This window comes from Amphiura filiformis, chromosome 17 (assembly GCF_039555335.1).
Source record: "Amphiura filiformis chromosome 17, Afil_fr2py, whole genome shotgun sequence".
Classification (NCBI taxonomy): domain Eukaryota; kingdom Metazoa; phylum Echinodermata; class Ophiuroidea; order Amphilepidida; family Amphiuridae; genus Amphiura; species Amphiura filiformis.
In genome coordinates, this window is record NC_092644.1 from 1,205,682 (window position 1) to 1,349,860 (window position 144,179).

Consider the following 144,179-nt stretch of genomic DNA (forward strand, 5'->3'; position numbering starts at 1 on the left):
TGTTATTGTTGTTTTTAGGTATCTAATCAATGATAATATAAACAATATGTTATTTATTACCAACAAGAGAATTTCACCTCCCACGGTGTATACTAGGTCTTCCCACACAAATTGAAAGTTAAAAATACTGCAGAGCAGGAAATTTTTGTGCAAATCTAATTTTGATGCAGTTCAATTCAAAACTTAAAATTAAATACCCTGCAAAGTGGTTGACTTGTAAGGTTTAATGTGTAGGTATCTGAAACTTCAAATCGCAAAAACAGTAATACCATTAAAACTTCCCACCACTATACAGTATTCCGTATGAGGCTAGAATGTTCTGCAAAATTATTTGTAAAAGAACATTTCATCAATGTTTTTACTAACATTTTAGCACAAATAAACATTTTATCACCCTTTTTATTCAAAACCCAGCATGTCTTGTTATCACAACAAATAAAATGTTTTCAGAATGTTGTAAAAACAAGCCTTAAAGGAGGATTTCGTGATTTCCGATTCTGATTTTGTGTTTGCAAGTTATGCATGATTTAGTGTATTACACTGCTCCATAGGCACTGTTGTAATTTCGTTCTGGTATATCACAACCTAAATCAAATTTGGCAATATTTTTGCTAAACAAATTAATCTGGTACTTTAATTTTGGTACATAAACAATGTAGCAAGAGGTTTCCAGTGATATAAAAATCTCAACCTTTTTTGAGAAAAGTGGGGGGATGAGGCTGTGGATCACGAAACACCCTTTTAACGGGACTCCATCATATTAAACCTGAAACTTCAGAGGGAAATTTAAGTAGCCCCCTGTTCTTCCAAATGGTCACTTCATGTTGGAGACATGCTTGGGTCTTAAATGGAACAGGCTCAAACAGAATGCTCATCAAACCAGGTTAAAATGCCTATATGCATGAAGAGAGAATAACTGATTTGAAGACAACATCAATGAAAACAAGGCCACACCCAATAAAGTTGATACGCATTGCTTATCATACAAATCTACTTCACCATGAATCAATCTGGATTCAGACAGTCCACTTTATAAATTATATTTCTATAAGAAGAATCATCATTCATATATAGAACACCACATAAAATGTTGAAAATAAAAAGCAATATTATCACCTTATTATACATAACTGATTTGGACACCAAATACTGTATCGTCATGCAACTCGTAATAACAACGTTTTCATTACAAATCTTGAATACACTGTTACATAATAGATATTACATACAAGTTGGACTCATAGAAAGAAAAATTTTGGTCATCATTACAGTCCTACTACCGTAAAAACTTGATAGTTAGGCATATGTGCTTGCTATCGAGTGCTTTTAAAACATGCAAACATGAAGAGCACCATCCACAAAAGTGTAAAGGGTTTTAAGCAAATCATCGATACACATAGTTATATGAACTATTTCAAAAGTGTTCGATAGTAAGCACATATAATTTATTCTAACTATCAAGTTTTTACAGTATTACGATTTCTTACGCCAATTGCTTACCAGCTGCATATCCAGGATGGTCAAAACATGGGGATGGAGGAGCTGCAATATTGTCAAAAGTGGACTTTTCTTTTTGCAAAACTATACGGGGAGGGGGGCCTAACACACCCATTAGATCAAATTTAATAAAAAATAAAGCATACTGGTGGGCGCTTAGGTCCAATTTAATGAAAGCTCAATGCTTATTTCTAAGGCTACATCCGGTAAATCACTTAAAAACTTGAGCACTGGTGTAGAAGTTAGTATTGGTGTTAAGAAATCACAAGCTGTAAATTATTTAACACTATGATAATACGCTATTCCTGTTGAAATCCATGACCTAAATCTTCAAAACAGGGAGTGTGAATTTTCAATGGTTATACCGGAATGAGTGACTCCATTTGTAATCTACACCCCCTGTGTGGAAGATTAAGTTCATGTCTTCCATAAATGGTGTATACATTTCAACTGGAACAGCCCAAAACAATACCCTTCCACTGATGTCTTCATGCAGGAATCTCCTTCCTCAACTGAACCCACTATGGACCACAATGGCCTCATCCCAATGGCATAGTTCAATAACCTCAATTAAACAATCATAGTGCAAAATTTGACCTCAAGATGCAGAGTTTTAGTGCCCAAATTTTCTAAGGTCATCCAATGAATGTACAAATGTATTGGGGCTAAAGAACTGCGCCCTTGATAGATAAGTATGTTGTGGATCCTAGTGACCTGTGTCATCATGTACACATTGTTTTCTAACCCACACACGACACTCTCAGGAACTTTATCCAAGCTGAAACCTGAGCCATACATTGTCACATAATGTATCCAGGGAAGTTGGAGGGATCAGGGGAGGTCATTACTAATTTGAACTCGCATTAGAAATTTGGAAAGTTTCCCAACTGTACACTGTAGGCCTATTTATGGCAGGAAAATTTGTGTATATTATTTTAATGGGTTTTTTAGTAACAGGCCTGCTAAGCATGAACTTAAAACCCCCTCAGATTTTCCAACAAATTTACCAGTAACAGTGTTTTGGATAAGAGAAACCAACTTTGGCCCAATTGGATCTGATAGTATCATATCATAACATAAGATGCCTTTTCTTCATGTTGTGTGGTACGTAGAAATGATTTCTTAGCATTTTTATGCATGTTATATTTTAAAATGATGTATACCACTTTCCATCCTGATGCAGCCGTTAGACGTCAGGGCGCATTTCATCAGGCCCAGCTTCAAATTGCTAGCGTTCGCTCAAAGTGATGGCGTACACAAGCAAGCATTAAAGATTCTGACCTGCATAGATTCATGTGTGAAACAGCTGCCTCAACACGTTGACATCATTGCCACATCAGGGTGAAAATTTGTATACATGTACCCCCGGGGGGGGGGTACTCAGTACAAATGACCATACGGGGACGTGCCGCAAACATGGGTAGCATTTTCAGCCTTCTGTTATATCAATGACCCCCTTTTCAAAGCCTATTTTGGTATATGAATGGGTCCGTTTTTCAAAATTTTCTCAATTTTTTTGGAAAACAGCCCAATTTTTCCTTAATCTAGCCAAAATTTTCAAAATTTTGGGAAAATTTGTACTAAGACAATTTTGGGTAAATTCAGCCGAAAATTTTGACTTTTGGTATATCAATGGGTCCAAATTCCTTGAAAAATTGGTATATTTATGGGTCTACTTCCAAAATCTCAGCGGCACGTCCCTATCAAAACCAAACTTGAGTACCCCCCCGGGACATGTACACCCCTTATAAACGAATGTTAAAACAATAAGCCTATTTGACAGTGACATAAAAACATACCTAACTGGAGACAAATCTTGTACATGTAGACCTATGACATTTCTCACTTTGTTTCCATATATATACTTCAAATATATAATATATCACATTCTTGACAGGATGATGCAATGATGACCACAACATAATACTTTTGACTATACACATTATATGTTTAATTATATAAACTCATATACTCTGATATTCACAAATAAACTCTAGAACAAGGAGAGACATTTTGCTGAAATACTTTGATATTGGGGTGTACCATAACTTTTTTGAGTGCTGGCATGCAGCAACTTGGGCAGGTAGCCTGAAGATGGGCAGGTGTACCAATCAAACTTCAAATCCTGCCATGCAGGCCTGTAGCTAGGATTATTTGGGGGGGTTCAGGGAGCTGAAAAGTGGACATTTTGTAAATTATTCCTTCAAATAAAGGCTGATTTTCAATGTTTTTTACAGAAACAAATTGAAGTTTGGCATAATTCTCTCATTGTCTCCAGCCAGTATAAGAGCAGAAGACAAAATGGCTACCACAACCTGTCAATCAAGCATGTAATTTTACAAATTTACCAGCCTGACAAAAAAAAGTTTACCAGCCATCGCCTATCAGGCTGGTCTGATGTTAAAGAACTTAAAGTTTGGGCAAGAATCTTATCTTGTTTGTTCACATCAAAGTATATCAACATAACATTGTTCCTGTTCTTAATAAATAAAATACATCTTTTAACAGGGTTGACCACAGAATAAACATAAAAAATTATGCCGATGAGATAATCGTTTGTTCAAGTTTCTCCGACATAACCGTCAACACACGATCAAACTTCCTGTACCTCTCTTCTCGTTTGACAAGCGCCCCCTTGCTTCCCCACAGAAGTCGCATGTGAAAGTCTGTTCTGAACATGACCAGCATGTCCTCATCTGGCAGGAATTTCTGCAGTTTAGCGTCAGCATTGATACGAAACATCTTCCCCTGCTGAGCGAACATATGGGCATTCTGGAGATGGTTTAACATTGGCTCCATACCAAAGCATAAGGAAGTTTCTTCCCACGGTTCACCCTGTGGAAGACTATCAAGCGCTTCTTGACTCGCCGGTTTACTCCAGTCATGTGATCCAAGGGGTGACCAATCACGTTCAAGCACTTGAATTATGGGTATGACATGTGGGATGCATGTTTTAGTCAACGATATCACATTTTCTCCGTTGTTGAGTGATTTGAGCAGTGAGCGTAATTTGGTCTCGTATGTCACAGCGGTTGTTGTGTACTTTGTACGTAATGATTCCCATGTTTGTTTTAAATTGCACACCTGTAAGAGGAGAGACAAAGAGAAAGAGGGAAGAGTTTTATTAAACATGTTTAATGAAGATTAAAAATTGCTTTTTGGTTGGTATGTCAACTAAAATAATGTACAGGATGGTAATTCATTTAAACACCTCATGGGTACTTAGTTTAACCCCCATTGTTTAAAAAATAGCCAAATTTATGTTCTTTTTAGTCACTTTTTGACAATTTAGGCAGGTGTCCCCTGCACCCATTTCTGAAGACGGATTGACAACACCGAGTGTATTGTAGGGATATCATGTCAGTACAACTGCTAGATATGAGATGTACCTCTGGAATGAGATGTACCTCTGGAATGGGTCTCTTTTTTAACCTTTTGAGGGAAAATTGGTATTTATGGATCTTCTTTTCTTTTGTCAGAAAATAAGCTTAATAATTTTGGCGAATCTTGAATCAATATGTCCCAAAAGATACAAAAATTTGTCAATATATGACACGATCTGGTCCATGGGGGCCAAAGGAGGCATTTTTGAAAATTGAGTTACTGTAATTATTACATTATACATATACAATAGGTTATCATTGGCTGAAAACACAGAAGGTCTAGCATAGTTCTAAAGTTATGAAGTTTTGTGATGCCTATTTTCTTATGTATTTTATCGTTTTTTTACTCCATGTTATTACCTTTATCTCAGTTTCAAATTTGCCGCCTTTGGCCCCCATGGACCAGATTGTGTCACATATGGCCTAAAATATGGGCCTTGGGTGTAGAAATGGGTCCCATTTTTGATAATTTGTATAGACATTGGAAAAAAAGCTATTTCAGTTAAAATACATATGGAAGACATAACATTAATCTTCCACACAGGAGGTGTAGATTTTAAAGAGTCAACCATTCAGGTAAACCCCATTTGAAATGCACACTCCCCGTGTGTAAGATGAAAGTCATGTCTTCCACAGGGGGTGTAAGGATTTCAACTGGAATAGCTTATGGCTGTGCTGTTGATCACCTCACCTGTTGAGAGCCTAGGCCATCCATGATGGTAGCAAAACCAAACATATTTCCCATATTACTCTTCAAGCATTCAGCAATTTGAATCCATTGACTCAGTAGTTTGACTCTGGTATCCTTCTCTACAGTAGTTAACAATGTAATGGACAGCCAGGTCTTCACACAGTTATACCTGAAAGGAAACAAGAAGAAATTCATGGAGATGTAACTTTTTCCATCCTAATCATGGTTTCCAGGGCATTTTCACACTACAATTTTGCGTCACAATTTACCGAAACTGGTTTAGATATGGGGTGGTTTTTCTTCTAAATGGTATTGAAAATTTAAGGGATCTAGAATGAGCGTTTATGGCGTTTCGACAGTATTTTTTGTGGGACATGAGAGCACCTCAGACGTATCGATTGCATTCTGAATACGAAACATGTCTTTCTGATATCAAATAACTTTCATTTTTGAAATTCACGATATAATACAAATTTTATGACAAATTATTAAAATTTTTGATATATAATAGTCCTCGAAATAAATCTAATGATATATTCTTAAAGTGTATGTAGCTGGGAGGAAAGGCCGACGATCAATTGAAAATTTTGACCTTTTATATTGAAGATATGGATATCTTCAATACGAAAGGTCAAAATTTTCAATTGATCGTCGATTTTCATCCCACCTACATACACTTTAAGTATAAATCATCAGATTTATAAAGTTTACTTCAAGTACTGTTAAATATCCAAAATATCAATTTTTAATCATTTGCCATAAAATGTGTATTACATTGCTAATTTCAAAAAATCAAAATTATTTGATATCAGAAGGACATTCTTCGTATTCAGAATGCAATTCGATATGTCTGATGTGCTCTAATGTCCCATAATAAATACTGTCCAAACGTTCATACCCCTTCCCTTAAGGTCTGCATCCCTGTAATTACTGTAAGTTCGTAGAAAAGTTCGTTAAAATGGAATATTTCACTATTTAGGTATAGAATTATACAATGCAGTACTGACTCTAGATTATAGCTATCAAATTATTATCAAACTCAATTGTGTAAATGGTGAAAAAATTATGAACTTTGTACCTTTTTAGATATGATTTAATGTAACAATGGACCATGAACTTTCTATTGACAAGTTTTTCCCTTTTCTTTTTTGAAAATGGTATCAATGTTTCTAGGGCACCACACCCAGGCACACACCAGCACACCACATCCTGTCAGAACCGGCTGCCAGTACTATACCCTATTTAAAGGATGGTATAATACTGTGTCAAAAGTAGGATAAAAAAACAGAGATTGTTTCCTGTAGGTTGTACACATTTCGTTTCTGAGAGCTTTATTTTTTACCACATTTCAATTTTTTTGAGAAAAAAAAATCATATTTTCAAGCAAAAAATAATTTGTTTAAAAAAAATTAAGTTCTCATACATTTTGTTTACAAGCAATATGAAATCACTAATATGAATTCAATGAAAATCAATCTAGTTTTCCTACAGTACAGGTTCACACATCTAACCAACTCTGCACTGATTTGACATTGAATATAAGTAATTTGAGGCATTATTATACCAGACATTCCAACTCTAAAATTAAATTAAAAAAATGCATATCACATTTAGGTTTTTAGGCCACCAACAGGAAACAAAACTATATTTTTTATTTTCAGTGATGGTGTAAAAAGACACGACATGACATGATAACCAGTTACCGAAAACATGTAATAGGCTCATGATATATGAACGCCGGAATAACACAGTATCAATTATGACAAGGCACCAGTACCAGTTTTAGACTATCACTACATTTGGCAACTTTTAATAAGAATGGTACAATACAGTGTCAATCTGCACCAGGCGGGGCACCGGGATAAAGGAAAACATTACAACTATAAAGAACATCCTCTTCCTCTTCTGTTGTGTTCAATGTAACATCTATGATACATCAATGCGTTTGGCAACTAAAAGATTTATACATGTTTCAGCAAGAAAGAATCAAGTATTTCTTTTCACTTGACCCAAAGCTGACAGTTCACTTGATTGTTGGCAGTGGCCTTCTTTTCCTTGTTCTTTAGCCTGGCTTAAGCACATTTTGTTTTAGTTTGGTTCTATCAATACCCAAATGTGTCTCCTCATGGACCGACCATTTAAACAAATTAACATCATTTAAATTTTTTCAGTCAAAATAGGTGACTTTCAAAACCAGGAAAATATCAAAATGTTGCTCTTTGAAAAGCAGCTTTGCACCACAAAAAGTTGATAACACCGCCCTCTATAGGTCATTATAATACAAAAGGACCCAATTTATAGTTATATGGGATTTGTCTGTATACACAATGAATTATAGAGATTGCAAGGTACAAACCTTTCTAGTAGATCATGTCTGAGTTGTCTGCCTGGGGGTAAGGTGATGAGTTCAAGCCCTGGTAAAGTATTACTGCCTGGATCAATGATACGACACACCTAGAAAAACAAAGTGATATCAACTTAACTATTACAATGAACTCTCTGTGTTTGCTATATAAGTTGTGAACTAAAGCATTAAACAAAAGGCAAGTCATCAACATTAGCAATTGTTGATGCTGATGGGCCCTCCCCTGAAACCCTCCAGCACACTTGGATGTGAAGCTAGAAGACAGCCTGGAGGGCACCCCTGACTACATACCAAGATCCCCTCTACCTGGACAGTATATTTGAAGTGACCAAGGGAGAAGGTGGTGATTAAATAGAAGTTATATTATAGCTGCTTGAACAGGAACTTTAATACATATGTACATGTATATCAAACTATCATTTTAAAACCAAGTTGAAAATTTAGATTCAGTTAAAATACTTGAAATGAGAGTCAAACATATGCACACATCTATACAAAAAGCTCCAATCCTTATTAAGATTACAGTTTGTGAAGTGTGTAAAGTGAATGCTGTGTACAGTGCACAAGTTGTATCAACATGACTGATACCCAGCAGTTTTCATTGATAATAGTTGAGTCTGACACATCAAAATCAACATAATATCCAAATAATTTGTAGATTAATTCAGAAGGGTTAACTCTTTTAGTCATAAACTATACATTCTGGACATTGCAAGAGTATCCAATGTTGCATACATTTTGAAGAGGCAGGCGTATCAATAAACATAAAAATTGATGGGTATCAATCATTTTGATACAGCCTGTATAAGAATAATAGCATATATATATGATCTAAAATCCTTTTCACTTTGTGTACCAATTGCAAGCTTGATCCAAAAGAACAAGCACCTTGCAGGGAGTTAACCCCGTAACATTTCACCTACCCACAACATCTCTCACAATAAATGTATTTCATTTCAAGGTAATTTGTGTTAATACTAATTTCATGATATAAACTGGGCTATTTCACTTGAACTCTATGGAAGATATGACCTTAATATCCCACACAGGGGGTGTATATAATATAGATTTCAAATGAAGTATGAGAGGCAATGTCTTCCATACAAATGTAGGTAGTTTAGGCCTATATGGATTTCAACTGGATTAGCACACGTTATATCTCTTCACTCCGGTGTCAAATGCTGACGACAAGTTCCAATTTTTTTAATTCAAAAACTTCAGAATTGTAAATTTTCATGACCATATTTGGAATCAGCATGAAAACTGCATTAAAATGAGTACAAACAAGCCTAGTATTGGTTCAGTGGTTCTTGAAATACCTCTTAATATTTGGATAAAATATCTGAAAACTTGGGACTTTTTATTTAAGTTTAAGCCTATGGCTATCATGCAGAGCATTATACTTACTTGAAGATCCACACTAGTCATATGTTTGGCAAGCAGCAATGGGTCTTCCTCCAGTAATATCCGTTTGGTCTCCATCATGGCAGACGCTTCCAGGGGTTTATTCTCGCTTCCAAAGAAGGACGTTTTCAACTCCAACGGATGAAAAACTGATGATGTTTCGTTCAATGGCACTACCTCTTTGACTGGTTTCAAATCCACATGTTCCTTACCAACAACTGAATAGTTTGAGTTATCTAACATTGAGTTCCTTGTATCGGAGAAAATCCTTCTTCTAAGTTTAGCATCATCAAAACCTCCATTTGTATGATTTTTCTCAGGGATTATATATTTCGGAGTTGTTTCTTCATCATGAAGTGTTGAAATACGCACCGATTCACCCACGGATTCACCATTACTATTTGGTGATGGGATCTCTTGATACGTATGCTCTTTCACATCAAGCGTTCTTATTGGTTTGCCAGGCGGACTTTGTTTAACCACAATTTTACTATCGGAACCAAAGCTTGGCTTGGTTTCCGCATAATCTTGATCAGTATACTCAAGTGACTGTCTTCTTTCTACGGTAGGACTCAAAATGGGTTCACTCCCTGTGCGCTCTAATGGTCTGCGATCATCGTCTTTATTTAACGGGAGTTGCCGCACGCCGTTATGTTTGACATCTAACAATGGCTGACTACCGGATCGTTCCATTACATTAGGTCGTTCCATTACATTAGGTCTGTTAATGAATACTGATGGTTGGCTGTCGCATCGCTGCCGCAACGGACTACCCAGTAAAGACTTGGGCGTAACAACTTTCTTAGGCACAGAACTGTAAATATGATTAGCATTTCCTTGTGCCCTGTTGAATTCGGCATACCTGCCGTCTATATAACTTAACGGTAATGTTCTATTCACCGGCCTCTGAATCACCGCACCGGATTCCTGCGATACCGGTTTACAATTACCGATGTAAAACCGGATCAATGACGGTATACAACTAAAGCACTCCTTCTCAAACTGATACTGTACACTTGCATAGGGAGTATCCACTTGAACTACGACCCGGTTGATTACAAAATGCATAGGAGTGTTTTTCCAGCGCACCGTCAGCACAAAACTGCCTGGCCTGGAAATTGAGTCCCTCACAAGAAAATCGCCGTTCTCTCGGATCTGCTTCTCTGCTTTCTCTCTACTGATTCCTCCGTGAAACCATGCATGGCTACGGATGTCATCATTGGGTAATTTCAGTTCTTCTTCAAGTTCCTTACGAAGTTCTTCTGGTGAGCTGTCCTTGAGTTCCATCTTCTTCCTTATAGGTGATGGAGGAACCTTAAGAACAAAAAAGAACACCAAAGATAGATTACTGTAATGGAGGTAAGTGCGTTGGTGTTATACACCTGACAGGGATGTCCTCTTTTGGTCTATACGCTAGTGCCCTCATCTTTTAATCCCGAGATCATGGGTTCGAGTCCCGGCAGGACCGGAAGTGGCTCGAGAAGGGGCAGGATACTTCTGTGAGCGGTTTGTGACATTACATCACTACAACTACACCACCACAATAAATGATTTCCAGTGGCAATTTTGGTGTGTTTTTTTTTTTTTTTTTTTTTTGTGTAGGACAGTTAAGAAGGCCCAAATGTAGAGACACTTGCCTAAAATTTTTGGACTAACATTAAGTGGAACTATTTACAATTTCTTATTTTAACTGTGGATAAAGCAGCAGAAGATGGGAGGTGCCCCTCCCCCTTGTGCTGCCACTAATGGTTTCCCTTCCTACATACCAGAGAATCCCCTGCAGTCGAGTACAAGAGCTAACAATCTCACCAAATTTCACAAACTAACCTTCTAAAATGCTCATATATTTTCATCATCTCTGTTGTTTGCAGCACTGTTTAGAGCATAAAATTGGTTTACAACCCTCTATTTTTATTCAGTTCTTTTCTGTTGTCCTAATAATGACACTTTGGACAATCAGAGAAGAATCTCATTACAGCTGGATAACGGAGGTTGGACTATAATGGAAAATTGATAAAACATTTTATTTACCTCTGGTGTTGTTTTGCCTTCTGGAATAGTGCTGTAAATAAATGAGAAAGAGAGAGAAAAAATTAATATCTATTAACTGAGATTACACCCAAGCCTAGTCCATTATTATAGATAGCACTAGCTGCAGTCTGTGCCCCTCACAGAGTGAATTTCTTGTCAGTACAGCAATTTTGCTTTTGTTGTATGGTAGTGTTTGATAATGTGAAATATATGGTGAGCGATCTTTCAGGAAAAATCAGGTCCTCCTGCCAAATTAATGCCTCAGCTACCAACAAATATTGCAATTTTATCATGTCAGTATCTAAAGACCTCAAAAAGAGTAACGCAGCCATTATAAATATGCCTATAACTAATTCAGAACTATTCATTGTATTCACAATGTTGTGAAATAAGGGTGGTTTATTTATGCACATTTTGATACCCCACACGTCCAATGTCATTCAATATGAAACAGTTCTGAAGCTATAGGCATATTTTTTAACGGCTATGTTACATTTTTTGAGGTATTTTTAGTTTTTTCCCACAGTATCCTACCTATAATCAGCGTAGCACTCAGCATCATCCTCATCACCTGGTAATTCACATATTGACAATGAATTTTGAAATCTCAAAATACATGAGGTCCTAGTTACACGCTGCTGACGTTTCAAAACGCTTTTACGCAACACTGTCGCCATGATTGCAACTGTAACACTGTGACCATTGGAGTCAACCACAATAGGGTTGATTGTTTTCAACTTGTTTTCTCCTACAACAGTATGAAGTCCAGCATACTCAACAAACACATAAAGTATCCTGAAAATATTGTTTCTCAGTATAACTCAAAAGTACAAATTTCCGATCCAATTCAGACATGCAGAAATATGGTAAACAAACTGCACATCCAAATTTGAAATCCAATATCAATGTATAATCCACAAATATGTCCTATAGAATTGAAACTTATTCCAACATCATTCAGCGTTGTTACTGGTATACTACTACTAGTGGCGAACTTGTGTAATAATAAGCGATTAACTTTTAAACACCAACTGTTTTATATTCAAAGCTATTGTGTTTACAGCGGTTACTATAACAGTTAATTGGTGTTTGATGAGGCAGTCAAGTTTGATGGTCAAGCGGATTTGAAGCATTTCCTTATTGGATGCCGCAGTTTCGGAGTAGGTGTTAAAAGTCACGGAAGGTAAATACTGTAAAAGTGGAAATTTTCATGGTACATTAATTTTCGCGCACAACACAGCTACCGCGAAAGTAAAAACACACAAATATGTTCTTTTAATGCTCTGCATGCTATCCATGCGCCTCCATGGAAAAAGTTCAAGTTTTAAAATATTTTCTCAAAATATCAAGAGCTATCTTAAGACCTACTGAATCAATACTAGGCTTGTTTGTACTCATTTTAATGCATTGTTCATGCTGATTCCAAATATGGTCATTAAAATTTACATTTCTGAAATTTTTAAATTTTAAAAAAAATTTTGAAACATGTCGTCTGCAGTTGACACCCGAGTGAAGAGAGTTAAAACACCCAAATATGTTCTTTTAATGTATAGGTATGTAAGAAAACTCAAAATCACAAAATTAAAAACAAGCAATGTAGGCCTAGTTCAAATCGGCAAAGAGCGAAACATTACGCACGCGAAAATTACAACTTTTTATATTTTACAGTACCTATCAACTTCCTCTATTGGTTGGTAATCCCTTATCTTTTACTATATCTGGTGATGTTCAGTGATAATTCCGGAAGATTCGAAATTCATTCATGCGATTAAGTTGCATAACTTACGATTAAATATAGATATTTAATTGTGTGTTTTATCGCTTGCTTAATTGATTTGATTGCCTCTTATCACATCAATATGCTACTGCAGTCATTACAAAGTTCTAATAAAATACCACAGCCTAAAAATAAATAAATAAAATACAATAATATAAAACAGAAATGGCATTACACAGCCGTGACGTTAGGTTCTTTCTTCTTTCTTTCTGCCGACCACTACATTTGCTCTAGCACTTACATGCTTACACCGATTTTAACCTAACTTGGTCACAATCATCATTGACCATGCCCCTACATGTCATATGAAACTCGTGGGGTCAAAGGTCACGCAGGGGTCATAGGGGTCAAAAACGTGATTTCAACTCAAAATGCTTCTTCTCTCACAGATTACATAGGACCGTGACACCACTTGCACACATGCATTGTTATTATCCAGTGTCTATGGGGTCCTCACAGATTTGGGGTCAAAGGTCATTAAGGGGTCACTTCCGGTATAAAACGAAAAACCTTCAAAAATTTGTATTTGCTAAGAAAAACATAGGACAGTAACGATATGTTCACACATAAATTGTGGTTACCCTGTGTATATATGGTATTTTTTAATTTAGGGTCAAAGGTCATTAAGGGGCCACTTCCGGTATAAAACTAAATACCTTTAAAATGCTTCTTCTCCCACAAATTACGTAGGACAGTGACACCACTTGCACACATGCTTTGTTATTACCCAGTGTCTATGGGGTCCTCACAGATTTGGGGTCAAAGGTCATTAAGGGGTCACTTCCGGTATAAAACGAAAAACCTTCAAAATTTTTTATTTGCTAAGAAAAACATAGGACAGTAACGGTATGTTCACACATAAATTGTGGTTACCCTGTGTATATGTGGTATTTTTTTATTTAGGGTCAAAGGACATTAAGGGGTCACTTCCGGTATAAAACGAAAAACCGTCAAAAATTTGTATTTGCTAAGAAAAACATAGGACAGTATCGGTATGTTCACACATGAATTGTGGGTACCCAATTCATATGTGGTATTTTTTTATTTTGGGTCAAATGTCATTAAGGGGTCACTTCCGGTCTGAGACGAAAAACCTTCAAAATGCACCTTCTGCCACAAGTAACATAGCAAAGTGGTGCCACATGCACCCATGCATTGACATTAGCCAATGTCTATGGCCGCTTTCATATATTTTGGGGTCAAAGGTCATTAGGGGTAACAACACGGCTGTGTTCGTGGGTTAGACCACAGCTTAGTCTAGTTTAATTTATTTTAGTATTACGAGGATGATTAACCCTAACCCTACCCGTGGTTTTTGTGCTATCGGAAGGGAAAGAAGGAACGAAAAAGGAGAGAAGATGAAGAAGAAAGTCACTTGGCACCCCCGGGATTCGAACCTCGGACCCCTCGCCTGCCACGCAGAAGATCCCCAGCATGTAGCTACACAGGTGACGTTGGCCCGACCAACGATTACCTGGGTATATATGACTTCGTCTGATTGCATCATCAAGTCCCATGGAATCTGTGCACGCAGAGCGGTTTTAATAGTGAGCTTTAGTGAGTCCTAGTTGGGTTAGGGTTAAATTTATTTTTTGAAACAGCTATATTTGTTAGTAAGCATATGTTCCTATTAATAAGTTGCTTGGACAAGAGCAAATTTTTAGGGCAGTTTTTTCTTCTTTTAATTTACAAATATCTGTATTAAAAGAAAACCGACCAAGTTTAACAAACTACCCTAAAAATGTATTCTTGTCGGAGCAACTTGTTAAAATAGGCACATACGCTTATTAACAAATTTTTACGGTATACTAAATGACTAAAAAGAGAACACTGCACTTGTTTACTTGTACTTAGCATTTAGTGATATACAGGAAACTATTCTCTAACAATGTACATGTATAAACAGAATTGCCATAGTGTTTGAAATCATTACCATGGCATTACTATATACAAAAAGACGCTTAGTTTTGCACTGTTAATTAAATGCTGTTGCTTTCATATGCCTCGTCATAAAGTTTTAAAAAACATTTTTTTTAAAGGACTCAAAGTATTTTGACTAAGGCCAAATTTGTCTCAAAGCTCCTGTGCGCATTAGTTTATTCACCCGCATTAGTAAAAAAAATTGTTTTCTTCTTTTTATTTTTATTTTCAGAAAAAGTGTAAAAAATACGAAATGAATTAACGTTTTTACAATTTCAGACCCCTACTATTAGATTGCTTCACTTCAAAACAATAGCAGCATCACTTAATTGTTCAATACAACACTTCATACAGTAGAATAGGATTTTAAAGTTTTTTCACATTCAAAAAAATCTTTGGTAAAAAAAAAAATTTTAAAAATAAAACGCATTTCGCATTAGTTTTTCAAAATTGGAGAGCTTTGAGACAAACCTTTTTTTTTATTTAACCTAATATTTCAAGTAAGACACCATTATTTTTACTTTCTTTGTTCTACCTTATTACCCTTGAATGACCTATGAGATAGCTTTAGGCAATCAAATAGCCCAACCATGACATTCAGCTTTTGAGTCAAAAGTCAGGAATTTAGGGTTTGAAGTCAGACTTTTTCTTGCCACTGAATATATTGTTTCCAAAAATTCAATTGTCTTTTGGACTACACCACAAACGTAAAATTGATCACCAGCATTTAGATACCAACCAACAAAAGGAGAAAAAACTCCTCAAAACAATGGTGATCCTTTTAAGGTGATAGATTGGTATTTGTTGTCACAATTCTGAAAAGAATATATCCACAGGATGGTGCTTATATTGTTGGTTTCTGACCTGCACTTCCCCGCACTAAATTATGACTAACCTTGCATGATACAATTATACTTATTGCGATAATTATGACCAAAATTGTGACATAATGAAGCCAAATTAAAGTCACCAAAATTAAATCAGAGATTTGGCCAAAACAAAAATTGTTTCAATTTCTTCTTGTTTACAAATCACTATTTACTGCCATATTTTTCAGCCCACGTCATTTTAAGGTCAGGAGCCAAAGAAGATAGCTTACACCTCCCATAATGCATGTCTTCCATTTCAATTTTCTGTACTAATTTGGTATCTAATGTAACATAGACTCTGTTCACATTAGAAAATTTTCTTCTTTCGACGAACCTCGAACGAAGATTAAAAATCGTTTTTTCCTAATGTGTACACACTTTTCTTCCTTCGACAAAGATTAAAATTGTAAAAAGGTTGTTTCGATGAAGGAATACTTCGTTCGACAAAGCTAATTTTGTAACGTGTACGCTCGCTTCGTTCGACAAAGGAAAGTGATCATGTGACAAGTGACCTTCGCTGACTTAATAATAGCTTCAATCGAGCTTCGTTAATTTTCATGAAATGTGTACAGTGCAATGTCTTCGCTCGATCTTCGCTCAGCGTAATGTGTACGCGATGCTTAATTAGTTAATCAAGATTAACTTATCTTCGTCGAATGAAGAAATCTTCTAATGTGAACAGGGTCATAGATCCGATGACAAAAAGTACCTCAATGAATAGAGCATGCACATTCAGATCTTGCAAAATATGTAATTTTTTTGGCCCATATTTTTAGCTGGTCTATTTCCAAAATGAAAACACTAGGGAACCTGTACAAAGTAATATGAGTGTCATTTGATGTAGTGAGGTGATGTTGCAAAGGATTGTGGGAAGGGCAAGATATCTTCTTTATCATTTCAACTTTTTGTCTCATTGGCAATAGATACGTGACTGCACTGGTTTAAAATAAGAATTATTCTGTGTTACTTTCACATACCTGTAATTTTGTAAAGGACTGAAAATAGAGTGAACAAGTCAAAACTGACTGCCAGGAGTGATCACTGTAAAATGGAGTGAACTGACAAAAGTGGGTAGAGCCTCCGTGTAATTATTTTGTGTAAGCTTATCCTAAGCCTAATCCTAAGCCTAATCCTAACCCTAACTCTAATCCTAACCTTAACCCTTACCCTAATTTCATGTAAAATTACATGAAGAAAATAGAGTGAACAAGTCAAAACAGATTGCCACAAGAATCACTCTAAATGGAGTGAACTGACAAAAGTGGATAGAGCCTCCATGTAATTATTTTGTGTAAGCTTATCCTAACCCTAACCCTAATCCTAACCTAATCCTAACCCTAACCTTAACCCTAACCCTAATTTCATGTAAAATTACATGAAGAAATAACCCAAAAGTGAGAGTGAAATTTCAGTCCGCAGGATGTTTGGAGTAATCTCTGTAGTGTAGGCAGTCCATAAAAGAGTATAGTGCATAATGTCTTAACTGAAAAACAAACAAACAAACAAACAAAAACAAACAAATAAATAAACACACAAACAATGACCTGTACTGACCTGTATCTATACTGGTTATTTGTAATCCAAGCTGACGGTGAAGGTGGTGGACTTGCATAGGAGAAACGACTGGACTGGGTCTGGACGCCGTTGTTCAACTGGTGACATCCTGCAAAGATGGAGACAAAAATCAATCCAAAAATGATGCTTTCTGAATTTCATTTAACTATTACAACTTAGTTTTAGTTGCATATGAATCGAAGACCTTCCCAATTTTAGAGCATGATTGACCAATTGTTGACCAATGTTGACCAAAGCTGACATTTTTTCATTGTGTGGTATCCAGTATAGCAGCCAATGTACAGATCATAATATTATTAGGCCAAATAAAAAATAGACATGTTTCATGTCCCCTCCTGTTTAGAATAGAAGGTTTCTTCTATTATATTTTTTGAAATTCAGTTATAACTTTTCAAAACTTGTCTAGCAAGTTTAGCTAATGTACAAGAAACATTTTGGAAGGTTTTAAGATCATTAGATTTAGAGGGGACCTACCTCTAAGACTAGAAAATAAAAAATGCCTCCTTTTCAGGCATTATTGTATAGTCTAAAACAGCTCTAAGTATTGGTGTTTACACTGATTTTACGATAAAAAATAAAAAGCCCCCTCTTCCTCCTTTTTTCAAAAACCCAGACGTGAAACATGTTTTTTATTTTATTTGGCCTTATGAGATGGCAAAACAAACCACAAATTACTGCATTTATCCATGCATATCAAACAAGAGCTTAATATCAAACCATATCAAACTTATCTGTTGTATTGTTATGTAACAAATCATCACATCATGTCTAATGAAGCCAGACTAATGACCAATTACTTTCAATCAAATATTTCTCATTTTTAAAGCCCCAACTGGACATCCATATAGAACTGCTACTGACTCCTGATTTTTCAACGTAGAATATTTGATGTAACATATCTATGAATGTTTTAAGTTCTAATGTTTGATGACGTAAATTCAACAATATTACATAGAATATCTGGTAGAAATATATTATCGATTTTACATCACCAAACATTCGTTAGAACTTTAACATTACTGGGAATAGAATGGCAATAGATTAAACAATGTAGATATGTTGCATCAAATATTTTACGTCGAATAAAAAGTCTGTGAAGAAGAACTGTGGATAGTCCATGGTTCCTGTGTGTCCACAGATTTCTCATGTCCTCATATGTCAAGTGTTTACTAACACAAACACACCCCTGTCTGTGTTTGCCTCCAAACGTGGACATTGTGTTTTGCTATCTAACCGAGGACGTGTGTATGATGTTTTCATCGCCTAACCGTGGACTAAAATGGCGGATTTTTTGTGTGTATAATACGAAACAGAATTTTAGCCATCACCCTGCGGATGGTAGTTTTTACACGTGTGGTCCTCGGTTTAAAGCATCTAGCATGCATTTGAGGTCTTTTGCAGCAGTTTGAGACCGAGGACAGTCCTCGGTTGGAAGTAGGTCCACAGTTTAGGGTGAAAAATCTTGTGTGTGTCCTCGTTTGTCGGCAAACACGTACGCCCCCTAACACACACACAGGCCCTACATGTATGCTCTATATACACCACCTCTTGAATAAATCCCCAATGAGGAGTTTTCAACTGTGGAGTTAACCACAATAAATTCAACATGGAGTTTTAAACAAGTACATACTGTGGAACTCTTAGTTTCAACCGTGGAGCGCAACTGTGGAGCTCCACAGTTCACAGGCTCAACAGTTGGTATGTGTGTAAATATGCAAAACTCCACAGCTTGAAATGCGGATACAAACACACCCATACGGGCCTACACACAGATATCGAGGCTGAATTTAAGATCCTTTTTTCCCAATTTGGACAATAACATCAGCTATTCATGAAATTCACAACTCCTAATAAATAATCTTTGTGAATTCGCCGTTGAAGTGACGTAGTTAATCGGATTAACTACCATAGCAATAGATGAATACAATTTTGACTTTATCGCCCTGCACTACAATGTTAACGCGGTACCTATGCGTTGAACCATAGATGTCAAAGAAAGGCTGATACCTCGCACCTGTAAGATTAGTACTTTTGAAAAGAGCGGTATTGTATTCAATTTATGTTTGCAGACATACACAGGTGATTAGTGCAATCTGCTTGTAGTGCAGGGCGATCTATTGAAAAATTGTATGAATTCATATATTGCTATGGTAGTTAATCCGATGACGTCACTTCAACTGCGAATATAAGACTACTTTACCAGCTATAGAATGCCTTAGTTTCTTCATCAACTTCATATTCGTATCATCCTAAAATCCCCTGAAGTACTGATGCAAAGTCACACTACAACTCGATCACGGCCAGATGAACAATTACCAATACTTACTTGTAGCACCCTATAATGTCAAGTGAATGAATCCCTATCGCATATTGACAACTACGTCATAATTAATCTTTTTATCATGACTATGATCTCATTTACAACTAATTCATTTTGCAATATATATGCATCCCACACATCAGATCAAAGTCCATACGGAAGACTTTTATTTGAGTTTGCATAGTACCTAAATAATTATTGTCATTCATTATTTTTCCAATAATATTATTGCTTCGTGAATAAGGAAGTAATATTTTATCCAAACATTAAAAATTTCATTAAGGTCATTAATTGGGTTCCCCCCAATCGTATTTGAAATAAAGAAATGAAAATAAGATCCACTCACTTCTCACCGCTCCGATAATTTTACATTAATAATTAGACAATATTTAATGTTATGTTGACTGTGTCAATATGTGGATTATGTGGGTGGTATTCAGAGAAGATATTTTAAACTTCCCATAATGCATTTCTTCCATTTCAATTTCCTGTACTGATTTCCTAATGCAACATAACAAAAAGGTAATGAACAGAGCACAATCCAGATCTTGCAGAACAGGGCCGTCAGAACCAGGCGGCCATGGCCGCCCCACTTTTTGCCAAAAAAAAAAAAAAAATCAAAAAAAAAAAAAAAAAAAAAAAAAAAAATTTTTTTTTTTTTTTTTAAAGAAAAAGATAAAGGTGTGGGTGGGTGGGGAGCACTGCACGGTACCAGCCTCTCATCCTTGCCACCCGAGAAGAAAATATTATGCAACAAAATATCAATGAGAAATAGTCATCAGATCATAGACTATTATAGTTTAGGGACACCTCACTAGACTCCATGTCTAGTCGATTTCTTCATTTTCAGGCTGGCCCGTGCCGCTCCTATCAATAATTATAATTGTTTTATTTTTTGTCCTAACCTTTCATTTAAAGAAAACCGTACAGGCTTAACCCTGAACTATACAAATCCTTGGCCCTCACCCAGAACCCCCCCAGGTAAATAATCATTGGAAGACAAATTAATTTCCCCTAATATAAAAACTTTGGCTAACCTATTTTTAGTGTTATTATGCATGGATATGCAATTTGTGTTTTAATTAATTTCTTCAGCCTCATTTCATTGAACTTACCCGATTGATATTGCTAATAAAATAAAGGAGAAACCTTCCAAAGAATTTTGGAAATACAAAAAAAATCTTTCATGCATGAATTTTCTTCTTGAATGCAAGAATAATTTTCTTGCATGTTTGCATTTTGTACTTGCATGCAAAAGCTTTATCTTGTGTGTTTGAAAACTAAACACAATACATTTTGTGTATGATGACCTACTTTCAAATTTCTTACATGCAAGAAAAAAGCTCTTGCAGGCAAGAAAAATATTTAAACATGAACGATTTTCACCACATCATTCCAACATTCTATATCGGTATTATTATTTATTATGCTAACAATAATCACAATATCAGACAGTAATTTTTTATTGTTTAGCGCATTTGAATTATATGTGTGTAGTTCTTGCGTTAAGGTTAAAAACATCTAAATGAGATAGGCCAATTTTTGACCATATGGCAGTTAAAAAAAAAACGATACAAGTTTTGATACCCCTAAAACTAGTTTTTAGCACTTTATGTACGTACATTTACATTCATACAAATGATGTGAGTAGTTTCAATTCACATACCGGGTTTTACGCACATTGTGTACCTCAAAATGCGAGAGCTTCAGGGGCTTCGCCCCTGAACCCTAAAGGGGCTCTGCCCCTTGACCCCCGCTGGGGGCCTCAGCCGGCCCCCAGACCCCCGCCATATGGCCGCCCCACTATTTCATACCTTGCTACGGCCCTGTTGCAGAATATGTTTATTTCTTAACTATCGACCTATGTTTAGCCAGTCTATTCTCAACATGAAAACAAAGGGAACCTGTACAAAGTAATAGGAGTCTCATTTGATGTAATGAGGTGATGCATCATGTTGCATTCTGGGAAGGGTAAAATATCTTCTCTGGGTGGTATAGAAACCCCACATTCATGATTACAGACTAATCACACACCTGCCTCCAGGTGTTTGAAAAACCACTGCTGGGTCAATTAAGGTCACGACATTAGAGTCACATTCACAAAGCATGCGCCATTGTTTGATCATGAATTTGATTGTCTTTTAGCGAAAGATGTTTTAATGGAATTGTAGTGTATCCGCACGTAATCAGCTCAAGGCAAAGTTCATGAAGCTGGGGCAATTAAGTCATTTAAAGTACACGACCTATTGTTAAGACAACATAGTTTAACCCAAGAGCACATTTTGTGTTTGCTTTTCGATCAGCCTGCATCATCACCATCACTGCTGTCGTCCTCATCATCAAGATCAACAACATCCTCATTGTCATCATTACCATAGTGATAATCATTATGATTGCTATGATGACCATAATCCTCCTCAATATCCTCCTCTTACTCTTAGCAACCCCTCCTCCTCATCATATTTGCCATCCTCTTCATAACTATGATGTTGTCACTATCATCATCATCATTGTCATCATCATCACAACCACCATCACCATTTTCATTGTTTTGTTGTCCTCATCATCATTACCCATGTGGGCATATCACTACAACTGTCACTTTACTTGCTTAAGGTTATTAATTATTTTAAACTGTTGTGATTTGGTAGTTCACAGCATCTTACGAATGGTAGTGAGCTTTGGCAAAAAGTGCATTGCTCAATTCATAGCGAGCGTGTAGAAGAATTAAAATATCACAGATATGCTTTTATAGGTGCTGCGGTTCTTGAGTTACGTTGTAAAGAGGGCTGAAACAACAACACTTTTGTAAAACGTACATAACTCATTAACAACAATAAATTAAACAAGTTTGCAAAGTATACAATTTGTAGAACTAACTTTTGCAAAACATCAAGGTGTTGATTTTCAATAATATATTGATCTAGATAATAAAAATCGATTGTTAGGTTGCTTCGACCAACAATACCTCGTCTACCCTTAAACCACCATCAATGCTTAAACTTAAAACCCTTTTTCTACAATAACTGACCAAAAAAGACTGACCAATGCTCTAGATCTGAGCAGGTGTTCCTATTGATCAGATCTATAAGAAAAGAAAATTAATTTAGTATCATATTCACACCCCAATTAATTTCTATTTGTAGGTCAATTGAATTATTCAAATATTTATATCTATAGCCACCCGTCTGATGGTCTTCTTGCTATACCATTACCAAATTGTTGCTGTGTTATTAAATTGGTCACTGCATGCATATTTGATCATAGACCATTTCTATGATTTGATGCCAAACAAATGGACAAATGCAGTGACCACTTCCAATCCTCACAATGTCAAAAGTTAACCTTTCTATCTATAGTCACAATTTTTCCTCTCACAATGAAATTCAAACCCATTTCAAACAGCATGAAATTTGTTAACAAATTATTCAATTCAAATCAAACTACTGGACAATCAATTTTTACATTGTACAGCCAGGAGGGCAGGTTTAAAAAGAAAAAAGTAAATATGTACATGTAAGAAAGCGAACCAAATCTGGCATCAAAAGAACCACTTGATATGGAGGGGACTTTCAACCCCATCTCCTATTCCATGAATATTGGAATATTGACCAGTCGGCTACTCCGAAGGCTAGAACAAGATTTTGATGAAATCATAGGCATTTTGCTGAAATCGGACCCCTGGTGTTGTAGTGGCGGTATGGTTAAGTACCAAGGCACAACTATCACTTAACCAATGCCTAGATCGCTATGCCATTTCTTCATAAGTGGCACCATGATTTCAATTACATGCTCATACATCAATACACAGTTCTTTAACCCTGATATAATGTAACATCCATATGAATGACCTTTGGCATTTTGGGTACAAAAACCTCATACTCCAAAACTTGAGGTCAAAATTTGATCTATGCTTGTTAAATGGAGAATATTGAACTGTGGCATTAGGTATCAGACCATTTTAGATCATTGTGTATTCCATTTTGCCACAAGTGGATTTTCCTACTTGGTTATTGGTGGTAGACACCAAGCGTTTCAAATCTCCAAAGGTCAGTAAGTTAACTGAATTAATTTAGACCTACTCCCGATTTCAGACAAATACAGCGCTTTTAACAAAATTATTCTGTTTGGCCAAATGAAACATGGCTGTATCCTTATCCTTTTGTAAGAACAATCTGGCAATAGAAGTTAAATTTTAATATATTACCAATTTTGGGAAAATAAAGGGCCAAAAGAATGCATGCGATTTTGGTGTATTTTTTGTATGTTCGTATTTTTTTTACTGTGACAATCAAGCCCAAGCTCTTTTACAACCAATTATCAAAATTAACATAAGAATTTAAAAAATTACGAGTAAACCCTTAGCCTATACTCAAGATTTTGCATGCTTAGACTTGTGCGAAGTCTACGTTTCGTTCAGAAAAACAGGTTTAACATTTTTTCAACAAATTAGCACTGTATTTTTCTGATATTTTTTCTAATAACGAGAATTCATTGAAAATTGGCTACAGTCGCATTCCTTAGCAATTGTAATAATAAGAATAGGATTAACATACCTATACAGGCGATACACTAATTTCTAAAGTAGCTATTTCCCAATTTGGATTAATAGTTTTCTTAACACCAACAAAATAATTGCTTTATAGAAAGTCTGCACAAACAATGGCGCTTGACAGAAGCATTTCAAGCATGTGTATCTTATATGAACGAAGGTTACAAAAAAAGGAAAGAAAAAGATAAAGAAAGATGAAAAGCCTTACACATGTACATGTATGCATAAATACTTTCTGGTGGAGGGAAGTTTTGATTTTGATATTACATATTTCAGATAATCTGCATTTCTCAGTGATTACAAATTCTGACTTTTTGATAAACTACTAGTATTTGAGCTGTTATCATCAACATAAGTATCAATATGCCAGCCAGCCATTAGCGCTAATCTGGCTTGATTATGTGGGGGGACAATCGGCCTGAATTGTCAAAAAGTGGCTGAAAAGAACAAAAAATGGGTCATTTTGCTGAAATGTGGGAGGAGGACACCCCGGATTGACGCCCATGATACCAACCATCTGTAGCACTCTTCATAATTATAAATTTTGCGTTGTCCAAACAAAATTGGTATAGTCAAATCCCTTTTCTGCAACTTAACACAAATTAAATAAGCCTTACAAACAATAGCAACACTTTACCTATTTTAGCACTCCCATTGTTCAAAACCTGATGCTATCTACTCCAATTGCAAAATGTAGTCCAAGATCAGGGATATGCCAAGATGAACATAAAATACTCAAAAAAGTGCTGAGCAATGAACCATCAAAAAGGCTCACAAAAGTTTACATATCCTGGAGCATCCAACAAGTTGTAGAATCCAAAAGGTGCGACCAAATGATGAAACAATTCCAACCTGAGCACACAGACAAGTTTAATCCAAAATAAGCATGCAAAGTGGGCATACAGAATCGGCGAGGAATTTTCAGCAACCCTCCTCAGGCGCTATGCTGGCTGCATACTTGTAGAGAGAGTGTGCGAATGAGAGAGAGAGCAAAGTAGCGAGGGAATGAGTCATTAAGCGTAAAGTGTGTGGGGTGAACGGCAAATTACAGCCAAGAAGTGCCAGCATGGGAGTATGTTTTTGTTTTGTTTCAGTTTTGCTTCAACCTTGGGTTACAGTACTTTTTGTCAAATAATATTATAATGTTTAATATGTTAGACTGGCTGACTGGCTGAGAGCTTTCAAAACATTCAGAGTGCTTTCTCAAACATTTGCATCAACATTAGAAGTAGTTACATAGGCCTAAGCTGTCGCATGGTAATTGAATACCGCATGCATGACTAGCCAATCAGTGTATGCTTCATGCTATAACTGCCTCCTTGAGACATTAAATTGTATTACAGATTTTTATATTGGTGTAGCAGGTTTCGTTTTTATGTAAAGATATTTTTTCAAATCAATTTACTAGTTAAATTTTCCTCACACAGATTAATACTGTGAGCATACATGTAAGGAACATTTAGCATCTTTAGTCCCCTGCATTTGTAATCCTGTCACCGTCAACCAGGCCATTTCTGCTAGGCTGCAAATACAGGGTAACAATTCACTACCTACATATTTTGTGGGGAAGGTGAAAGTCCAGAAAAACTTCTTTGTAACCTTCAAACTGTTATAAGGTCAGATTTTGATCACTCACACTGTATTGTAGTTTGTCACATTTTATGTGATGTCTGGTGTCACCAACTAAATTGTCACCCTTACTGTTAGTCTGTTTTTACCAGGCACATCACCAAGTATAGTATTAACCACATGGTTGATGGTTAATGGTGAGGTTAACAAGCATCACCCACATCCCCCTTCACTAGATCTGTTTCTACTGGGGCCTTTACCGCACACAATGTGTTCCTTGCATCACCCACATCACCCTTCACCAGGTCTGTTTCTACTAGTGGCCGTTACCACATATTCTTCCCATCACCCCACATTACCCATTCTCAGCAGAAACACACTGATTGAAGACAGCTGTAAAGAAGATCATGTGCAATCCAACATCCATTATTCTGGACAAAATCACAAGTGGTATGAGCTGCTAGATCATAGAACTTCATACATCACAATATTTTGCCACTTTCTCATTGCTTAGGTAAGCAATAAAGGCCTTCTGTATGAGTACATTAGTATGGTTTTAACCTAATTAAGCACATTATTGGATACATTCAAACTCATTATTGAATACATTGTCTTCTTCAATGTTAAAGTGATGTTAAATCTATGGAATTAAAAATGTTGCAACATATGTGACGTGTCATGTCAAAAGGAGACACTTTTGGGCAGGATCGTAAATGGAGATATAGCCAAAAATCTGCCCGGGGGTGATTTTTTTACAATTTAGGATTGTTGCGAATTTGTAATGTTATTAATGTTAAAAATATTGTCTGATAATTTCAGACCGGAATATAACTGGCATCTTGTATTTTTTGAGACATTTTTCAAGGTAATTTCTACTCTCATCATTGTCAATAATATTTTTAAAGACCGATATCTCAATTTCCAATTTGATAATACCATAACTTACGAACTCAATATCTTCGCTTAGGAATGTCCGATTTCATTTGGGAAAACGGCGTTGTGGAGCAAAATATCCCTATATTTAAGATATGTAAAAACTTCAGAATTGATAACCTGCCCAAAAGTGTCTCCTTTTGACATGACACGTCACATATTTTCTTCCAACCACAATCCATCTCCATAACCAATTAAACCCAATACGGTAAATGACTCTGTGAATTTACCAATAGTCCTATCTTTCACACCACTCATGCTAATAGCTTAATGCGATGCGACCATCATTACACTCTGATATCTGAATCAAACATTCATATAGTAAGAATATTAATGAAGCTTGATTAATTAATTTTGAGCTATGATCTAACGAGGATGCTGGACGGCGCCAAACCTTTAATCTCTACCCCTGAGGAACTCCATCTGCATCTCATAGTGCATCCTTATCTGTTACATCTTGATGAGAGGACCAGGGCTGCCTGGTAGAAATCATAAATTGGCGGTATTTCAGAGTTTGATGCATAATTAAGGTTCATATCAAATTGACTGTACTGATTTTTATGGCACTTTAAAGATCAGAAACCAATGTGAATTAAACAGAATGTTAGATATATTTCACGATTGTAGGGATTTGATTTTAAACTGTGCTCTGTAAAAACTGTTGATCCTATTGATGCTATTTAAACTGGAAACATGATTAGAAAGTTGAAATTATGGAAACATTGCAATTTTGAAATGTTTCAAAAATTTAACTCGCATTATTTTGGATAGCTACCACAGAAAAACTGTGAAAGAATATGAAATGAAAATATCATTATCTTATAACATCCGCTGAAGACGCTGGTTGACCCGGTGAAAGCGCTCCGGTGAGTGTACCAAATTTGAGTAGTGTAGAAGTATTATTTTGCTTTCTATCATTATCTTCCTATAAGAAAAAATAAAGCTACCAAACTAACATTTATTTTTAGATATTTTAAATTGTCATTAAATCATTGCGCTTATCAAATGCATTTATTTGAGAATTTCATACCTGGGGGTAATAAAACCAAATTAAATTTCTAAATATAAACCAATTTCGCTCACCCCATCAAAACAAATTTGCAAATCAAATTGCACTCTAAATGCAAATTATACCACACCAGTCAGCCCACTTTAACAAGTGGTTAGTATGTATGGGCATATCTCTACAAATCAGGGTTGCTACACATCTTTAGCCCAAATCACGGGTCAAATTGTTGACAAAATCACAAAATTTTTCTCTTAATTATTTGTTTGTATGGCATTAGGGAACAACTGACAGTTACATCGTAGGAGCCCAAGTTGAAAAATCACCAACTTTTTTCTGAACCATAGTTTGTATGGACAGGAAACGGTCAATTTGAGTTAAAGGAAACTCTTCAAAAGTCGCCCAATTGGGCTGCAAAATTGCAAGTCTGGTAACCCTGCCACAAATGTGTCATCATGGAAATCATCATTATATTTCTTGGCACAAACATTATAACAAACATTGCAGATTTGTAATCAAAATTAATCATAAAATGGCAAATGATTAACCAACAGCTTCAATGAGCCATAAGCAATAATTGTACAATTAATTCTGGAGGAGACACCTTTAGCAAGGCATAATGAAGACTGGAACCATGGATGGAGCAACGCTCATCCCCATCAAGTACCTATTTATTTAGCTGTCTCAGACTCAAGTATAGACCGATTCACTTCTAACCTAACAACCTGAAGACATTACCGTACAGACAAGATGGCCTCTTTTTGCTAAATGATTATTCATGTAATTAAAAGGGGGTTGGCATAAGCTTGGGTATTAGTAATAATCCCTAGGGATAGCTTTGGGTGTCATCAATGTTTTAGTAGTTAAGAACATTATTCATCTCACTTTGGAATCAACTATCACCATCTATTTAAGCTTTTAAAGTGACTGGGAAATTCTAGCAACATGTCCTCACAAGAATTTCAATTTCTGAACTACCGGTACTAAATTTAGGTGTGCCCGATGCCATAATTATATCAGCGTCAGCATTCTACCCCTTTAATAGCATCTACAATGTATACAAAGTAACTTCAAGAAAACTCAATGTGTGCTTTATTTACACTGCTGCCTACATGTATCTTTGAAATGCATGCTTTTTTTTTAAATAAAAAATAAATAAAAAATATATATCTTGTTTACCATAGAGAGTAGATGGTTTACCATGCTGTATAGAGAAACAAAAATGAACTGTAGACTCTTTACAATTTTAAGTGCATTAACACTATTCTTCAAGCTCAAAGTAGTTTAATTGACAATTTATGCCATTTGTTTGAACCACTGCAACATTGTGCTATCTTCAGTAGATAACATTATTTACTATATGCTTGACAAAATACAATGGATGTAACAAAATTCAGCTCAAAAGTTTGCTAACACTTTCAGTAATCGCCATTTGTGTGGCTGGACTAATTTTGCTATCTTCAGTAGATAAATTAATTCTATTTATTTAGTAGATGACTTTGTGACACAGTCTGATCCATGGAGGCCAACATAGGAGGCATTTTTGAAAATTGAGTTGTAACTTTTACATGTACCTTACAAACATGAGGCTTATATACTGAAACATACTTGGTTATTAAGTTATGACTTATTGTTTTTTCACTCCATATTTTTGCCTTTATCTCAATTTCAAATTTGCAGCCTTTGGCCTCCACGGACCAGATCTTGTCACATTTTACAATAATCTTGATGAATTCTGTAACTAGCTAATGTTTTTTATACTTATTGAATGCATACTTTCAGTGATATAGATAAAATTTACTGATCAATAATTTGCATCCTGGTTTATATCAGAGAATGTACATGCTCTATGTTCTTAAGCGATTCAGAGCTTCTGCTAGTGATCTGACCTCGGTCTACCAAATGTACGTGCGTCCGGTATTAGAATATGCCAGTCCTCTGTGGCACAGTAGTATCACTAAACACCAAGCTGACCAGATGGAACTTATCCAAAAGCGCGCCTGCCGTATAATACTCGGTAACCAGTACAGCTCGTATTCAGAGGCTCTGAAGACACTTGAGCTCTGTTCTCTTGTTGAAAGGCGGGGACATCTCCTTAGAGGTTTTGGTGAAAGCATTTTGAAATCAGAGCGTCACAACAGGATGCTCCCTGCTCCAAAAAGTAAAAGACACGGTAAAAACCTCAGGAATGCTCAACAACTTGACCCGCCTAGATGCAAGAGAAAAAAAAAAAAAAAATCAACAATTCCTGCAGTTGTGAATCTTTTAAATTCTTGATTTGTTGTTTGTCAAAATGTGTTTTTTATTTATTTATTTTTTTTTAAATTTATATTTCTGTGTTTTTTGATGTATGCATTGTTAACCAGATGTCTCAGTTTTCTGACTGTATTTCTGGATTTTTATACCGTAATAAATAAAAAACATATATATAATATCCCCCTTTTTTATGTATCGGTATTTTGACTATTTTCTAATTTGCATGATAAATCACTGGCAATCAATACTGCAAATATCAAAATTATGTATATCTAAGACTATTTTTCACCCATTTCATTCTCTTTTAATGCATCAAAGAGCAATATGTTGCATTCTAGTGCACTTTGACCAAATATGTCACTTTCAATAAAATCATTCTCTGACCACTTCACCTCAACCTTATAATTGTCAACAGTGCTAAAAAGTGGGAGCATCCTTTTACGTGTAGCTTGTCACTTTTTATTAACCATGACTCTACATCAATACATTAACAATATTCAAGTATTGATGCCCCGCAGATTAAAAGGTTTTCCATAAATGAAACACCCGAAGCTTCAAAACCTTAAAAACTGACATCATATTAAAGTGTTTGTTTACCTGCAAGGATGCAAAGCATAGGCAATTTTTTAATGCTACAATCATGACATTTTGCCGAGTAGGTACAAGCCTATTTGTATAAACCATACTTTGTGCTTTTGCGAACAACTAGATAAATTTGGAAAATTGTTCAGTGGGGCGGCGTTTTGCCTCGGAAATAATAATTACGTACAAATTGAACCGATGCAACAAACCAAGGTCTTTCTTTACGACGTATAATTGAAAATACGGCTGCGAGTTGCTGCCTTGCTTTTAAGTTTGATTCAATTCCTAAAAAGCCATGGCCTGAAAAATTGCAAACAGAGCTTTAAGGCAGGATCAATCAGTACAGGGTTAAAAATCAAAATCTCTGTTGCTGCGAGAAGAAATACATAATGCTATGCATGCTAGCCATATGCTTCAACATAAAAAGTCTATAAAGTTTGAGATATCACAAGCTATCATAAGAACCACTGAACCAATACTAGGCTTATTTGTACTCATTTTAATGCATTTTTCATGCCGATTCCAAATATGGTCATGAAAATTTTTGAAAATTTTAACTTGTCATCTGCAAATGACACCCATGTGGAGAGAGTTAAAATTACATGCAATGTAGGAACTTTGCTTCATTTTTTTTGATCAGGGCTGAAAAATTCCCTTGGAGGGTAAGCCAAATTTCACTTGAAAATAGCAACATTTTCTACAATTTCTTACATCGGGAAGGAATATTTCGCTCCAAATTCAAAGTGTTCCCTCTAATTCCGGACATTTCCCTGGATACATCTTTCCCAGACCTGGTTAGCATTATTAGGATAACATATATTCGTAACTATAAAATAGACAGAATGCAATGAGCAAAGAAATTTTTTTTTTATATCCATCGAGTCTGAATCTAAATTATATTATAATTATGCCATATTTTAGTCTTGGGTTTAAGGGCTGGGGTATGAGCGTTTGGACAGTATTTATTGTGGGACATTAGAGCACATCAGACATATCAATTGCATTCTGAATACGAAGAATGTCATTCTGATATCAAATAATTTTGATTTTTTGAAATTAGCAATTTAATACACATTTTATGGCAAATCATTAAAAATTGATATTTTTGATATTTAACAGTACTTGAAGTAAACTTTATAAATCTGATGATTTATACTTAAAGTGTATGTAGGTGGGATGAAAAGCCGATGATCAATTGAAAATTTTGACCTTTCGTATTGAAGATATGGATTTTTTTTCCCAAACACCCAAAAAAAATTTGGTCTTTTTGGGACAAAAATCCATATCTTCAATATGAAAGGTCAAAATTTTTAATTGACCGTCGGCTTTTCCTCCCTGCTACATACACTTTAAGAATATGTCATTAGATTTATAGAATTTACTTGAGGAGTGTTATATATCAAAAATTTGAAAAATATCAAATTTTTAAAATTTGTCATAAAATTTGTATTATATTGTGATTTTCAAAAATGAAAATTATTTGATATCAGAAAGACATGCTTCAGATTCAGAATGCAATTCGATAGGTCTGAGGTGCTCTCATGTCCCACAAAAATACTGTCGAAACGCACATAAACGCTCATTTTAGAGCCCTTAATTACTTTTAAAAACTGTTGTCTCACACACTTGTTCTTATGTACTGTGGGTAATGTTAACCTATTAAAATAGACAGAATGTAAAGAAGGAACCGAAAAAAATCATCTTTTAATCATTGAGTCTCCAGCACTTATTCTTATACTAGGTAAGGTTAAATCACCAGGAGCACTGTACTATCAATATTGGATTTCCAAGCCATTTAGCAATGGCAATCAATACAATTGTTGCTTCAGTAAAGTTGATGGTTACAAATTGATGTATAATGTATGACCGTTTTATGAATGAGATCTCACATGAACTACTTCAAATACAGGTCTATGCTATACCATCATTCCAATACATATGAGTTAATTACTATGCAAATAGGTTTATGTAAAGAGTAAAGCTTAATGAAAATAATCTCAAGTGAAATTAATAAATACCGCTTTGCTCATTTGATGTGAAGCGTATGATTGGGTCTGTTCGTAATTAAATCTACTGCAACGCTGTTAAAGTAAACTCACATTACTGGTTCATAATACTCCACATATTCATAGTTAAGAGAATGTACATGTATGAAAACATACCACATTTTTTCCCAGGTAGAACCTTAAATACATTTTGCAGTATCATGAATAATTATCTCCTTCAAATTTACATAATTAGATAATATTCTGTCTACCAATTCTTCTATGGCTCTCTGTTTGCATAGTCCTTGATAAAGTTAATCAGTAAAATTTTGTTATCTAGTTCCTTGTTGGTGTTTGAAAAATATAATGTATAGAATCATTAGCGCCAATCTGGCTTGAAATGTGGGGGAGGGAGGGGCAATCAGCCTGAATTGTCAAAAAGTGGCTGAAAAGAACAAAAAATGAACCATTTTGCCGAAAGGTATAGAGGGGACACGTCGCTCCAGCCCCCCCCCCCGGATTTACGCCCATGTATAGAAATACCCAAGCTACCTTACCCAAGTATCATCAACCCCATCATCATTTTGAACATTCACATATTACGTATAATACAATTATGAAATATTCAATGATTTCTTTTCAAAATTGACAAAAGGTAAATTGGACAAAGAAATGAGCAAGGTTTTTTTGGGGGGGGGGCTTGGTACTGTATGCCCTTCACCAGAACACATTTAGCTAAACCTGGTGGATAAAATCAGGGGGGTGTTATCCTCTCCAGAATACGTCATCATAATATCATCCATGGGGGGGGGGGGGTATTATCAGCTGCTCTCAACCTGTATCCACCAGTAAAACAGGAGCATGCAGGGACCTACTTGAGAACTACATGAAATAATCAGCGGTTAACTTACCATTGCTAAGCGTTTTCCCATTGCTTGTTTTCTTCAACTTCTCTCTGATATAGACGATATTGGAAGACAGCCTAGCTCTGTGTGCTGCATTACTGATGCCTAACCCCAGGAAATCCTTCTCGTTTAGATGAAGTAAAGTCTGCAATAAAATAACATCAAATCCAAGTTATAATTCCATCAAGTTGGAGTTATAATTCCATAATTCCAAAGCTCTAGCAGGGATAGAATATTGAAGCTATGCCATGCCCTGTAGGTGAAATGGTGAAATCAATTTATTAAATCGCTGGAGTGAAGTATTGGTCAACAACAAGCACCTAAGCAGGACTCAACCACAATGATTGTGTAGGTAGGCTCCTCGATAACTAAGCAAATATCTCCGGTTTGTTCTTACGATTTATACGTCATACAATCACAGATTGGTCTGATTATCCTCCTTATTATGTGTCTACACTCCAAGAAACAGGAGAGAGTTTGTAAATATTTTCACACTTCGAAACACCTTTTAAAAACTAATTTTAGTACTTAAAGATCATCTTCTTTGACCCTGCTTGTGTAGTTGTGTTATAGAATGGACTAGTCCATTCTTACTGCAGGGTGCTTCAAGCATGCATACACCAGGGATGAAGTCATCAATAGATTTTGTAAAGATGTTTTTGTTATGGGGAATTCCTGGTATTATGATATGAAGGGAAATCCTTGATAATTGATTGACTTAGTAATTAGGGTCCATTGTAGCGAATCAAGAATCAGGCCAATTTTATTCTTAAGCTAAGGGTTTATAATTTTGAATTTACGTCTTTAGTATCCTTGGCCTATCATTACTTAGAGTGTGTGCTTGGCTTTCATACATTGTACATGTACAGCAAGACAGTTGAAAAGGTTTGAACCATAGACTGTAGTTTGAACAGTCTTTAAGGGTAGATGAGGTATTGTTGGTCGAAGCAACCTAAAAATCGATTTTCATTATCTAGATCAATATATTATTGAAAAATAACACCTTGATGTTTTGCAAAAGTTCATTCTACAAATCGTATACTTTGCAAACTTGCTTAATTTATTGTTGTTAATGAGTTATGTACGTTTTACAAAAGTGTTGTTGTTTCAGCCCTCTTTACAACGTAACTCAAGAACCGCAGCACCTATAAAAGTATATCTGTGATATTTTAATTCTTCTACACACTCGCTATGAATTGAGCAATGCAGTTTTTGCAAAAGCTCACTACCATTCGTAAGATGCTCAGTGAACTACCAAATCACAACAGTTTAAAATAATTAATAACCTTAAACTCATTTATATTTAGTAATTTTCCCCACAAAATGGGTCCAATGAACCACCCAATGAGCCACACACAAAAAATCTTATTATTTTCTTATACTTGTTCTCAAATTTTTCTGAACCAATTTCAGAACTGAACTTGCTGGGCCAATTGAGCATCATTTAATATGGAACTTTGCTTGGGGGAAAACATCCCTCTATCCATGAGGCAGGCCCTTTCCCCCTGTATTTATTCAGAGATATTTAAAACAGGCAAAAATGACAAAAATCTGATCTTGCAGATTTTCCAATTACTATATTCAACATAATTAGTGCCCCTCCATAACCTGTAAGTAAGTAACACTTTACATGTAGGCATGTGACTGGGAACAAAATTGATTCCTGACACTTGAAACTCATTTTGTCATGAAAATCCAATGGTTGTAATAATAATATTGGCTTACAGAAATTACAGTGGCTGTGATTTATAACATTGTTTTATTTGCAAAATATAGATTCTAACTTTCAAACCATGGTACATAATAACTGCATATAAAAGACAGCCACCTTAATACCTAGACCTATGCTGAAATGAATTTGTCCGAGCATCTGGGGCAATAAAGTCAAATACAGTACTATAAAACCAATGCATTATAACAGTTAATAATGAGTTATGAACAAGAAGATGTCACTTCACAGATAGTCAATATGGAAGGTCAATGAACTATCGACTTAATGTATCTTCAAATGACCACTAATTGATCAACCACAACCAGACAAATGTCATTCATATTTTATGTTCTAATAGCTAAATTACCCCCAAGTTCAAATTAAATCCAGTGAATGTAGAAACAATTGTTAACCTAGAGCTTTTTTAAATGGCCCTTTAGGGGCTAACATAGCCAAATATGAGGTTAATTTGGTCAGAAACCCGCATACAGGTGTCAACATTGGGGGATGATTGTATGGAACATCCCCTCTGGCAAAATGTTGGGGGGATTTATCCCTCTGCACCCCCAGATCTACACCTATGCTCTGGGGGCCAAGAGTTCTGACTGAGGGGCATGCCGGGGGGGGGCATCACTGCTTCATAATTTAGGCCTTAGTACAACTTATTAGTTTCATTTTCAGTTTCATATCAATTTGTCACTTACTTCTCAGGTTTGAAAGATACAGCCCTAAAGTGTGTCCAGGCCCGTACGCAGGATTTTTTTTTGGGGGGTGCTGATTTTGAAAAAGTGGACTTTTTTTCTAAGAGGGGGGTGCGATTTTGTAAAATGTGGACTTTTCCCCCAAATTTGGACCTTTTTTGACCAAAAAGCGTAAAAAACCTGATTTTTTTTGCTCGCTACGCTTGCAAATTCTTTAATTTAGGGACTTTTTATATACTTTTGCAAATTTGGGGAGGTGCGGTCGCACCCCCCCCCGCACCCCCCCCTGCGTACGGGCCTGAGTGTGTCCCTACCATCTGCCTTAAAATAGGTAGTTAACAGTGTGCCATTAATTTAATTCAGAAGCGTTGAACTGAAAATTATTACTTTTTAATTCATTGAAAAAAATTGTATTTTAAGATGACCTCCTAATGGTTTATACAAATGAATTATTCAAACAGCTTCAGAAGATTTAGTCACCAAACACAGCAATATTTTGAGTGTGTCAGCCTTGAAACACAAAAGATTTGAATTTCCTGGTGTTGATTCATTTTTACCAATTCAAATACTCTGCGAATTTACTACATCGTAAGGCCTAATTTATGTGATGTTGAAATGGTCTCTGTACACTTTTAGCTCATGCAAAAATATTCAACATCATTCCAAATATGTCAAAATGTATGGCAAATACAAAATATTTTCTTTCAAAACATACCAGCATATAATTATATGTATTATTGTCAAACACACATTTCAAGACTGAATAACCCTGCCGCAAAACATACAAATATTGAGCAAGAAATAAAACTGGGAACAGTAAATATATATAGCTCTAAGTGCACATTCAATAACCAGAAGGTTCAACATTTACACCAGCAGCTACTTGCACCCACCCTAATCAAGAAAACTATTTTGGTTTATCATTGTATACTTAATGCTCTGTGTGCTGGCCATGCGCTTCAGTTTTGAAATATTTTCTCAAAATATCAAGAGCTATCTTAAGAACTACTGAATCAATACTAGGCTTGTTTGTACTCATTTTAATGCATTTTTCATGCTGATTCCATATATGGTCATGAAAATTTACATTTCTGAAATTTTTGAATTTCTAAAATTTTTTTGAAACTTGTCGTCTGCAGTCGACACCCGCGTGAAGAGAGTTAAGCGAAACCCATCTGGAGGTAGAAGGCCTTCTGGTGTAATTCTACCGGTAATAAGACAGCTACAAATGTTATGATCAGCATTCCATCAGAAAATTTGATATATCTTCTGGTGGTGAAAAGAAAATAATTGTGAAATTTATCCTGCAGGTAGAGGCAGTATGTGAAAGGGTAGGGTTCCATTTTACAGGTTTCACATTATAGCAAGCAAGGATGTGATTATGTGTCAGATTGTTGGACTTGAGCACATGGTTCAGGGGGGTTTGGAAAATTTTCAATTTCAAATTTCGGTTTTTGACAGAAATACAGAGATGAAAGCTGCTCTTTTATACATATGACATGATAGATCAATTCAAATGAGTCATATTTTGCATCTAAGGGGGAATTTATTTAAGAGAAAAATAATTTTTGTACCCAAAAGTACAAAGTCTATTTCACACTCACGTCATGTCAGCTTTTGCAAAATACATAACTGGCTTATTTATTTTTTCCATCCACATCAATATTCCGTTACATTTATGGTATAGGCCCTATTAATTATGGAAATAAAATATTTAGTTTCTGTCATTCTGTCACACAATTCTAAATGGTTATGGTAATCAACAATACTGTATTCTGATTGAACTCTGAACTGCCTGCTTACTGTAGAAAGCATTCTGCTTATTTGTATTCACTTCATTTTCTCCAGAATTGATAATTTTACATGATATTAGAAATATCACAAGAATCTTACAGAATGTTCATTTGTGCCAATGAGGGGGTAGTTCAAGTACTGCAATATATCCACTTACAAAAAGGTTGTCAGACAATCAGCATTCACATCTGCTGCCCTCTATAACGTACAATCAGCTAAATTTGCCACTGAGCAAAAGTACAGTTTTAATCCCATTCAGAAGTAACATGGTAAGAAGAAAGTGTTCAAAATATGGGTTTTTAAGTTTTCCGAATGTCAAAAAAGAAAAAGAAAATAAAACAACTTTTGTGGATTTGGCAATTGGCATAGTAAAAACTTTTTAATTTGTTTTTGAAAACTAGGGTTAGTTAGAGGATGACATGTAAACTTGTTTTTTTTTTTTTTTTTTTTTTGCCTAATCACTCCACTCACATATAATTTTAAATCAAAACCAGAATATTGTTAGATTGAATGACATCACTGCAAATTTGGAATATTTTCATTGATTGTACATCCAGACTGACCCATCATTGTCTTATTCTTCTCAACTTTGTTTTTATTACCACATACAACTTTTAACTTGAAAACAGAATATATTTGTATACCACCTGTGCACTTACTAACTAAACCTAGACCTCAAAACAGTAGTAAACAGACCACAAGAAATAGTACAAAACAGTGCTGCAAGGGAGTTTCAAAAGTGCAAGTGCAGAAAGATCGGAAAGACTGAAACCCCAGGCTCCTTGTAGATTAACTGCACCAGAGAACTTGTAAATAGCGTGTATAATAATTATGACATTACACCTTCAAACTTTATAGTGACCATTCTTTATGTAATATCACAGATCCTGGGTATTATCTAACATTTCGCCCAGTAATATTGTGGTTTTTTTGTGGCATTCTTTCCTGAATAAGGCAAATATTATTTTTTGCACCAGTAACAACATGCTTACTGCAATGGTTTCATAAGATAATAATACAACCCCAGCCCAAGGCATATTTGGGATAAAGTGTAAAATATCCCTTTATTCAGTGGCATTTACACTGAACTTGGTCCAGGCAGTGGACCATTTACTACCAATGGCCAAATGGAATGGAACTAAACACTAAGAGCCAGTTAAAGGCTTATTCAGAAATCCCAATGAAAGTGTAAAAAATGTGCATAAATGATCTAAAGTGAAGGATAAGTCATTAAAATTTTCATTAGGTATGGTATTTTTGAAATGAAAAATTTGGCAAAAAATGAGGAATACAGCTTATTACAAAGTTGAAATCCCATTCAAAGACATGTAGCTAATTTCACTTTGAGAAATTACAAATTCATGTAATTAAATGTCTATTTTGTCTTTAATATACATTTTTTCAGCTTAACCACTAGTATGCTGAGTTGGGGTGTCTACATTGTATAACACTAACTAAGACCAAATCAATGAATAGGCCTTTAATGTTTTATGCAAGTTTTTGATGGTGGTCGAGCTAAGATTTTTGAACTTTCTATGCAGACGGAAGAAACTTTGGCTACTTAAATCCAGTCACTAGTTACCAAAATGTTTCAATTCCTTTCTAGTTTCTAAAATGGAACACAGTTACTGCCAAACAGTGGCATAGCGTCATTAAGGGCACATGCCCCTAAATTGAAGTGAAAATTCCCCTTAATCGAAGTGAAAATTTTGAAAAATGATGGGAAAATGGGCTGCTGTGTCCCCTCAATCAGCCTCGGTGCCCCCCCCATCAAATGAATCACGCTACAGCACTGCCAGTCAATTCACACACAGAAACGTCAAAATTGGGCTTGTCAGTTGGTCTGCACTTCTCTTACGAGTCTAATTAATGCCAGAGTCAGTTGATCAGTAGAGGAGAAAATATTGAATTCTTAACACTAGATTTGCATGGTTAGTGAAACATGCAGGGCAGAGAGTTCAAAAGGCAGCGAAATTGACAAAAATATGAGCCAAATTATAACATTTACATTATTATTCATTGACCATGGTTAAGCACCTCGGATGAGTGGAAAGACTGAAAAAAATATCATATTATATTCACAACAGAATGCCTATCAATGTCAAAACCGGCTACTGTAAAAGGTTAAATTTTGAGTAATATCAATTTTGCACGTTTGTGCGCTCAACACAGTTACCTTGAAAATAAATATGTGCAAATGTCTTTTGTTTTTGTGGACTATGTCAAAATTGTTAATTTAAAATAGTTCAAAATCAGCGAAGTGTGAAACAAATATACAAACAAAAATTACCACTTTTAAAGCATATTCATTAAAGAACCATTTTTACTTTAAAAGCAATGTGCGATTTGCTCACAGACTTGATGCTTTCAATTTTGTCCAATTTCTACTTTTTGCATACCAATGATATACTTGTAAACCCTGTGAAAGACTAAGCCTGAAATGCTTTTATTACAGTCAAATTAAGTGTGATCACGCATCACGGTATTATTTGCCAACCATCAAAATATCATCTATTTTTAATGCAAATCGCACATTATTCCTTCAACAATAAATTGCTATTTTAGTTCATATTATATTCCAAAACCCAGATGGTCTTTTAAGACTATAACTCTATTGATTACTTAAAGGAGGATTTCGTGATCCTAGCATCTTCTTTTTATGGCATTGTTCACTAGATATCCACGAAAAAAGCTTATTCCCAAAATTTCAGATATTGCGTTTGCGAGTTATGCATGATTTAGTTTATTACACTGGTCCATAGGCCACTGTTGTTATTTCGTTCTGGTATACCAGAACGAAATTCAAATTTGGCGATATTTTTGCTAAACGAATTAATCTGCAAGAAATTTCTGGAACATAAACATTATGTAGCCAGAGGTATCCAGTGGTATAAAAATCTCAACTTTTTTTGAGAAAAGTGGGGGGATGAGGCTGTGGATCACGAAATGCCCTTTTAACAAGTGTAATTTATATCAATTGCTGATTTATTAATATTTCAAATATTTAGATTTAGATCCTGATTTCAGAAGATCAAATTTTCCCATCCCCTAAAGCAACAGATTAGAAATACTAAATGAAGGATCATTTATCTATAGACTTGATCTTTTTTGTTTGATCACTTGTAAAGATTCAATTGAAATATTTTGAAAGTACAAAAATATTCAACATTTGTATAATGTACATTCCTTACTTTCACTTTTTTTTAAAATCATACAGATTACACTTTTTTCTATAAAAAAATCTTTACTTTTCATTCTGTGATTTTTTGTTCTGAAATATTAAACTCAAAATGGCTATGGTCCATTTCACTTAGAGTGACCATTTCATTTTAATCACATTATGGATTCCTGCTCAAAGCCCCAAAAATCTGAAAGCCGACAATTGCACTTACACCATACTCGGTCCATTTCATTAAAATAGAATTTTACACTTCACTGTTTACGCCATCCACAAAATATTTAAGAATTGAAATTTGCATGAATTGCATCTGGTTGTTTTTTAATAGATTGGTCTTTGAGGTAACGGTAACTTTGCACAACCACAAAAGAGTTGATGTAACCACCTGGCTTTGAAGTCAAATGAAAATGCAAATTTAATTCACTCTTTTTATTAAAGCTTTTCTAGATAAGTCAAGAATTACCATAAATTAGCGAATTTTGTTTAGGTCACTTTCATTGTATGCAACTACAAAGCATGCAGTTCCACAGGATGAATTTATTAGTAAGTCTGTCACAACTTTAATACACTTATATCATTTTTAATACAATTATCATCATTATTATTATCATTAAAATTAGCAGACAATCACGTACAATGCATCATGATCATAAGTCCCGGAAAACACGTTCACAGTGTTAAACAAGCATGTTTTAGTTTTGGTCAAATCCTTTTAATAACATTTCGGTTTATGAAGGTCATGAAAACATTTTTAAAGATGTTGTACATGAAAAAAAAACACTACAATTTATACATTTTGAAAATGTTGTCACTTGAATTGTTATTCTGAAATATTGTTTGGCACACATTTATAAATGCAAAATATTTTGCCAATACTTAAAGGAGGATTTCATGATCCTAGCATCCTCTTTTATGACATTTTTCAGTAGATATCCACGCAAAAAGCTTATTCCCAAAATTTCAGTTGATTCTCAAAATGTGAAATGATTCGGCCTTGGCGGAAATTTTAAACTGCATTCCATCACCCATTTTACACCTTCCGCGAAAACACAGGTAGACAAAAGAAAGATTAAAGTTTAAAACACATTCTTATTCAATGGGTGCGTCTTGTAAAGAATTCACGTAATTTGATTGGTTTTCTGGTGTATAATATCTCACAATAGTTGATAGTGATATTAGTCAGGGCGAGCGCTGCCATGCAACGGCGGCACGCTTGTTGCTCCTCAATGATCGCGCGATAATGCGTTCGCGTAATACACGTGCGAGAACTAGGAACGCGATTCGGCGACTTAGATGTTCGTGATGGTTTCGTTCATTTAAAACAACGGGGATGTCCTTACAAAAGTAACTTATTTTTTTCTGAAAAAAGGCAGTTTTTCTCGCAAACATTACATTAAAACTGAATAAGAATGAGAATAAAAGATAGATTTTGTCTTTTGCCTATCAATATCGTGTCATAATGGATGGGCTGGCCAATATTTTCATCGGCTGCGCCGGCATCCACTACTCAAAATATTGGCCAGCCCATCCATTATGACACGATATTGGATAGGCAAAAGACAAAATCCTATCATTTATTCTCTAAATACAGTTCCCTTCGACAAAACACACAGCTGGTCTATTCGCTGTTGAAGTGACATAATAATCGGATTAATTACACACGGTATCTATGCATTGATGTACTTGCAAACAAAAGGACTATGTATGAATAGATGCGACGGGATTACCTGCGGAATCATCTCCATTATATATATTATTAGCTATTATTCTATTAACCCTCCTCGTCCTTGCATCTTCTCTAGGTGTTAGGCGGCTTTTATTTGCACAATTGGACGCTCAAAACACCAGGTTGGTGCTAGCGGCTACCCAAAGATGTCCGACCAAATCCTGACCATGACTTGGCTCGTTGGATTCGTCTATACCAGAACAAAATTCAAATTTGACTATATTTTTGCTGAACGAATTAATCTGCATGAAATATTTGGTACATAAACATTATGTAGCCAGAGGTTTCCAGTGGTATAAAAATCTCAACTTTTTTGAGAAAAGTGGGGGGATGAGGCTGTGGATCACAAAGTGCCCTTTTAAATAATATTATTAAAATGTTTTGTAGCAAAAAAACGTTTTTGAATGCTAAAAATGTTGTACTGTAAAAGTGGAAACTTTTGCAGTGCGTTAATTTTCACGCTTTTCGCACTCAATGCAGCTGCCGCAAAAATAAAAACACACAAATATGTTCTTTTTATGTATCTAGGTCCATGTGGGAAGACTCAAAATCATGAATTTTAAAACAAGTGAAATGGTTAAAAATCGAACATGAAAAATTACACACACGAAAATAACAACTTTTACAGTATGCCCTTAAATTATACCCTTTATATACCCAACATTCAAACATTTTGTGCTTACTGGGATAGGCCTATATACTTGAAACCTATGCTAGTGAACCTTTTAATCAGGTTAATTACACCCACATAAAATTAGTACTAATGTGATTAGGCTGTCAACGAGCCAAGGACTGTCATAACACATGACACATCATGGCAATCTGTGATCATGGTGATTGCCAACTACATCAGTTCATAGACCCTATTCGCTATCGTAGTGCACGTTAGTAACCATTGGTTACTGGTTCAAGCCTGGGCTCATACACCTGTTCCGAATTTTGATATGCCATAGGCTTTGTGTTTTGATCTTTTCGATCAGTGGTTCGTAACAAAGAAAGCGTGAGCCAGTTGACCTAGCAACAGTCATATTCTAACGTGCACTATGACAGCGAATCCCTTTATAGCTTTGTAGGGTCTATGATCAGATTGTATTCCCAAACTTGAGAACATAATTATTTGAGAAATTCACTCAAATTTTAAAGAAAATCATCACTAAAATTTTTCAGATTTTTATTTTAAATCGATCAATATTTAAGGTAGTGCATTTAGATGCCTGACACTGCACATTCAAAATCATTTTGAACTACATGTACATGGTTCCTGAAAGTCTACAGGTATGTTTAAAAAAATAGCTTTACTAATGATGACCATATTAGACCATCTGAGAAAAATTAATATTGCAGCAAAATGAAATAACTGGTCAAATCATGTCATTTTCCCAGGCCTATTAGAAATCCATTCAACAAGTGTCTCACTTTTTAAAGACATTTCAAGCCAAATAACCTCAAATAACCTTCCCATGCAATATTGAAAACTCGTCTGTTGCAACAAAGTTACTCTGCCTTGTAATTACTCTAATTATTTCAATTATAGGTCACTTTCGATACAAAAGATGACCTGACTAAAAACTAACAATTTAAAAAAAAACCTTTCACACCATTTTTATGATTAATTTCTAGCACCTCATAACAAGCCTCAAGTCTGACGAGGAAGACCTTATTATTCCAGTCTCAATTTTTGAGAATTTTTAGACTTTTAGGGGCCTAACACCTCTCTTTAAAACATGAACGACATCCCATAGGTCGAAACGAGGGGGTTTGGGCATGCTTAAGTAGCCTTCAAAGCAAGGGGCCCCAAGGTGAGCTGATTTTTATAGAGAACTTCTACAGTCCATGGTCTAAAGAGTGTACTATAAATACTCTCATATTACGAATATACCCCTTCATCCAAAATTGCTTTGTCCTTTCTCTGACTGCATACAGATAGTCCAATGTTGTTTTGCCGAAATACACTTCATGCAAAATATTTTGGTCCAAAAGACATCCACACACATACTATAGTCCTTCAACCAAAGATTTTGGGCCAACATTATTTGGACTAATATTTTTCTTCATATGTATCTAGGACAATTTTTGTTAGCCGAAAATATATGAGACAATTAGAATGGTTTGGACCAAAGTAAAGGGGGACAAAATATGGTTAGCCGAAATTCAGTTGGACTATAAAGTACTTTGAATCAAAATCCATTGGACAAATTGTTTTTGGACGCAGTGTTGGCAGAGTATACTGTTTGCCATGTTGGGGAGGAAAAACCTCTATGTGTCATTGGCCCCTGAACATGTTTAAAGCAAAACCTCCTATGTAACCTGTTGACGGTCTTGTTTTAAACATGTTCAGGGGCCACAAGCACATACATGTAGGAGGTTTTTCGTTTTTCCTGCCCAATGACAAATTTGATTGATCAAGTGACTGACAAGTGGTAGTGTCAATTTCACTTCTAATTAAGCTTACCTACTAATACGCTGCAACATTGGATCATGTGTCTACCTATTAGGCCAAGTAAAAATAAAAATATGTTTCTCGTCCGGGTTTTTAAAAATTAGCAGGATGAGGTGCTTTTTATCGGAAAACGACGCTGAATACCTGTATTTGGCACTATATTTTGGGTATTCGACATGCAGATTGATATTTGAGAAAAAGGAGGAGTCCCTTTTTATTTTATTGATTTGAGAGGTAGGCCCTCTAGTGATCACAAAACTCTTCTTAAATGATGTATTATGCATTTACAAAGCCGTAACATAAGTTTCAACTTCTGAAACATTTTTTTTTCAACAAGTTATAACTGAAAGTTTACAAAATAAAAAGAAATTCGAAAAATCTTCAAAAAAGTAGGAGGACGCGGACGAGAAACATGTATTTTTTTTACTCGGCCTTATGTCTATTATAGCACCGTATGTTCCAATTCAGATTGAATATTAAAAGTGTGAACAGTACAGACAATCTAAGCTTATATTATTTCCTGAGTGGAAGTAATGATAGTAATAGGAAGGTAATCAGAACATGAGCTGATGCACTTGTGTTAATTGAATTAACAACTAATTTCATTAAGTAAATTTGTGAGGACAACAGCAAGGAACCTGTTTATATTGAAATCAGGAACATTTCAATTTAAAAGCAGTGAAGCACCTGCCTATTGGGCTATTCCGGATGAAATGCATATACCCCCTGTGGAAAATATGACCTTAATCTTACACAGAGGGAGTGTGAATTTCAAATGGGGATACCTGAATGGGTGCAACTCCCTTTGAAATCTACACTCCTCATGTGGGAGATTTAAGGTGATTAACCTATCCTAATCAGGAACCTGTTAATTTAAGAAACAGAGTCAAGTGGTATTTCATCATAGTGTCAAGTAAAAAAGTATTTAGTTTGAGTGTTACTGATAGTGTTAGTATTTCTTCTTGAATGGTATCAAAAGAAAACTGCTGTTGTCAGTACTAGAAAAAAATTGTTTGACTGTTGTTGTTTTTCTTGCCAGATTTTGAAGCAGGGTGTACATGATCTAAAGCTTAGTAATTTGATTAAAATCATTAACTTCCAAATTGAAATCCTGATAAAATACAAGTAATGTTTGAAATAAACAAATAAATGTAATCAGAAACATACAATTTCTCTCGCTATTTACAATACAAACAGCATGTACAGCAGCGCAAATTATTTTTAGAATTCTTAATAAATTGGGTTGTTAACCTTCCTTCAACCCCACAAAATACAATCAATTTCTGGTAATTTAAGAAATCTCAGCGCTCCAGTTCAAACTGGGTGGAAATCCTGTACTAGTCAGCAGGCTGAGAAATCACTCCCAAACCAGTCTGAGTTTAAACTCTGGAAATCCAAATATTTAGCCTTGCTTGGAATAATATCCTTCTGCGCATACAAGATAAAAGCCCCTTATTTAAAGTAATCATAATGGACTATTCAGGTTGAAATACACACTCCCTGTGTGGAAGACTTGACCTTAATCTTCTACACAGGGAGAGTGAATTTCAAATGGGTTTACCTGAATGGGTGACACTATTTGAAATCTACACTCCCTATGTAGGAGATTAAGGTTAAGTCTTAGGGGTGTATGGATTTCAACTAGAATAGCCCATTGGTTCGGTGTCTGCAATTCAAGAGGAACATTTTCTCTTCCATTTGTTTTCAATCCTTGACCTTAAACTCCAAAAAATTGTCAAAAATAAACATTTGGATGTGAAACACAATCGCAGGGTCAAGTGGAGAAGGATTATTCATGTTTCAAATCAATATTTGGATAACATTCATATATTTGGGATGGTATTTAACCTTGCTTTTCACATTGCTTGCTGATATTTATTTAGCATACATTATGACTATAGATATCAAATATATAACCCTCTTTCACTCACACTACAAATATTCAGTAAATATTTATAGTTTTAATAAAAAACCCTTTAAAAAGGGATGTACCGGGACAGGAATGATTTCATGTGAAGATTAAATAATCCTTCTGAAAGATGCTTGTAATGTGTAATATTTGACAGGCGAGACATGGTTTTAAAATGACAATTGTGATTCAAGGATGTACATCTAATTGATTGGCCTTGGTTGGATGCTTGCAATTAAACATATGGGGTAATCTCTGATAATTATGTGAGATTGTTGGCTGGCAAAATAGGGAGATTTTGGATGGTGGGAAGTACTGGTTGATTGGTGGTAGGGCCTATTGGTGAAAAGGATTAGTTGACGCTAATTCACATGTCCTCCTACTCAAATATTATTATCACCAGGTTTGGATGGCATGAGTAGGAAGCAGACACTGTTAGGGTACAAACACCCCTACACATATACCCCACATACATGGATTGCTAAATGGTCTTGTGGCCTAAAAAACAACCGACGCTCGCACCTTAGGGCCTATATTATAGATTAATTCATTCATAGCTCTTTTTGTTTTTGAGAATTTAAGCATACAAAGTAACAAGCAAAATTTCGAGAAATATTATTTTCCGAAAACTTAACCCAAAAATAGCACCTTTAAGGCCACACTGTGAATGTAAAAAGTGGTAGGGTATTCTAAAAGATAGCCAATATTCTAAGTAACAAAATTCAATCATTACTTAGGACCTATGCCCTAAGCTTCATTCTAGTTGTGACATATTTGTCATCATAAAAATAGACCCAAATATTTGAAGGTGATGTGTGCATCAATAGCTTTTGGTCATCATCGTGTTACCAGGAAATGTACATATTTCCAATATTCAGTGATATTGCTTATTTATTAATAGGCCTACAGGTCTTCGATGTGAGGGATTCAACTTTTACCATGTTTACTGCATGTTGTATGGTCAAACATGTTACATGTAGTTGAAAATTATCCAACACATAGGCCTATTAAGATAACAGACCACCACAGACAGACCACTAGGAACATGAATAGAGTAAGATGTGTAAATTAAATATGTCATCATAACTCAGCAGGTAGCTCTCACCAGAGATATTGGATCACATTCCATACAACACACTGAGATACTGAACTCACACAAAGCATGTATGGTACCCGGTGTGTCTGCCCACATGATCCCATAGCCTGCCAAGATAAGTGTTCAAGTGAAGAGAACCAGCAAAACTTCCTAGTCTAGATTCAGAAAAATTATTTTCCTAAAACATATACCTATTTTACCTTACCATGCAAAATCAACACAATATTTCTGATACCCGTTCAACCACAAGTTATATGTTTACACATTACAAGCTAGCATAAAACATCATAAAAACAACTTGATTCAGGTACGTGCTTTCTTCATGAATTTCTGTTTCATACATAGCCTAGAAACAGCAATTTTTTATATCCAACTAATAAGTACCGCGGCCAGCTTTGCTGGCCCCGGTACAAAAACATTAAGACCACTTGACATTCAATCAAAACTGTTTTCCTGCCAATTCTTAATTTTTGCCTTTTATTTTCACATTCTACTAAGTATAATCTCATGATTTGAAGTTTAAGTAAAAAACAAAGTTGTCTTTCATCTGGGATCTAAAACGCTTGAATATGGACAGCATGCCACTCATCCTCAGACAATCTCGGAGATACGCGTATTCCCATAGAAAAATAATAGCAGTCAATTGGTACTATATCTTTTCATGCAACAGTGCAATTGAACCGATTCTATAGCTCAATCATTAGCAACAAATGACTGACTTTTGCTCAATGAACCAGGTTGTATTTTTGTGTGCACGACAAGAAACGATCTAGTTCCATGGTCATCAATCTTCGGCATTTGTCGCTGACGACCGGACTATTATTATTTTGGTGTGAGGTGATAATTTTGGAAAGTGCAATTTATATTAGGGTGGTAGAGTTCAACTGATTTGGAATAAAAGTGGCTTGTAACTGCGTTCAAAGAGCATGGAGTTAAATATATTCAATATCAAGGGGGGGGGGGGGGTATTAATTGAACATTGCACCAGGCACAATCTTCAGAAACTACCAGAGGAGATATGTGAAGAAGGCAATGAACTTAAGGCAGTAGTGGCGGAAGTATTTAAATTTAGGGTGGGTCGGGGGACGAGCATATTTCGTTCTGGTTTTACTGGGACAAAGCACTCAAAATTGTGCAATTTTTTCCCATTTGGGCCCAAAACACAGTGTTTTTTATGCATTAAAGGAAGATGCACAGGGCAATTAATCCTTGACGTCCCCCCTTGCAAAAATTTAAGGAGCATGCCCCCAACACCCCCCCCCCCCCATTCAATCTCATACATATTTACATCTGTCAAGTCCCAAACTTTTTAATAACGATGATCGAGTAAGCCATCCCATGTTTGAATGCGGGCTATGATGATATCATTTTACTCATCAGATACAATATAGCTGCCTCCTTACCTCTACATTGGGGTACTGCAAGAACAGCGTTTTATACTCCTCTAACTCCAGTGTCTTGAGCCACATGGTGGTGTCCAGGTGGAATGCCATCTTCTCACCTATAACAAAATAATACAACAGAAAGCAATATGAAATTCTGGCTGCTACGGTTTACTAACTATGGGTTGATTAGGGTATGTGCACAATTAAGATCCAAAGGTATGATCCACATGGTGGTATGCAATCTTCTCACTTAGAATAAAATAACGCAACTAGGCCAAAAAAAAAAAAAAAATTGTTTGTTTGTCCTCCACAGCTTTGAAAGAGGATGTGCGGGCGGGCGGATTTTTTTTGTTTTTAAAAAAAAAATTCCCGGATTTGGCGTATTTCTGGACCTTGCTAGAGCTAAATGCTACAATCATTCATGGTGACTGAAAAAAAACACCATTTTGTTTCTTTAATATGCAGTTAAAGTTATAATTTGTGTTCATGCCATAGTCTTTTAATGATTTGGTGGACTTTTTTAAATTTTCAACCATGAAATAGGTCCAGAGATACTCCATCTTGGAAAAAAAATTGAATTTTACTTATTTTTATAAAAATTAAAAAAATAGAAAAAAAATAAATGTGTACATCCATATCAAAACGATGCACTTGTCGGCTGCTACATGTGTCTCATTTCACATAATAGCTAGGAATAAATACCAGATTCATCTCCGAAGTGGAGGTCACTTCAAATCATCCCAAGTCACATGGTTTGGGAATACAGATAACATTTCTTATACAATTTGATTTGGGGATGGTTTGAAGTGACCTACACTTGATATGAGTCTGGTATTTATTCTCAGTTATTATGTGAAATGAGACACATGTAGCAGCCGACAAGTGCATCGTTTTGATATGGATGTACACAAATATATAAAAAAAATTTTTTGGCCCTATGGAAAATGGAATAAGTATTATGGCTGATTACGGTTTGTAGTTTGATTAGGGTATGTGCTCAAATGTGCTCATTTGTATTGAGCCACATGGTGGTCACAGTGGTGTCACAGTGGCATGACATTTTCTCACCTGCTTACATATATACCAAATAATACTACCGGTACATGTATAGTAACAGGAAAATGGTATTAAATATTCTGGCTGTCATGGTTTATTGTGGTTTGACTAGGGTATGTGCTATAGTTTCAATGTCTTGAGCCACATGGTGATATCAAGGTAGAATGCAATACGTCTCGATTCGCCCTACAAAGCAGAGAGAAACAGATTTATACATCTTGGGAAAAACACAATTTAGGTAGTGTTTATATTACATTTTTATAAAGCCAAAAAAGTGGAGGCCTGAGAGACAAACTGACAGCATCAAACAGTTTGACTAAAATGTTTTGATGGAGTGTAAACGCCTTCCTCCTGCAACACATATATGAGCACAGCATGCTAAAACGAACAAGCAAACACTGATAATGGAGATATGAAAACAAAGTGCATCAATGCCAATATTGTCTCAGTTTTTATTTCCTTGGAATTCAAGCTTACCATAGGTTTCATGTTTGCTTGAAACTACACATATGACAGGGTTGCGTGTTTGCTTCAACCATATGAATCTTTCCATTGTTTATTCTATTCTGCTACATAATATAATGGATGCATTATTATTGCATGTATTATTTCAGACCAGGGGTGGCTCGAAATTTCAGAATAACATTTTCCAAAATTTGCGACCTACCTCTTCCGCCTGTTTCAGACCAAACATATAATCAATTTGTTAGCATCAAAATTGCATCCATAATTATACTGGAACAATTCATTTAAAGTGGGTCGGAGGGAAGCATGACCTAGCGGTGTTTGAACTAAAATATTGACACAAATAAGCTGACACACAAGAGGAATGTTATGGGTTCTATAAAGGAGAATATATATTGGGTGTCATTTCCACCTCAAGTGCATTTTTCTCAGGTGTGGGAAAATGCCCAAAACTTTCATTTGTTATACTTTCAGTGTTAACTCAAGAACTGCAAGACCATTCAAATATCATGTGATTATTGGCTTCTTTGACTCATTTCTTATAAGATCAATTCAATCTGCAGTTTTTAATTAAATGGCTCAAAAGGGAAAAATACGGCTCACTGCCATTCCACTCTCCTTTTAAGGGCCCAACTCCATGGAGTTGGGCCTTTCTTCAATGAAAACCACGATTAAGTGTACATGGAAGACCATTTAGAGAGTGGATTTTGGCTCATCTGTCACACACAAGGAAGAACAGTCTTCTGGAAATAAAATGCTGGGTCTAACTCATTTTTGTAAAAAAATGGAGCTGGGCCCTCCTTCCACTCAGGTATTCAATTGTATCTTAATTGAAATTAAATATAAACACAGTAGCAAATGATTTGCTGCAAATACATAACTCTAACAAACAGATCAACAAGTACCGTAGCATCAAATGTCAAACTAGTCGACTACCATAACAATTATTCTTGAGCATTGGATGACTGCGTTTACAATTAACCACAATTAACTTAAATTACAGTGTGGGACAAGCAACAGTGGAATCCTTTGACTGTCAACTTTTGAAAAATATTTTTTATCTCCCGTATACATCTAATCCATAGCAGCTGAAGGGAGTATCCCATCATGCATTGCAGTATATCTGCATGCCCCATAGCAAATGTATGCCAAAAATAAACAAGAGCCGCTTAGATATTGAGAGCTATGGATAGTTTCACAATACTTTAGGGGTCATATTTTTGCAAACAAACGTCTAAGCTTCCCTGATTTAAACGAGTTATTTAAAGTTGAAGTGAGGGATTTTGTGTACATTTTCAATGACACATTCAATTGAATACCTGAGTGGAAGAAGGGCCCAACTCCATCAAAACTGTTTTTGAGATATTAGGAAAAAACTAAATATTTTGAAAAGTTTTATAGGCAGAATGTTTTCCTCTTCAGGGGACCTTTAATACATGAATATACAATATTTCATATATTCAAAATTAAATATGATGTTTCCATGGCAACGGTACAGGTCTTAATACTGAACTGGAGTTGGGCCCTTCTTCCACTAATATACTGCAAGTGCCAGTTCCGTAAGCAGATGTGTTATAAATAGCTACAGAAATTTGGCAATTATCCATTAATTGCACAAGTAGAAGCATGTCAAGAAAGTTTATTGTAGTGAAAAGCAGATTTCATGGATGAACAAAATTCCTCTTTAACCCAATATTTGTGGAAAAAGGGCCCAACTCCATGGAGTTGGGCCTTTCTTCCATGAAAACCATGATTAAGTGTACTTGAAAGACTATTTGGAGAGTTGATTTTGGCTCATCTTTCACACACAAGGAAGAACAATCTGTTGGCAATAATATGCTGGGTCTAACTCATTTTTGTAAAAAATTGGAGTTGGGCCCTTCTTCCACTCAGGTATTCAATTCTATTATGGTACCGCAAAGCATAATGGGATACTCCCTTCAGCTGCTGTGCATCTAATCAATAGTATCACAAACACAACTCCATACAATTGTTATGAATCGTTAATAATGCCTACATTTAAAGAACAAACTACACAATTCATTTTCTGAAAAGGAAAGGCCCGTCGCCAAACCAGTCAATCGGTGAAAGGTTCCCATTTAAATTTCAGGTAAACAAGATATTAATAACTTGTTGTTGATTACTTCAATTTACCACAAACAAATGAATTTGAACTTTTCACTCATGTGAATGTTAATGGTCTGTCATTGTTAGTCCTTCTACCTGACATTTCCCCTTTTCCTACCTCTCATGCCTCTACTCCAGGGAAGATACTTTACCTTTCCCAGAATCCTTTGCAACATGATACATCACCTCATTTCATCATAATTTGTACATGTTCCCTTTACTTTCATTTTGAGAACAAACTGGCTAAACAATAAACATGGGTTGATAATCAAAACAATTGACATATTTTGCAAGCTCTGGATGTGCTCTGTTCGTTGAGGTACATTTTGTGAGTTGTCACTACCATCCCATGTTGCACTAGAGCGCAAATCAGTACAGACAACTGAAATGCAAGAAATGCATTATGGGAAGTGTAAGATATCTTCTGCTTCTACTCCTTTACTACCAACACAGAAGTGAAACCATAGACCAGTCAGTGAGAACCTTGCATTTTGTATTTTTTTCTTGGGTGGGGCTGCTCTAGAAATTGGGAAGTTCATTTCCCCTTTTTGTTGTTCAACCCTGGGATCTATGAGTTGGGGTGGTTTGGGTACCGGGTGGGGTGCCCAATAAGTGTGGTATTTTTTTTTTTTTTTTTTTTTTTTTTTTTTTTTGTCGTATTGGCTGTTGTCAGGGTTTATAAAATTGTTAAAATCAAGCAGACTCAGACTCTTTTTTTAGGTATTTATAAAGTGATCAAGCCCCATCAGCCCCTTCCCAAGTTGCCTATAACATCCTACATGTCCCTGCATTTAACTGGGTCCTACTTGCATACTACAAGTATTTATAACTATAGTATAACAAAGAGGAACGTAAGATTGAAATCACAAATAATCAAACACTACAGTCTAATAATGAAGTAGCACAATAGGTCTATTCAACAACAAACTAGAAGTCAACCAATGCAATTTGTTACAACTTAAAAGATCAAAGAACTCTGTATCAGCCCCAAACCCTGAAAATTGGGTTTAAAACTGGTGAAACTATTTAAGGGGGTACTACACCCCTGTGGTAAATTTGTGACTATTTTTGCATTTTTCTCAAAAACTAATAACACACTGGTAATAAAAGTTATGTATATTATTGGGGCAAGGAATCCAATTACTACACTGAAATTTCAGTGACTCAAGACAAGCGGTTCAGTATATAATGATAGGAAACGAGGTACATCCTAGTGGTACCTTATTTCTTATCATAAATAACATACCGCTTGTCTTGGGTCACTGAAATTCCAGTGTAGTAATTGGACTCCTTGCCCCTATAATATACATAACTTTTGTTACCACTGTGTTATTAGTTTTTGAGGAAAATGCAAAAATAGACACAAATTTATCGAGGGGTGTAGTACCCCCTTAAAAGATTTAACTTTATTAAAGTGTATCCATTATAACATTACTTTTTCTCTTCGCAATACACCATAGTAACATGTCATGACTTTTTGGTTTACAATATAAGATTGATTACTGTAGCAGACTTTTGTGGGTAACTGTTACATTTAGGTCAAAAGGTCAAAATGGCTCCCAATTTTGGTACAAGGATTGACTCAACTGTAAAAGTATGGTGATAGTAGACATGTGAAGATGTAAAAGGCTAATGAAAAAGTTATATTTTTTAAGCAAGGACTCTAGTGTATGTCAATGCCCCCCCCCCCCTCTGAAATATAGGCCTATCAGTTTGCTCTTGTGAAAAATTGGGCTGGAATTTCCCTGTACAAAGCACTAATTGTACTTTTGAAAGTTGATCATCCTGGCTGTGATGGGGATTTTGTTGACATGGTAGGTTGAATAGGGAACTGCACATATTATTAAAATGCTTTGAGCTGCATCACTGTACTGGTGAATACCATGTTTGGCAGGGCCGTAGCAAGGTTGAAAAATGTGGGGAGGCCATCACAAATGTGGGGCGGCCAAATTACAAATATATGCCAAAATTGAAATAAAGATATAAAGAAAAACATAACAAATTTCTCAAAAAGTGGGGCGGCCATGGCATCCCCGGCCGCCCCGCTTGCTACGGCCCTGATGTTTGGTGTCTTGAAGTTGAACCTCCATGATCAATAAAGTGCAATATTAAACTTATCTGAAGTGAAATAGTGAATGTACCATTTCTTTCACTTCCTTTCAGTTTGTGGACTTGTTGACCTAAAATCCACAGAACTTGGTATCTATCTATGAGGCTGTGCCATCTGATGCATTGACACCATGTGAATTTGAATCAGAAAGGCTAAAATTGCAGGCACATTGAGATAGTTTTTCCATATCACAATTACAAGTGATGATCAAGTTGCAGTGATTTGAACAAAGACTAGATTCAATGTGCCGCCATATGTCTCGTCCTATATTGCTGCTAGCTTATTGGATGGCTAGTCTCAGGCTAGACCAACACCAGCTAGACATATTCCATACAAGTACATGTAGTACTGGATAAGGGGAGAAGGAACAATTTGCATGCAAGTCTAGTTATAGCATAGAAAGCATCCCAGTTTTGAAACATGCACACAAACAAGGGTAAACAAGCAAATCTCCATCATGGCTGCTAGCTGGCAATAAATTGGTTACCAACTTGAGGATATTTTTCCCACTTGATGAATTGTCTCACTTTTCTGGCATAAGGTTTCACCAGTTTGCATTGTCATTTGTCATGTGCCAAATAAAATCCAGTAAACACAGGTGTGGCAAAGGGTAGACTACACCCTTTAAAAAGAAAATGTTTTTCTGAAATTCAGAAGGTTCACTGAAAATGTGTGTTTTAAAATTCAGCATTCTTGAGATCCAGTTTCCCTCTCCCCTTCAACCGGGACAAAATTCTTAATGACCGGTCCCTTGCTCCCACTGAACTACCAGACTGGGTACACAGTGTCATCGCCCCAATATCTTCATGGCAGAAATCGCCATATTGGTAGGTTGAATCCACAGCCACCCATGGCCATTTTGTTCCGACCTTTGAGACGTATGAGCCCGAGGGACATCCGACTAAGGCTACTGACAACAGCCTGGTAATTGACCTCTCTGTGTATGAGTGAGCATGTATACGCCATTATGAGGTCAATGGTCATATGCTTTAGACTGCTTGCACGAGTGAGTACAGCTAGCCTACGCTGCACTATAGTTTGGCACATATAAAATCAGAATATTTTTGTCAGTTTTTGAGTTCAAGACGCAATGGTTCTTTCTCAAGACGCAAGCTAATGACTATCATATACGTTGAAGACATATTCAAGTGCAAGGAACAAAATCTGGCTTCTTTAGACTAAATCAATTACGCGAGATATTCATCATTTTCTAACCCGGTATCCAAAGACTTATCGTCTGAATCTCAAATCATGCATAGCACATTCACGTGTATCAATCCCGGGTATTCATTTCAGTGTCTCTGCTGTATAATGTAATTATTAACCGGGCGATGTTGGTGTGTGATATTGGTATGTGGTACGTACAAAAAACATGTACTACCAGGCTGTTGTAAATATTTTTGTAGGGTATTTTGAATCAAATTAAACTTATAATACTGCTAAACCTTTAATATATCCTCAATCTTAACACCTTGGAGCAAATTCAACCTCTCTTTTATCCCATAATTCCTACAACCCAATTTCAAGTCCGACAACCTCATCCTAATCCACTTACACTTACAGTGTACTTATCAACCCATACACACAATCTTTATAAACCGCAACATTTGCCATATTTGGTCACAAAAACATAACTAACACAACCTATAATATCTAACCTCTTTTCAACAAAGGGCTATTCCAGTTGAAATGCATTCACCCCCTGGAAGACATTACCTTAATCTTCCACATGGGGGGGGGTAGATTTCAAATGGAATCACCCATTCAGATAACCCCATTTGAAACTGGAATAGCCAAAATGCAAGGCCTACAATATTTTCCTATCCTGATAATTTTTAATCTGTGCTGACATCAAGGGAGTGGCTGTGATAGGTTTTACCCATTTAGTTCGTACAATTAAACACATTTCCTTCAAATAATAAATGTAATGCGAAGAAACAAAATGAGTCACGAGTCGGTAATAATCAATTTGAAGATATAGAGCCTAGCCAAAAAAAGTATGCAAGTGGAAAAGCTTGGGAACTCAAGAACCATGTTCCCAGGAAATTTTGCCATTTGGAGGGAAATTTCTGTCTGTAAAAGAAAGAAAAAATGTGTCATCTGGAGGAACCCTGCCCCCTCCCCCACTCTGATCAATTATGTTGCGGCTATAATCATGATAATATTCTCATCCTAATGGCATAGTCCAATAACCTCAATTACAGCATCATAGTGCAAAATTTGACCTCAAGTTGCAGAGTATGAATTTTTGTACTCAAATTTTCAAAGGTCATGCAATGAATGTACAAATGTATTGGGGTTAAAGAACTGTGCCCTGATAGATGAGCATGTTGTGGAAGTGGATCCTAGTGTAATATGAAATACCGAAGTAAAAATTGATTCTGCTCAACATGTCTTGGCGCTTGTCTGAGCTTGATTGTCATAAACGCCACCATAGATGAAGGCATCAAATGGATTTCTTTCAGGAAAATGACAGCTTCTGACAAGGTTAATTTACTTCGTTTTCCTAAATTAGGCTGCTTTATGATCTATAGGCCTATCATAAAGAAAACAATCAAATTAAATTATAGATTGTGCCCAGTCAAGGTATTTGGCACCAGACATCTCCAAGTTAAAAATAAAAGTATTATTTTATAATTTCCATATCTAAGATTGACCTCAATTTGAAAATTGGTCAATTAAAGAAAACCTTATATTAATAATGCCTAGTCTCCTTCATTTCCTATTAAAAAATGAAATTTGAATATCTGGATAAAACCTACCAACCGGGACAAGTCTTTGGTGGACTCCACAATAAAAAAAATGTCCTGAAGTATATTAGCATTGGATATTGAATAAGCTTGAGATAATCCAACAAATTTAACACCAAGTTTCCACCCATCTAGGTATTACAAAATTTATTACAAGAACACGGCCCAGCCCTTTGGCAAAAAATAGCTTAAAATCTAACAACTAATGAAAAATCTATTTAAAATGAAATATATCCTCTTACTAAGTACAAATTAAAACTATAATAATATTGACTATTACAACCAAGTTCAAAAGATTACTTAAATCTATTGGCTATAAACTGGTTTGAAGAATTTTTAATATAATTTAATAAAATTATTATTTTGATAAAGTATAATCTATTTCATAATATCAAATAGTGGACTCGTTTACTGGTCAAACTTGCTTGTGGCTATATGGCATGAAAAAACACTTTCTGTGACCAAATGTATGAAAATTCAAGAAAGGTATAAAAAATTACAAAATGATGGTTGAGATATGCGTAATAAAGTGCACCTGGACGATTAATTGCAGCTGATGCAAGTGTAAAATGCTGTATTAATATCAACTATTGAGGCGATGGATTTAATTTACAATTCCTAATTAAAAACTGAAGAAATATTATTTTATATATTTATGCAGATGTATATAGAATTTTTCGTGAGGTACATGTAGTGTATAGAGATGATTAACTGATCAAATAAACAATTTCTAGTAGAACTATGCAGAAGTATGTCTAAAACCTGACTAAAAAACAAGATATGAATTTCATTCAAAAACAACAAAAACTGAGAAAAATTCAATAGATTGTCTCGTACCATCTGGGGTGACATGCTGCATGACTCAATAAAATAACTTTGTAGATTATCTGATATTATATCAAAATAATCATGTCCAGCCTGAAATTTACAAATATTGATTAATTAAGAATTTTAATTAATGAGTAATCCCTGTGATCAGTGTATTTAATGCATTCAATTAACTGTAACGCAATCTTTTAATTGTTTCATTGAAACCTAACTTGCTCCATAGAAATGTCATAAAACGTTTAAGATTTTATTAAAGGAGTATTTCGTGATCCTAGCATCCTCTTTTTATGACATTTTTCAGTACATATCCACGAAAAAAGCATTTTCCCAAAATTTCAGTTGATTCCGATATTATGCGTTTGTGAGTTATGCATGATTATGTGTATTACACTGCTCCATAGACAATACGTTGTAATTTCGTTCTGGTGCACCAGAACGAAATTCAAATTTCAAAATATTTTTGCTAAACGAATTAATCTGCAAGAAATATTTTGTACATAAACATTATGTAGCCAGAGGTTTCCAGTGATATAAAAATCTCAACTTTTTTTGAGAAAAGTGGGGGATGAGGCTGTGGATCACGAAATGCGCTTTTAAATGACCTAACAATGTTTTCTCATTTTCTTCAAGAACATCTCTAGATGTAATTTCTATTCAATTTCAATAATTATATGCAAGAGCTGAATATTATACCAATTGCAGAATGTGCAATTCCACATCGCCTCTACTAGCCTCCCCTCCTCCTCCTCCCATCCAAGGAAAATTGATATCCATGACCCTCCTTGGCGAGGGGGAGGCAGGCACGCAGCGGCGAGCGACGCAGGCACCACAAATCTGCAACAGCGAGCTACACATCAGCGTTGCTATCAGTACTGAATATTTTTACTGACAATACAACGTTTTAGTGGGAAGATACAAAATGTATAAACCAATGGGTCTTTCAGAACCTGCATGCATCACTTTGGGCCCAGTTTGAGCTACATGTACAAATGTTTCTTGGTTGTGGCGCAAATCTTCACATGTGTAATTCATATCATACATGTATTCTGCAAAAGTTGTTTGCTAAAATAAATTTTATTGTTGTTGCTCATAATTGAAATATGTCTACTATAATATGACCTCAAGTTGGCTTTTCCTCATTTTGGCAAAATCCCAAGTTCAAAAATCATTTTTAAAGTTCATAATGATAGAATCCAGATTGGAATCCATGATAAAATAATGTGGAGTTGGCAACATCACAAGGGTGAGGCAACCAGTTCAACACAGTTCATATATGGGGTATCATGGTCAATTTGGAGGGCACACACACTTGAAATTGAATGATTGGTAACAGATAGCCCATGTAGACACCACCACAACAGAACCAGCATAACCACATACATAAATCATTGATGCTACCACAGATGCCACAACTAGAGAGAGTTCAAGAAAAGAGTTCATATTGCGAAAGATCGGATCTCTTGTACTTCCATGGAAACAATGCATTACAAATTATATGATGGATTATGGAATCAGTTGAAGGTTTTGATCAAACATTTTAGAGACAAAGTTTTCTATACAAAATATTGTGGGTGACTACTCCCATTTGTTATTGTGGGTAAACTGTTCCTATTTTGGTCAACATGCAAAACTGCATTGATAATGAAAGGAAATAAACACATAGATCATGGAATCTGCTCATGGTTACTAGTACTAAATACTCCAAGTATTCCACTAGCCATAAGGCCAAAAAAAATTTGGGTAGGACGGTAGGATTTTTTTTTAATTTTTTTTTTTTAATTTTTTTTTTTTAAACCTTCAGTTTTTAAAAATCCCCTCAAATATTAAATAATGCTTGTTCAACTAGGGGACATTTGTCAATTTTGACTTAACTGGATACCTGTTAGACAACAATTAAAGACTCTATTTTTACAATAAAATATTAATTTTAAGTGAAAAACATTGAGTTTTTGAACAAATCTGTAAAAATCATCATTAAAAAAAAAAAATAAAAAAATTGCGACCCTGATTTTTCAGGATTTAGGGTCGGTGGTTGAGGGCAACACAACAATATTTTTTTTTTTTGGCCTAATATTATTTTGGTTATTCATAAAACAGAACTTGAATACCCTTCAGTTTTATGCTAAATTCAGGGTCTCTAAATCCATTGGATCATCAGTTCAAACCAGGGTCTGTGTTCAAACACAGACTTTTCAAATCTTGGTGATTTTGAAGGTATAAAAGGTGTCTAGAAACTGCAGTTATTTCATAAACATATGATGACTGGCAGCTGAAGTTTAAAAGGTTATGGAATCATGGAATATTAGTAGCCACTGTGTATGTCTATGGTGTATGCTAGCTGTCACCAAGGATTTGACTTTATATGGTGAATAACAACAACACCATGACCATGCCAACCTTTGTAGCAACCTTTCACTAAAATCTTACAACACCTTATGCACATCTATACTATAATAATGGAATATTAGTAGCCACTGTGTATGCTTGCTGTCACCAAGGATTTGACTTTATATGGTGAATAACAACAACACCATGACCATGCCAACCTTTGTAGCAACCTTTCACTAAAATCTTACAACACCTTATGCACATCTATACTATATTTCTTTGTACATGTAGGCCTGTAGACACCCACTGAATAAGACCAGAGGAGATAAGACCAAGCTCCATATAAAATCGAAGTAATTTGAAATCACAAACATCGGGCTCTGAAATCCGGCGAGAATCCAAGAATCCATTCTCACAGATATTCTCTGTAACTGATTTGTGTGAACCTAAGGCCCTTCACAATTAATTCTTAGTTTCCTGTTTCATGGTTGAAAACAAGGGATGAGGCGACTTTTAATTATTAATTATTAATTATCTATTATTTTCTTTATTTTAAAACAAGTGGTCGCAACCTACATCAACCCGCTTTTGACAAGGAGCATGCATTTAATTATTTTACAACTATGTTTGATTTTGTACATAAGTAATGGTACAGTTATGTTCTTTGTTTATTCATCATTATAGTTGAGATAATCAAAGTCAGAAAGTAGCAAATGGGAGTTATTAAAAGTTATTTTAAAAGAGAAAATCCAAAATATAAATAAAATAATTAAATATTTTGCAATTCTCTACTTTGGACGCGGGCGGGAAACAGGAAACTAAGAATCAATTGTAAAGGGCCTAAAGAGATTCTCACAGATTTTTGTTACACAATAAGTAGGGTCTAAATGGGGAGAATATAAAGATTCTTGTAAAATGCTGTTGCCAAAATCAAAGTGGAATTCTGTTGCCAAAATCAAAGTGGAATTCTGTTGCCAAAATCAAAGTGGAATTCTGTTGCCAAAATCAAAGTGGAATTATGTTGCCAAAATCAAAGTGGAATTCTGTTGCCAAAATCAAAGTGGAATTCTGTTGCCAAAATCAAAGTGGAATTCTGTTGCCAAAATCAAAGTGGAATTCTGTTGCCAAAATCAAAGTGGAATTCTGTTGCCAAAATCAAAGTGGAATTCTGTTGCCAAAATCAAAGTGGAATTCTGTTGCCAAAATCAAAGTGGAATTTCGCACTATGAAACGCAATTCTACCTCTGAACTTTCGGCTTGATGATGATGTAACTGCTATTCCTTTCCAAGAGCAAAAATAAGGGCTTCATGAACCCCCAAAATCAATGGAATTTGTCATCTTTTTCATCCAAATTCCATCTGCAAATATTTATTCCAATTAATGGCAATTATGCTCACGATAATCTTTTAGACCTTGTTTAATGTAGAAAGTGTGAACTTCATTGATCACTGCCAGCGGAATCAATTTGATATGTGTTGTCCAATAGAACCATATGATCACACATACTGAAAAAAAATTGATTTCCAAAACTAATGTCCTACAGGCTACAACCACAACCCCGATGATCAAACACATTTTCCAATTGATCATGTTGATTTCCAAATTTCTAAATTATAGGTTAATCTATATTAAATAATTAATATCGGATTGTACAGATCTATGTGATCAAACACATCATTTCCAAGGCTGTGTATGAATCCATATTAATATTTCATTTCATTGCAAATAGATAAAAAAAAGTTTCATGCAATTTATACGCACCTACCTTGGTGGCCAATGCTGCAGCAATTATTCAAGGTTTCGCTCCAGCTTATATTATAATAAGCAATTTAGGCCAACGAACAAAATAATGAATCATTATTTTAAAGAACAACAAACGTTATTGTTACTTAAGAAATGAGCACCAGGTAAATTGATAATTTCCTCTAGTATCAGTATCAGGGCATGTGAAAGGCATATACAACAACTTCCAGCAGTGAATCCAGGATTTGAAAAATGCTCTTGCCTCTGAGGCTGTTTCCCCGGGGGGGATCTCAGTACAAATGACCATACGGGGACGTGCCGCAAATATGGGTAGCATTTTCAGCCTCTTGGTATATCAATGACCCCTTTTTCAAAGCCTATTTTGGTATATGAATGGGTCCTTTTTCAAAATTTTCTCAATTTTTTCGAAAATAGCCCAATTTTTCGTTAATTTAGTAAAATTTTCAAAATTTTCCCAAAATTTTGGGAAAATTTGTAAAAACTAGGACAATTTGGGTTAAATTCGGCCGAAAATTTTGACTTTTGGTATATCAATGGGTCCAAATTTCTTGAAAAATTGGTATATTTATGGGTCCACTTTCAAATTCTCAGCGCACGTCCCTACCAAAACCAAACTTGAGTACCCCGGGCTGTTTCTGTGTGGGTGCATGGGTGAATTGTCAACATTTATTACAGAAGAACTGTCTATCAATTCTATATAAAGGCTAAATGATACAGGGATGTAAGCAGGGGGCAGACTGCTGAGTGAGGGGCAGAGACTGCTCCCTCTGAAAATTTAAGTGAAATTTGGAGGGAGGAGGAGAAAGTTAATTTGGACTGTACATGTATGTAGGTCTACATAAATGTAGGACAAATTTCTCTCGGACTAGGCTTCCTTCCCCCTCACAACCTTGCACTGACTGCACTGTACCACCTAAATGTGGTCCCCCTCCTAAAGTGACTTACCAGGTAGTTTATGGCTAAGAGTTCTCCAGAGTTGAGGCCTCTGTTGATTTACATCACAACTATGTGCTGGGGCTGTTGGTAGACAACGACTCGGAGGTGAATAATTATACAACATGGTTGAATCTAGTCAAAAAACTCAGCGACTTCAGTTCAGAACTTGGTCAGTAGGAGTAGCTTGTATATCCACTTGTTATATTCCGGGCTTGTAATCAATTATTATCCATCTCATGCAGTATACAATATCCAAGTTTTTCCATGTAAAAGTTGTGATTCATTGCAAATTATTTGATGACCAGTACTCAGTGGGCTCCTTATGTCATGTTGTATCATGTGTAATCCATGCAATGATGAACCAGCTTGTAACTTCCAATTTCTGCTTTGTTCATGTGTTACCAACTAACACCGGCCTACCAGTATATCGCACAAGATGTTCAAAACAGATAAACTTCAATGACCAACTTCAGTGGAACTAGCACACAATCCAACACATGTGTTGCTATCAACTGCACTTCACCAAATGCCTACACTCAACACATGCTACACACACAATGCACAGCAAAAACAAGTGACTCAAGGCCATTATTGCCTGAGCAAGTTCAATTCCCATAACAGGGCTGTTGAGCTCAAAGCTGTGCAACCACAGTATTTCTACAACTTGTATAGCAATGATAGATCAGCCTGTCAAAATTTAAATTCTGTCTTCATACACATCGTTTCAAAGCTGAATGTGGTGCTTAATCCGGTGAAATAATCACAAAGCACAATTGAATTGAATAACTTTATAATTCACAATAACTTGTTCAAGTGCAAGTCCAATGGGCCTATCTCTCAGCAGGCCAACCTGTTTTGGTCAGCATACAATGCTGGCTGGCTAGTAAGTCCAATGCTAAATAAAACAGAAATGCCAGCATGTCTCCTATTTTGTTTACTTTAAAGCTAGGGTGTCACATGTGTGGGACACCAACAGATATAACATGGTACAGATAAACAAAATGCAGACCCAAGTTCACCATTTAGTTTGAGCATCAAGTTTATTGGCAAGATTTATAGGATGATAAGAGAGCTGAAATTTGAGCTGAAGATCTTATAATACAAGGAGAACTTGGCCTTGACTTGACTAAAAATATAATTATGTAGGTAATCAGGGACAACTTTGATATGAAATTGGGGTGCAACATTCTTGAAGCCCATCCAACTTCCAAGACCAAAATGCAACCTAATTTTCGCCAATTTTATCATCAACAACAACATCTACATTTTGTACAACCTGGGCTATTAGGTCTAGGCCTACATAATGTCCTAGTTAAATCATTTTGCAAATTGGGAGTGCTGTAGAACAGTGATTCTACACTGCAACTCCCCATCCCCCATGATTGCCTAATATACCACATGAGTGCTGGAACTAAAATTCTAGATGATTCCACATTTTGGGTGGTTTTTCAAAAGCAACCATTTTTCCCCTTATTGGAAACTTCAAAAAAATTGATAAGGTACACAGGCCCGTAGCCGGGGGGGTTCGAGGGGTTCGATCGAACCCCCTAAAATTTTGACACGAAGAAAGGAGAACATGGGAAATGTGGTTGAAATGGCTATTTTAGCACAAAAATTGATATTTTTCTCGCGCTTTGCGCGAATTTCCCCGTTAATTTTGGATTAGGCCTAGATCAGATTAGCTGGACGATTTGAAAAATCCCCCCGACGCCCAGTAATAGGGCCTATGTAGGCCTAGGCCTATGTGGAAAATGAGCAGAGTAATTACTTGGCTCTTTGTCTCATCTAGATTTGAAGACTTTAAAAATTATTTGGTGTGCAAAAAAATGATAACCGAGAAAGCTTTAGTTCAAGGCAATGTGAAGGATTGTGGGTAAAAAAGGCGCCGCCATTAGAGGCCAGAAGGATTCAGGCTAGGCGCGATGCCCGCTACGCGGCCATTAGTCATCAGATAATAATAGTTAGCAGAAATCTGCAAAAACGAACCCCCTATCTCGGAGGGCTGGCTACAGGCCTGGTACACATCATTTGACTTCCTGTGGCAGAGGGGAACTATAAGTTTCCCCACCTAACTGTGAAGGCTGGGCCTTAGTACAGCAAAGAATGAAAACTAAAAAAAAAAATCCTGGTCAATTATACCTAGTAAGTAACTGAATGCAAAAATAAAATTGCTGCCAAAAAAAACCCTTGCCCAGTTTCAATTTTAAACAAATTTGATAGTAGACCAGTGTCATTGATGCACCTTGTTTTTGTACTGCCACCAGATCATACAGATTATCTCATCACAAGTGTGATACATTACATAGCTAGTGACAATTGATACCCTCCTATAACATAAAGTGCATCAAGTTCAAAGTCATTATGTGGCCAGTAGGTCACAGATTTAGCATTGCCTTAGGGTTTATTTGGGTGCAATGCTAACAATGGGCTGGCGGTGACTCAGGCCTAAGGGAACTATGCACTCTGGGGATTGTTTGTTCATACTAATGACACCAAACATGCATTCAATGTAATGAATGATGACAAATATGAGCTGTTATATTTATAATAGCAAAATCTTTTCAAGTCATGAATTAAATTTCAACTTGAACTGACATTAAAGGGGAGGGCGGGTCCCCTATAGTTTTCGGCAAGGTTCTTCAGTGATCTGCCAATTTGGCCTTGTTTTATAGTATTAACACGGAAGTGGGATTCTGATTGGCTAATAGAATCACATCATCACATCGGCACCTCATTCGCTTTGTGCGTAGCATCATGTCGGACCTAGGTGACCTAGTTCTTTTTACATAATAATCAGAAAGAGCAGTCGGCCACCTCTGAGGGATAAGGGCCTTGCTGAATACTATCTAGGTCCTAAAAGTCCCCACCTATAATACCCCCCCCAAAAAAGCATCTTTACCAATTTTCCCCAAATCACCAAAATTGGTACTATAAGATTACTTCAAATTTCTCCAAAATCCTAACAGAATCCATGTTGTGTCACATCCCAAAATAAGTCCACTTTTTAAAGTATCCACCCAAAAAATGCCCACTTTTTCTCCGGGCTTTTTCTAAACTCCCAATCCCAAAATGCAGGCAAAGCGGCCTAAAGGCGAAGCAATGCACTCATTCTTGATAGTGTTCCTATACATCCATCATGACAATCAACTTGAACATGAAACATTAAACATTTTTTCAATAGCATGAATCATACGCAAAGAAACATTTTGACTTTTGATACAAAACACTCCGTTTTTTTAATCCAACCTTTCCCAAAATAAATTGGCAGAACTCCACTGAGTCCCTCACAGAGTAAATCATATCATATTTTTATCTTTATTTGACACCAATTCAGAACTTATTTGACATGTTTAATGAAAAACATTCCAACATTATTCACATTTATAAACTAGTTTCCCAAAATAATTTGATGCAACTCCACAGAGCCGGCACAGTTTTTTTAAAACTCATCAGGCCTGTACGCAGGATTTCTTTGGGGGGTGCTGATTTTGAAAAAGTGGACATTTTTCCAAGGGGGGCGATAATGTGAAAAGTGGACTTTTCCCCCCCAAATTTGCACCTTTTTTGACCAAAAAAAACCCTGTAAAAAACCTTTTTTTGCTAGTTACGCTCGCAAATTCTTAAATTTTGGGACCTTTTGTATACTTTTGCAAATTTGGGGAGGTGCGGTCGCGCCTTGCGTATGGGCCTGAAAAACATTCTTACATTATTCACATAAAGTAGCTGCCCTAAATAAGGTCAAGTTGATACAAGTCCACAGAGCCCATCACATTTTAATAAATCATATCATATTTTTATCTCTTGTTGACACCAATTCAATAATTTCCTGGCATTTGAGTTTATCAATTAGATCACATGATATTTGTTACCAAGTTTCCTTTGGTACTACTCTCGATTCCAGAAAAATACAGCACTAATTTTCTTGGACTAAAAAGAATATTATCCTGACATTCTAATTGTTTAATAATAGTTAGTGCTAACTAGCAATAAAAACATATCAAAATTATCATAAAATATTAAAAATATGAGCGAACTATTTTGTCGAGTGTTTGAATTTTGTGATTCCATGTTTCTTTTACCCTTTCCCCTTAAATTGCAAAAAATATTAAAATAGTGACTTTTATTTACCAGTAGTTATTAGCTCACCTCTAACTAAAGGATTAAAATTTCTGATTCAGCTACGTTTTATTTAACAAAACTGGATCATATTTTGTTAATGCACAAAAAATAGGAGTAAAACACAACAATGAATTTCAACTGCTAAAAATAATCTAGGTCATAATTTGCTATGAATTTATAATGCATAGGAACACCCACATCCTGTATACGTGGAACAAAAATGAGCAACTAGTTTATCATTCTTCATCATTCACAGACCTGACAAAGAAAAAACTAGTATTCTCCCTGAGCCACAGACTAGACAAGAACTTAAAGGGAAAGTTATTGAACAAAGTAGATGATGGGTTATTTCCTATAAATTGACTTTGCTTAGAAAATTACCAAATAGGACAACACACCCTCACATTAAGGATAAATTGATTAAGGGTGGCATTATACTTAATTGACAAGGATGACCACTTTGTAATTAATAGTTGGCACAACAAATAACATCATGGTCAATTTTATCACATTTTTTGACACCAAAAGGATTCACATAAAAACAAGAACATTGTAAATATCAGACCCTATAGTATTCTTACATGTATAAGAAAGGAAGTTTGTAATAGATATTTACTCATTTTTTGAAGTTTAAAATCACAGCAAACCTAGCATGAAAGTTTTTTGTATAAAATGTTTTGAGTTTTGTGTTGTCCATAAAATATGCTATATATGATTAGGCATAATCAGGCTTATAATAGGCGGGCACACACATCCAGGTGCTTAGCAACAAATTGAGCTAAATTCCCTAGTAACAAGTGAGTCAAAATAAAAACATTAGATGCACATACTCAACGTAGGCGTCACACACGCGATGCGCAGTAGACGCAATGTGCAGTGGCCTTTACAATTGATTTGCAAATATTGTTTTCACCGGGATTTGATTATTCACCGGCATGACTGCTCCGCCCTTGGCTATAGGAGCATAATTTAAAGATACAAATGCACAATTCCTATTTGTCACAAAATTTAACAATTTAGGGCCCTTATCTAGATACAGATTCAATTAAGAGATTAAGCACAAGCCCTGATTTCTAATCCTATCTAAATACATTTTAGATCATCTAGATTAGACAAGGATAGGCGCTAAATCATCTTTGATTAGACCACAGATCCTTACCTCTACGTCTCCTCATGCCTATCATTTCTTATCAGCTATAGTCTTATCGCTACCCAGTACTGGTTTAATCTGTCTACCTTTACAATAAAGATGTCAAAACAGATGAGACATTATTGGTAGCACTATCACTTGTTGATGATACCATTTCCGCCTGAATGCAACATGTTATTAATGTTAACCGTCCACACGCAGCGCCAGTCCCGCTAAAATGGCACATCCTTCCACGACACACCTTGTACCATCCCTGTTTACCGATAGAGACACCTAGTATTGATTTGATAACAGCAAAAATAAATCGAAATAAATCTATAAAAAGTTTGTCAGGCCAATGCTTGCTCCTGTTTCTTTTTATATTTTAAGTGGACATCCCCTTGCCCATTTATAACATACAAGTTTGGTTTATTGATATGTATTGATCGCTGGCTGTTCAATAATGTGGTTAATCAAGGGCTATAGATTTGATGCAGAGAAGATGTCTTTCCCTTCCCAGAATCCTTTGCAACATGATACATCACCTCATCAAATGAATCACATTACTTTGTACAGGTTCCCTTTGTTTTCATGTTAACAACAGACTGGCTAAACATAGGTCAATAGTTATAAAATAAACATAATTTGCAAGCTCTGGATATGCTCTGTTCATTGAGGTACCTTTGGTCACTATCGATCGACCCATGTTGCACTAGTTTCAAGTTTTTATTTGGAATTCACTTTTACATCAGCGGCACTCATCTATCTGATGGTGCATCCAAGACATTAAATATACAAACAAAGCTTAGTAATTATCAACAATTATATAACAAAGAAAAAAAAAAAAACGCAATTAACAAGCAAAGGGTACACATAAAAATAATCTAAATTGAGAAAGAAAGCTAAAGAAAGAGAACGGAAGGAAGGAAGGAAGAAAGAAAGAAAGAAAGAAAGAAAGAAAGAAAGAAAGAAAGAAAGAAAGAAAGAAAGAAAGAAAAAAAGAAAGAAAGAAAGAAAGAAAGAAAGAAAGAAAGAAAGAAAAGAAAGAAAGAAAGAACTTAATCAATTGCCACAGGTCTTGGGCTTCGCTGGCCAGCGAAACCGTGCCTATATATCAGTTACAAAAATACACATTACAGTGTCATACAGATATACTTATATTATACACTAGGCGGTTACCCGTATTTCGCGGTTCTCGGCTGTCATAGTTATTGGCTTTTGCAGATCTCAAAATCGTTGACCATGGATGACCTAACAAACACAAACCTGGGCTTCCTTGGCCAAAGTTACACCCACCGACCAAGTTTGAGCTCCATGAGCAATTTGAAATCTTTGTTTTTGACCTATGACCTCTCAACCGTGGGTCTGACAAAAAGGTCACAATGGAACTTTTGTTTGTTAGTCCAATTTCCACCTACCCACCAAGTATGAGCTCCATAGGCAATTTGAGATTTTTACCTTTTTGATCTTTGACCTCTTAAACGTAGGTCTGAAAAAAAGATCACCGTGGAATCTTTTGTTTGTTAGTCCAAGGTGCACCCACCCACCAAGTTTAAGTTCCAGAGGGGCAATTTGAAATTTTGACCTTTCTTGACCTATGACCTCTTAACCGTAGGTCTGACGAAAAGGTAACCGTGGAAACTTTTGTGTGTTAGTCCAAGGTCCACACACCCACCAAGTTTGAGCTCAATGGGAGCAATTTGACATTCACCTTTCTTGACCTACAGGTATGACCTCTTAACCGTAGGTATGACGAAAATGTCACTGTGGAAACTTTTGTTTGTTAGTCCAAGGTCCACCCATCCACCAAGTTTGAGCTCTATAGGAGCAATTTGAAATTGTGAACTTTCTTGACCTATGTCCTCTTAACCGTAGGTATGACTAAAAGGTCACCGTGGAAACTTTTGTTTGTTAGTCCAAGGTCCACCCACCCACCAAGTTTGAGCTCCATAGGAGTAATTTGAATTTGTTACCTTTCTTGACCTATGACCTCTTAACCGTAGGTATGATGAAAAGGTCACCGTGGAAACTTTTGTTTGTTAGTCCAAGGTCCACCCACCCACCAAGTTTGAGCTCTATAGGAGCAATTTGAAATTGTGAACTTTCTTGACCTATGTCCTCTTAACCGTAGGTATGACTAAAAGGTCACTGTGGAAACTTTTGTTTGTTAGTCCAAGGTCCACCCACCCACCAAGTTTGAGCTCCATAGGAGTAATTTGAATTTGTTACCTTTCTTGACCCATGACCTCTTAACCGTAGGTATGATGAAAAGGTCACCGTGGAAACTTTTGTTTGTTAGTCCAAGGTCCACCCACCCACCAAGTTTGAGCTCCATAGGGGCAATTTGAAATTGTTACCTTTCTTGACCTATGACCTCTTAACCGTAGGTCTGACAAAAAGGTCATCGTGGAAACTTTTATTTGTTATTCCAAGTCCCATCCACCGACCAAGTTTGAGCTTCATAGGGGCAGTTTGAAATTTTTACCTTTCTTGACCTTTGACCTCTAAACCGTTGGTCTGACAAAAAGGTCACCGTGGAAACTTTTGTTTGATAGTCCAAGGTCAACACAATGGCATGGCTAGATTTGCCGATTAAAGTATTTGAAATTAGACTTCAATTGAACTTGACCCCGTCCTTGACCTTTGACCTTTAAAAATATAAACTCGTTCGGTTTCATACCAAGCTGCACCCACCCACCAAGTTTGAGCCCCGTATGACCTACGGCGGCCTCACATTAGCAGTCACAGACAGACAGACAGATCTACAGATCTACAGACAGAGAATAGCGTATTAATATAGACTAGGCGGTTACCCGTATTTCGCGGTCCTCGGCTGTCATAGTTATTGGCTTTTGCAGATCTCAAACCTGGGCTTTCTTGGCCAAAGTTACACCCACCGACCAAGTTTGAGCTCCATGAGCAATTTGAAATCTTTGTTTTTGACCTATGACCTCTCAACCGTAGGTCTGAAGAAAAGATCTCCGTGGAAACTTTTCGGGAAACTTTTGTTTGTTAGTCCAAGGTCAACCCACCCACCAAGTTTGAGCGCCATAGGAGCAATTTGAAATTGTTACCTTTCTTGACCTATGACCTCTTAACCGTAGGTATGACAAAAAGGTCACCGTAGAACCTTTTGTTTGTTAGTCCAAGGTCCACCCACCCACCAAGTTTGAGCTCCGTAGGGGCAATTTGAAATTGTTACCTTTCTTGACCTATGACCTCTTAACCGTAGGTATGACGAAAAAGTCACCGTAGAAACTTTTGTTTGTTAGTTCAAGGTCCACCCACCCACCAAGTTTGAGCTCCATAGGAGCAATTTGAATTTGTGACCTTTCTTGACCTATGACCTCTTAACCGTAGGTATGACGAAAAGGTCACCGTGGAAACTTGTGTTTGTTAGTCCAAGGTCCACCCACCCACCAAGTTTGAGCTCCATAGGGGCAATTTAAAATTGTTACCTTTCTTGACCTATGACCTCTTAACCGTAGGTCTGACAAAAGGGTCATTGTCGAAACTTTCATTTGTTATTCCAAGTTCCATCCACCCACCAAGTTTGAGCGTCATAGGGGCAATTTGAAATTTTTACCTTTCTTGACCTTTGACCTCTTAACCGTTGGTCTGACGAAAAGGTCACCGTGGAAACTTTTGTTTGTTAGTCCAAGGTCAACACAATGGCATGGCTAGATTTGCCATTTAAAGTATTTGAAATTAGGCTTCAATTGAACTTGACCCCGTCCTTGACCTTTGACCTTAAAAAATATAAACTTGTTCTTCCTCATACCAAGCTGCACCCACCCACCAAGTTTGAGCCCCGTATGACCCACGGTGGCCTCACATTAGCAGTCACAGACAGACAAACAGACAGAGAGACAGAGAGACAGAGAGACAGAGAGACAGAGAATAGCGTATTATTATATAGATGTTTGTATGAGCTTCATAAATCAATACATTAATATGGGTTATAATTATGAGATCATAAGTCTTTCAATATATTACTCCGTTCTTTCCACGCATCATTGAGAAACATTTTACTACATTTGTCAAGTATAGACCCTAGATCATAGCTATCTTCGAATATGTTATCTAAAAGGAGATGGTGTCTAATAAACTAGATAGCAGCAAATCAGTACATAAAATTGAAATGCATTATGGGAAGGGTAAGATATCCTCTCTAGGTTTGACGTAAATTGAAAATATTCTTTATAGTTAATTGAAGAAAATGTTCTGAATTCATGAGTATTTAATGAGTTGGCTTACCCATTGGAATTTAATCAATATTGATCTGTGGGAGGAAATTATGCCATAAAAATGTATCATTTTATAACTTAAAATAGGTAATAACTTTTAAGTGGGGTCATTGACCCTTAAAATGTACAAAAGGAAATTTTAAACATGTTATATCATGTAAATTTGATTACACCACCAGAATACATAAAGAGTTATATTTTAAAAGAGCTAAGTGAAACAAATACATGAATTCAGTTGTCTGTACACTTTTGATCTAAAATCTTTGGCTAATGGGAACAAACCTTTGATGAACTTTCTGTTTTTGGATCGAACTGAGCTCAGGAAACTAATTTATTTATCTCAGTTTAGAATACAAACTCAAAATACATACAAATTCACAGGCGGTGATGGAAGCGATATCACCAATTTTGAGGTCGCCATTGGATTAACACATAATCATGAAATCTTCACAAACAATTCTAAATTTGTTATGTGGTGTCAAAGCAAAATTATCTTACTCTAAAACCGTCGAGGTACGACAGTGTACCACACTGCAAGTATCTTAATTTTCCATTTGTCAGCCCTGTATCTTCGCCAGCCTTGTACGTCACGTGTTGCGCTTCCTATGCCGCCTGAAAATTCATGCAAAAGTGGGAATTTCAAGAATTTGGGAAATATATTTTAGTGAAATCTAACCAGTTATATGAGTCCAAATTTGAATTCAATCTAATAAATAAACAAGCTAATGATAATGATGAGTACACTTAGCATGTTAAAACAGGGCACATATTTTAATATACTAGTAATATTTTGTAATGTGGTGTCACTTCTGGAAATTTGCAGCATGGCATTGCACTACAACTTCTAATTATTATGCATTCATGTTTTACGTTATGTCAAATCAGATAAATTATTTTTTTGTTATATTTAAAATAAAATAAAGCAACTAAGCAAGTAAAACTAATAACAAAATTGGTACTTTGAAAAAGTTTTGTATTCAGTGATTGTTAACAAATATGTAGACTATTTTCGTTCAACATCCAAAATGAAATCAACCAAAAACAGTTGGGTCTAAACGGCTCATTAGTCTGCTACGTGGACCGTACCAGCCCCTGAGAACATGTCGCTAAATTAAGCTTATCTTTAGGGCAACCAAATTTCCGCTGATTTTATCATGAGGGAACTGACTTCTGAGTTCAGGGAGTGTATTTACTCTTGAAATTTGACAGTGTCATTCTGATATATAAATATTATTTGCACAAGTTTGGATACTGTTTGTCTATTAAAGTCATTATTCTAGACAAAAATAAATTAAAATTCTTAAAAATCAGAATTGGTTATTTTTTTAAACAAGTACGTAGAAATGCAAATTGAAAAAGTGAAAACAATTTTATCAATTCAAAATTATGCCTAAAGATTCAAAATTGGTCATATAGAAGGAGCTCTTTTGACATGAATATGGCTAATTTATCAATTTGAGAAGTAAAGGGAGAGTGTGGCTTAATGGTTAGAGGGTCCTTGCCTTTGGTGCATGAGGTCCCAGGTTCAAGCCGCAGTGGTGGAGATTTGCTGGGATATTGAATTGGGGGGGTCTAAAATTAATTTGCAACATGTGCGGAATTCAGCCTTCGAAATTTTGATAAAGTGGTAACCACCAGAAGCTGTTTTTTCAAAATTTCTCTGGAAATACATCGATTTGAAGTGTCAAATTGCAAGATGGTAGTGAGAAAAATATGATCCATTATATGATATCAAAACTCATCAATAAGGCCAAAAAAAATATTGTTGTGTTGCCCTCAAGTGGGAAAATGGGAATGTTGGGTCGGACGGTCGGATTTCTTTTTTTTCTTTTTTTTTTTTTTTTTTTTTTTTCTAACCTTCAGTTTTTTTAAAAATCACCTCAAATATCAAATAATGCTTCTTCAATTAGGAAACATTTGTCAATTTTGACTTCTGGATACCTGTTAGACATCAATTGAAGACTAGTCTTTCAATAAAATATTAATTTTAAGTGAAAAACATTGATTTTTTGAACAAATCTGTAAAAATCATCATTCAAAAAAAAAAAAAAAAATGCCGACCCTGATTTTTCAGGATTTAGGGTCGGGAGGTTGAGGGCAACACAACAATTTTTTTTTTTTTGGCCTAATGAGAAAAATAGGGGGATGATGCTGTCAATCGGGTTACGTACCTTTAATCATGTCTCTGTCACAAGTAGCATGGGTTTGTTTGTGCAAAACCAAATAAAAACAATTGCAGGAAGTCCAATGATAAATTTGATAAATAAATATTGACATATTCCACTAGGAAGGAAATTTGCTTTATGATAATATCAAATTTACGATAATAAAACGATACATCATCATCATAATTTGTTTTAAAACAAAGGCAGAGAATACTAGTCCTTCATGTCATTTATGATATAATTGATTTTGAAGGATAATTTCTTCAGAAAACAAACTGTGAAGCATAGGCCTATACATACTTGAGATGTTAAATTTGATGCAGGGCATACACAGTTATCCTGATATAATTGTACTCTCTAAATGTGAAAGAGTGAAAAATCACTCAAAAAGAGTGAAATCTCACTCTTTCAAAGAGCCATCTGAGTGACAACTCTTTTAGAGTGAAGCTCACTCTCAAGAAAGAGTGAAAAAATTCACTCCGGAAAAGAGTGAATCAGAAAAGAGCATTTATTTATTTATTTATTCATTAAGGCCTATTTTATATACAAGAATATCACAGCAGTTCATAACAGCTACTATGTGCTTTAAATTGTTGTGAGGCTAGGCCCCAGGCAGGGCTGTCAACTTTTTGGAATTGCTTGGCGTGAGACAGAGGCGTACCGGGATTTGCCGACTTCAATGTTCATTTTGACCCATGATTATTTAAGCCACGGCGCTCGAAAATGTGAAGAGCGGGGGTAGCAACAACATTTTTTTCATGGCGATGCTTGAGATTTTACTCAATTTTCAGCTTTTTGCATGATATTTACTTTCAGACATGAGATTATACTACCTTCGCGTGAGACCGTGAGAAAGTGACCAAATGCGTGAGAGTTGACAGCCCTGCCCCAGGTTAGGGTAGGGCCCGGTCTAGGAATATTGAACTGGTCTAAAGCTTAAGCACATACACAATGTGTCGAACTTCAGTGTGGGATGAATGATGAAAAACTATATTTAGTGAAGCTAATAGTCAAACTGTTCAATGGTGAGTACACTTAGGGGGGGTAGCAACAACAATTTTTTCATGGCGATGCGTGAGATTTTACTCAATTTTCAGCTTTTTGCATGATATTTACTTTCAGACATGAGATTATACTACCTTCGCGTGAGACCGTGAGAAAGTGACCAAATGCGTGAGAGTTGACAGCCCTGCCCCAGGTTAGGGTAGGGCCCGGTCTAGGAATATTGAACTGGTCTAAAGCTTAAGCACATACACAATGTGTCGAACTTCAGTGTGGGATGAATGATGAAAAACTATATTTAGTGAAGTTAATAGTCAAACTGTTCAATGGTGAGTACACTTAGGTGTAGGATAAACACTTGGCAAATACCATGTTTACGGTCACAGTCTGGAGAAGCGTGATGCGGCGTAACCTACATAAGCTTACATATGCGTACATGTAAACCGGCACTGGGCCGGTAACAAACTGCTCACATATGACTTAAGCTGACTGTCGCCGTTGTCTCCAGACCAAGTGTATACTTGCTACGAGTTATGACCTACACATAAATGTAATCACTATTGAGTATGCTGTCTATTTCTTCATCAAATCCGCTTTCTTTTCGCCATTCATTCACACACTGTACGCCATTTTGTTACACAAGTTCAACTAACATCGGCCGATTTTCAGCGCTTCTGATTGGCTGACAGTTCACTCCAAGAAAGAGTGAGATTTAGAGCTAAAACCCACTCTTTTAGAGCTAACTTAAATTCACTCTGAAATTCAGAGTGGTTTTTCACTCTTTTACATTTAGAGAGTATCATAACAATGCAACAAGAATAAAATTGTTGATTTTTGACTGCTCTAGACTGGGAGGGGGGATAGTCTTTTGGATGCTGCTGACTTTCTCTACATTTTTTGCAACCCATCATAATACCAATTTTTGCCCAAAACACCAAAATCTATAGGGAGCAAAATCAACCAATTTCGCACAAAATTGCTGTAAAAAGTGGAAATTTGTGATTTTGGGTTTTTTGCCTCAAAAGGGGGGGGCAAGAAAATACCCCCGTAGTGTCGCCACTGCAACCCACACATGCATGCATACAGCACACACCTGCACAATGCATATTAAAACATAAAACCAAATATTAGCTAATCAATAACGAAAGTTATTATAAATTATAGACATCATACACAAATATAATCTCTCCTTGGTTTAGAACCTTGGGTTTATGTTGACTAAACAAGCTATATTAATGTATTATTTAATTTTTGATAGGAAATCATTTTAAGTATCGGATTAAATTGACTTAATTGCACTCGGTCTGTGATTACCGAGTGAAACCCTATTAGTTCCACTTTATTTGGGAAGATTTATAATTTTTCAAAACAAAAGTTTCATTGAGATTGGTATTAGTGCATGGGCTTGGCTACATTTGAATAAGATTTGCATAATTACAAATTATAGCATCTCATCCTAAATCATGACCCAATTGTCAAACAAAAGCTCTTTGTTCCTAATAATATACCGGTACCCTGCTGTGATGAAACAAATACTTTTTCTTGTCCATGTTTTTGATCAAATTTTCATACCAGTGCATAAAATAATACAGCTGTATGTTGTCTTGTCACCTCCTACAATACAATGTATGAGCCAGATGGGGTTATTTAAAACCATAGTCATGTATATTAAAACTAGAGCGATTACCGCACCATAGCTGAACCATGGGGATTTGGCAGTACCGGTATATTGTGGTATATGTACAAAAAATGTATATATCACCCCTTTATAACCCCTTAATGCCCTTAAATGAATATTAAAATATTTTAAACATGTTTAGAATGTCATAAAGATCATTGCATATAAATTTCAGCTCGATTGGAGCATTTGCGGTTCCTTTTTTGACCCCTGTGACCCCTCGGACTTTAGGAAATATTTTTATTATATTCTTTACTTCTTTCTCTTTTATTTGACACCACTTGGGGGTTCATACCTTCGTGGCATTTAAAGATATGTCCATTTCAGACCAAATGGTTGGTAAGTAAGTAAGTAAGTAAGTAAGTAAGAAAGTAAGTAAGTAAGTAAGTAAGTAAGTAAGTAAGTAAGCAAGTAAGTAACATACACTAATATAGGCTGATACCATTTCATGGTTCAGCAAAAAAGAAAGAGAAAAAGCAAAAACATTTGAAAATAAAAAATACATGACACATTTTTTTGTTTTGTATGTTTATTTTGTGTGTGCATGTGTGTGAAGCAGGGGGGGGGGGGTATTTTAGCCTCTTTTTTTTATTAACTGCTCTGCATGCAGGCTTCCAAGCTAACTTTATTTTTCCTTACCCAACATTAAGTGAATTTTAATGCATTGTGATAGATTTTAAGAACACATTTCCTTTCCTAAGAATTGTGCCAAAAATGATCTCAAAATGCAGTGTAAATTTCAAACTAAATGTTTCCCCTTGCCCCCCCCCCCCCCCTCGCTATGCCACTGTTTAGATGGGGTACATTGTGAGGCTGAGATGGGAGGATGCTCTCATTTGGGCTATGCATCCACCTTTAAATTTGCTAACATTGATAAAATTGCAACAAAAATGTTCTCTAAATCGTTTGCTCGAATCTTGAAGGAAAAAAACAAGTACACTTGTGTGTATTTAGTGACCCGAATGTAACTCACTGTTTACGGTAGCCGTTAAAGGTGCGTTCAATTAAAACTCAACAAAAGATGTTACACATGCGAAAATGGTATTAGTTACACTTTCTGACTTACATTGGAGCCAGATTAAAACACTGGAAAATTCAAAATGATTTCAACAATGAACTACTTTGATCTACTGACATGAAAATATTTTAATCTATTCAAGTGTAAGCTCTTTAAAATGTTTTGTTGGTTTAAAGTCCCTATGTAGGTCATGCAGTGGTTTTCCATTTATTTATCTTCAGTTTTACATTATATTTCCTGACAATACTAGTATTACAGACGACAAAAGCCGTTGGCAGTCACTTGGCACCATGATGACACACATACAGGTACATGTACATCTTCTTTCCCTTTTAATAACTTGGCCTGATCAACCAACAACAACAACAATAACAAACTTTTATTTTCCACAATACGGTTTTATTTAGCTTGTCTAAATAGAACCAATTTACCCCAGCAGAGAATGGTTGAGCCCTTTGATTATGGTATTGTTGTCAATGCTAATGGGCCTTTTCCGTTCATCCAATGGGCGTTCTCTTCTTTGTTTGTGCACTGTGACGTTGGCTGCCGAGCTCATTTGAATCGTCACTTGTTTGTCTGCAATTGATCAGAGTGGATCGAGATGAAATTTGTTCGAATTATTTAGATGAATTCTTACTGATTTTGCATTATCAACGGTAGTTAATGGCGATAATCAGGAACTATTTATGATCACTGTGAATGATTGCAAGGACATGATCAATGGTCATTTATCCATGGTGAGTCGTTCAAAATAATGTAGACATAAACATAATAATTACATTTATTTACGTGGATCTATATTACAGTTGTATTAATTCGTTAATCAATAGATGGTATACATCCAAGAATAATGCACCGATCTCGCTACATGATAGATAGATAGATAGATAGATTTGGAACTTCACTTTTACTTCACTTTTACAAAAGTGGCACTCATCTACCCGATGGTGCGTCCACATCTATATTACAACATAAAATAAAAGATAAAGCATACAAAAGATAATCAACACAAAATAAGTCGAACTTCTATGTTAACAAATCAATAAGCCGTAAACGCAATGTTATCATAAGTTGTATCAAGAAACGAGCGTTGGTATTTTAATTATGTTCCCGGGATAGATAGTTTATCGATTTGGCTTTTTGTGTAAATTAAAGCAAGAAAGAAAGAAAGGAAAATCTGAATTAAATGTTTAAATTAAACGGAAGGAAGGTGAAATTGCAATATCAGTTCTGATGTAAAATTAGAGCCGGTTTTCTTACTTTCAAATCTAATTATTATCGCTGAATGCGCCACTTTATGGAAGAATTAATAGTGCATACTTAAAATATTTCCTGAGCTTCAGAAAGTCAAGTGAACGAACATTTTGAACTGTTAAATAATAATGAATAAGGATAATAAATAAATAAATTAAATAATTAATTTAATAATAATAATAATAATAAAATAAAAAATAATAATAATAAATATATGATAATAAATAAATAAATAAATAAACCAAAATATAAATTAATGAATCAATAAATACAAATTATTCACAACTCGAATGGTTAAATAATTAAAATATTGGTCAATAGTGACGAATAAGTAGGGTATATATATTATAGTGAATGAAAAGGGCATCATTCAATCGAAAATATAGCAGACTGTGAGACCAGGTGTTAAATTTCACCGAGGGCTTCAGTAAAATATGAATTTTCAGCTGATAACAGAACATCAGTTTCGAGGATGGAATATGGGGGGAGGATATCGATCAGGCCGAGAAACCGAATATCATGAATATGGGAGAATCGATGATCAGTTAACAAAGCACAAGGGGTTTTACATGATTGTACAGCGGTAATTTTATTTGGATTGAAATCTGTTTACAGCGAGCACAGCGGGGTGGAACATACACAATTTTGTTCCCTTTTTCTGTTCTTTGTTTATGGTTTGTTGCAGGTATACGGAATGATGGGAAATGAATTAGCAGGGTACTGTACATTATGTGATCTTCATGGCTGTATATTAAAAAATGACGGGATCACCGATCAAGTCTGGCAGCACGTAATACCGATCATCCTGCCTGTATACAACTGAAATTTGTTGCATATAATACTGACAGTGATCCATTGCCGAGGAATACACATTTATAGAAAAATAAAACATTTCTTCAGCTGTGAACAAATGGACAATGTTATTATATAAAACACGGGTCTATGTTTGACGTCCTCATCTCGCTTACATTTACGTAGGTAGGGATATGGCAGTAAGATGACGAAGAACGCTAACTAGAAGTATAATGCATTATCAACTTAAATTCCACGCAGATCACAGCTGATTTTCTTCATCTGCAAACAGATGGACAATGTTATGTCTCGTCGTGCTCATCTCGCCTACATAATAAGTAGGTAGGGATATGGTAGTCAGCCGATTACTTAAAAGTTAGCTAAAAGGATGGTTTATTAACTTAAATTTGTCGAGATCACAGATGATTTTCAACTGCGAACAGATGGACAATGTTATCATGGTTATGGTTCGTCGTGATTATCTCGTCTACATAAGTAGGTAGGGATATGTTAGTAAGCCGATGACGAAAAGTTAGCTGAAAGGATATGGTTATTAACTTAAATGTATCGCAGATCACAGGTCATCTTCTTCAACTGCGAACAGATGGACAATGTTATGGCTCGTCGTGCTCATCTCGCCTACATAATAAGTAGGTAGGGATATGGTAGTAAGCCGATGAAGAAAAGTTAGCTAAAAGGATATGGTTATTAACTTAAATGTATCGCAGATCACAGGTCATCTTCTTCAACTGCGAACAGATGGACAATGTTATGGCTTGTCGTGCTCATCTCGCCTACATAATAAGTAGGTAGGGATATGGTAGTAAGTCGATGAAGAAAAGTTAGCTAAAAGGATATGTTATTAACTTAAATTTGTCGAGATCACAGCTGATCTTCTTCAACTGCGAACAGATGGACAGTGTTATGGCTCGTGGTGCTCATCTCGCCTACAGAATAAGGAGGTAGGGATATGGTAGTAAACCATGAAGAAAAGCATGCTAAAGGTGTATGCGTATCAATTTAAATTAGTCGCATATCACAGCTGATAAATCTTCAACTGCGAACAAATGGATAATGTTATATTATAAAAGGGTCTTTTGATTTGACGTGCTCATCTCGCCTACATATATACGTAGGTAGGGATATGGTATTGGTAACTGATGAAGAAATGATCTGCGCATGAAGAATGTGAACATATAATCTTCGAACGTTTTCATGTGAGGACAATTACTATGCATTCCTGGATTCTTACATTGAGAACAGTAAACTATTTGAATCAAATCAATATACTATTTGAATCGAATCAAGAATAGCAGTTATTCACCTCAAATAGTGATAACTCAACAATTAAGGTATTTGCTACTTACCATTAAGCATGGAAGGTTCAAGTAAATGCGTCTTATGAATGGAAATACCAATATCGTAAGATTTCATGAATTCAAATATTTAAGTATAGATTAAAAAATTGTACAATAGTAACAATACATTGAGTGTTCAAAATATACTGCCTATTTTTATGTTACCAAATGTACAACTTCTGTTATAAACAAAAGTGCCTCTTCAGAACTGCATGCAAAATAGAGAAGATTTCAATTGGTCAACAAAAAATAATTTGTCTTTGGTTCCATTGTTAGCATTAGATTTTATATCTTGAAATATGTTCATTTGTCTTTAAAATGATGGTAGCAGGCTTTATTTAGTATAAGCATGCCAAAACGCGCTGCACTTGTGAGATGCATGCTCGTTTACCATATAGTTAATTGGTAAGATATATTATAATTGCGTATTCATGCTGCTCTATATTATTGTGTTTTAGAATTTCGTGAAGTATAGTGAATAATTCAACAAGCAAAAATAATGAGACATGATCTTCATGGTGAACATTATTGTATAGTTTTAAATACTTTTTTATAATTTCAGGCTTTTTACAAAATAAATGTAATATGCTCTATTGCACGCATACCAGTATAGTGAATTGTGGTAGGCCTATAGACATACCAAAGTGTGATGCATCTACTGAACAATTCAAATATCTAAATTGTGCAATACATTGAGCAAGCAAAATAGGCTAATAGCCTACTATTTTGTTACCAAGGGTTACAACTTCTGTTGTAGGCAACAGTTTGTCTTTGGAACTACGTGCGATAAATAGAGAGTTAGCCAATTTGTCATTGTTTTCATGGTTGGCATTAGTTTCAAATCTTGAAATATGTTTGTAACTTTGGATTGTCTTTGACATAGTGGCAGCATGCTTAATACAGTATAAGCATACCAAATTTATACACTTGTTGAGATGCACGCTATTCTACCATCAACAAGATAAAAACTTAGTTAATTGGTATAAGCTTTTAATTATTTATTAAATGCGCATATTTATGCTATAGCTATTTCTTAGATGCAACAAATTGTTTCCAGAATTCTGTGAAGATATATTATGAAAAATTCAGCCATATCAAAAATCATGGGCCATTCACTTCATTGTTAACATTGGGTCAGTATTAAATATTATTATGCTTTGTTAGTCTTTAAAATAATTTGCAGTATGCTTTATTTCATGAAGCATACCAAATTTGTAATATTGTTAAGATTTCAATTCTGAATCGCTTACGGTACCTTAAATTTATATGGCGATTTATTAGATGCAAAAACGTAAAAAATTCGTGAAGATGTAATGAATATTTCAACAAGCATATCGAAAATTAATGTGGTCTAGTTTTATTGTTAACACTCTTTAGTTTCTAAATATGCTTTGATTGTCTTTTAAATAATGATACCAAAATGTACTGCATCTGTTGAGATGCAAATTCTGTTACCATCAACACGAGTAAAGTGTATAATTAATCCAGGGTTTATGAATATTATGGTACTTCGTATAATTTTAGTAACAACTACATGTACGTGTAGGACTGCCTAGGAAGGATTATTGGTTATTCCTACGAGTATTTACAGGGATATTAACTATCTGATCGTGCTGAATCAAAACCACAGTATGTTTCTATGTACATGTTACAGAAGTTAGTTAGCTAACTTTGTTATCTTTAGAAGTTAAATGGTGCTATACAGCCATCTAGAAATAAATTTAGGAGAAATCAATAGGCTGATCATTGATCACTGGTACATGTATTAAACTAAAACCAGAAACTGACGAAACTTATACCTAAATTAATATGCTTTAAACCGCCTCTCAAAAAAAAAAAAAAAAGGAGGGGGGAATAGCAAGTTTCTTTGGCAAAGAAACTTGTTTGGCGGTTTATTGATCTTTATACTATTTCTTAATCATGTTAATGATACCAATTCTGATCATATGGCCTAATAATTAATATTAGGTTAACTTGATAAATATTATGTTATGTTAAATTAGCATTCAGTGGTAGTTTTACCGGGATGTATATAGTGGCTATCGGTATGATTTACCAGGTCATAATATATACAGTTAATTAGCTTTCAGTGGTATGTTTACCGGGAAGTAGTGGCTATGGATAATGTTTGCTCTCCGATTTATTCAAGCCCTAATATTATATTATATACTGTTAATTAGCTTTCAGTGGTATGTTTACCGGGAAGTAGTGGCTATGGATAATGTTTGCTCTCCGATTCATTCAAGCCCTAATATTATATTATATACTGTTAATTAGCTTTCAGTGGTATGTTTACCGGGAAGTAGTGGCTATGGATAATTTATTCAAGCCCTAATACTGTTAATTAGCTTTCAGTGGTATGTTTACCGGTCAGTAGTGGCTATGGATAATTTATTCAAGCCCTAATATTATATTATATACTGTTAATATTATATAGAGTTTTCTCAGGTCTAAAGATATTTATCCAATTATGTGATGTAAATGATCAGTACTTCAAACTATTGCTTTATGTAGAAATATTGGTATATGTGTATTGAATAAATGATCCTCTCTGAGGACAGACAAATATCGCACATTTTAGTCCAAGTTTGGATATTCTCTGTCTTGGGGTAATACGGTTTTATTTAGCTTGTCTAAATAGAACCAATTTACCCCAGCAGAGAATGGTTGAGCCCTTTGATTATGGTATTGTTGTCAATGCTAATGGGCCTTTTCCGTTCATCCAATGGGCGTTCTCTTCTTTGTTTGTGCACTGTGACGTTGGCTGCCGAGCTCATTTGAATCGTCACTTGTTTGTCTGCAATTGATCAGAGTGGATCGAGATGAAAGTTCCCTCCCGCCCAGCCCTGATGTGAAAAATGTACTTCTTTAAGGGCGGTTTATTGATCTTTATACTATTTCTTAATCATGTTAATGATACCAATTCTGATCATATGGCCTAATAATTAATATTAGGTTAACTTGATAAATATTATGTTATGTTAAATTAGCATTCAGTGGTAGTTTTACCGGGATGTAGTGGCTATCGGTATGATTTACCAGGTCATAATATATACAGTTAATTAGCTTTCAGTGGTATGTTTACCGGGAAGTAGTGGCTATGGATAATGTTTGCTCTCCGATTTATTCAAGCCCTAATATTATATTATATACTGTTAATTAGCTTTCAGTGGTATGTTTACCGGAAGTAGTGGCTATGGATAATGTTTGCTCTCCGATTCATTCAAGCCCTAATATTATATTATATACTGTTAATTAGCTTTCAGTGGTATGTTTACCGGGAAGTAGTGGCTATGGATAATTTATTCAAGCCCTAATACTGTTAATTAGCTTTCAGTGGTATGTTTACCGGGAAGTAGTGGCTATGGATAATTTATTCAAGCCCTAATATTATATTATATACCCTTACCTAAAAAACTAGCATTCTCTAAGCACTCACTAGGCATTCCATTGAATGGTAAAGAACCGCTAATGAATGCCTAAATGGTGAATGCCTCCAATACTATAACATTGAGCTAATAGGCGGTTGTTAGCACTCAACCGCCTGTTTCTAAGCCCTCAACCGCTTATAGTGGTTCATAAGCGGTTCATAAGCCCTCCTCAGAGGCGAAATATGTAAATGAGCTAAGCACTCGAACCACTAGGGAGGCATTCAACCACTAAGGAGGCATTCAAACCACCTAGCATTTAAACCACCTAGGAAGCATTCGAACCGCTTGGGAAGCATTCAACCGCTTGGGAAGCATTCAACCGCTTGGAAGCATTCCAACCGCCTAGGAAGCATTCAACCGCTAGGAAGCATACCAACCGCTTCAGAAGCATTCCAACCGCCTACAGGTTAGCACTCGAACCACTTATTAAGCCCTCAACCGCTATAAGTGGTTCGTCAGCGGTTCATAAGCCCTCCTCAGAGGCGAAATATGTAAATGAGCTAGGCCCTCGAACCACTTAGTGGCATTCCAACCACCTATGAAGCACTCCAACCGCCAAAGAAATTTCCAATTGCCTAGGAAGCATTCCAACCGCCTATAGGCATTCCAACCGCCTATATGCATTCCAACCGCTTATAGGTATTCCAACCACCTGTATAATAGCACTTGAACCACGATATAAATAATAATATAGCTATAGCAATTCTACAAAAGTGAGGAATAGGAATGCACTGCAGAAAATCGCAAATGGTAAGCCCATAATATACTCCCATTTTTTATCCATTGTGACAGAGGCAGAGGCATTTTAATTGCAAATTCAGCTTAAAATTCAGTATTCACATCAATTGAGTGAACGCAAAGATGTAACAGTATACTTTTCCGTATGATTTCCCGTAAATAAAAAAACAAAAATAGCACTTGAACTTGAATCTTATAGGGTTGCTGTAGGAATTCTATGAGAGTAAGGATTAAGAATATGCACAAATTGAACTTGAATATATCAGCAAGTATATAGCCATGTCCCGGAGCCATGGGCATCAGCAAGATCCACTAAATTGCATCAAATTCATAACTGATAAATTGAGTAACATATCCTAGTCTGCACAGGTTAGGATCTCGACGTTGTATCAATACTGAAACAACATCAAGTTTCAACCTAACCTGATTTCAACCCTTCAACCTAAAGGTTAGTTGATATCATGTTGAAATTTCAACGTTGATACAAGGTTGAAATTTCAACCTGATTTCAACCAACATTCAATGCAGAGCCCGGATGCAGAGGTTGAAATCAGGTTGAAGTTCATTTGCAAATACGTACAGCCTGATTTCTGGGATCAGTGTACGTACACAAAATAATTATAGCTACATAATGATGTACCGGTAATTTGTCACTGTTGTTTGGTTTCATTGTTTGAGGTTTCATGCTCTTTGCTTGAGCTCTTCTTGCACCATATGAGTGCTTTTTAGTGGATATATTTGTGCGTGGTATAAATGTACACTATTATTATTAATAATAATAATGCCCCAATATACATACTAACTAGCCTCTCCTTCCATATTTCAAGAAACTGCCTATTACATCTAGTCACTATGATATTTAAGCTTACCTTTTATACATACACCATCCATATTGTGGCATATTATTGCACACAAAGATAACTACATGGATCACATGTATACATGTATGATGTTGTCCACATAATATGCATTGTCATGTAACATCCCAAATGTAAAAAGTGGAAAAATAAGGTCTATAATAAAGCTGGAAACATGAAAGGATAAAGATTCCATCATCTCTGCATTCACACCAGTTCAAAAATGGCAGTTAGAAATATATTCCCATCATGCACCTGTTTGACCCTTGGGTCAACCACTAAGGAATGCTAGTCAAGGCTATAGCAGAATGCCTAATTGAACAGAATGCCTATTACTTAGAAATTTTTAAACCGAATGCCTAATACTTAGAAATTTTTCAGTGGAATGCCTATTACTTTAAAAAAATTTAACTGAATGCCTAATACTTAGAAATTTTTTCAGTGGAATGCCTATGACTTATCCGAATGCCACCGAGTGCCTATAGCAAACCGCCTATTCCTAGAACCACTTGGAATGCCTAAGTTATGAATGCTTAGGAATGCCTAAGTTAATAGTATTGAGCTTTATTGAGGGCTTAATGAGTAAATAGGCATTCGGTAGCATTCTTGTAAGGCATTCGGAATGCCTGTGAACCAGCTCTATAGGCATTCATTAGCTACTGAGTGCTAGTGACCACCTAGTACCTCTATCCTTAGCACTCGAGGGCTTGGCGAATAGCTACAGAATGCCAAATAGGCATTCATGTTTGGTAAGGGTACTGTTAATATTATATAGAGTTTTCTCAGGTCTAAAGATATTTATCCAATTATGTGATGTAAATGATCAGTACTTCAAACTATTGCTTTATGTAGAAATATTGGTATATGTGTATTGAATAAATGATCCTCTCTGAGGACAGACAAATATCGCACATTTTAGTCCAAGTTTGGATATTCTCTGTCTTGGGGTAATGCTTATATAGCACTTTTGCACCAAAGTTCCAAAAATTTATATTTTCTGGATCTAGAAAAAAATCACACAAAAACTTGTCAGGGGAGTAACCAGAAGCAAATATTTTTGGGTGAAACCCAGACAGAACGTGCTAAATGTTTGATCAGAATACAATATTGTTGCCCATCAACCACAACAAATTCCAAAATGATTGCGGGTTGAAGTCATAAAATTATCAGTCATCCCTGTGAATATCTTTAGAATATATCAATAAAATTGCCATTAGGCGACGAAAAAAAGAAATCCTGTTCTACGTCCGGACCGACCTTTCAAGTAGGGTCGGTCGGTCATCTTTTTTTTTTTTTTTTTAAATGACCCAAAAATCACCAAAATCTGTAAACAATTTGCAATTTGAGAAAATACAAAAAAAAAAATGTTCCTGAAATTTCCAAAATTTGGGTCGGCATTCATTTGTACAGAAATTTCTTTTTCCCAATTTGTTCAAAATCTGGGTCGGTCGGGCCCGTAGAACAGGGTTTTCTTTTTTCGTCGCCTTAGGGTGGGTTTTTTTTCATATGAAATATATGGCAAAAAGGAAGAAAAAATCGAGTGTTGATAAATATGAGACTCGATTTAACAGACTCCCCTAATAACTACATTGTGACAATTAGCCATTATTGGGTTACTTTTGGTCTTACCACACCCCGGACCACACCTTACAAAAATACAAAAATCTTGGTTTAAGATTAGTGCCTTTAAATTGCTCTGCTTCAGTCATTTCAAGCCTTACCATTTATCACCCCATAAGTCAGTACTTTGATGTTGAAAATGGATACCTGTGAATGGACAAATTCATCCAATTACTTGACTCCTCAAAGTGCTGGCTCCTGTCACATTGAAACCAATTTCATTAGCTTTTCAATTGCATTTTGGGGAGAACTAGCTCTAAATTGTGAACCCAAAATTACAGTTTAATGGTAAGTGCAATTGTTTGCTTCAAGAAATTGTGCGGCAATGATTAATTCGAGCAATAAGTTTAGGGTTACAATTAGTTTAAAAAGCCTTCATCAAGATCACCAGAATAGAATTGAATTAGCAATTCTATATGTTGGTATTTGTGCCAAATATATAAAGCCTGGATTGGGTAGGGCATGTGATAACAGGTCTTTTGTGTGGCTACATTGTAGACTGTAGTTGTCCAATTTTCTTGTAATTTTCCCTCTCAAGTTTAATTTCCCCAATGGAAAAGTCTGCATAATGCACTTTAGCCATGTTCACATTTTGAGTTACACACGGCATAAACTTATGCTAACATTGATAAAAATTCCACAAATATTTCCCCTATTCCTACTGCATGATGCCTGACAGAGATTTTACCTAACTCGCTACTCCTGACTTTTGTCAGGAGTAAATCGTTGATGTACGCCTGGCGGAACTTACGCTGACAATCGTTCACACTATACTAAAATGCAGTAAACCTTTGACGAGCGCGTATTGTAAGGATAAATCGCGTATTTACTGTGTTGCACGCACTTGTCTCTGATTGGCTGCTGAGGCGATCTGTTGTTGCCGAGTGGAAATTTATGAATGAACTGTGCGCCGGACCCGGGCGCCGGACGCGTTGTTAGCGCCGAATTTGCAACATCACGGTAGTCGCGCTCGTCAAAGGTTTGCTGCATTTTAGTATACCACTACTCCTGGTAGTACCTACCGTTACTCCCAACAACAAACACAGCAGTGGCATACGTAGGGGTTGTGGCGTCCGGGGCAAGGATGCATAATGCCCCAAAACAATTGCGCACAGCACTTTCACCGCTTATAGGGGTGAGCTGAATTGATTATTTATTATCTACCATCATTTCGGCGCCCACGGGCATGTGCCCCCACGCTACGCACCGATACACAGCTTTTGATTGTGCATACCTATACAGTAGCTTATACAGTATAGTAGAACATTAACTCTATTTGCCATTAAATTATCCACAGCAATCAGTTGCCAGCTGAATGACTAAAATGTGCCCAAAATCTCTTGAAATAAACCTTTAGGGCTTGAGCCCCACCCAGCATGCCAATTACAGTTAACTTAGCCAATTGCAGAAAAATTGGGGGGGGGGCTGCAAAATGGCTTATATATTCTATATCCAGGTTTATTTCAAGGCCTGTCCTCTACCATGCATTTCAAAATAGGTAAAGGCACTGTAACTGACTCTAGAGGGCACACTTTCATTTTGTATCCCTTTCACACTTTCCAATCACACCAATATTCAGCAGCAAAAGCTATCTTGTATCTCAGAACAGATGGATGGGTTGTGAATTTTCAGTTTGAAATAGTCCAATGAGACAGAAGAACAGACAAGTGGCATAGCTGATGGGGAGGGGCAAAGCGGAAGCCCCCCCCCCCCTCGCCCGAGATGAGAAGTCTTGTCCAGCTTCTTTTGGTTAACCTGTTTAATTGTAATAATAAATTTTCCACATTATCATTACAGCCTATGAACCTTCAAGGGTTCCGGGGGCACTCACATGTAAAGGTGGTACGGGTATGTGCGGCGGTCAAGGGTCCCTTTTTTTCAGTTCCTTAAGCCCCACATTTGCTACATGCTCCAGTTCATTGAGCCTCAAACTCTGACAATTGTAGCTCTTTAGCTAAAATTTGGAAAAATTTGGAAAATGTTAGCTCCAAAGCCTATAATTTGGCAAATTTTAGTTCACAGAGCCCCACAAATTTCAGTTCATCAAGCCCCTGTTTTGACCCAAAATTAGTTCTTAGTTCCCCAAGTTAGGCGCTCCGCGCCGCACACCCCTACCAAAATTTTAGTTGAGTGCCCCTCCCCCCGGGCAAGGGTTCACCTGAGCTGAGAGGACAAAAATATTCCTTTTGGAATTTTCTTTTCTATCAGTGTTCTAGGGGGTGTAAATGTCACTGCAAATACTACCAGATGATCTGTTGAGTATAGTCCCACCCCGCTTTTGGGTGAACATTTTTCAAAATTAGGGGTGGGACTATACTCAATTTTTTTTTTTTTTTTTAAGTTATTTTTTTTTTCGGATTTGGAGTGTACATGGACCTAGACCTAAATGCTAGGATCATTCATGGTTGATTAAAACAAAAATATATTGTAGGCCTATGTGTTTTGAATAAATTTGTACTCATGTCATACTCTATTAATGATTTCAAAATGCATACAAATTAAAAATTTGGGGATGGGACTTTACTCGAAGGTGGGACTATACTCGCGTCAGTACGGTAGTATAGAAAATAATTCAAAAGACAAAAACAAACCTGTACTGTAACATTCCTGCATGTATCATAGCTCCATAGGATAATGTAGTGAAGACCTATATTGATAAGATTGAACTTTTTGCTTGTTTCCATATTTGGAAATAGAGGGGTGTAGCCTGGCCTCATAAAAATACTGTGACTGAAAAGTGAAAATAGAGCACCACTGTGATACAAACAGCTGCATTAGCATCTTACAAGTATGAAAATCTGATATAAACAAGAAAAAGAGACTTTAGACATGCCTGTTGAGGCATTTTTGCTAAACGAATTAATCTGCAAAAGGTTTCCACAGTGGTATAAAAACTTTTTTGTGAAAAGCCAAGGGGGGGGGTCAAATTTGATTTTGGTAGGGACGTGCCACTGAGAATTTGAAAGTGGACCCATAAATATACCAATTTTCAAAGAAATTTGGACCCATTGATATACCAAAAGTCAAAACTTTCGGCCGAATTTAACCCAAATTGTCTTAGTTTTTACAAATTTTCCCAAAATTTTGGGAAAATTTTGAACATTTTGGCTAGATTAAGGGAAAAATGGGCTATTTTCCGAAAAAATAGAGAAAATTTTAAAAAAAGGACCCATTCATATACATGTACCAAAATAGGCTTTGAAAAAGGGGTCATTGATATACCAAAAGGTCGAAAATGCTACCCGTATTTATGCACGTCCCTGTATGGTCATTTGTACTTAGTACCCCGGGTGAAATGTGGAAGGATGAGGCTGTGGATCACAAAATGCCCCTTTAACCATAAATGGCCAAATACAATTTTCCTCTTGTAAACAAGATTGTCATTTATTGTAAGCTCATCCATTATTCCGGATCATAAAGTGTGAGTTTATTACAAGACCATGACAGACACCCATGGCAGAAATATTATAGGCCTTACATCAATTTCATTTTTACAAAGTGTCTCAAAAAAATGACTCCCTAAAAATCAAATTTGATGACATGATGATATATTTACTCCCCTTTTTAGGAAAAAAGTTGTATTGCCCTTACATGTTCCAAAATCAGGGTCAGTCGGTTGACAATCAATATATATTTTGCCACAAACATAATTCCCAGCAAACTATGATGCAAGATGATGATTTATACATTTTGTCAGGTTTGTTATTGGAACATATCAGACTAAGTGTAGTGCGGTACAAAATACGAACAGCAAAAATATTTAAAGAATTTTATACAAAAAAATATGAACATTCATATATGTGATGCGATCGAGCAAAATCAGTCGGAACGCAGAAATATTAAATTTTCAGTTTCTTAAGGGATAGTAAGAAGAATTTATAAAGCTGCATTTTGCAACAAACCCCAATGAAATTGATCAACCAGTTCCAAAGATATGAGCAAGTAAAGAGATTCCAAAACAAAAGGAAACAAAGGGAAATATTTCCTTTCTTTTGCTATATCTCGAAATCAATATTTTTGAGTTCCGACTGATTTTGCTTGATCGCATCACATATGATGATAATGACAAAAATTCTCCTTTTTTGGTCTATAATATATAAATTACAGCAGCAACATTGTTTTAAAAAACTTTATTAGTATTTCCAAGGTGCTCTCCCATGGTGCTCTTTATACTCATCTCTTATAAGATAACTGAAAATCTCTTTTATTGGGACAAACTATAGATGATTTGTAGTATTTGACAAGCTGATGAAAAGGCGTCATGTGTCAGCTATGATTACGCTGGTGAAGAAGCTTGCCTGTCATTGCATATGTTGTATTATATAGAAACAGTATACACATTATTACTTACCATGTAGCTATGCACATGAATCATTGCAGCATACTGAGGAACTAACAGTGTTTCATTCCGTAAGCCAATTTATGAAATTTGGATTCCGTTTAATGTATCACATAAATAATACAAATCTTATATAGCTAAAGAGATTTATGATTTATTCACAAAATAGAGTAACATTTGTTTGGTTGGAATTGTCATCTGTGGGGCCATCAATTACAAATGTAGCTATGCATCATGTATAGCCTAAATAATTATGAAGAAAGGAAAAATTAAAATAGTCCTTAAATGCTCTGCATGCTAGCCATCTAGGGTTTAATATAAAAATTAGAAGTTTTGAGATAATTTTCTCAAAATATCAAGAGCTCTCTCAAGAACCACTGAACCAATACTAGGCTTGTTTGTACTCATTTAAATGCATTTTTCATATGCTGATTCCAAATATGGTATGAAATCGAAAATGTAGACTTCTGAACGATTTATTTTAAAGATAATTTGCAACTTGTGCAGTCGACAGCGGCATGCAGAGAATTAATGTAGGGTGGTTGAAAGTACTTACCTTAAAATGAAAAAGCAGAGAAGCGGCACATTCTCTCTGGGCCTGAGAAAAAGTTCCCTCAACATACAAAAACTTCTTTATTATGTACTTTTATTATGCATCATTTCACTTGATCTGATACTTAATTATTCCTGCTCTATTTTGAGATGCACTAAATGCACTAAATTGAGTACATTCAAAAGAAATGAACTTTTTTCCTGAAATAAGAACAAGTAATTACTATTATTATAATAGATCTCCTATGGATGAGACCAGCAATAATCACATGATCTCTAAAATAAACATGATAGATCCCCTAAGAGGTTTTAGCCAATCTAAAAGTAGATTGGAGCTATCTACTGAAGACAGGTGGAGAGCATGCATCATTTCACTTGATCTGATGCTTAATTCCTGCTCTATAGGAAAAAGTTCTTAAGATATCAATTTTGAGATTTTATAGTAACTTGAAGAAAGAGATAAGATTATAATGAGAGCTGTTAGGATATCAATTTTGGGATTTGAAATGCTATTAAATCAGAAGGGCCACTTGTATTACAAGTTTCATTTCAGTTGTCAGCACACCAGGATCTGTATTATATAGTTATAAGTACATGGAAAATGTGCCATTGAATAACAGGTAGTGTGTATACACAAGTGGGAGGGGTGTTCTGTGGGGGTGGGGTGAGTGGTGGGTGGGTGGGTGCATGTGGGGGGGGGGGGTGATGGTGAAAAATAGCCTAAGCAAATAATATTCCTCCTTGGGATGTTCTAATCAGGCTAGTAGTGGTAATGACCCAACACCAAGGTACGGTACTGAAAATTGCAAAATGTACTAATGCATGGTCAAAAAGTTTTTAAGGAGGGAACATCGGCGTCGGCAGCATTTATCAGAACTGATGAAATGTATGTCAGTTCCTCACACATTGATATTTGTGCACCTGTTATGTATGTACAACCAGTACATCAACTACCGTAAGGTAACTTCGGTCAGCGGGGTAACTTTGGTCGGTCAAATATATATTTTTAAATGGTCATATCTTCATACAGCAATATTGTTTTTAGTCATATTTGGTGCCAATTTGTTAAGAAATATATTTGGAAGAAATAATAGTCGCTCATGTCCAATTTCCTTGAAATTTACGAAAAAATCAGGATTTTTGACCAAAATGAGCATTTTTTACATTTTTTCAGAAAAAATAAAATCGATATTTATGAGCATGGATGTGTACTTGATTAATTTTTTTTTTTTTTTAATGTCACAAAAAATAACAACTTGCCCATATAGGCCTACAGCGAAGATCAATTTCTTTGATTTTTTTTTCTTCATGGGATGTAATACTCTGACCAAAGTTGCCCCAAATGCGGGGTACTTTGGTCAGGTTATTTTTAACCCCTAGGGCACCCTTACAAAATTATTTTAAAATCTTTTTCAACTTCAAGGTGTAGAAGGGAACCCTAATGTCATAAAAAAGATATAATTAGAAATAGAACTGGTTTTGTTTGGAACCAGTGGTTTAAAAACTCTGAAAAGTGCCCAAAGTTACCCCATTTTACGGTATCATAACTAGTATTACTACATCAAATCTTCAGGATATAAACTAGGGAAAGAAACAAAATAAGATGTTATATTTAACTTGTTTTATACCCTATTGATTTACTTTTGTGCAAATAATTTCATTGGGTGGTCAACATGCACCAACAAGTTTTGGATCCCCCAATCTTATCATCATGTTGTTTGCTACTTTAAAGCTACTTGTTTTTCAACACAAATTTGCTCAACAAAATTAAATTTTGATAGGCATAATAAAAATTGCATTCCTTCTCAAGTCCACAAGAGATTCTTCTCCATTGAGCAAAGTGGTTTTATTTGCTGACTGGGTTTAAAATCCTAAGCTTAACTTTGCCTTCTGCACAGACACACAGACCTCAATAGGTCAACAGCAAAGCTAGTGTTCTTTCTGCCCAAATCTGTTAGCTTTGCATGAAATCAACAATGGCATTTGGGTTTTCCCTCCATTGCCTCAGGTTGTCAATTTCCCCTTGGCTTTACAATCAAAGGACAAGGCTGTATAAAGTTGCTTAGTTCCTGAGTAAATATAGACTGGAATTTCTCAAGTATTTTTGTTGTTAAAAAACACCTGAAAAACAAAAATCAGGCTAGAACCAATGGTGGCAATTCTTCTGTCCTCTACCATGTCTACATGTACTTCTTTTATTTATGAAGAATATTTTCCTTACATGTAGTCTTGGACATTCAGCGTGTTTCCATAGCCAACATGCCATTACACGCTTATCTGTTTTTTGTACAGAAATACCACCCAAAAACTTTATCCAACACATTTCCACTGAGAGGAAAAAGTCTGGAAAGCAATTCCTGTGATGCGCAAAGCCTAGCGGTCGGCAGGCCCGTACGCAGAATTTCATTTGGGGGGTGCTGATTTTGAAAAAGTGGACCTTTTTTTCCAAATTTTGTGAAAAGTGGACTTTCTTCCTAAAATTGTGACCTTTTTTGTCCAAAAAAGCGTAAAAACCCTCATTTTTTGGCTCGCTACACTCGCAAATTCTGAAATTTTTGGACTTTTTGTATGTACTTTTCCAAATTTGGGGGGTGCGTCGCACCCCCCGCACCCCCCCTGCATACGGGCCTGGCGGTCGGTACACAGAAAGTTGTTAACCTGCCAGTTTCCACAGAAAATATTATCCACTGAGTGCTATCTTCTTCAGTAACATAGTCTTTCAAAGGGCAATCTGTTTGCAATTGGTCAACTCTGGGTCCTATGTGAGGTTTCGGGTCCCTTAGATTGGTCTGGACTCCTGTGAGAAGTCCCCCACCATTTACCCCTTTGGGCCCTCCCCTTTGGTAGGTCTGGCATCACACATCGTTACAGTTATACAATTTTGCATCACACAGATTTCTCCACAAATGTCATTAGTGTGATTGCTTTGTGAATGTGTGTACGCAGCGCAGATTGTACTGCAATAAATAAGGCTTTATATTATACATACTTATTACTAGCAAAATCTATAACATGCTAATAACAATTGATGAAACTCTCACTATCATTTTGTTTACATTTCAATCATTACCATCTGAAATTGCTTATAACATCTCTATGCCAAGTCTGTTTTCATTTCAATTATTTGCAGCGCAAAATACAAATATCAAGTTAAATGAACTTGAACTACACTTTTGTATACAGGAATCCATCTATCTATATCAAGGACAATAATATGAATATGAAAATATACGAGGGGGTATCCAAAAGTTTTTGACATCACCCAGAAGGAAAAGAGCTATATTGATGAAATTTTGTCAGTGTAATCACTGGTCCTTATGTACATTATGGTCCAAAAATGGTCTCATAAGTATGTTTACTTTCTTTACATGGGGCACTAGATGGGCAGTAGGCGCATAACCTGCAATATGGTGAAAATTGAGGCACACATCATGATTAAGTTCCTGCATTTGAAGGGTTAGGCCTACAATGCTCAGAAAATCTATGATGAAATTAAAGCAATCTACGGTGATGATTGCCCATCATATGGCACTATTGCTTTTTGAAAAAGGAATTTCCAAACTGGCCACATGTCCCTCACAGATGAGCCAAGAAGTGGGCGTCCATCACTTACGGATGATGCGGCCACAGTGAAAAAACTCAAGAAAGTGGAGGATCTTATCACGAAAAGATTATCGCCTACTTCCCATCTAGCGCCACCTGTGAAGAAAGTAAACATACTTATGAGACCATTTTTGGACCATAATGTACATAAGGACCAGTGATTACACTGACAAAATTTCATCGGTATAGCACTTTCACTTCTGTGTGATGTCAAAAACTTTTGGATACCCCCTCGTACATGTAATAATGTGCTCATACTTTTTCAATGTTATCCAAACGGTAATTATATTTTTTTTATTGTTGTACTTTCAAGTATTATTATCTGATTTATTGATTCCGTTCAATTAATTTTCATTTATTCTTATTTCGGCCACATGATACATTCATTGTACGTACATATTAATGTTGTAGCGTAAGTTAAATTTCCATCTTGCTCAGATTGGGTGCCACAAGTTTCACGCTCTGCGTTTTTGCGGCATCCACATCTCTTCACTTTTCATGTTCTTATTGTCTATAAGTTATCTCATTATGTTTTCCTTTAATTTCCATTTGTATAATTTTATTGTGAATTGAGATGAAAACAAATAAACTTGAACTGAACTGACTGGTAACATGGCACCACATTCCTTTTTTAAAGGAATTTTTATTTCAATGATCCTATTTATAACATTTCCGTAAAAATAGATTAGTATTTATTTTCAATAAAATGTTAGCTTTTACTGTCAGATATGTCCCCTTTTAAGCAAAGAAAATTGGAATTTACTACTAGCGCCAAGGCATGTTACTCCAGCAGTTGTAGTACGGTAAGAATTTGTCAGATTTTGACAAAACTACAGCACCTAAAGTCTTGATTTTTGCAGAGCATCTTTGTTTACTAAAGTACATTACAATTGTGTAAAATTTTTTTGTGGGCGTTCTCCTCAGCAAATGTTATAATAGGGCTTTAATAATAATCTACTCTTATTTTTGAACCTCAAAGTAAATCACATATGCACAGCAATCAAGAGCTAGAACTAAGTTTGAAAATGGTGAGTACTGTGTTATTCATAGCCACTCCAAGTTTGTTTGTCTTCAAGTTTGTTTGCTATTTAAGTTTCCCATACATATCCAGGTACAATGAGTGTATATAAAGCTTTTCATAAAAGGTGTGAAGAAAGGTAGACATTTCACTGTCAATACACAGGGACAACATTTGTACAGGATCTCTCTCAAAATGTAATATGTCATGTTCAGACGTAGCAATCCACTAAAGGGTTTGAACCTACATGTAATGTAAAAACTGAATTCATCACTCACTTTTTTACAGTGTTTTTCAGAAGTGGACATTTTTAGGATTGGAGTGAGTCGCATTCACCGGGTGTAGAAATAGGATTTGACCAATCACTTTGAACTATCAAATGGTGAATCTCTGAATGCAACTGCCCAAACATGCATGTCCACATATGGCACAAACCTCCAATTTCCTCCAAGTTTAAGTGTGCACGGACTTCAACAAAACCCACTAAATAAGTTAGAGGTTTGAGGTGGGTCAACCTTGTAAGTTTCCCTTGGAAAGTCAAATCTCTCAGTACATCCACATAGTCACAGGTGAAACCAAGAGCGACACCCCTTACTGAACCCCCCAGGACTGAACCTTCACAGGTTCTAACCCTCTAGTGTTTCCTCCGAATGTCTACTCCAGTATGTGTTCCACATAAACGTTGCTTCCATACAACATTAACAGCTGTCAACATGGTCAAGTGGGTGTGTATTCAGGTCTCTATGAAAAGAACACAATCTTTTCTACAAATCGATGGTAGCCTTGAGGCCATTTCTACCTGATTTGTTGGGGAAATGCAACTTTTCATGGTTCTTTTGAAGTGTTTACAGACTCTGTAGATCAGACCAGCACAATATGTTGAAGTACCCTTATGCATGAAATGCCTCAACACCAATAACTGATTTTATCTAAGAATTAAGCATTGTGTCTGTGTGAATTCTAACAAATTTGTACTAATTATTTTCAGCGCTTGAAAAACTCAACCGCAACTACATGCTACATGTGTCACAATGAAGCACAATAAAGATCAATATTTTGCATGAAAATGTAGCCTAAAAACGAAGCCAAAAGCCAACTTTGCACCTTAAAGCAAGGAAGTTACAAATGTATCGGGCCAAGGATCAAAACATGCTGAATAATAATTACTAATAAGCTGCTAGAAGCAATATATAAAGCATTTACATGAGAGCATCATGGCCTCATGAAAATAATTCCAAAGCCGACTAAATTTGAGCTGATCAGCTTACTACAAGGCCAGCTAAGGTTGAGCACTGTACTTTCATCACATTCAGTAGTCCTTTTCTATTTCATATCATGCCTTAAACCGGTGTTAAACACCTTTACACCCCATCTCTACTTCAAGCTTGATTATTTCAATATACTTTATTTCGTTCACGTACATCACCTCAGTTCGTACGATGCAGCTGAAACAACGCAGACTGATTATTACATGGTAGAGATCAAGAAGAACATGAAACGAATGACTATACACAACTTGAAATGGAATGCCGCTGCTATGTACAACTTCACCGAACTTGTGTGTTTGCCCAGCGGTCTCATCGCTTGCTTCGTGTATAGCTATAGATCCATGTGTTAAATTACTTCAGCGTTTTACTATATGGTACTTTGAGCTAGTTGAAGCCTGGAGTATTGAAGTTCATAACACTAGACTGCCATACCCTGCAGCATTGCATGTATACCACCAGTTGTTAGAAATTCAGCTCTGCTGTTTATTACAATGACAAGCATTCCAACACAATATTGACTGTTTTGGGCAAAAAAGGAGCATTTTACCGTCTATTCTGAAATAGCTTACTTTTTCCTACTCTAATGTGAGTATTTTTTTCCTTTTCCACTATATATTCCAAGGTCTTTATTAAATACAGACAGGAATTGACAGCCCGGGAATAGAAGCTCAGAAGAAAGAAAAATTTCCTTGTGGGATAAGCCCATACTTTGTGAACATAATTCTTATATAAGACATATGAATTATTGCGAATAGATGAATGTCAGTATTTTGTTAATAATTTGCAAATATATATTACAAAATGTTGTTGCTGCTGAATACATCACTGTATTATGTATCTTTTATATATTCCCATTAAAACTACATACATGCAATTCAGCAATCCTACTGTATCTCAATACAAATACTGCTACATAGCAACTCCAGTATAAAATTCTACTCAGTTTGCTGTCAAGATTGAAGAACAAAACCTACATCAGCTGCAAAGCCTGTAATATTATTCAAAACTTACCTGACATCTTCTTGTTGAATATATAACCTTTACAGCATGGTTCTTGTATCACCATTTAAACAATTGTCACTCTGTTGAGGAATATAAGGCCCGGATATATTAGGCTCCATCATTGCATAGGCTTGTGTATTATCTGCAGACATAAGGGGAAGAAAATCAAGACTTGTTATGTTAGTTCTATAAATTGAATGTGTGGACAGAGATAAAAGATGTAACAAAGCAAGATATTATGATGTGGCTATAACACAAGATTGTTAAATGAAAAGATCAATTAAAAGGGCATTTCGTGATCCACATCCTCATCCCCCCACTTTTCTCAAAAAAAGTTGAGATTTTTATATCACTGGAATACTCTGGCTACATAATGTTTATGTACAAAATATTTCTTGCAGATTAATTCATTTAGCAAAGATATCGCGAAATTTGAATTTTGCACCAGAACGAAATTACAACGTATTGTCTATGGAGCAGTGTAATACACATAATCATAACTCGCAAACGCAAAATCGGAATCAACTGAAATTTTGGGAATATGCTTTTTTCGTGGATATGTACTGAAAAATGTCATAAAAAGAGGATGCTAGGATCACGAAATACTCCTTTAAGAGACTGTTCACAAACACTTGTTAGGGGGCCTGATGCAAAAAGGGGGGCCCTGAAAATTTTTGACCCTCCTAGGGGGGGGCTGAAAAAAATGACCACAAATTTTTCCTGGGAAAATTGAGTTTATATGCTTTTCTACGGGGTTGACCCATAATTAGGCCTATGTCAAAAAGAAGGGGTCCTGAAATCTGTAAAGGTCTGTAAAGGGGGCAAAAAAACATTTCGTGATGAGATTTTTTTGCATCAGGCCCCCCTAACAAGTGTTTGTGAATGGTCCCTAATTCACTGAGTGAGATGTGGTGGTGAGATGCCCCTCATTCCTGCAAGGTGATAAATTGTAATCATTGTAAGATATTGGAACACAAATTGAGTCAAACTCAATGTGAAAAGGGTATTTAACACAGCTCTTACCAAAGATGAACTTGATGGTCAAGTTTGATTTATATTTTGAAAAGTTTTCCAACAATTGAGATGGCTATGAAATTTATCTGACTGTATTATGAAGGTGGTTGCTCTAAGTTTTTATGATATGCTACATAAAAACAATAATTCAAAGTGTTCACCCATCTTTCCTGTATGATTAGATTACAATAATAATTCAATTTTCTGAAGAAATCAATTTTATAAACATTACCACTATCAAAACAGGAGTGCAAAACAAATACTTAAAGTATAAACATTAGGGTATATATATATAACTGTAATATATCAGACAGGCTTATTTGAATTACCATCACTTCACCAATTAAGATACTTACATATGTGACTGCAAAATTATAATCCAAGCAAGCATATTCCCATTCGGATATAAATTCCACAACATCCTAATATCATTATTCCATTTGTACCTATAGAGACCTCGCATTCCCACATAGAGATCCTCACATGCCCATACTCACTCCATCAGTGTAGTGTGTTCCCAATTCTCTACCATCACCACACACACACAGTATCTTTGTGCGTATTTGAGCATGCACAAATCACATCACAACTCACTGAGCATTACAAGTCACTCACAATGCTCCAGCCAACCAATGTAAAGCCGCAGAGGAGATATCCTACACTTCCCACAATGCATTTCTTCAATTTCAATTTTCTGTACTGATTTGTTATCTTGTGTAACATTGGTCAACAGTGGCAAAAAGTATATACATGTGTAATGAACAGAGTATATCCAGATCATTGAAAATATAATTTTTCTTCAGAATCATGTTCATAATATGGTTAAATTGACTGTTTTTAACTGTAATCTGACATTTAAAACTAAAAAAGAATTAATGAAATACGAAAATTTTGCATGACTTTCGGTCCGTGTTTTGCACTACATGGAGGTCACTGAGTGGGAGCGCGTAACTCTGTGTACAACAAACTAAGCCAGCTACGGGTGACCTGAGTGCTGACTTTTGCAAAATATGTTTATTTCTTGAATATCAACCTATGTTTAGCCAGTGTAATCTAACATGAAAACAAAGGGAATGTAGGCTACTTGGACCCGGTGGTGGGTCTTCAAAAAACAATTTACGGGGATGTGCCACACAGACTTTCTGATGCTGACTTTCTCTATACCTACTTCTTGCTGTTTTTGCTACCCATCAATATACCAATTTTTAACAAAAAGCACCCAAAAATCACCCAAATTTGCCCTAATTGGGCACTTTTAAGGGCACTTTTGCCAAAATGATTGGTCTCCACTGAAAACCCACCCATCAATATACCAAAATCACTGAAAAGGTCCCCAGAACCGTGGCACAAAGTGTGTCATTTGATGTTAGGACTAGGTGATGCATCATGTTGCAAAGGGTTCTGGGAAGGGCAAGGTATCTTCTCTGGTAAAGCGGCTTTGAGCTGCGCCATTGTTTGCCCTTCTTTAATTTTCATGCTTCATAACAAAATACACTGAGGGATTAAAGTATGTGATGTTGTGTTACAAATGGGACAGCATTATGCTAGGAGTGTTGAATGTTCTCACCTGCTACTCATTGTAGATATTGGGACTGATAATTTGGACAAAAATATTTCAAGATATTCTTTTCAACATATTATTACCAAATATGTAGACCAATTATATTTGGGGTAAAAACATATTTTCAATATGGTGGTTGCAATGCAATGATATGAAGCAAAACATCTTCAGAAGATACCGGGGTAACCACACCACATATCCACTTACCGTATTACTTTATTATAAAATGCCCCCCTTGAAACTCACCCTTCTTTTTTCAAAGAAAAAGTGACCGAAATGTAGAAATTTCCATGCCATAGATTGTAAGCATCCCCGTTCCCCGCACTCCGTGTATCCGCGGGTATTCATGCTCGTCGAAAATTTCGCGAAATAAGGGGTGTTTTCAGATGAAGAAACGTGATTCGCGAAACAAACAAAAAAGGGTGTTTTTTCAAACCACGTGTTCGCGAAATTGAAAAAAAAAGGGTATTTTCATCGAGCAGCCTACGCGTTTTTGCCAGAAAAGGGCATATTAGAAATATCAATCGTGTTTTAGCAAAAATAGGGTATTTTCAAGGGCAAATAATTCGCGAAATCGCTAAAAAAGGGTGATTTTCCCTAAAAACTTCGCGAAATGAGATGCAAAAGGGGGTGTTTTTAAAGTTCACCGACAAGCATGAATACCCGCGGATGCACGGAGTGCGGGGACCGGGTAAGCATCATAAGACAAATCCTATTTAACTTTATACATTTCCATTCACCTCATCACTAAATTATAGTAGAATGTTCATAAATTTATCTAAATCAGTAAATCACATTCTTACACAAAAGCACTTACAGATCTAATTTAGTAGTATTTCCAATAAATGGTCCATGTTTTTATAGGTGCCGCCATGTTACAATTCAAACCAAAAAGTTCTAATAACACCCCCCTTTTAGACAATGCAACCCCAGGGTGTTTAATAATAATAGAGTAAATTATGGTTTCTTCAGTAGATAGCAATTTACATAGCCTAAAAATACAGGTCAAACTTTAAAATAGCGGAGATCCATCTCACTAAACTATAGTCTCAAAATTGTTCATAACTTACGACGTGACGAGTCATAATCCATTTACTTACTTACTTACAGTACCCTTTGTAAGTAATAGGGATTTACTACAGGGACCCTTTGTAAGGTTATGTCTATATAGTATTAGGTATTATAAACGGTTACTTTAGTTACGAAGGGTTAACAGTTAAGTGAAATGGACCTCTGAACACTGATCTCCCATAGACAGTTCAGCATTTGGTTCCAACGCTATCTTCAGTAGATAGCTCATACTGATCACATAGAACATAATACAAATGTAGTAGGGTTCAAGCATTATTAGTTTACTTGGGGTTTACTTGTAGAGTGTACAAACACACTGATTAAAAAAAGAAAAGAAACTTCTCACACTACATTTACAGTTAACTGGAGAAAATTCCACATCTTCAGTAGATAGCAACTTGCCACAAACATCCTGACAACCAGAGTAGAATTGGTTTATAATGGTCATGGGTTTGTTAGCTTTTGCTCCAACTTTCACAGACTAGTAAGGTCCAAAACAATTGTGCTTGTACTTTCCTGACCAACCCTAATCTGGAAAATCTGGAAAAAAGTTTTGACTCCACAAAAGAACACCGACCCTAATGTTGGAAATTACAGAAAATGTTGTTTTTTCTTTCAAAATTTTTAACATCTGAAAAATATTTAACAGTTCTTCACACTTCTAAATTGTTTTAACACATGAATGAAGAGATACAGTACATAAATATCCCAAAACACATCTATTTAGGTATTTATTTTAAGCTTATTATGCCTGGTGTTTAAGTAACATGTTTTGGTTATGATTATTTTTTAAATCCAAACAAAAAGAAAGTAGACGGACTAGCAAACAATATTTTTTGTCAACAATAGTTGCATAAACGATTCTCCAAAAAGATTACAAATCTCAGGCTTATTTATGTTGAACTATGTATGTGTCATTGACATCCAATGTTACCGTACCTCATAATGTTTAACATGTTTGATAATGGTTAAATACACTTGCATCAATTTTAAACAAAATCCCTTGCTTATCATTGCTGGTACAAAATATTCCCTACAAATCTCACAAAATGGTAATTGGTGATAATTGTTAAATAAATCAAATTTAAACAAAATCCCTTGCTTGAATTGCTGGTATATAAAATTTGCCAGGGTATTACAGGTCAAAGCTAAGGCTAATGTTGCACAAAGCCTCACAAATTGTTCCTGCTTTATTAGTCAAAGACTGTCACATTTATATCAAATTCTCTTCATTTTAATCTTCAGACCAGTACAGAAAAGTTCTTAGATTGCCTCAAATCCAGATCAGACAAAATACCCAAATACAAAATATCACTTATCATGCTTATATGTGACATGATCAAGGGGAATGAGTCAGATGTCTGCAATTTTCAATTAGAAGTTTTTTACATCATTTTCTATCAGTTAACAAATGCTACATTTTGATGCAAACCCCATCAAAATCCGATATCTGGTTACCGAGTTATGCGCAATTTATCACTGGCTGAAAACAATATAAAACAAAAGAATTTGAACACTATTTTTGCCAATATCTCAAAAACAATATTAGCGACATCCGGCTCATTCCCCTTGATTATCTCACATACATGTATGCACATTTTGAGTGTAAGAACCCTGGCACTTCAATAAATAGCCATAAGGCTAGCTTCAGACTCCGTATTGTACGTACAATATTGTATGTACAATACTTTTCGTGACGTCAAAAAGTATTACACGTGCAATAAATATACGTGCCACGACGAGTTGAATCAGATTAAATAACGCTATAACCCTGACGGTTCATTGTTTGCTAAATCCAAGCGAGGTCACCAGAAAATCTATGCAAGAGAAATTTCTACTGCTGCTGATGAAAAATCCTAGAGTGCGTTTGGAGGTTTTTTCTGCACTTTACCAGTAGCCCTAATAAATTAATAAAACAATAAAAATCAAATAAAGATTTAGGGCAAATGTTTTTACTCACTGCTCATCTGATTCAGTTTCCCAGGAAACTAAATACCGATACTCCTTAGTTTTTCCCTGACTTTCCAGACATAATTATGAGTAAACATCAAATTTAATGTTTACAAAACAATCAAATATATATACATGTACATTCTTTTGCATTTTGTACATAAATATTGATATCAATAATGTAGGCCTACAAACATTAAAAAAGGGTGCCTAAGAGTATGTCTATTTTTAATCATATACTAATTCCGCCTTGCCCAAACATATCTTATTATGAAATCGTGTAATGGAACCCAAATTCCAATCAAAAATAAAAACAAATTTGTTATCAAATACACTAGGCCTATACATTGTATTATAGGAATTTAATAGATGGTTCATTTTAATAAATAAATAGATTAACACGGGTAATGGACAAGAAATATTTGGCAATACCGGATTTACCAGAGAGCCAGTGGATAAAGAAATTAATTAAAATTAAAACAAATTAAATGAGAAAATGAAAGCAAGGACATTTGGCGAAGTATTGTTTTAGAAGTCGAAGGAGTCCTAAATGTTATCCTGGCCCCAGGACTGATTAATGTAAATTCGACCCATAGTTATTTTATCTACTTTTGCCAGCATTCAACCTGTTCAATGTGATTTATGCCTATTTTTAATAAAATTCCGAATCTGACGTATCAACGTTGTATCGTGCAAAAATTATGATTCGAGACTATTTCATTTGACACGGTTGTATGGATTTCAGAAGATCGGTCCTATAATAGATATCGATTAGAGAATTACAGCAAGAGGCTTTGAGGATGCCGTAATCCTCTTGACCATCAACCAATCAGAGAGACATATTTCAGAAATATATTCGTAGGATTGAAACTCTTTCAACTCTGAAATATATATTTCAAGTAATCTCGCTTCACACTTTGGCTTGCAATAAAGCCACGAAGGGGCGGTAATGTTAATATACGATTTCAGTCAAATATTGGTGCAAATATACGATTTCGGTCAACTATTTGGCTATCCTTTGCCCAAAATTATGAAATGTTTATTAGTAACAACAACTCTTAGGAGGGTTTTCGAGTAATTTTAGCGAAATAATGAGGTTAAATAAAAGAAAACCCACTTACAATTTTGGACGCTTAACTGTGGTGTTGTTCTAGGGAATTAAAATATCACAATTAACATGTTTAATTCAAAATCGTTGTCCTACAAGCACATGTTCAGATTGTGTGAACATTACAAATACAAACAATAAGGTTGAAAAATAAATAAAAAAATATTTAAAAATGATTTTAAAAGATCGTCTATTTTGTAGCTTTATGACACTGAATAGGCCAAATATCTGCCTCTGACGAAAAAAAAAAGTTTTCCATGCTGACAAGTACCGTATGTCATTTCAAAAAGAAAGAAAAAAAGGCGGATATTACTTTTTAAAAACTCAACGCATTACTATTAATACGCCTATAATTAATGAATGAAAAAGTATAGAAGGCGTTGCATCCGGTTCTGATGAGGGGAGGGGCACAAGCCGTTTTCGGCAGTTTTCCTATGGGATTTTCTAATATTTCAGATCACTGGGGGCGGGGGGCTTCCGTGCCCCTAACGCTACGGTTACTGCATTAACACGTTTATGGATGTATTGTGATGATCATAAGTAGGCCTATCATAACATGCCTCAACGATATCAATATGTAAAAAGGTGTTGCAAATTCATAACACAGCGTGTTATAATGTAACGAATGCTATGCCAAAACTTAGAAAATTAACAAAAATATCAGTATCAATAAAATCAGAACCAGAATAAATACAAAGGCCTACAAATAATACTTTTAAACTTTCTAAATCAATATAGGAATCTCCAAATCAATTAATCAATCAGTTATCAATCAATCAATCAATCAATCAATCAATCAATAAATAAATAAATAAATAAATAAATAAATAAATAAATAAATAAATAAATAAATAAATAAATAAATAGGCCTAAATAGATAAATCTGTAAATAAATAAATAAGATCTGAATGTGCCATTTATATTATTATTACAATTTTAATATTATTAATATTAGTATTAATACGACGTATTACGGTATTAACTTTAAAAAGGTGCCTATTGATTATATAATAATTCAAGTATTGTTGAATCATGGTAGGTATTATGATACCTACCATGGTTGAATACAAGAAGACATTAAAAAATGTTCATCATTACGTGCACTCACTAAATTTAGAACTCTTAGAAATTTGGCAACTCCGTATCAATTAAGCAACCTATGATTGTAGCAAAATGAAAATATATTCGGTTGAGAGCCCCCGAATAAGAATATATTGATGTTCTTTGCGTTACGTAATAGTATGACTATTCCTGTGTGGGAGAGTGCGTGAGTAACCTCACTTCAGGTGCGGTTTCTATCACGGCAACACGTTCTGTTCTGTTGCGCAGTTGTTTTTCCCGCTGATTTACACTACAAAGGTTTTCCATAGTTGACTGTTTTTATGGCGATATCATCTGTATATTTCATTAAATGTGCAGCATTTCTCTATTTTGCAAGTACGCAAGGTGTACATCCACAGAGCTAGCGCTATATTTATAGTGTTTTTCCTGAACATTGCGATGAGTTTCTTGGTTCATCATTGTAGGCCTACTCAGAAGCGGCTGGAAGAAGACGCTCCGATTTCACGTGATTAAGTTAAGTAGTTCGATATCCCTGTATTTTAAATTGGGATCATAGTATCGTAATTATTTTATAGCAGTAATTGCTGGTGTATCTGTATTATTTAAACAGTTATTATGAGCTATTATGGCTCGACAGCAGTTGGAGATCAGTTGTTATGGAGCAACTACTTGCATTCCTATGGTTAATTTAGGTTTTTTTTTGATCAGATTTCAAGGAGTAGGTATATATCATTAGTTACAAAAATCTCAAGAAATAGGTTAACAAAAGCTATAGCAAACACGATGCATGATGATCTGTACGTTAATCGACATAACAGGCGATTTGTAGTAACAAGTAAGTCAAGATAAGGCGAGAAGGGATAAGAAGTCGGTAATATTCCGTAATAATCATGATAATATAGGTTGCCCGGCGCTGTTCGGGAAAAATTGCATGTACTATTCGTGATTCACCACTGAGATGCCAGGTAGGTCTCACATCAGCATCAATAATGCATTTAAGAGTTCTGATTTTCATTCATGATTGTTGGTTTTATCTTCCATACAGTATACAAGACGACAGATAGCTGTTTGTACACAATGAAGAATGAGATGGTGGAATTAACAGCGTGATCTTTATCACCGAGTATTGATTACGAAGCTCACGAAGCAAAGACGGAACAATGTTCCGGGACTGAGCAAGTTAAGTGAATGATTATAATTTACATAATCACTGATGTGTTTTTGCATCAATCATTTTAGTCACTCTTGTAGAGATCAATAATTTATTAAATACGCTTTTAATCTGGATTGATCAAATTCTAAGTGGAATCCAATATTAAGAGGTGAGTTAACCCAGAGAAGATGAGAATAGAACCAAAGAAATGATTGTTTTAGGACTTGGAAAAATATCACAGTAGTAGATTTTAGAAGTGTAGGCGGTAGTTTTTTTATACCCGATCTGTTAGATATTGTTTTTATTATTTTGTGCTAGAATGCGATGAGTTTCAGAACCTAATTAGTGTTTTGATGAGTCAAACATTTTTTCAATAAGGATCGCATACCCTAGACCATGTTCCTAGTTTTTATAATAAAATTCCAAGTTTCGTTTGTTTGTTTGTTTGTTTGTTTAAACGGTCGATCTGTGTGGAGACACGCTTGGGTCCTTTAAGTTGGATTCTAGATTTAGACGGTATAGATGTGTTCTCTTTTGATCATGATGGTCATCATATTCAAATAAAGTAAAAATTGTTAGCTTCACCAATAAGCTTAAATCCTACGGTGATAGTCCATCCGATAAAAATTAGTTGTTCAGGGACTTTGATTTGCCCCTAGTGGTATTCGGTACCAAATGGACTTAAATATGTCCCGGTGATTATACTAGAGTTACAGGAATCCTGGTAATTCAGGAAATGCAATATTTCATTGGAAATTATGTTTCAGCCTCAGTAGAAGGGTCAATGCTAAATTTGTAAAACAAAGAAATAGGCAGAGGTGTATTCCTCGGATTAGTTAACAGCCGGTGTTAACAGGTAAGCCACATTAGCTGGCATACAATCTACATAATGTATTGACACAAATTTAATGATAAATATTGCTGTCTTGTTTCTGGTGAGTAGATCTGTAAAGTTGTTGTTTTTTTACTATGCTGTCAGAAACCCAAGTTTTTCAAAACAGTTTGGAAGGGTGTTTGGTCATTGTATAAAGGCGGAAGTGTAAATGCTCTCGAGCAGCAGGTTTACCCAAACAGTTTGGACGAGTATTTTGTCATGGCATAATGGCAATAGTAATGCTGTCAGACAGCAAGTTTTCCTTCCAGCCAGTTTGGTAGGGCGTTTGGTAATGGCCTAATGGCAAAAGTAATGTTCTTAGGCAGCAGGTTTATCCACACCGTTTGGATGAGTGTTTTGCCGGGTGTTTTGTCATGGTCTAATGGCAATAGTAATGATGTCGGACGGCAGATTTTCCCAAACAGTTTGGATCAGTGTTTTGTCATGGTTTTCGGCAAAATTATTGCTGTCAGACATGTCAGACAGCCGATGTTGTTATCCAATCACTATTGGATACCGAGATAAGCTCAATCAGTTGATGAGTTTTTAGTAATCATATTATATCTATGCTCTCAGACAGCAGGTCGTTATCAGAAAACAGAAATAACAGGTAGGCCTATGTGAAGTATAAGCGGTTTATACTAATTGTATGACTTCTGATCCTCGTTTTTGGGTTGGTTTTCAGCATAATTGTCAAAGAAGACACACAGTGCAATTTTACTGTAACCAAAATTCTTATAAAATAAATTAACAGTTGGGCTCTATGACCGGTGGTCACTTGACATGAGTTTATATAGTGGTGCAGACTATTAAGCCATTATATTAGTAGCACAGTGTCATTTAGGACTGGTTGTCATTTTGTAAAATAGATTTACACATTTTTGAATGATATTGTGATATAGTCCTATGCAACAATATTGTGACTGGTTGTCCTTGGATAGTGCAATTAAGTCCGATATTTTGGCTCTTTTCTTTTTCTTTGGTAAGATATTTAATAATGGTTTAAACTGACAGAAAAGATAGATTTTAATATGGCATTATTTTAGTGGCTAAATGCTATAATACTAGACAGGTATGAATGGTTGTTATTTAGTATCATAAGATGCTAGTGGCTTATACTTTCATTTAAAGCAGATTGCGGTCATTTGGTAAGATATTAGTGGCCCAGTGCAGATATCCTGGCCATGACTTCTCAGTTACTATGGTAAGATATTGATCATAATAATGGTAGGCCCTAACGGTAAACAGGATTGGCTCTTTGGCTGGTCGTTATTCGATATAGCAAGATATTGTAGTGGCAGAAAAGACGGGTAATATCTTTATATGAATGGCTGCCATCTACTAATGGTTGTGGCTTAGGCCTAGTGCCATGCCCGGTGCCATGTAAGGCAGATGGAGTCTCGATCATTTGGTATTCTTGTCTGAGATTATTATAGTGTCGTAGTCCAGATAATATTAAGGTTATGACTTCAATTCTATTATGCTAAGATATTGATATCAATAATGGTGTGTTCACAATCAAGACGAGCGCTATATGGCTAATCGTCATTCAGATGGCAAGGTAAGTTAGAGACATAGATCCTGTCATGTTCTCATGTTAGTGGCATCTAGTCCGAGATAAGGCAGGAGGCCGGTAGTCATACAGTATGACGGGTTATTATGACAATGTGCTTTAGAAGGCAGGTATTGTGACCCACTTGTCATATAAATTCATTCAAGATGATATTATGGATCAATGCTATATAAGTCGTGTAATATGATTGGTTGTCATACAGTAGTCTATGTCAATGTTTTAGTGCCTAAGGGAGTTACGTTTTGCGCATAATAGAGTCAGAGAAAGGACTTTTTTTAAAGGATTAAGGAGCACAGTTTGATATTCATTTCAAAATTTCAAGCAGGTTGGTATATGGTTCGTCAAAAATGTTAAGATCGGGTCATTATCCAGGATTGTCATTAATTGATATCTTAGAAGTTGTCATACTTTGCAATAAGAGCTACAACTGTTCGTTAATAGTGTACATTGCTAATATGTCGTTTTTTTATTTCTTTTTAAGAATCTTCTATATTTAATAGAAGTTCCCTTATGCAAACTTTTGGTTTGTCAGTTCTGTGCTCTTAGCATGGCATATGGTCCACATAAGGCAGAAGACTGGTCTTCATTCAGGATATGTGGTATTATGGCAAAGTGTCATATAGACAAGTAATAAGGCGCAGTGTCATATAGTTTGTCAAGATAATATTGGTCATAGTGTCATATCAGGTAGTATGATTGATCGAGCTGAATTTCTTATTTCTGACAATAATTTCAGTCATGACAATTCCGATCTGAAGATTTTGAAATTTGATTTTATTATCTTCATCACTCGGAGGGATTAGGAGTTCTCATCCCAATAATTCATGTGTTGGGTTGTGTTTTTCTGCATGGTAAGGATTGTAGACTCAAAGTCGCAAAAGTTGCATTTACTTACATTATTAAGTTTCTCACAGATTTGTGTATTTTTTGCAGATATGTATGTGCGGAAGACTTGCAGATGTTACTGTGAAGCATGGCGATTCGAGGATTGCAATATGGACATTTCTTAATTTAATAATAGGCCCATTCCATTTTCACACATTTGATTTGGGTTAATCTAAGTATTAATCAAAGAGACTAACCAGATTGGCATTTTTGGCTCATATGTAAAGTTTAGTAAAGAGTGACGACTCTGATGTGGTTCCAACTGTTGGAATGCACGGTGGATTTGACCTCCACGATTATGGTATTTTTGCCAGCAGCCCTGACTTTGGACTTCATAGCATGGCACAGTGTGTGCTTCTCGTTTGGCAGCAATAAACCGACACCAAAATGCTATATTTGTTGTGTGTATGTTGTGTGATGTATGGATAGTCATAGTAAGGGTTTAGCAAAGAAATGAAAATATATTCGGTTGAGAGCCCCCGAATAAGAATATATTGATGTTCTTTTCGTTACGTAATAGTATGACTATTCCTGTGTGGGAGAGTCGTGAGTAACCTCACTTCAGGTTCGGTTTCTATCACGGCAACACGTTCTATTCTGTTGCGCAGTTGAATTTAAGTAGTGTGTGTCAAGTTGCTTCTTCTCAGAAGCATGATTGTTTAGAATCATTAGTAAATATTTTTATTAAAGCCAGTTTTAGTCTCGGGTGGGATTTTGGTCGATTAAGACTGTTTATAGCGGGAGGAAGGAATCAACACCACGTTGGCATGGGATAGCCTAGGCAGGAGCCAAGTACTATGCCCTCAGATTTTTCTTGTTCAACAAAAATAAAAAATAAGAAACAAAAAATTGTGTTCAAGTTTTTTTGAGGTTGCGCAGCCCCCTAGTTATCACGTTGATTTCTGTGGTAGGCTGCCCTATTGTATTAGCGTCGGTATGCTATCCTAGTTCTGTATAGAATGGCATAGTGTGTGCTTCTCGTTTGGTAGCAATAAACCGACACCAAAATGCTATATTTGTTGTGTGTATGTTGTGTGATGTATGGATAGTCATAGTAAGGGTTTAGCAAAGAAATATATATTTTCCCGGTACATACTATTTATTGCACGTGTAATACTATTTGACGTCACGAAAAGTATTGTACATACAATATTGTACGTACAATACAGAGTCTGAAGCGCGCTTAAGAGCTCAATGCTTAACCAACCACACATATCTAAAGTGACAACAAAAGAGACACTAATTGGATCCTTGTTAATCGTTTCTATGTGGTCATTTGAGGGGCAATAATTGATATACAAACTGGTAGAGTTGTCAATCAGTGTGAGTCATTGACCGACACCAGTCTCTTGGTAGGTAGATACCATTTACTATTAGATCAGTGGTAGAAAAGATGACCAGACTGGCACCATCCTAGTTATACGGTCAACATCGGTCAAGATATTACTTTCTTAATCAAGAATATTACATTATAATAATTCATCTTATTAATCAATTTTAATTTTTGTACAGAATTCAATGACCTTACAACTTGCTGAATGCAGATGAAGCTATGGTATTGTCACGAAACCCTCATGGAAATATCCTGCGCCTCCTCGAGCCACTTCCGGTCCTGCCGGGACTCGAACCCATGACCCTGGGATTAAGAGGCGAGCGCGCTAGCGTATAGACCAAAAGAGGATTCCCCTGTCAGGTCTATAACACTAACGCACTTATACCTCCATGACATGCTCCCCCTCCTCGTAAGGCGCGTCCGCACGCCTTACTTCCTCTGTTTAAACTGATCGTCCTTGATACAAGGCATACTCGCCAGACTGGTCGTCCCTTGATACAAGGCATACTCGCCAGCCATTTTGTGAACGCCTAACCCTTTCCGATGGGTGGATCCCCCTGGTGGTGTTAAGAAACACCAGGGACCACCGTTGCCACCATTTATGTCACGAATCCCTCACGGATATATCCTGCGCCTCCTCGAGCCACTTCCAGTCCTGCCAGGACTCAAACCCACGACCCTGGGATTAAGAGGCAGGCGCGCTAGCGTATAGACCAAAAAAGGACTTCCCCGTCAGGTCTGTAACACTAACGCACTTATACCTCCGTGACAGTATGTCCTGTCCAGTGGCAGTGTTCCAGTGTGGGTAGACTCCAGTGGTAGACTTTTACTTAGTGGTCAATTTTGTTTATCTCTTCAGCCACTTCAAAGTTTAGTTTAAAATGTCTGTGTTTGCCCAGTGTCTTGTTCAACCATTTGCTTCCAGCAACAAAAAAACTAATAAACTAGGAATAAACCAAGAAAAAGTATTCTTATTTAGTCAGGCAAGACCTACATTTCTTTTTTTTCTTTTTTGTTTGTTTGAATGAATGAATTTAAGCAAAAACTTCAAACTTTTGACACCTGTCAGTAGTTCTAAGACTTTGTAAATTCCTGAAATTTTACAGACCAATTGCTGCTTCATTTCCGAAATTCTTGATTTGGAATTCAATACAAATTAAACAATAATATAGAAAATACAATGAATTGAAAGGGGTCATATGAATTCATATTGTGGGTGTTTCTGAACTTCAGTTCAACATTCTAAATTTGCAACCTAATTGATTTATCTTTGTTGATTTATTATGGTAGGCCTATTTATGTCAGTAAATCTCAAAGTCAGTTGCAAAATCAATTGCAAAGTCATCCCATTGAACCACCCATTAAATGTCTTTACAGAGTTAAATGCACATAGCACACTGAGTCAAAAGTGTTCTGTATTACTTGTGGCAATCTTCATATTCTTGTCATCTACACAAAGAGAGGGAAGGGTGTGGAAGAGGGGCTGTAACTTTCATGTTTTCTCAAAATGTTGTAACATGTGTCCAACTTAGATTATTTTAGTCTAGCCTCTCACGCCCAGAGTGTCCCATCCATCCCTGTACGGTCATCCTGGGCACGAACGAGTCCATGATTGTTAATACAAAACAGACATGTGAAAATCTAATTTTCTGATTATTTTTGTTTTTTCAAATCTGGTGAATAACTTACGATGCATTTATTAATAATAGTGCCGCTTTTTTATCAAAATACACATACCAGGTGTTTTCATCATCTGGGAAGACAATGATACCAGAATGATGCCCCATTTTATGACCTCTCATTACCGACTCTGAGAACATCACCTCTATGCCAATTAAAGATGTTTTAAAGGCTTCCTACACATGGAGGAATACTCCCAAGTGACTACATGGTATCATTGTACAAAACAACACACTCATCAATTAGGTAGCTAATGAGCTCTTTTGTTTGACCGCTATTTGGTATGGTTTTACCATCAGATATCTTATGCACTTCTGTCAACAAACGCTGCGATCAACTATTCTCATCTATCCAGGACACAGTTCTTTATCCTAAATATATGTGAATATTCATAGAATGACCTCTGAATGTGCTGGGTACAAAAACTCATCATGAGGTCAACATTGGAACTGTGATTTTTGAATGGAGGTACTGAACTATGCCGTGGGAAATGAGAGGATTTTGGCTCATGGTGAAAATGTGAATTAAGTATTATTTCATTACATGTTATCATCATACACACATGACACATGCAGCATAATTTTTATATATCATTAACTTATTAACTGAAGATTTTCAATTAATTTTTCAAGGAAAATCATTTTCAATTTAAAGAATAAAGATGTTTTCCAATATAATCAAGGTATCAAAAGAAAACTTTCACTCAACATCCACAAGAACAATATTACATGTCAGAATGCATGTGCACATATTGAGAAGGGCTTTGGGGGCGTGAGCCCCTGGGCCAGGGGACGGCAAGAGGAAAGGGCGGCAGAAGAAAAAAAGAAAGAAAAATGTTTAAAAAATGTGAAACAAATGGAAATATACATACAAGTTTTTTGTTTTAAGGTTGCTAGCACCTACTTTTGTTTGGTTTGCTCTTCACTTTTTCAAACCATCCAAAAAAATATGTACAGTTGATAAAGGGGGTGGCAAAATTCACCTTTCCTCCAGCCCCGCGGGTAGGAGCGGGATGGGTACCTCACTGGAAACATGTCAAAATATCAAAATATAACAAACCCCAACAAACAAAAACAAACATACAAATAAAATACACACCTGAATCGTAATACAAATGGTTTAATCTGGAGCATTAAAGTATCAAATCAAAGAAGAAATAACCGTGATAACCGGCTACATTTCTGTCAAATGTAGTAAATTGCCTCAACGTTATCATTCATTTGGTGATTTATTTTCTTCCTACGCATGTGTCATTACTGTAATGGGTATAGATTTTTCCAAACAAACAAAAGTTTTAGATGCAAAATTGATTTGTAATGTCAATGAATTACAAAGATTCAAATGTAACCTCTTCTGCATGTACCAAGAGTTTGGCAAGTTATAAAATTATATGAACATTATAACACTGCCAATCCAAGAAAAAAATTGTGATCATACAAGCTAATTTGACCGAGGTGCATGATCATCCATATTTATTGCCTGTGCAATGGGAATATTTACATGAAACCTGTACATTTACTGGTCAAATACCAATGTAGCTTTGTGGCATTTGAAAGGCCATACCTTTATGTGTGATATGCATGATCATGATGATACATGTATTAAGACGCATGCCATTACTTTTCTATCTCATCTTGAGACAAATATTGGAGACAGATATATGAGGTAGTTTCTATTGAGAATTTCTCTATATCTGAAGATATTAAACATTCTTTTATATCTGAAAGAGTACATGTTGGGTCACAAAGCAAAAGACATGTTCCCTATGCATTACCATGCTTGCTCTATTGCTACTAATTAATGCCCAACAGGCTTGGTATTTTCTGAAAGGAGTCTTTATGCATCTTGAGGCAAATACTCTTTGATAAAAACAGTTATTTTGAGATTCAGGATTTCTTTTTCTTTCACTTAATGCATATTTTAGAATGTTCCAATAGATAATAAGTTTTCTTGAATTAGACATGAACATCACAATTTACCAATCAGTAAGGGTACTTCAATGTTGGACGTGATGAATATTTTAGGCTGTTCATGCCCTCTTTTTCAGCATTGCTATCAACCATTACTCAAAGACCCTGTTTTGTGGTAAAAATTATGTATTAATAAAAAAAAAATTTATCTCACCGAATGCCTCAGACTTTGACAAGCTAATAGGCTTTTGGCCAAATCAAAGCCATAGATGGGCGCAGGGTACGACACCCCAAATGCCAATCCGAATACAAAGGTGCATTTTTTCTGCAAAAAATGTTTAAATCATTCCTTTTTTGAAGGGAAAAATCACTTTTGAACCCTGGCTACGGGCCTGGGTCAAATATTTCTAAAATTGCTTTTTTCACTGTGCTATCATGTCACACGATAAGGTGGATTGAAAAAAGTTCCTTTGTCCTCTCAATAGTTTCTACATAGAACATTTCAACCTTTTATTTCCACAGTTCAATTGCAGATATGATTAGCAAAAGATGTTTCTCCAACTGTCCATCACTGATGAGGTCATCCGTCTACCAATATAACCGACAATTATGACAGCTGTTGGTATAATGTCATCTTTAGAGATTCATGGAAAAAAACTCATACTTATCTGGTTGTCATTAAATCATATATAGATATATGATTCAATACATATTTATATTTATTTTATCAACATGATGTGTCTCACCCCCGGGGGCACTCACATGTTAAGGTGGTACGGGTATGTGCGGCGGTCAAGGGTCCCTTTTTCAGGCTCTCCGGCAGTTCCTTAAGCCCTACATTTGAATCTAATCCAGTTCTTTGAGCCTCAAACTCTGACAATTGTAGCTCTTTAAGCTCAAATTTGGAAAAAATGTGGAAATTTTTAGCTCAACAGCCTATAATTTGGCCCAAATTTCAGTTCTTCAAGCCCCTATTTTGCCCGAAAAACAGTTCTCAGTTCTCCGCCACACACCCCTACCACCAAAATTTAAGTTGAGTGCCCCGGGTCTCACCTGGGTTTAACCTATGTCATTTATCTCATCCCTTTGTGGAATGGCCCAGAGGCGAATAGCTGCGGTTCGGAGCAGCAAACATATTTAGAACTGTGTAATCATGGTAATCGGGTGAGGAATAATCGTAAGGCAGGCCTTTAGCATAGACCCTGGAAGATATGCCTGTAGCCAGGGGGTTGCAGGGGTATGACGCACCCACCCAAATCTACTGAAAGGAATATTTTTGGAATATACTTAAAAATGTGCCCAGAAATATTCCAATGTGGAAGAAAATACACTTTAAGGTCCATTTTTTGAGTGAAATGTTAAAAAAGAGCCAAAAAGAGGGAAAAGGAAAAAAGGAAGAGGAGAAGGGGGAAGGAAGATGGAAGTAAATATTATCTCATCCCTTTGTGGAATGGCCCAAAGGCTAAATAGCTGTGGTTCGCAAACATATTTAGAACTGCAATCAGGGTGAGGAATTATTATATGGCATGCCTTTAGCCAGACCCTGGAAGATATGCCTGTAGCCAGGGGGTGCAGGGGTATGACGCACTTACCCAAATCTACCGAAAGGTACATTTTTGGAATATACTTAAAAATGTGCCCAGAAGTATTCAATATGGAAGAAAATACACTTTAAGGTCCATTTTTTGAGTGAAATGTGAAAAGAGCCAAAAAGAGGGAAAATGACAAGGACAATAGAGGAGGAGAAGGAGGAAGGAAGATGAAAGTAAATATTATCTCATCCCTTTGTGGAATGGCCCAGAAGCAAATAGCTGCGGTTTGGAACAGCAGACACATTTAGAACTACAATCGGGGTGAGGAATAATCATAAGGCAGGCCTTTAGCATAGACCCTGGAAGACAATGCCTGTAGCCAGGGGGTTGCGGGGGTATGACGCACCCACCACCCAAATCCATCGAAAGGTACATTTTTTGGAATATACTTAAAAATATGCCCAGAAATATTCCAATATAGAGGATACACTTTAAGGTCCATTTTTTTAATGAAAAATAAAAAATTAAAAAAGAGCCAAATAAAGGAAATATGAGGACAAAACAAGGGCAAAAAGAGAAGGAGGAGGAAGGAAGAAGGAAGTAAATAATATTATCTCATCCCTTTGTAGTTTAGAACTGTAATCGGGGTGAGGAATCATCATAAGGTAGGCTTTTAGCCAGCCCTGGAAGATATGCCTGTAGCCAGGGGGTTGCAGGGGTATGACGCACCCACCCAAATCCACCAAAAGGTACATTTTTGGGATAAACATTATAATGTGCCCAGAAATGTTCTAATATGAAAGAAAATATTTAAAAGACAGAAAATGACAAGGACAAAAAGAGGATGAGAAGGAGGAAGGAAGATGGAAGTAAATATTATCTCATCCCTTTGTGGAATGGCCCAGAGGCTAAATAGCTGCGGTTTGGAGCAGCAAACATATTTAGAACTGTAATCGGGATGAGGAATAATCGTAAGGCAGGCCTTTAGCTAGACCCTGGAAGATATGCCTGTAGCCAGGGGGTTGCAGGGGTATGACGCACCCACCCAAATCTACTGAAAGGAATATTTTTGGAATATACTTAAAAATGTGCCCAGAAATATTCCAATGTGGAAGAAAATACACTTTAAGGTCCATTTTTTGAGTGAAATGTTAAAAAAAGAGCCAAAAAGAGGGAAAAGGAAAAAAGGAAGAGGAGAAGGGGGAAGGAAGATGGAAGTAAATATTATCTCATCCCTTTGTGGAATGGCCCAAAGGCTAAATAGCTGTGGTTCGCAAACGTGAGGAATTATTATACGGCAGGCCTTTAGCTAGACCCTGGAAGATATGCCTGTAGCCAGGGGGTTGCAGGGGTATGATGCACCCACCCAAATCCACTGAAAGGAATATTTTTGGAATATACTTAAAAATGTGCCCAGAAATGTTCCAATATGGAAAAAGATTCACTTCTAAAAGGTCTATTTTTTTAGTGAAATGTTTTAAAGAGCCAAAAAGAGGCAAAATGGCAAGCACAAAAGAGGAGGAGAGGGAGGAAGGAAGATTGAAGTAAATATTATCTCATCCCTTTGTGGAATGGCCCAGAGGCAAATAGCTGCGGTTTGGAGCAGCAAACATATTTAGAACTGCAATTGGGGTGAGGAATCATCATAAAAGCAGGCCTTAAAATATGCAATATAGGGCCTACATTTCCAATAATAGAAGAAAATGCGCATTTAAGTCAATTGTTTTGAGCGAAATGCTCAAAAGAGAGCCAAAAGAAGGAAAAGGGCAAAAAGAGGAGGAAAATGAAGAAGGAAGGAGATAATAAAGCAAAAAAGAAGAAAGAAACATTTCCACAAATGAGGGAAATGTCAAAAAAAGAAAAGGAAGAAGGAAAGACAAAGTAAAGAGAAAGAGTAAAAACATTTCCATAAAAAAGAGGCAAAATGAAGGAAGGAAGAAAGGAAGAAAAGAAAGTAGGAAGGAGGAGGAAGTAAAGGAAAGAGGAGACAGGAACACTTTACGCTCCTTAATTAGGATCCACCCCTGCATTTCCATCAACAATGCCACTTAATTTTGCTCCTTTGTGCTATGCATAGTCTCTCGTGCTAAGACTCCTAGTCATGATCATATCCACAAGCATCATTTATTTCCATTATTTTAACCCCAGAAGGTCCACATCTCACAAGCTGTATGTGATTTGATTGAAACCATCCGTCTACAGTTCATTTTATAAGTTTGTCTACCAACACATATGCATCACACATCACAATATTGTCAGGTACATTGATTGACATAGGACACCATCATCAACAAAATCAGTTGCTTGTTGTGCAAAATTTATTTCATTATTTTTATTTCAAATTCTTGTATAAAATGAATCGATGTGCTAAACTTTTTGTTGAAATTAGAATTATGGTTCACAAGATAAACCAGATTTACATTGCTGAACACAATAAAAAATACATATGACAATGGTTTCTCCTTTTAGCATCTAGCAATAACTCAAAATTGTTTTTCCCCCACATGCAATTCTTGATCATCATGTCATTACCCTTTTATGTTCTAAATTTCAATGTACCATTCAACTGCACCCCTATATTGTAATAAGTGCATATCAAAACCACTTACGAATCAATAAAATAAATTTATTGAGCATGTTTGTACTCTTTGTCAGGATAAATACATACTTGGTACAGCAGCAAATGGGACAAAAGTTTTCACACATTGGTAAAAATTGTTTTAACATTGATCCTATACATGATCTGCTGACATTTCCTATTGCACAGTGTTAACAATCACCTAATGATCCCATTTGTGATACCATTGTCTGCAAGTGTCATACATTGTCAAATTAATTGCATATTGTTGTTAAGGGCTTTTCACTACATAGTCAGGGCTTTTCATTGATGTTAAGGGTACAAATCAGAAATGGTTTCATGGCTAAAATGCCCACAAGGATAACATTATATGTATAATGGGGAGAGTGGGTATTAATGAATTGTGAAGGACTGTGGTATTTTATTCTCATAAAACCATGATATCTTCCAGGGGCAGGGATATCTTGTGAAAAGATTACACTCATTCAGTTGACTAATGACATCACAAAATTGTCAAATATATGAAGTTGGTGAGACTGACATATCAATAGTGGCATTATCTTATACATTGTATGTCTCAAAACTGCTGAGTACTTTTGTTTTATGTGTGTGGATTTTTCTCAGAGAAATTAGCTAATTTTTTTTTTTTTTTTACAAAGATATTGGTAAAAATATGTTGCTTTTCTTTCAAGTAAATAACTGGTACTTTGTTTAAATCAGTCAATCTTATCCAATAATTTCATGAGCTAAAAAGGACAAAAATTATTATCATCTTCAAATATGCCAATCTGTAAATCATATTATAACAGAGTAATTCATCTAAAAGAAAAATGTACAAAATAAAAAACAAGTTTCAGCAAAGTGGGTATAATTCTATTTCCCCCATGTCAAACAGTGCAGTGGTAAACAAATCATACAAAAGTTAACTTTTTCCAATCTGCTAAAATGTTGCCAATAATTCTCCAGGAAATTACTTTCTCTTCAGTCTGAACATTTTACTCGCTTCAATACTAGCTTCAATTTTCAACTATTAGATCATATCATCTCTGAGAACCTACTTACAGAAAATGCTACCGTTTAAAAACCTAGGCTCCACATAATACAATACATAATTCCATTATCACGCAGAGATACTGAATAGTACATCTTAGCTAGGGGGCACGTTGTGAGCTAATTAGTTATAATCAACCATGAATTAGAGTATGAAATATAGCAGTATGATCATGTCTGGTCATATCTGCCTGCCAGGGGATGTCAGACATGAATAGACAGGAAGAGGATTTCCTCATAAGCATGCCTGCTTCATCTAATTGCACCCCATACCTTGATGAGCAAAGTGTCATCAACCTTTACTGTGTAGCTACTTGCAGTTGCTAAGCCTATACTATATACAGATTCAGTGGTCTCTCTAAATTTGAAATTGTCACCAATGGCAGACTTTGTGTCCCAACTAGGTGAAATTATATAGCATGTTGTATGATATCAGTGATCTTGATAATAATGTTGTGTAAAATCACTGCTATCTATAGATAGCATTCTGAATGAATTCACTGTTACTTAGTATCTAGTGTAGATAAAATTTTGTGTAAAATGTTGTGTGACATTAATGCTATCTATAGTAGATAGCATATATGTTGTGTGAAATTAATGCTATCTACAGTAGATAGCATGTTGTGTGAAATCACTGCTATCTGCAGTAGATAGCATGTTGTATAACACTGCTATCTACAGCAGATAGCTTGTGTAAATCACTGCTATCTACAGTAGATAGCATGTTGTGTGAAATCAATGCTATCTATAATATTATACTATAGCATATGTGAAAACCATTTATCAAGAATGGAAACATTTTTGTGAAATCAATGCTATCTGCACTATTGTACAAAGCCCTCCGGCCCTAAAATACATTGTAAATTACTTAAAAATACTAACTGCATGCTATCACTAAAAATGTCCTGATTAGCATGACATATCGTCTGCCTGCTACAATAATTGCATTTTTTGTAATTTTGAGAACAAAGTACAAATGATGGTTCAAGCATGCATTAGTTATGTAAAAATTATTAGTAAGTTAATTATTTCTGATTATTCTCTTTCATTTGTCTCAATATCATTTGTTCTTGTACAAAGATTGGTGAATAAAATATGTTTAAATGCATGCTTGAACCATATTTTATACTTTGTTCTCAAAATTACAAAAAATGACTTGGGCAAATATCACAGAAGGCTGACGACATGCAGAGGTAAATTGCAAAGGGCTTTCATGATATACCGAAGAGTGAATATTCATATCAAATTTTGCAATCTAAATTAAAGTTTGGTTTGTCAGTTTTGTTTGTTTGTTGTGGTTTTTTTTTGGTTTTTTTTGGTTTTTTTTGCTCCATATTTTTGCCCTTTTATCTCAAATACCACTTTCATCTGTTCTGATCAAATTGCATCACAATTTGCAATCAGATGCCCGTAATCTTAAATGATGACCATTCACAACCTCTACAGTCATGTAATCATGTTTTATCAAATAGCCTAAGTACTCCTTCACAATAATCGCTTGTTTGCCATCCTTCATATAGCAATTAACTTATCCAATATATCAGGAATGTGTACACAATGAATGACAGCATTGACCCTTTGGGTCTTAATTGATAAGACATATAGTAAATCAAAGTAAATCAAATAGAACATCATCAAAATTCTTACAGAAAGCTACTTAAAATGTCAAGATAACATTTGCGATAATCTCCAGGCCATTTGTGTACTTGTCTGTTAGTTGTGTAATTTATTTGAAAAAATACCATTATGTTGTAACAAAAATTGTTTTCAATTCAGGGTAAAATATTAATTATAGGTTTTGCCTAAAATTAATAATAAAATTAATTTTCAACAGTGTGAAACCACTACTACCTTCAGTAGATAGCATGTTGTATGAAATCATTGCTATCTACAGTAGATAGCATCCTGTGTAAATAACTGCTTTGTGTGAAATTACAGCTATCTACAGTAGATAGCATGTGTGAAATCACTGCTATCTTCAGTAGATAGCGTCAGACGAGCAAAATTAATGCCTTTGACAGATGCTATATTATAAATTGTATGTGTTGAGAAGATATTTGACCTTTTTAGTAGACCAGATTTGTAGAACAAGGCACATATTTGAACTCTTTGAACCCCCAATGGGCTATATACATCTGGTAAATGTTTTAACAGTCAAATTAGGACAGGCAATTTTATTCAAATGACGGGCAACCCCCAATTTCTAGCTAAGACCCTGGATAACATGTTGTGTGGAATCACTGATATCTACAGTAGATAGCACTATGTTGTTGAGAAATCCCCGCTATCTGCAGTAGATAACATGTGTGAAATTACAGCTATCTACAGTAGATAGCATGTGTGAAATCACTGCTATCTTCAGTAGATAGCATGTTGTGAGGAATCACTGCTATCTACAGTAAATAGCATGTTGTATGGAATCACTGCTATCTACAGTAGATAGCATGTTGTCTGAAATTGCTGCTATCTACAGTAGACAGCATGTTGTGTGAAATCACTGCTATCTACAGTAGATAGCATTTGTGTGAAATCACTGCCATCTACAGTAGATAGCATATTGTGTGAAATCACTGCTATCTACAGTAGATAGCATTTGTGTGAAATCACTACTATCTACAGTAGATAGCATATTGTGTGAAATCACTGCTATCTACAGTAGATAGCATGTTGTGTGGAATCAATGCTATCTACAGTAGATAGCATGTTGTGTGATATCACTATCCACAGTAGATGGCATGTTGTGTGGAATCACTGCTATGCTATCTACAGTAGATAAAATAGTTGTGTAAAATCACTGGTATCTACAGTAGATAGCATGTAGTGTAAAATCACTGCTATCTACAGTAGATAGCATGTTCTGTAAAATTACTGCTATCTACAGTAGATAGCATGGTGTGAAATCACTGCTATCTACAGTAGATAGCAGTGATTAGTAGATATATTGATTTCACACTACATGCAATCTACGGGAGATAGTTATTATTTAGAATATCAATATTAGCATATTGTTGGCACTAATCAAGTGTGATACAATAATAAGATGGGGTTCATAATCTATGGATGGAATTCAATGAAATTGGAATTAACACTAAGTAGGACCTTTTACTAACCTATAGTCATGTTCACACTGTCAACCTAAGTCACTTAATACCGGTAATAAGTCAATTTTACCGGTTATAAGTCGCTTATTGCCGGTAATAACTCACTTAATATCAGACCATGTGAACACAACTTTTATCAAGCATTTTGTAAATCTTTATCATTAGCAGATTAGTGCCCGACCAAATACATGTCTACAAAAAATACATGGATATGGATGAATAAGATAACAACCTGTAAGCTATATCTAATCCACCTGTTCAATCAACCACACTGTTGCATTCAATCAGTCGTACTAAGACAGACCACCACCACTATGTTATCACCTATTAAAACATACAACATAATTTGAATCAGGTTTGATAGATATCCCTATTGTAATCTTCACCTCCAGGCTGATGAATGAATTCTAACCCTTACAAATTGATACTAAAATGCTCCCAATAAATTTTACCCAATGGTTATTGTCTCCACATAAAAGCTTGTAATAATAGTCCATTTTATGCCCTTGGTACTGACACTAAAAGTTTCCAATTCAATTCTAGTAGTCATCTGGGGGGAAATACTTATATATAAAGTAAGGTGAGTCAATGATGCATGGGTGGACAGTTATCTCGTCTCAACCAGGAGGGTAGATGGACCAGGTATAAATTTACCCCCAGGGTATGATTTGCAGTGTTTTACCAACTGTAAACCTTCTTGAGAGTGCTCCGCTAGACATCAACACCCAACTCCCAAGTGGTAGGCGTATTAAGACATGCAGGAGCTACTACCAGTGACTCATGTATACCACTGATCAGCTAAAGTGGTAGTAGTGAGGCAGATTCTTAAACTGGTCATATTTAGGGTATTGTATTTCTATAATGACCAAGGTAGATTTACAGCAGCTGTGTTCAGATGGGGTAAAAATGTAAGGTATCGTCCACTCAAGACCCCAAGTGTGATCACAAAATGGTTTTCAAGACCCCAAGTGTGATCACAAAATGGTTTTGACCACTGACACTTCAAAACAAAGCCCCCTCCATCGGAAGTCACAGGACATACTGAAATGATGATTTGACTGATGTAGCACTGCTGTAATAATAATTGTGTGCGATTTAATTGACCTGGTGCTAAAAACCTATCATATATTTACCCAAGACAAGTGTCATTCCACATGTTGCTCTTCCATGCACCCCAGGTCATGCACTTTACAGTTTTTGAGATGTCCACCAAGTTTATTTGGTGGTACGGCACTTTACATTTCATACAGAGGCAACGCTCCAAGTACATCCACATGGTCAAAACCCAAATGACACTTTTAAAATTGTCCAACACCCTAAATTTCCAGTCTCCGTGTGGAGACCACTAGCATATTATGTGATGATATATCATATTCCTTTGTCAATGGAAGGTGCATGACAAACACCGACACTAATTCAATCTACACTACATGGTTGAATGAAAATATCAAGATGTTTCAAAGTGTCCCACTTGAGACAGGTGAAATGTTGCACCAAGACACTTAGGTGGTATACGATGGGTGTGGCAGGATGGTTCATAAAGCTACTCTACAGGCAATATTGGCACTTATAGCTCAAGATGCTAGGATGACAATACGATTAGCATGACTGGTGTCTGACCTAAAGTAACCGCCGCGCCTCGCCTGTCAAAAGCTTTTCTCAAATCATAAGTGCATTCTCCTCATTTTCCTCCTGAAATACAGTAGAATTCCATCTACAGGCATAATTTTATGCCTAAGGCCAAGTAAAAATAAAAACATGTTTCTCGTCCGGGTTTTTAAAAATTAGGAGAATGAGGGGCTTTTTATTTTTTTTTTTTTATTTGAAAACGATGCTAAATAACTGTATTTGGCACCATGTTTCGGGTATTCGACATACAGATTGATATCTGAGAAAAAGGAGGAGGCCCTTTTTATTTTATTGTTTTGAGAGGTAGACCCCTCTAGTGATCACAAACTCTTAAATGATGTATTATGCATTTACAAAAGTTTCAACTTCTGAAACATCTTTTTCTACAAGTTATAACTGAAAGTTTACAAAATAAAAAGAAATTTGAAAAATCTTCAAAAAATGAGGAGGGCGCGGACGAGAAACATGTTTGTTTTTTTACTCAGCCTAAATGAGTGTGTTTTTTTATTATAAAAGAGACGAAAGGCAGACACCCTGCACAAAAACATTGCAATAGATTGGTCTTTACTATAGTAATACATGTTCAGTTGTACAGCCACCTGTATCAGTAATATAGTATCAGTAATAAACTCCAAATCAATATCAGTACTAAACTCCAAATAATTTGTTATGGAGGGTGTCTCTTTAGAGGCATATGTGCTTGTTGATGAAATTCTATGGTATAGTAAATTAATTCTTCTTGAGACAGTGGTTCTTTAGTCCTCCAGATTTCACCTCCCCCTCCACAAAAAAAAATAAACAAAGAACAAAAACAGATTTTCAAATTAAATTTCCACTACAATTTGGTAATGAAATGGATGGAAATTCAAGCTTACAATAGATTTTATATATGGGTTTTCGGTGATTCAGATCAGTGTCCAGCAAACCTGGCAGATGCCAGTTTTAAGCTCAATCTCAATTACATGGTATGACATGTCAATTTTATGGGGGGGGGAGGGCATTTGATAAGAGTAAATGGTATACATTTTTGAGCTAAAGCTACTAAATCAAAGATAGCATACCACACTTCATTCACTCTAATAGTTCTGCAGGGATTGCATCCTGCAAAAAATCCCAAAACCTAAGTTTACTTTTTCCTAAAATTATTCGAAAAATCCAAATAAGGTAGTAGAAAAATCACTTATTTATGTCCAATGTTCTAACAACCCAAAACAACAATTTTCAGGAAGTTACAGACCATTCTTACCCACACTTCGTGCAAGCTGATTTCTTCCACGAAAAAAGATCCTCATTGCTATCACTCCTGCTATGGCCCTGAACACTTTACCAATTTTTAAAAAGTTTTTCATCATTATTAAATAATTGAAGATAAATGAAATGAACCAATCACCTAACACTGACAGCAAACTCATCCAAATGCATATTCCTTATTCCAATAAGCTGCAAGTCAAGTCATAATGCGGTTGTATGGTTGAAATATTTCTATGCTTCATTTATTTATTTCTAAATGAACCATTGTGAGCAATTATTGCGGCAGATATTATTCAAGTTTAGTCAGTATTTACCATTTCAAATCATCATTAATATTTAAGTGCAATTATGAGACAGTTTGTGTAACAAACCATGCAATGGTCCCTTAATCGTATCTACAAACAATGCCATATGGCCATCTTGGAATGACATAACCTGATCTGATCACAATGACCCCTGCTCATCATTAGTGGCATATCGTAAATTTGCAATCTGCTCGTTTATTTTAGGCTGCTTCAGCCCAAAGTTAACATCATTTTGGCCCATAAGCATTCAAATTACTAAAGTATCGATGCATGTTGTCCGAATAATAGAGAGATCCATATAAAAGAGGTCGGGGCAAGTTATCCCCGGCTTGAAATATCAGGACAAAATTGACTTAAAATTTGTGAATCATACCAAAATTAACCTCATTTTGGCCCATTTTGACATTGAAACTGCAGATTTGTGCACCCTTTTCCACATTGGGAATGGGCAGTAGGCCGATTTTGCAATTCCTTTTTTTATTATTTTTTGTTACACCTTTTACATTTCTGTACACATCGAGATATGGTACCTTATGATCAAAAGCGTTATAGCGGTAATGTAGTGAAGACAATTATACAAAGCCATAGTAGGTTAGGCAAATAAGATGTAGGGCCAAGAATGTATAAAAGCATGTATAAAGCGTTTTGTCTTTGTTTTTTATTTTCATGCTCTTTTCTCGTAGTACAACAAAGCATGATATGGTGTAAACTGTAGTTCATTTTTCTCTCAATTTCTGAAGCTGAACTTTATCTGCAATGCCTACAATCAGTGATGTAGCTACAGTGGGCGGTGGTGGGCAGCAGAGCCCACCACTCAGTTTTTGAGCCCACCACTCAGATTCAATTTTAGCACTGGAGCCCACCACTCAGAGGCTAAAATTGCTGAAGTTTATTTTTAAAATAAGTCAAGCAAGAATTTGGTCCATTTAAGCAAAAAATTGCCAAATATGCAAGATTTAAATCAAATGCCACCCAGCGCTAAACATATCCTAGCAACAATCCTGCTACTATGCCTTTATCTACTTATGCACAATACTGTAAAAAAACATCATTGGCCCTTCAAATAAATGAAAAATACGATTTTACATATTCTTGAATTTTTCTCCAGACTTTCTTGAAATGCTTGAAGGAAAATACCAAGAATCAATTTACAGCGACCGTTTTGTTGTCGGAGTTAGGCATGCTGTCACTCCCCTATGGTTCCATACCGATCATCTTCAAAAGGGGGTCAATATCTACCAGCTTCTACGGTCTATATATGGTCATGTTTTGACATCCATAGAAACCACACTTTAATACCTAGCGCAAGTGTTCATGCTACAACAAGCTCAGGCAACCATCTTTGACTTTGAAATGTGAATAAACATGCAAATTTTCTTCCAACTGTGAACCAATGAAAGATAATTGCTAAATTTGTGCTGACTCATATGTTTTAACTCCTGTGAAACAATGCCAGGTGCCAAATATATCTTTCAGGTGCGAAAAATATCTTCAAGGAAAATTGTAGCATACGCCATTTTCCTATCTTGTTAATTTAACTATTTTATTTACTTACTTTGTTTTTAAATTAAGGTAATTATTTTGAAACCATTAGTTAACATATGGAGACTTTAAACAATATATTACCATAATTCTTTGAAGTTTCTGCTGCACAATACATCATATCAATAAAATGCCTACATTCATAAATGTTTATTGCCGCACAGCATGGGTAAAAAAAACTGCCATAAGCTTCCGAAACGACCATTTTATACCTCACTATGAATTAAAATTGCCTCATCACAATGACACAGTTTGATAACTTTCATTCAATAATCAAAGCTCCAAAGATGACCTCAGGTTGTGGGATATGAGTTTTTGTACCCAACACATGCAAAGGTCATACTTTGTGTGTGCAAGTATATTGGGGTTAAAGAACTGTGTCTTTACAGATTGGGTTGTTTGGGGTCCAAATGGGCTATTCCAGTCAAAATCCATACACCCCCTGTGGAAGACATGACCTAAATCTCCCATACAGGGAGTGTGAATTTCAAATGGAGTTACCTGAATGAGTGACTCCGTTTGAAGTCTACACTCCCTGTGTGGGACATCAACGTCATGTCTTCCATAGGGGGTGTAAGGGTTTCAACTAGAATATCCCAATGCCTGCAGCAAAGAGCATGCAGTTTCGCTCCAAGTCATGCTATTGTGAACCTCCCCAATGAGATTCTTGGATAATGAGGTAATGTGAAGGCAACAAATTAGAAAATGATCAGTGTTTAGAGCATGGTAATGACACTAAAATGTTCAGGGATTTGCATGAACTTGGCTGACTGGCTAGCTAGCTGGTGGTTATCATCTCAATATGAATACCACTTTCTCCGAGCGAGCTGGAAGATTGCTCCAGGGTCCAAGATGGTAATTGCATTTTAGGGCAAAATAAAAAGTGCAATGCAGGCTTTTCTGGAATAAATGAAGGTGAAAATACAATAGGGTTCTTGTTAGTTTTGATGCCAAAACCTGCCTTCAATTTAACAAAACTATTAAGATGGAATTTCATCGCATTTGAGAAGTAATTTAAATAGCTTGAAAAATCTGGTAATAACTTTAAAATATGCATGAATAAGCATTTCATTTGAGATTACAATCAAATCAAATAATTTCCAATAATTTAATGACAGGACCCGTTTATGATAATAAACCACCTGCATTATATATAATTTTGGTTTAAATTTGGTATTCTTGCCAGTTTCAAAATATAAACAGCAATAATGATGTATTATTGGTCATCTAACAACTTCTCATATCTAGTGGTGAGTGAATATAATAAATATTAAAAGCACCTGCATTACACTGTGACAAATCTCATATATCATTTTTAAAGGAAATTAGGTATTCCTACTTGTTTCAAATGTAAACAGAATTGATAATGCTTGATTGGTCATTTTATCAAATTCAATTCATTATCTCATGACTGGACCTTCTTTGCTGTAAAGAGATTTTGTCATTCTGAACACCGACAAGATGTAGGTTTAATGGAACATTGTGTTTGAGCAGGCCTCCATAATTTCCTAGGAAGGGGGTGTTCACCACTCTTTATAGCACATGCCATTATCCATATACACCTATGTGGAGAGACTCAATAGTAGTGAAGTGCCTTTCTTAAATGCTCTGTATGTTAGCCATAGGCTTCAACATAAGAAGTCCCAAGTTTTGAGGTATTTTCTCAAAATTTCATGAGCTATCTTAAGACCTAAGACAATACTAGGCTTGTTTCCCGGGGCTTGTTTATACTCATTTTAATGCATTTGTCATGCTGATTATATGGTCATGAAAATTTACAATTCAGAAATTTTTGAATTTGTTAACAAATTGAAACTTGTCGTCTGCAGTCGACACCTGCATGGAGAGAGTTAATTGTACTATGGCACTTTTGTGCTTAGAACCTACAACCTTTCAATCATGAGTCTGTACCACTACCTCTGTGCCCTCATCTCGTCCAGTCAGGTCTGTAAAACCTAAGGCTGAAAATAATGATTTTGTAGGCAAAATCTATTGGAACTTTGTGAACTGTATCAAAAGAATGAAACAGAATCTAGTGTCCCTACAACTTCCAAATTGTGCAGCCGTAACCTATACCTAAATCATAGTTGGTTATTTCAATTTACGACACCGTCGGTTCCATCGTGATTCGCTTGATCAAACCAAATAATTATGATGTACCTTTAATCAGATCACAAAAACACTTTCTATTGATAACACCTCAAATGTTTTCAAATCAATCAGCTTCAGATCCATGACACATTATTCATCTCATGTACTGCCTACCAAGTTGACACATTGGGTTATTCCAGTTGGAATTCATACACCCCATATGGAAGACATGACCTTAATCTCTCACACAGGGGTGTAGATTTCAAATGGAGTTGCCCATTCAGGGTCTGCTCCAAAATGGGCTATTCCAGTTGAAATCCATACACCCCCTATGGAAGACATGACCTTAATCTCCTACACAGGGGTGTAGATTTCAAATGGAGTTGCCCATTCAGGGTCGTCTGCTCCAAAATGGGCTATTCCAGTTGAAATCCATACACCCCCTATGGAAGACATGACCTTAATCTCCTACACAGGGGTGTACATTTCAAATGCAGTCACCCATTCAGGTAACCCCATTTGAAATTCACACCCCCTGTGTGGAAGATTGATGTCATGTCTTCCATAAGGGGGTGTATGGATTTCAACTGGAATACCCCCTCTTACCCCATTTCATACCAAGGAGTGTTGCCACTCTTCTTGGTACAGTGGACCAAGGTGCAGCAATTCAGCCTGGCAATAGTGGCTAAAAAAACGGAAAATTTTAAGGTGTTCATCATCAGTATAGCTGATTTATCGAAAGAAAACAACTTCATCAATGCCGATATCAGCAGCAGTAGATAGCTTATTAATATAATCAACCAAATAATTCTTCAATACGGATATCAGCATAGCTAATTCATCAAAAGAAATCCACTTCATCAACACCAATATCAGCAGTAGATAGCTAACTTAAATTAACCAAATAGTCCTTCAACACCCATCATATGAATTGGATACTTCTAATGAATCACAATAATTTAAAAAAATCTAATAATCATAAATATATTGCTATATTGCCAGCTTCGACACTTGTCAAAGTAGTCCAATTAAGGGGGTACTACACCCCTGTGATAAATTTGACTATTTTTGCAGTTTTCTTAAAAAATAATAACATACTGGTAACAAAACTTATGTATATTATTGGGGTAAGGAATCCAATTACTACACTGAAATTTCAGTGATTCAAGACAAGCGGTTCAGTATACATTGTATATGATCGGAAATGAGGTACATCCTAGCGGTACCTCTTTTCTTATCATAAATAACGTATCGCTTGTCTTGGGTCACTGAAATTCCAGTGTAGTAATTGATTCCTTGCCCCTATAATATACATAACTTTTGTTACCACTGTGTTATTAGTTTTTGAGAAAAATGCAAAAATAGACACAAATTTATCGAGGGTGTAATACCCCTTAAAAGTGTAAAACACCCAATTGTGTGGTTAAACCACCACATTGGCATCACTGACGGCATAACAGTACATCTCTACACCTAATTCCATTTCTTGTTATCTCAGTGACTCAAAGACCAATCCAATTTACTATATGTATCATACCATGGTTGACTGGGTCAACTTTTGCTTTCCAGGCATTTTGCCGTCCTCGCCATCACATTACTATACACATTGCTAATGTTTTGATAATCATTTACCAATGTAAATTTCACTCAGAGCTATGTTGCCTATCATATTTCTTAAAGTTGATTGTAGCATAAAAATTGAAGAAGAAATTCACATCTGGAACAGTCCTCAACAGAATTGAATTATGGGGCTATACTTTGTCAATTTTCTTCAGTTGAGTTTTGCCAAGTTCACAGGGGCTAATAATATATTACTTGAATGTAAGTTCATACGTGCTGGTGATAAACAATTTCAAGAAGTTTAAACTGACTTTCAGCACCAAAATTCACTAACCTCTAATTTTCGATGTGTAACACACATCCTCATCAGAAGAAGTCCTAAGATGTTGTGATGGACTTGCCCTTCTTGCCCTTTTTACCATTGGTGACTTATACAATGCCCTAATTCAACCAAAAGTCCAATGGTCAAAAAAGGGCAAGTCCATCACAACATCTTGGGACTTCTTCTGAGGAAGATGTGTGTCAGACATCGAAAATTCAAGGTTAGTAAATTTTGGTGCTGAAAGTCAGTTTAAACTTCTTGAAAAAAAATTTATGTTAGAAAATACTTGGGCAAATCACCCCATCAACCCCTGCTCCCGAATATTCTTTGAGCCCTGTTCTAGAGCAGGTCTGGGAGCAGGAGTTGCATGGTCTCAGAATAAGCAAGATGTCACAGAGGTCATACCAGGAGCAGCTGCTACAAACCCCTCTTCTTTTCATTATCTTCATAGCAAATATTGATCATCCTTTTAGGCATCTTGTTCTATAATCAACTCCGGTAAAGCCAGGGTTGCCAAAAGATTTCAGCCCGAATCGCGGGTCAAATAATCGAAAAGTCGCCCAATTTTTCTCTTTACCATTGGCTTCTATGGGGCAGGAAACTACTGGAAGTCGCGGGAGCCAATGTTGAAAAGTCGCCCAAATTTTTTCTTAACCACTGGTTTCTATGGGACAGGAAATTGTCAAAAGTCGCGGGAAAAATCTTCAAAAGTCGCCCAATTGGGCTACCAAATCGCGGGTTTGGCAACCCTGGGTAAAGCCTACAGCAACCTGCTGGCCTTACACTATATGATCACAGTTTTGATGGGGCTGGTAAGGTGAAGCCTCAAGTCAAGGAAATTTAGTTACTCATTGTAGGTGGTGGTGTGTGGCGGGCGGTATCTCTCTGCGTAATTGGTGTCAATTAATTGAGGTTGGGTACAGTAACAATAGTGCGTTTGGTGAACCATTATTTCCAATTTCCATTGCTAGGAGGTTGCTAAGGGTTTCTTTTGAACTTGCACCTGTGATGATTTGAAAATATCATTGCTGGATGCAAGAGAATCTTGATGAAGTTGATGAGAATGGAACACTCCTGTAAGTGGTAATCATGGAGTGTAACTCCTTTGACATAACTAGAAAATGATGAAGAAATCAGGAAGTTCTTTCTTCAAGGTGCATGTATTATGAAAAGTTCCTTCTCTTCAAGGTATTCAAAATAAAATGAACTGGAGAAAACTGTGTTTATCGAGACAGTAGTACTTTCTGGCTAATGTTTTTTATTATCACATTCGGGACATAGTGGACCATTTCTGACTACTGCCTTCAGCACTATGTACCAATATTTCCACATTATTTAGAAGCACTGTTTTGTGTGTTTAATACACTTTGAATTCACTTGAACGAAGGAAGGAGTTGTGAAAATACTATTTATTGATTGTTAAAAAAACGTGGTCCATCTTTTAGATATATCTGAACAAAAACATTTGGTCACTTAATACTGATCAGAATCACTTGCAAAATTTGCTGAATGAACTTGCTCACAGAAATTACCCCACCCCACCATGCCACATGGATATAGGATTAAGTTCAAAAGGTCACATATTGTATAATCATCCTTATAAAACATCCCCATCTATGTCTATTGAACATAATACACTGAGCAGTTAATCTGCGATTACATTGAATCTTGGTTTATGAGAAAGTGACTCACAAATAAGTTGTCATACCTCACAGTGTATCCCTGCAGTCAGTTTTCTTACAAAACAATGTACCGAGGGTACCTGTGCTGCCTATGGGTGTACGAGATGGTGTGAATCAAAACGTGATTAAAATTCAGTACTAAGCTGTGTCCACGCAATGATCAAGATCTTAAGTTTGTTTTTAATCTTAAGATTTTTCTTGGTGTACATTGACATATCCAGCGGTCAGTTCTGGGGGTTCTTGGGGTCTTTGGGGAAAGTATAAGAACATAAAAAAAAAAAGATCAAATATCGTGAACAGCGGCGTAGCGTCATAGGGGCACGGGTACATGCCCCCAATCGATCTCGAAATTGAGAAAATCCCATAGGAAAATTGCCGAAAAATGATTTGTGCCCCCCAATCAGACCCGGTGCTCCCCAATCATGGTCGGTGCCCCCCCCCCCATATGATGACCCATGCACGCTACGCCACTGATCGTGAAAATGGGCTCCCAAACAAAGAACTTCCTCTTCTTTGCATCAGTGTATGACTCCTGGATATGAGATACAAACACAAAGTTCAATGCACAAGGATGATTATGGTTGCTTGAGATTTTGCAACACAAGCAAAGACCAAGTTCCCGGGACCAAGATCATATTTTTATTTATTTTTTGTCGAATGGAATGATCACTTGGTGTGACAATGACAAGGAAAAAAACGTCCTGGATGAGCAACTATTTCCATTTCTCATTTCTTGGCATAAACATAACTGTGTTTTATCACCATCATATACACACTAAAAACTACGGGGTTATATTTTCCGTGGTCATTTTGAATTGACCACGTTTGGGGTTGTTTTGACCCTTCAAGGGGGTTGTACTGTTTTAATTTGACCACATTCACGAGGTCATTCATTTTAGCCACTGACGAACGTGGTCAAAAACTTAGTGGTCATTTTGCCGATACCGTCGCGCATTGATATCAGTTTCAATCTTCCGCTTTGAAAATCTCAATTCATAAATGAGTTTAAACATGAGCTGCAATTATAGTTTGTTGATTAATAAATAAAACTAATTTTTTGACCGAAGTTACCCAATTTGTCAACTTTATAATGACTTGCATTTCGGAACTATTTGCACACACGGTGTGCATCGGCTCACGTGGTAACATCAGCGCCATATTTGTTCTGATTGTGCAGCTCAGCGGTTTGTCGTGTGTGCTTGTCTGCATGATGTGGAATATGAAAAGTTAGTTGAAAAGTGAGACTGCAGGGATGCATAGACCCTTGTCTATGCACGCAGATTCATTCCAATTTCATGCTGTCGTGGCTGGTGTCTTGGCTGCAGTTGTTATAAGCTTATATCATGTAAGCTTATAATACGTGAACTGTCATAGGCGATGACTGACTGTGTGTGTGAGTGTGATACACAGATGCATTTTGCAGTTTGCTGTTTATGTAATGCTTTCTCTGTGCAGAAACACACTTATGTCCTGGTGGGACCAGCATGACCATAGGCCTACTAAAAAATCCAAACAACCCCTAAATGTGGTTATTGAGTAACCCTATAAAACAACCCTTTCAAATGGGTCATTTCATTTGACCCCGAAATGAGGTCATTAAGTAACCCAATAAGGCAACCCTTTGAAGGGGTCATTTCATTTGACCCCAACATGTGGTAATATTTTGACCCCAATGGGGTTACTATTTGACCCAAATGCGTAGTCATTGCAATGACCCGACCAATGGGGTCAAAATGACCCCGTTAGTGGTATGGTGTTTAGTTGATAACTATGCTGGGGTCAAAAATGACCCCGTTTGGGTCATTTTGTGACCCCGTAGTTTTAAGTGTGTACTGCGCCAATAAAGTATCCTTACACTTGGAAAAATAATCACAACTTCCAAACTAAACAATATTGGGGTAAATTATTTTTCTTAATAGATGCACTATTTAATCCTGCACATTATGACACCACATTGAATCCAATGTGACTTCAAGAAGCAAAGTTACAAGCATTTGATTAGACGAAGGTCCCGTTTTAAAAGTGACAAACTGGCCTATTCAAAACTCCACAGACTAGACATCTGGTCTGAGAGTGGTGAATGACTAATTTATGCGTTTGGCTTTAATTTAAAGCAAAAGGAACAAAGGAAAACTGAAGAAAAAAAGAACTGACAAATAAACTGAAAGTGATGAAAAGTACAGAGAAGTAAAAACTGAAATAAAAACTGCTCTAAATAACGCTTCATTGAAGAAACTGTGTTGTCGCTTTGTTGCGCTTGTTGGAATCTTTTTGCACCTTGTATAGGCCAATTTGTCACTTTTAAAACTGGACCTTCGTCTATTTAATTGCTTGTAACTTTACTTCTTGAGGTCGCATTGGATTCAACGTGGTGTCAAAATGTGCAGAATTAGATGGTGCATCTTTTGAAAAAGCAAATTTGCCCCAATATTGTTCAGTTGTGAAATTGTCACTATTTTTCTAAGTGTAAGGATATTTTATTGGCACAGTATACTAGGTATAAACTTAAGATACATATACCTCAGTGTGAGCTCTTGTGTGAATGCAGCTTCAATGGCTTTGTAAAATCTCCAAAAGCTTCCATCTAGACTCTATTACCTGTGATAACAACCCCACTGTGTAGAAATGATGCTTAAGGGGGATCTATCCCTATCGCAATGTTTTGTAACATTTTAGGGGCGCACCATTAGATATTATCGGGGGGGGCTAGGGAGTTTTTTGAAAAAAAAAGTTTTGCCTCACTGATGAGTAAAAAAAAAAATTTTGCCTCACTGATGAGTAAAAAAAAAAAATTTTGCCTCATTGATGAGCAAAAAAAAAAAATTTCCCCTACCCAGCTCTGTATAAAGGTATACATTAAAATTGAAAAATATAGCTTAGCCGCCAAAGGCGGCGGTAATTTGCCTCAAAGGCAGCAAAAAAAAAAAATTTCCGCCTTCGACGGGCCAAAAAAAAAAATTTCTGCCTGACCCAAACTCCCTAGCCCCCCCGATAATATCTAATGGTGCGTCCCTTATTGTAATTGACAATGCCTGATATGAAGGCAAATTTAAATGAAACTGAATCTCTCCCTGTTAAAGATGACCAGGGTGTTTAGTTTATATTCATAATATTATATCAGTGTCCCTGTAAAGCTAATAGCCTCATGTCTCAAGTCACTCATGGGTCAATATTCTCCATGTAACAATAATAGTTCAAATGTTGACCTCAAGTCGTGGAGTATGAGTTTTAGTACCCAACATACTCAAAGGTCAGTTTTTAAGTATACAAATCTACTGGGGTTAAGAAACTGTGCCCCCTTACAGGTTGGTACATTTATAGCATGTATATCCGAAATGGTCAGGGGTATTTGACATGTTGACATAGAAACACCTATCTGACATAGGAGTCTTGCTTGAAACCAGGTGTTTATTGATGTTGAAGCCCGGTCGTATCAGATACATATAGTTGCGGAAAACTTTTGAGAAAGCAACTGGGCGATTAGATTAATAATCTATTTCATAAATTTCTTTTTAAAAAAAATAAAAAAGGGGTATATACTTGTTTCAATTCTTGAAATCCTGACAAGGGGTATATTTTGTCCTGATCCCAATAACAATAATCTTGATTTTGAATAAGGGAAGAATGGTCAAATGATAAGTCACTTTTTAATTTCATTTCATATTTCCTTTACAATGGGGCAAGTCAGATATAGACTAAATAATATTTGTGATATTGCAAAAACGGAGTATTTTAAGGCCCTGAAAATGTGTGATTTTGTTAGAAAAGGGCCATGTGTTTTTACACACACAAAACGTGCAAATGTGGTGTTTTCAATCCCTATCCACAAGCATGTGTATCCAATATAGTTGGAATGACAGGACTGGGTGTGCCAGTGAAAACCTATGAAATGTAAAGATATCCCACATGATTAATATCATGTCTTTCTTTCTTCTTGGATCGAGAGGGCCTATTGTAGCATCACACCTTCACCTGTTTATCATTTTCAAATTTGAGCTTTACACTGTAAAAAACAACGGATAACACATACGATCTTTTTAAATTTTTAGATTTTTCTTCCAAAATGATAATATGCAATCATTACGAAAGTTACCAATACATTTGGTCGCTAAAAACATTGGGAATTTGCAAAGAAACAACATCATAAACTTCACCTCTATCACTGCGTGATGAGGGGTATCCAAAAGTTTTGACATCACTCAGAAGTGAAAGAGCTATACCGATGAAATTTTGTCAATGTAATCACTGGCCCTTATGTACATTATGGTCCAAAAATGGTCTCATAAGTATGTTTACTTTTTTTACAGGTGGCGCTAGATGGGCATAACTTGCAAGATGGTGAAAATTGAGGCACGCAGCGTGATTAAGTTCCTGCATTTGAAGGGTTAGGCCTACAATGCTCAGAAAATCTATGATGAAATAATAGCAATCTACGGTGATGATTGCCCATCATATGGCACTATTGCTTTTTGAAAAAGGAATTTCCAAACTGGCCACATGTCCCTCACAGTTGAGCCAAGAAGTGGACGTCCATCACCTATGGATAATGCGGCCACAGTGAAAAAACTCAAGAAAGTGGAGGATCTTATCATGAAAAGGTTATGCGCCTACTTCCCATCTAGCGCCACCTGTGAAGAAAGTAACATACTTATGAGACCCATTTTTGGACCATAATGTACATAAGGACCAGTGATTACACTGACAAATTTTCACCGGTATAGCTCTTTCACTTCTGGGTGATGTCAAAACTTTTGGATACCCCTCGTAATATCTCACACCGCTTTGGATAAGAACGGCGCAGTGCAGCCTCAGAGTTAGTTTCCTTGCAGCCAGTTTGTTACGCCCCTCCACATGTGGAGGAGTGTAACCAAACTAGCTTTGTAGGAGACTTCGATTTGCGATATTTCCAACATATTATCATAACCTAAAAATGAAAATGATAATAATTATGTCGGACCAACAGAAAATCATCCCATTTTACTACAAATAGGGCGAATTTGACAGTTTGCTCATAGATTTAAGTTGGAACATGTGTAAGTATTACAAATATGCCCAAAAATCTGTTTTGAAAAAAATAAAGGTATATTCTGAAAAAAGATCATACATTAAGGCTTTAATAAACACTAAAACATGTTTATATTTATATTCTACACGTAAAAGTATAGGAGGCGTTGTATACGATTAACAATATAACACATTTATAAAAGGATTTATTGATGGATTAGTAACACTTGGACGTGTTGGAATGTTTATATTTTTATCACAAATATCTCTATAAACGTGTTATAGTGTTAATCGTATGAAACGCCTCCTATACTTTTACGTGTAAAATATATAAAATAAACATGTTTAGTGTTTATTAAATGTTATCAGTTGTTTTTTACAGTGTACCTCTGTAAAGTGTGAACAAACACATCTTAGCTGAATCAATTTTCAACAATGTCTCACATGCTCAAATCCCTGAAAATCTACTCTTGCATAAAACCTGAGCATACATGTTTGAAAATAAGGTGTTATCAGACGTTTCAAGTCTGTGATATAGATCATGAATCTGCACAGCATTCCTTTACTAAAACTCATGAATATTTATAAGCATTTACCATATGTGACGTGTCATGTCAAAAGGAGACACTTTTGGGCAGGTTATCAATTTTGAGGTTTTTACATATCTTAAATATAGAGATATTTGGCTCCACAACGCCGTTTTCCCCTGTGAAATCGGACATCCCTAAGCGAAGATATTGAGTTCGTAAGTTATGGTTTTAAAAATTTGGAAATTGGGATATCAGCCTTTAAAAATATTATTGACACTGTTGATAGTAGGAATTACCTTGAAAATGTCTCAAAAAATACAAGATGCCAGTTATATTCCGGTCTGAAACTATCAGACAATATTTTTAACGTTAATAACATCACAAATTCGCAACAAACCCAAATTGTGAAAAAATCACCCCGGGTAGATTTTTGGCTATTTCTCCATTTACGATCCTGCCCAAAAGTGTCTCCTTTTGACATGACACGTCACATATCTTCATGGAGTTAGATGAATATTTATAAGCATTTACCATATTAGGAAGTGGAACAAATGAAGGTATAAAATCCAATTGAAGATAGAACAATAACTGGTTCCAATCAGCATCTTGTGGTTTGACAGACAGAAAAGGGTCACATGCATAATTTTTGCTAATTTTAGAATATTGAGAGTATGAAGCCTTTTTCAATTAAACATGTGCGTAGTGGTAGTGACAGCTCTTGTTCAAATTTTCCTCTGAATGAGATTTCATTTCTGTATTCTGTTAAATATTTTTGAATAAATTATATGGAATATACTCAAAGCCGATTCAATGATAGTACAGTAGTATTACAATGAAGGCTTTTGAGCCTGTTGTTATTAACAAGGTTTAAAAGGAACAATCTTAATCTATTATTCTCATTCTGCTTCAACGAAATGATCAACAAGCAAAAATAAGTGAATTTTGATCATCAAATTCGCTTATAATTTTCATTGATGCAAATTAATAACTTTTGTTTGAATGTTAAAATAAGACTATGTTTTGTCCTTTTATCCCAACTTCATGATCAATGCCAGATTTTTTTTTCACTTTTAGATTTTTTACACAATTGCCATTTCAACAATCTAATTCAATAGCACATCATACTTCTTCAGAAATGCCGAAGTCAGAACGAATTTCAGGGTGTTCGGGATTCAGCAAAGCATATTGCTTGTGACCATTCTGAGATGAGCAATACCTTACAACCTGTCTCACTCTTATTTTTAACTGCCTTAAACCATTGACAACAGAATTCTGCAGTCTATGCATCAACATAGTTCTCCAACCATTTATTCTCCAGTCCATGTCCCACCAACTAAATCTAATGAATATTGTATCTTAAGGGCTGGGGTATGAGCGACCTTGAAGTTCCGGTATCTGGAGAGGGGAAGCAATGAGTTACCCCAAATCACAGCGGCAGGTAGTGACTGGGCACCGAAAGTGCTAATATATATTTATTTTGGAAGGTTCGTGTTTGTTTTAAATTTTGGGGCGTTTTCCAAAATTTGATATTTTTGGTCATATTTCAAAAGCGACATGCCAAAGACAACTCTTTGGGCACATAGTTTGTTATTGTTATTGCAGTTCTTTTCCACATACCTACGTTAACATTCGATTGGGTGATTTACTAATATTATATATTTTATGACTGCAATTTGGCGTTTTCAATGCGTTTTACACGTATCATGAAATTAA

The 144,179-nt window shown here is 35.9% G+C and overlaps 1 protein-coding gene across 4 annotated transcripts; it reads right to left on the reverse strand.

The window, feature by feature from the left end:
* Positions 1–3,655: 3,655 nt before the first annotated feature.
* Positions 3,656–101,214, reverse strand: LOC140136782 (breast cancer anti-estrogen resistance protein 3 homolog). Of its 4 annotated transcripts, none has more exons than XM_072158372.1 (9): positions 101,125–101,214; positions 49,579–49,676; positions 33,627–33,765; positions 17,492–17,600; positions 11,372–11,402; positions 9,344–10,654; positions 7,928–8,025; positions 5,572–5,740; positions 3,657–4,581 (listed from the first exon to the last, which is right to left on the reverse strand). In XM_072158372.1, the coding sequence occupies exons 1-9, from the start codon at positions 101,177–101,179 to the stop codon at positions 4,033–4,035; spliced, it is 2,559 nt and encodes an 852-aa protein (XP_072014473.1). In that variant the 5' UTR covers positions 101,180–101,214; the 3' UTR covers positions 3,657–4,032. The 4 variants fall into 4 exon arrangements, with proteins under 4 accessions (XP_072014475.1, XP_072014473.1, XP_072014474.1 ...); XM_072158373.1 differs by lacking the exon at positions 101,125–101,214 and adding an exon at positions 69,204–69,450; XM_072158371.1 differs by lacking the exon at positions 101,125–101,214 and adding an exon at positions 63,935–64,587.
* Positions 101,215–144,179: the final 42,965 nt, after the last annotated feature.

Coding starts and splice junctions, on each gene's coding strand:
- LOC140136782 (XM_072158371.1), bottom strand. CDS start 64,049: ATGTTGTATAATTATTCACCTCCGAGTCGTTGTCTACCAACAGCCCCA. Junction 49,677..63,934: donor TCTTAGCCATAAACTACCTG/GTAAGTCACTTT, acceptor ATTTTGTTATAG/GTGAGAAGATGGCATTCCAC. Junction 4,582..5,571: donor ATGGCCTAGGCTCTCAACAG/GTGAGGTGATCA, acceptor CTCCTCTTACAG/GTGTGCAATTTAAAACAAAC.